Source organism: Echiichthys vipera, assembly GCF_963691815.1.
Source record: "Echiichthys vipera genome assembly, chromosome: 17".
NCBI lineage: Eukaryota > Metazoa > Chordata > Actinopteri > Perciformes > Trachinidae > Echiichthys > Echiichthys vipera.
This window is the reverse complement of record NC_139842.1, coordinates 22,116,672-22,240,493: the sequence shown is the minus strand read 5'-3', so window position 1 is coordinate 22,240,493 and position 123,822 is coordinate 22,116,672. Positions and strand designations below refer to the sequence as shown.

The following is a 123,822-nucleotide window of genomic DNA, read 5'->3' as shown; positions in this document are numbered from 1 at the left end:
GGTATGATTTTTCACCATTTCTGAGATGTTTCCAAAGTACTGTAATGGAGTAAATACTGTATGTAAAAATTCTGGTAATACTACAAATATCATGTTAACAAATTGACATATGTTGGTATATTAACATATTACTAGCTATATGATAGTACATGGTTTGTCATTTTTCTTTCTGTTTTACATATACCATGAACGAACATCTCGGGTGTTTGGTAGAGACCTATCGACCTTTTCAAAGTCGTAAACATAAACTTTCTAATTGTGTCCAAGTTTATTTCCTGTTGCAGTGTATGTGGATGACATCAGCTGACAGGAAGTTAACAAGGACCAAGGCTGTCGCCCAGCAATGGAATTCCATTAAAAAAGGTCTATATAAAAAAACTGGGGCCTTGATTGTGAGGATGGGAAAAATACAGAGAAAAAAGTTTCAGTACATTTGGACGAGAATACGTTTACTCATATAAGTTTTGAATACAGGACTTTCACTTGTAATGAGTATTTCCACAGTGTGATATCAGTACTTTTACTTCAGTAACAGATCTGAATACTTCTCCCACCACTGACTATATAATATAAAAATGTATAAAAAAGAAACCTGAATGTATAGCACAGATTTTAAATGATACACTAAGTGGATGTACATTATTTCAGAGAGTAACTTCCTCCTCTTCCTCTTCCTCCTCCTCCGAGGCAGCTGCATGGGTAACTCTTGCGTGTGGGACGGGTCCGGGTGGAGGGTGTGGTGTGAAATATGTCTTGGAGTTACAGTATGAAGGCAGACGGGAAATATGGGGTGCCCGGCAGAAGAATGCTTCTTTTTCTTGGCACGTGGACAGGAAATGTCAGCCTGCCCTCCATCTCTGGGCCTCCCCTGAATAAACAGGCCTCCTGCTTGGGGTCTGCTGCTGTGGGTTAATGCACACAAAAATATTAAGCACTATATCTACTCATATATACACTACCGGAAGCTTAAAGTGAGGGTGATCTCTCTGTGAACATCCTCTGAATAAATAGGTGTTTGTACAGAAATAAATACAGCCCTAACATTAGGCCTCGGCCACACTTAGTGGTAAACTAAAATAGCATCGATGATGTCATTTCATCTTAAACACTCACTGAAGGACCTGTAGTTGTGTACATATCTCAATGACAGTGTTGACTATTATTATGTAGTATGATTTTTGAACCTTTATCTGTTTATCTGCCAATTGATTGTAAATGTGAGGGCATGAAATAGAGATGATGTTATTCACTCTACTTCTTCTTCTTCTTCTTCTTTTTCTTATCTTATCTTGTGCTGTATCATTGATTACTTCTCTTTATGACTCCATTTTAGGTTTGGTTACCCTCTTTGCCCACTTGTTCTTTGTTCTTCCATTTCGCCTCCCTCACTATTCTGCCCCTTCCTGCGACAGAGCAATCCCTCCTGCAGCAGCTCAGTCCAGGCCTTGGTATGAGGAGGGAGGAAGGGAGGGCTGCAGTGGATGAGCATTCCTGTTGTCTCTGAGGTGACGGCGGCACAGAGGAGCCATTGACGGCAGCACTGGACCCCACAGTTTGCTCATGCTGGAATGTGTGATATCGTGACAGTTCGGTCACACAGAAATAGGCCGCACAGAATTCCGTATTTGTATTATTTTAGTTGATTTTTTCCCCCCTCTAGAGAAGTGAGTGAGCAGCTGTTGAGTGTCTTTTTGAAAAGTTAAGACAAGGCTGCTGTATGTGATTGATGCCACCGGCTGACCACCAGGGCCGTGGAGACGTAGCTGAGTGATTCGTCTTGAGCAAAACTGAGCAGAGGACATTGCTTTGAATTTACAGTTCATTTGTTCGACCTGCAGCGTCAAGGAAACAGGAACTGTGTGGGAGTCATACCCATCAATGCTGCACTTATGTGGAATCATTTCATTTGCTTTGTGTGTGTGTGTGTGTGTGTGTGTGTGTGTGTGTGTGTGTGTGTGTGTGTGTGTGTGTGTGTGTGTGTGTGTGTGTGTGTGTGTGTGTGTGTGTGTAATTTCAATGCTTCCCCACATGCAATAGTGATCAACACATGATGATATCAGACATCAGAATCAGTTTAAATACGCCTTCATCTATAACCCCTCCAACAATGTCCAGCTTTAACCGCACCAGTGTCTGTGGGTTTCATTTCTATGTTTGTTCCACTCTGAACCGGCCTGGCACACAACAGGCCCGGCTCTTCACCCAGCAGCTGACCCCCCCAGGGCTCCATCTATGACTCAAGCTTGGCTGCTGCACAGAATCGCCCCTTTGTGTCCGTGAAGAATGTGTCTTTTCTGAGTTAAAAAAAAACACAGGCAGAGAAAGAGAGGGATGGGAGCATGAGTAATTGAGACAGATTTAAATCTTGACATGTGATTTATGCTTCTTTTGTTGGCAGGATATTGTGACAGTGGCTTTCATTGATCAGGCTGGTGGTAAAACCCTTGATGCTTTATGACAAAGTTGAGATAATAAGTGAGAAATTTACATCAGGCACCGTATGTTTCCCTCCACCCTCAGCTTGTGAAGAGAAAGATATATTTCTAAGGGTTGATACATTTCACCAAAAAAAAAGCCACATGTGGCCGATACAGTTAATATGTGCTCTCATTCTCAGCTCTGCAACTATGTCATGTATGTCAGCACCAGACGCTTAATGAGATCTTGTACAGATCCCAGAGCTAAACCATGCAATTTCCTGTTTAACATCGAATCAACATCAATAACACCAGAGGGTCAGAGCGAAGGGAGGAATTCTTACTGAAGCAAACAAGAAGCTTAGACAAACAATGAGTGGGACAAAAATATCGAAACATTTAAACCACAGGCCGCTTTTGTTTATCACTGATTGAACTTGAAAAACTCTAATTAAAATATTTGATTTTCATGACCTGCTGCGTGAAATATTTCTTCAAAGGGAGAGTTTTTTGGAGAGTTTTTTGTTTTCCCTGGAAAAGAAACCTCATGTGGCGGCGATGTGGCGGATCCCTCTTAATATAAATTCGACCTCACAGAACCTCATCTGCACAAATTTGGAGCAGCTGGGAGAAGTCAACATCCTAACAGGGCACTTGTCACAAAAAAAGGTACTACTGATCATTAGTTTACAGGTCCCATGCTGTAAAAAGTGAGGTTTTCATGCCTTTTCTTATTATAAAGCAGGTGGAGGTGCTATACAAATATTGTGAAAGTTAATCCACAGAGAAATGAGCACAGCCTGTATTCAGAAACTGTGTCTTTAAATGAGTGTCATGACCTGTGTACGGTTGTGATGTCACCACGATACTATATATAGGTAGAAGGGGCGGCCGGTGGAACAGTGGCCAGAGCAGTGGCCCCATGTAAAGAGGCTGAAGGTCTTCGGGCAGCGGCCGCAGGGTCGGAGTCCTTTGCTGCATGTCTCTCCCTCTCTCTCTGTCTGTCCTATGTAAAAAAGGCTTGAAAACTGCCAAAAAATAATAATCTTATATATACGGTATGTAGAAAGTGCTTCTACTTTGTTGTTGCAGTCATTCCCCGGCTGCAATGACGGTGCAGAGACACCACAAGTGCAAATGTAGAATCTATAAAATCTAGATACACTGACCAATCAGAGTAGACTGGTCTTTTTCAGGAGGGGGTCTTAAAGAGACAGGCGCTAAAACGGAGCGTTTTAGACAGAGGGTGAATACAGGTGTATTCAGACGGACAGGATGGGAAAAATAGTGTGTTTTTAAAACATTACAGTATGTAAACCAACCAAGCCCCAATCACAGTGACTTCCTGGTTGATCCAATACTCACTTCACCTCAGAGGTAAACGTCAGCCAGATGAACGTATCTCCCTCCCCCCAACGTCACATGCATGCCCTTTTTTGGTCAGAGGAAATGAGGCAGAATCAAAGTCTGACAAGATAGCGACTCTTGTAGGCGAGGATGATTGGCTCAAGTTGAGAGAACGGACCCCAGTCTATGAAACCAATACCACCCCAATATATATATATATATATATATATATGAGGAGCTCTTTTCCAAAATGCTATAAATCCATTTTAATAGTTTTTTTAGGAAAATAACATTTTTTACCCAGACCCACACATTTGGTTAATATTCAATGTATCTTGTCAAACATTGATGAAGCAGTGAATAGGTCCTGTATACAGCAAAGTGGTTTTGGAAAAGAGCTCTTCATATATCTATATATATATATATATATATATATATATATATATATATATATATATCATACGGAAAAGTTATTCACAAAAATGTGTTAACGCTATGAAATGGGTTTGTATGATAGCTTTTGAAATATGATGGGAATGGATTTGACCATATCTTACCGTTAAAATGGACCACAACAGTTACATTTAGGAAACAAAGGGTGATGGTTAGGGTAAGGTATCGTCGCAATTTAGGATTATAAAAAAGGTCTCTTTTCAACTAGATACTGCTTTAAATATTGCTTTCACTGCTGCTGTGTGAAGACCCCCCCCCTTTTTTTTTTCTTATTCAGAGAGGTTTCCTTGAGGGTAAACCTCTCTTTTTCAGGCACACCCTGATCACATTCACACCTGGAAGCTGCCCAGCACAACCACGTCTGAACTGCTGACCACTGAGCAGCTCAACTGGAGCGGTTGTAGTTAAAGAGGCCCTATTATGCTAGTTTTCAGGGTCATTTTTGTATTTTTCGGCTACAATAATTTTACATGCTTCAATCTTTAAAAAACACATATTTCTCATACTAGCCCTGTTTCCATTAGCCCCTCCAAAGGCCATTCACTCGCCGTGTTTCCATTACAAAAAAAAGGCCAGAGAGGGATTTACGAGACTCAGGAGGTGATGTATCACTCTGAATCCGTATAGATCGCCGGTGATCAGCTGATCAGTGTTACAGAGGTGCGTTCTTCCTCCACAGAAATACAGAATAGTTTGATTTAAGGTGGACCGTATGATTTACAACATCAACCTATTTACAAGTAACATGAAAGAAAACACTCCATCTTAAAGATTTGAGGCGCTGTTAAAAAAGTGTTTTTTCGAAAGACAGGCTGTGACCCCGCTGCAGTACGTGTGTGTGTGTGTGTGTTTGTGTGTGTGTGTATGTGTGTGTGTCTGCGCGCACATGCATTTGTGTAAATGGGAGAGAGAGAGAGAGAGAGAGAGAGAGAGAGAGGTATGGAGCATGCAGCAAAGGACCACAGGTCGATATTTAATCCAGAATCCGTGCACAGACCATTTTCTGTGCTGCGTTCTTCTACATCACTGGATAAAAGTGTCTACTCTACTTCGCCGTGTTGTGGTGGCGTGTCACATGTCACATCCCCCTGAGAGCTACATCCAACCAGCAACCGGGTAAATCTCAGGGGACAAAAGAGGCCCTGCTCTACGGCCTCCTGAGTAACTCACATGCAAATTAGGGGCGTTTTTGGCGAGATAGCCCCGCCTCATTCAGGGTAGTCGACCATAGTGGAAACGCACCTATTGTCCATTTCTGCAGCACCCATGCAGCACCTCTGTGTGGCAGGCTCTTTTCTTCTGTATTTGCCAGTAAGTGCCACTGTGCCCCTACACAATGACACCCAGGGTAAGACGTACGAATGGCCCGTTGACTGACTCTTTATAAATCTTTTTCTACATAGTTGCAGAAAAATGTGCACACACGCATGACTTTGTGGTGCTAGTGAAAATTGACGCCTCGTCCTGCTCCCCTTCCTGTCACTATCCCTCCATGAGGTTTGAGTTGACGTTTGAATTACAGGGTGTTACTGTACATAGCTGTCTAATTCTGACCTCCACCACACATTTGAACTGCAGACATAGACAGCTTTGCCCACCACCGCACATCAATTTCCCGAAACACAAACAGTTTTAAAAATGCAGCTATTGCTAACCACATGCTTAAAGCTTCCTCAGAACAGGACCAGGGTTACACATAGTAATAGAGCAGTCACCATAAGCACCACGCTTTTGGCACCTATAGTCCACATGAGTATGTGTATATTTCAGTACATGTACTGTATTGTAAGTGAATGTAATGTTCCTGCTTCTATTTGTACCTTTGTTGTTTAAATGGACAAACTTGGAGAATACTGCGTCACTGTTTTTAGTCAAGGGTTGCATGTTTGCTGTGTGCCTCACCTTCTGTTGGATCACAATCAACGGAACAACCACCAGGGCAAACCCCAACAAATAAAGTAAGAAGAGCAGCAGTGTGGTAAGACGCTTCTGTTCAAGATGTTCTATTTCAAGTTCTGCACAACAGCGTCTGTAATCTCATAAAGAGACACACAACAGATGCAGATATTAACAAGCAGGAATGTGGTGATGAAGGTCATTAATTAAGATGACAGGAAGCCATTTAGTTTCCTAATAAACCCCTAACAATATTTGGTCTCTGTTTCCATGTCCAGCTCTATCAGCATCTGTGTGTACGCTCTAACTATGAATACAGTGTGCCTGGAAGTACAATGGCTGGTTTCAGTGCTCAACAGCTCTTCCAGACATCATCATCATCCGTCTCCCTCCACCAGGCAGACATAAGCCTCCCTCATGCATGCACTGCCAGACTGAAAATATCAGTCAAATCAGTTGACTTGGAAATCAAACAAAAACCTAGCACAAGCAACCAAACGTTGAAAGTCATTCAAAGTCCTCAGGATTTAACACAGTAACACAGCCGTGAACAGTAAACAAGTTCACGGCTATTTTAATGTACACAGTGCCGTGTAATATATATCGCTAACCCTCTACACTGTCGCTAGCACGGGGACCTGTTATTCACACAGTAGACATGCCCTAAAGCATACCCTGCTTTACCAGCTCTTCTCTGAGGTCCCGTCCACACAGAGACGTGTTTTCCTTTAACCGCACAACTTTTGTATCGTTTTGGCCGACCATCCACATGCAGCTGGCTTTATCGGAGCCTGAAAATGTTTCTTTTGGTCTCAGAGTGGGAAGATTTGAAAACACCCCCCATGGCGTTGTTACCCCGACTCTGGCCTCTAACCCCCGCGGCGTCGCATAACAACAACAGTGCTGCTGCGTTGAGAGAGACACGGACCCACAGACTGTATTCTGAGCGTCATGCATGGGAATGAATTAAGGCCGACCATATATTTTTCCCCATTTTCCCTGATGGTCTGAATAAGTTACTAAATTGGTCGCTAGTAGCTTTATAAAAATAAAGTTGCTAAGAAGGTGTGAAAGAAAGTGCCCATCTGTGAGTGCTTTGGGACGGGGAAGGGGCTCACAGCAGCACCCGCTGCTTGTTGAGGACACTAACTACAGAGTGAGTCGTGCAGCTGAGTCTAAAACAGCACAAAAGTCTCCACTAACACCAGAAACACTCAACAGATGTCTCTCTAGGATGGAGGAGGATTTGGGAAGAATCCAGGGATTTGGCAGTTACAGCTCCACGTCCAGGCCTGGCATGTGTATTTTTTAGCCGGTGTCACTGGTTTCATGTGGACGCAGATATTTCTTGAGCCGAGGCCGTTGGAAAACCTTTTAAGAATAACGGGTTTTCAGTCGTGTGGACGTACCCTAAATGGGGCCATAAGTTACAAAATGAACATCCTGCTGTATTGAAGAAGACAGAGACTAACGGTTGAGAGCATAAAGTGAGGTAATAAATCAAGTGAGAAGTAGGGTCACATTCTTATTGACTTCTTTAGAAACAGACATCTTTTTGCAACCCCCTGCCAGAAATAAGAAAGAATGCAGGTTTAATGCACTTCCGCATTGGCTTCACTTTTCAGACCCTGAAGCTACGTCCACCTTTTTTATACAATCTATGGTGAGAGCACATCAGACTTAAAAATGTCCACACCTGATTCGCTGGACATTGTTCAGAGCTCTTATGCGAAAGCGTCTCTCCAGGGCCAACGGACTGAGTCCCTGTGACTGAATTTTCCCAGCTTCTCACTTTACTTCAGCTTCATATTCACTATGGGTTGAGTTTCAATGTTCTGTTCTGGACCTTTTCTACTCCTAAATTTAGACCACATTTCTAAAAACAAAGGTGAACAGTGACTTTCAGTGACAGTCAGAACTAAGCGTTGGAGTATGTGTCTGTGTGTTCATGCCCACTTTTATTATTGTAGCCTAGAAAGCGCTGAGGACTGATGTTACAATGCTCTATTGTCTCTGGGCCAACACTCAGCTTCCTGGCCGGCCAGAATCCACGGAAACAGGAGAGCAGTCCAAACAGAGACACAGGGGTCCACTTCTTTCATGTACGCCTTAACACAGCCCTCCATATATCAACCTCCTCCCACCAACCCCCCCCCACTTCAGCCGAACAGCCCCACTTCTCCGACAGTGTTCTCCAAATGCACATCTGGGTTTTATGGGAGCAGGAGCCAGATTCACAAGCTGAAAAAATACAACCCCCATGAAGAGTGTCACCTTTACACAGGTTTTTTTTGAGTGGCAGCAACGATAGTGAGCTGCTGAATACAACACAAAATGAGTTCTAGCATCTGAAATAGCTTCTTGTCTGCCTCCCTTTTGTGAGAAAGTCGTTTCCTGTGAAGAAAAAACTGTTCTGTTTCTGTCTCTCATCCTGTTTGACTAGCACTCCTTCCTCTCTGCCTCCTTCTCTTTCCTCCTTTGATACCCCTGAGCTTCATGTTTGGTCCAGTTTTTCCATGTTGGATCTCTACGTCACTTTTTTTCAGAGACAACCTTTTCAACATGATTTTATAAGTTGATGGTGTTGAGTTTCCTGTCATTGCTCTCTCCCCTTTCTTGACCTCTTGACCCTCATCATCAGAGCGTCTGATACTTTGCAGCTGTTGTCGACAGGATCTGCTCGTCCTCCCAGATTCACAGAGAAGATGATCCCTCTATTTCTCATGTCTGTTGTCAAAGCCCACTCCACCTCCCTTCACATCTCTTTCCCTTCACTCACCTCCCCTTTCCCTCTGCTCTGAGTTGACAGCCTCCTCTCTGGTGTCCACCCTTCTCCCTTCTCCCTTTTATCTCCTCCCTCAGTCAATCCAGCCTTCTCCTGTTTTCATTTATCCCCCCACCCATCATGGGATATTCATTTTTATTCATTTGTGCATTACATTTGACAGGTCCATGGACAAACAGTGAATGAGGTGTAATGTCCTGATGAATGTACTGTATGATGCACACATAACACACACTCCCCAGCCTGTCTGAGCTTGTATTCTTTTTTAGCCTCTGAAAGTAAAATGGATTAAAAAAAAGCCCTCTTGGCCGATGTCTTATTCTGATGCACACACACTCTCACACACGTACATTTGTGGTGCCTAACTGGAAAAGGGGGATGAGTGTATTTTTGTCAAGAGTGAAGTGAAGACAGGTCACTGAGAGAAGAAAGGTTGATGACACCCATGGGAACTCTTAAGAGATCATGTTTACAGAGGTCAAAGATGATATCTGTGTTAGTCTGTGTGTCATTGTGTTGGCTGCATATTTCAGCCCGTTTTTGATTAAGTATCCAAGTAAATGCAGCCTGTGTTGTTGTTCCTCCAGGAGAGGAAGGGGGACAGATGTCCGTCCTCCATAGAGCTGGCTGTTAAAGGGAAGGTTTTCGTCGCCACTGTGTGCACAAGGTTGCTACTCATGAGGGAATTGTTGGGCCTATGTAAACCATAAATAAGTCATAGAGTGTGGTCTTTACCTACTTCGTATATGTCAAGTGTCCTGAGTTAACTTTTGTTATGATTTGGCACTGTAAATAAAATTGAATTGAGTTATAAATTGAATTATGTTGAATTAAGAGACTGTCCTCTTGAATAAACGATCACATACTGTAGCTTATTTGTAAGGCTGTTCTCATGCCGTTCTCGTACAAATAACAATTAAAAGTATTGCGCAGTAATTTGTGTGTATTCCCCATAGTGAAAGCATGTGATGTAGTATAAGACAGCAAGCAACCATGGAAGGAGACAGGCTTGGGAGGTGGCTGCCTCCTATAACACAGGACTTTAAGCCAAAGGAGCAGGCTTCAATTCCTGCCCGTACTAAACCAATCTATCTTTTTTCTAATACTAACCAAGAGTTTTTCATGCCTAACGGTATCGTCACTTTGTGTTGGCTAAAATTATTGTTTTTCTGCGTTGTTGGACTCCTGGTTAGGCATATTTTGACTTCCATTCCGATCTTGGGTCCATGAGCGTGTTTTTTCGTGTGAATTTCTGTGCATATCTTTTCGTAGACTTCGGTACGGACCTGTTCATGAGAACACGTTGCATTTGTACAAGCAGCGTAATATGACCCATATTTACATTTTAGGAGCGACGATCTCTAGTGGCTGTGGTGATTATGACGGGAGCAAAGGTGTCAGGTGACGTAGCATGAAGAGCCACAAAATAGAGAGGAGGTCCCAGGCCCCCAGGAAGGAAGGCATTTTGACATAGTGGCCTAACGGTGGAATTGTAACGGCGGTGTCCATCACGGGATGCCCTCTGGTCACAACCCCGTAAATCAGTTTCACTATCAGAAATAAAACCATTCAAACTGATAGCATTTTGAAAGTCTAGAAGAGCCACACGATTAAATCCCCATTCAAGTTAGCCGGAGTTAAACCAGAACTAGCCAGCTTGACGAGCGAAAGGTTTATATATATATATATATATATATATATATATATATACACATATACATAATATATTTCTCTCTCTATATATATAGGCTTCCTGCACCACTATTTAGGCTTCCTGCACCACTGAGCAGATTATAGGAATGAATTTGGCCTCAAACACTGTATCCTGTTCTCTAATTACATCCATTGGAGGAGACTGCTGTTCAACTTTCATGTCAAACCAAAAGTTTACTTATTTTAACGTATTATATGTGTATGCGTTGTCAGATCACGTTTTACGTAACTATCAAATCAAATCAAACTTTATTTATAGAGCACATTTTAAACGACCAACAGTCGACCAGTACTGTACAGTTCAGCAAGACCATGCAATACAACACAACTAGAATAAAAGCCATGGAGAACAGGTGGGTCGGGGCTGATCTAATGTGCCAGGGCAGGCTGTTCCAGAGACTCTGGGCAGCCGCCGCAAAGGCTCGGTCCCCTCTGGTTTTCCGTCTGGTCCTGGACTTCCAGCAGCAGTTGATCTGCCGACCTCAGCGCTCTGGCTGGAGTGTGACATTGTAAAAGTTCAGTTAAGTACAGCGGTGCCAATCCGTTAAGAGCTTGAAAAACAAATAAAAGTTTCAAAATCAATCTTGAAGCGGACAGAAGACTGGCGTTATGTGGAGAACTAACCTGCCTGTCAAATTTAAAAGAACTATCTAGTGTTACTCCAAGGTTTCTGATATGAGTATGGGAGTTAGAAGAAAGTAGGCCCAGAAAATCAGCAGTATGTCAGAAACATAGCCTAGGCCACTTATTCAACCCATACCGTGATCTTTTCCTGAACCTAGTCTAACATTACCAGCGGTGGAGTATGGTCTGGCTGCACCAGCTTATCATGCGGGGATAGGGGAAAAACACTCTGGCTTGTTTGTATTTCTTTAAAACAATCACAATTATCTTGGGCAGAGCTAAGTGGACATGAACCTTGCAAAACAGATAGGGGACATGGCAAAAGGGCCCCGGCTTTATCACGGTGCTAGCACATCTGCTGAGCCAGACCTAACTGAACCAACCCAACGTGAACCTAACCAAACTGAGACTCTTTCTCAATATTGAAACTGCCACCGTTCCTTTTAGGTATGAAGATGTGTTAATCTGCTGCTACCACTAAAGGTGCCCACTAAGGAAAGCTTCCCGTGGGTGGTGTCAGAGGGTAGGAACAATCGACCTCCTGAGGACTTGTACGTTAAAGTAGGTTCACATGTCAAACATTAGTCTAAGGTAACGACAGAGAGAGGGTCCAAGGATAAGATGAGTACGAGCATCAGGAGGCTCCTCACACACACATACACACACACACACACACACACACACACACACACACACACACACACACACACACACACACATACACACACACACACACACACACACACACACATACACACACACACACACATACACACACACACACACACACACACACACACGCACACACACACACACATAGCACACACACACACACATACACACACACACACACACACACACGCACACACACAGTTCAAGTATCGACTATACGTTCTCTTTTAGGATTAGGGTTAGGGCTTCCTACTCCTCTTCCTCCTCTTCTTCCTCTTCCTCCCCTCCTCCTCTTCATCCTCTTTCTCCTCTTCTTCCTCTTCTTCCTCCTCCTCCTCTTCCTCTTCCTCTTCCCCTCCTCCCCTCCTCTTCCTCTTCCTCCTCCTCTTCTTCCTCCTCCTCCTCCCCTCCTCCTCCTCCTCCTCTTCCTTTTCCTCCTCCTCTTCCTCCTCCTCTTCCTCCCCTCCTCCTCCCCTCCCCTCTTCCTCCTCCTCCTCATCTTCCTCCTCCTCCTCCTCTTCCTCCTCCTCCACCTCTTTCTCCTCCTCCACCTCTTCCTCTTCCTCCTCCTCTTCCTCCTCCTCCTCAGCTTCCTCCTCCTCTTCCTCTTCCTCCACCTCTTCCTCCTCCTCCACCTCTTCCTCCTCCTCCTCCTCCTCTTCCTCCTCCTCCTCCTCAGCTTCCTCCTCCTCTTCCTCTTCCTCCCCCTCTTCCTCCTCCGCTTCCTCCTCCTCCTGCTCTTCGTCCTCCTCCTCTTCCTCCTCCTCTTCCTTCTCCTCTTCCTCTTCCTCCTCCTCTTCCTCCTCCTCCTCTCCATCTCCTTCCACTATTGTCGGCAGCAGCACAGAGCCTCTGCGCAGTTGCGCTGCACTGATGCACAGTTCACGTCCAAGCGGAAACACAGGAGCGCAAACGGAGGATGAGAGAGACAACAGGTGGTGAGGTCGCGTCTGTGCAAAGGGACTGAGTTCGGACTTCGTTCTAAGGTAAGATGACTCTGAGAAGCGGAGTTAGTAAATCCTTTTGTTTCATATATGTCGTGTAAATGCAAATAGCTAATGTGAACTCGACATCGGTAAGTTACGACACAGTCTTGTTGGCTCTCTATAAGTGAAGCTTACGGAAAGAGCGCAAAAGTTCATGTTTCTAAACGATTCAGACAAAAGAATGTAATTCAATCCCTGATGGACTTGATCACAGTTATAATCACTGCTATATGTCTGAATGCCGATTAACAGCAGCTTTGAATAACACATGTACACTTAAGACAACTATCAGAGCTCCAAAAGGGACAAATAGTCTGTGTCCATGTCTGCCATTAAAAAGAATACACGTGTAAAAGAAGTAATAATCTTTATTTTTATTTTTATTTTATTTTTATGTATTGGTTTGTTTCTTTTATGGGAAAAGCAAAAGACATAGGGAGGGAAAATAATCATAAAAAGGATAAAATACATACACAAACATTTAAAAGCATTAATAAAGAAATGTACCACTCCCCTTATGTATGCTTTTACTTTAGGCCTTCATGTTGATTGTTTGACTGTTAGTATGTATGCAAAATCAAAAACCAAATAAAATGACAAAAAAATAAATAATTTTTATATATATAAGAGAGGGAGGGAGGGAGAGAGAGAAGAAAATACGGTAATTCATTTACAAAAGCATAAATAAATATAAACGTGAACATGTAAATGTGAAAACAAATGTAATTTCTCTTTATATTCCACGTCTATTTTGTTATTCTTTTTTTATGGTACTCCTATGACTCATCAGTGCATCATTATTCAGTAAAAAATGTCGGGAGGAAGTGATTTTATAATCCTGACAACACAGAAAAAAACAGCATTACAATAACGGGAAAACTTTTCCAAATGCTACAATTTGGCATTTATACGCTCCACCCTGGTATCAGTGTTTGCAGTGGTGAGACTCTGAAGTCCTTTCACATGAGCGCCTACACTATGTTACCCTCCATCATCTGTACATCCTCTTCTGCAGCACTACTTCCCATTAGTCCAGTGGTTTGGGCTCATATTATAATAGCACCTGTTATTTAAATATGAACTGTCCTCGCTGTATCATATGTCCTGGGACCTCAGTGATAGTAACATGAACTGCAGCTTGGTTTGAATGGACGTTTGGTGGAAACAGTCAAATCAATCGGTCACTGTGTTCCTCCAGTGGAACCACAGAACAACTGTCCTAGCATAGTGCCAGATCTCAGATCAGCGGACTGGCAGCCTGTCAGGGAGGTGCCGTCATAGTTAGAGGGACTGCAAATGTCCAAACATCTGGACACTCTGTCTGTCCCTGCAGCGGCGCAGGGCTCCAGTGGACACTGTGACCACAAGCAAGGACCAAAACACTAAACTAAATAAAAAAATGTGCATGAAATAGGGCTCGCTATGAGATTTTATTTGATTGTGATGTGTCACCACGAAGACACCTTGAAAATTTGGTTTCACAAAAGGTGATGTTTGTGACATAAAATAGGACAAAATGAAAAATCATAAAGATCTAAAGTGATAGAGAGTCACTTTTATAAATGAATGGAAGCACATGATAATATTTAATGTTAAAAGGGGGTGTGTGTAATAAGTCAAGTCTTCAGGTTTTCTTGTATATCTTCTTGTTTCTTAATGCAAGAAAGGCATTAGCTTAATGTTTATTTATTGATTATTACCAGTGTATTCAATATGATCTGGTGAAATGGCCAAACTAAACTGAACCACACATCACATCATTTTTCTAAAACATGGATGACATATTTTTGTAGGCTGACACAGAAGTTTGCATCGCCCTGGATCCCTCGACAACAAGTCAACAGGATTTTCCATTTGATTTTGGATTTTTGCAGAAAATAAACTGTGTGGTGAACAAAAGTTACGCACATGTTTTGTTCAGGAAGATAATCCTCACAAATAACCACCACTTTAACCACATTTTGAAGAGTAAATAAGGTAATAAGAGTTAACATTAATAAACAACTACACTAAGCTAGCTTCCAACTGAATTCACGTGTGCAGCGTGATGACGTTTGTAGTCTTATTTAGTTTGGGAATTTGCTGACCTATTTACTGTTGTAGAACAAAACATTAAACCTCTTAAGCTTGTGTCAACCACAGACCGTTATAATGCATCTGACCAAGAACTCATTAAATAAAACATTGACTTTCAGACGAGGGAACCAGATTTGCAAAAAAAATGTGTTTTATGGCTTTTAGGAGTCATTCCTGCAGCACTCTATTGAGCGGTCCTTTAAACGACCACTCTAACAGTGCCTCTCTGTTTATGTTGGCTATAGGTGGAAGTTTGGAGAGGCATCGTTTCCTAATGCTCTTTGTTCAGCATGGCTATTGAAATGAAATGTGTTTGCACCTCACTGTCACTCGGCCTCATTTCCCCCTGTGTTCTGTTGACAAAAGTAAAAAAGAGAGAAAAGATTTCTTGAAACTAGTGAAGGACAGAAAGGGTTGAACCTGATTGATTTGGTTGTTGAGCCCGCTGTTGTTTTGTAATGTTTTCTTTGTGCTGCAAAAAGGACTCACTGAACTAGCTGAAGAGGTCAAATGTTCATTCAATGCTTCTCCTCTCAAATGCTTCTCCTTGGGACTTGTGAGTTATTCTGTTGACTCAGTAGTGCATTAAGCAAAGTGTGAGAGGGAGTGAACAGGAAGTTGAAGTCACAGTTGTTCAGATATGACCCATATATATCAGTCATATCTGTTCTTGCAGTCTGATGTTGTCAGATAACATCATGACCCTGTGTGATCGTCACATAGTGAAGCCAGGAAGCTAGTGTGTGCATGTTATTTTCACAGCGTAAATATTCTTTGGAGTGTGGTGTTTTTCTCTTGGTTGTTTTTTTTCTGCTTTGCCTGGTAGGCAGTTAAGACACTTTTTAAAAAAATGTACACTGTGAAAATAACACGTAAAACACTAGCTTCGTGGCTACACTCGGTGACATATTCACACCCAGATATCACACACACCAACCAGATATCACTACATTCATAAATCATGACAGTTAGCTATCATTGCAGTCTGATCACTTTGAGCTTCATTCACCAACTGTTCACTTATGCACTTATAGTAACCATTGTTTCTTATTTGGCATTTGTTCTTAGGTAAGAACAGAATCTAAACAAATCATTATGGTATTTAAAGTAGATAAATGCCACATTAACACTGCAATCACTTCAATCACATCAATTATGTTCACGTTTATTATTTGTTGTTTACTTGTTTTCATCTGCCAAGGGACAAAAAATGTGATTTATCTTATAGCCATAATGTGGAACCGTAAATCAGATGGTGACATTTCTCTAATAATAATTAACAATAATATAATAGTTGAAAAATAAATAAAGAGAGACTGATAATGGGAGTCATAGTCCCAAAGTAGGCCTACTTCTGCACCCATGGTCTTCCTTGCACATTGGCATTTACCTTTAGTGCCGCTGCAAGATGTTACAGATTGGACCTGCAGTCCTGTGCCCTTTTATGTGGATTGGCAGGTTGTTTACCTACGCAAATTAGGATCAAGTGTCATGCACTTTACAGATTTACGAGGGCAATGGGTTTCATCATCATATGAACACAGATTCACAATTCTGTGGTTTAAGACTTTTTTAGGGTCAGGAAGATATTGGTGAATACAGAGTATGTCACTTTACTGTAGTGCAGAGACACACAGACTACACACACCCTCACCATAAGGACCTGGCAGGCTTAGCAGTGTAGTGCCACGTTGCAGCAGGAGATCCTTGTAAACTGAGTGCATGTTGTATTTTGGAGCCATGCGTAATGGTCAGGGTGTACTGACCTCAACCACAGTTGACTGGTTCCGTTCTGTAAAAGGACCATGGTCCTCCGGTCCAGGGCAGGAAGCAACCTCAGAGCTGACATACTGTGATGCAGCCGTGTGTGTGTGTGTGTGTGTGTGTGTGTGTGTGTGTGTGTGTGTGTGTGTGTGTGTGTGTGCATGTGTGTGTGTCCGTTTGTTTGTGTAAGTCCATGTTTGAGAACACAGACGGTCTCTTTCGGAGCCACTGTGATTTCCCTCAGATGTCATTGGAGCCCGGTTCTGCAATTTGTGGCTCTGTGGTACCAGATGTTTGACTAAGACATTAAATCTGCTTGCACCAAGGAGCGTGACAGAGAAGGGAAATACATTTGACATTGTGTGTGTGTACTTGTACATCTATCTTTGTGAGGACCAAATTTAGTATTTTCCCTACAGAGAGAGGACCTTTTTGGAAAGTGAGGACATTTTGGTCAGTCCTCACTTTTTCAAAGGCCTGCTTGAGGGTTAAGAGCAGGGGTGAAAGGATGCCAGTACTGGCCTGGTACTAAAAGATTTGGAGGGAGTACCGTAGAGAAAAAAAAATACTGTCTCTGAAAACAAGTGCACTTTGTGCAAAGTCAAATTACCAGAAGACACACGTTTTCCACAAAATACATTGCATATAACTCGTTCTGAACTGTCTCTGAATTGTGTCCTAACCTTCGGTGCAGTGTTTCACTCGACAGACAACGAGCGAGATAGCGCACGTACTGCTTAACCATCTTTCGCCGACGTGAGCAGCTGGTATCCAACGTGTTTTAGCAGAGAGACGCTTGTTGCAAAGTCTCACAAATAAAAACAACACATACAGAAAAATATGTTGTTGTTTGAATATTCAATTTTTACGTGTGCAGTGTTTTGCTGGACAGACAACGAGTGAGCAGCACGTGCACGGCTTAACCAGATCTTGCGCCAACATGCGCAGCTGGTAATCAAAGTGTTTTAGTAGACGTTTGTTACAGAGTCTGAGACTTTGCAACAAACACTAAATAATAAAGTGTATTTTTTGGTGTGGTCGGTTTTAAGGTTGGTGTTAGAATAAGCTTAGGGCAGGGGTAGGCAATTCCGGTCCTGGAGGGCCACTGTCCGGCATGTTTTAGGTTTCTCCCTACCCTAACACACCTGAGTCTAACAATAATCCGACTGTGACGAGCATCAGCTGCTTGATAACGAGCGGATCATTAGAATCAGGTGTGTTAGAGCAGAGAGAAACCTAAAACATGCAGGACAGTGGCCCTCCAGGACAGGAATGGCCCATCCCTGGGTTAGGGTAAGGGGCTAGGGAATGCATTATGAGTGTCCTCACAAAGACAGAAGTACAAGAATGTGTGTAAGTTTGTGACAGAGGGAAAACAGAGAGGTAAAACACAGCAAGGGTGATTGAAAGAAGAGCAGAAAATAGAAGTGTGCAAAAAAACAACCTAAAGATAAAGACAGGAGGTAAAAATGAGTTTCTCATCAGCGTCCTCAGATCCTTTATTTGATGTTGGTCATAATAGATGGCGTCAAGTCTGCTTTCCCCATTGCAATCTGTTCCCATTTTACCTTCCCAAGCCCGTCTGTCTCTGCAATTAGGCAGCTTACATAAAACATGTTTATGGTACAGTTTACAGATAAATAACATGTTTGGCAGATCCAAATGTCTTTTTGTGTGTTTCTAATGAGGCCACTTTTCTGAATAAAGTTCATTTCTGAGCTGGTATTACAGTTTATTGTAGACGCAGAGATTTGAGTTGAGATGTGTTTACTGCTCACAAAGCCACGAAGGAAGTAGAAAACCTTGTAAAAGACTGAGGTAAATGAAATTGGCAGCTATTAAAGCAGGATAAAACATGTTAATTACACCATGAAAAAGCTGTGAGTTAGGCATCAGATGACTGAAATGAAGTACAGATGAGAGAGCAGAAAACAAATAGGGGTGGGTTGGTATGAAGGTATTCATCAATTTCTGGTATGATCTGATTTTATCCAAACTTGATGATGTTGATATTGTGTTGACAGTGACAGTGGATGTTTGTCTGTCTTTGTTATGTTCCTCTGCCTTTCACCTTCTCGTGCCCCACAGGCCTTAATCGCTCTCTTAAGCTAAACGTTACTGAGCTGAGGGATCAGAAGTGGTCAGGCAACTAAAATCCATCCTACCTCCTCTTTATGAATGCTCTCTCTCTTAAATTGAATACTCTTTCTGTCACATCCATACTTTCATCTTCCCTCCTTCCCTATTTCTAGGTTAGAGACAGTGAACGCTCCCTGTGATGGCCCCCGTGAACATTTGTCCTGTAGAAATTTTGGGATTTGTTAAGGATTTAGGGATGGTAATCAGTGCCCAGTAAGAGTGGCACCATCACCTAGCTCAAGTTCTTATGTCACAGGTCCAGATTGGCCCGGCAGCAGCCTCGGCTAGTAACGCCTGCGACATTAATCCAACTCTGGCTGTGGTTTGGAGAGGTCACGTGTTTGGAGCTTACCAGTGCTCGCTCTGCTCTGGAGTGGTTTCTTCAGCAGACAGGAAGAAGAGGCTCGAGTGTATCCAGGAAAAACAGATACACAGGGAGGATGTGGGAGACATTCATATCTCTGGAGAAGTGAATTTATGATATGAACGTCGCAGACCTGGCCTCTCTGCAGCTCAGTGTGGTTGAACATGTGCAGACAGGGGTTCTTGTTGTTTTTATGTCACGCCTCATAAAATTGTTTTCATTTTTAATTCAGTTTATTTGAAAAAAATAAACCGAGCCGATCCCAGCTGACATTGGGCGTGAGGCGAGGTACACCTTGGACAGGACTCCAGTTTATCGCAGGGCACGTAGAGACAAACAGAGACAGACAACCATTCACACCTACGGGCAACTTAGAGTCATCAATTCGAACCGGGAACCCTCTCGCTGGGAGGTGACAGTGCTAACCACCATACCACGTGTCACCCTAATATCCTAATCATGCCAGTGCTAAATTTTAAGACATGTAGCATCGGCTGAATGGTTCATAGCCGTGGTATACTAACCACATACAACGGCTGTGACGTCTGATGCCTTTGCACAATTCAGTAGGACTCCAGGTCTGAGAAAATAACCTTCTGTCAGACGGCCTTTTTTATGATGAGGAACTGCAGTCATTATCTGTCCTCCCTTCAAAGCCACCAGACTCCTTTGACAAAAGCAGTCATTTTTACAGTAGTTGTAATCTGCCTCGATCGGTTAGTTTGTTTGTGACTTGGTGAATTATAGCTGCTATGCATCCCATAGCATAGGTCTGTGCAGGCAGCCAACCCAGATGGGCCTTTTGATTGTGAACATTAGCATTTATTAATAAAATCTATTTAAATCTGAATGTGTCTATAACTTTTATTTTGCCAAACTTGATAACGTTTTATCAAAGCAATAGCACACATCATAATAATCCCAACATACCACAGCCTGAAGTGAGCTATTGCTTAAACATATATAATTGTAAACTCTGTAACTGTAGAAAAATGCTGTTGACTCAGGAGAGAATAATGGAAAGCGTTTGTACAAATAATGAATATTAATCATATGAGTCAGACTAACAAAGGACACAAAAGACTCTGAAGGTCCCGTTGTACTCCGGTTTTATTTGTCAGGTTCAGTCCCTGAACAAACTCTGGAGAACCTGCAGACTCCTCAGGCAACCGAGAGCAAGAGAATAACAATCCCTAACATCCGTCAATCCAGCGTTTTAGTTTCCTGACACATTTATGTGCGTCTGAAAGCTCTTTGGTCTTGTGTGTAACTCACATCTCTCTCCCTTTTCTCTCTGTCTGTTCTCCTAGCTGGCCAAATGAAACACAGAAGCCCCCCTACCTGGAAACCATTGGGGAACTAAGTGGATTGAAGAAGGCAGAGAGCAAGTGAGGGAGTCAGAGAGGGAGGGAAGACAGAAGGGATTAACAGCTAATCCAGTGCATGGACAATCCTGGATGAGCCTTATTTTTCTCCAGGATGATGCAGACATAACAGTCGCTGGATTACACCACTTTACTTTATTGCCCTTTTCAAGAAAGCATCGCCCTCCTTTTTTCTTTGATCTGATTGTATTCAGTGCCTCTCAAAGGTCTGGCGTCTTGGGTGCAGAGGGACAAGGGGAACGGAGGACAAAGAAGCAAGGCTGGTGACAGGATGTCCCAGGGACAGTGTGGTGCCACACATGGATAAACCTCTTTAGTGGGAGACGGTGCATGGCAGTGGACCCCAAGCTCTCTCTGCCTTGACTTTGAAGAAGACGAGTGCACGGGACACACAAGATCCTCTCAGAAGTTGAGATCTATTGAAGACACATGCAAAAAGGACTCTCTGCCAGTAAGCTACAATGTGGAGATACTGCTGTGTTAACTCTCAGCTGCTTTTGCTTTAAAAGCACAGGGTTACAGAAAATGACCAAAGGCTTCTGTGGCTAAAAAGATAAGGCAGGAGAAATGTAGATCATGATCACATCATTTTCATTTTCCAATTAATGGGTTTGGGTCCTTCATGCATGGGTTTCATTCAGTGTTTGAACAGTGTGGGTGGGATGCTGCAGTAAAGAAAACTGAGTAACATCACAGACATACTGTAAAGTCATTTACTAACCTGAAATCGGATTAACCGTGAGAGGGGAAGCCACGGTCTGGTGAAAATGAGCCTATAAAGCAACTCAATCTACATTTCCTAAACAGAGTTATTTAAAGTCCTTCTTTTGACCTATGTGCTACTTAAAAAAGCTTCTTTTACTAGGTGGGGGTTAGAGGCCAATTAAAAAGACTGTGGTTTTATAAGGCTGATCCTCTTATTAGTGTTGCATGTACAATGTAAGTTGAGACTGACTGCAAAAGTGTACAACCTCAGTCTATTTTATTACTTTTGTCAGTCTCACCAGCTGAATTGTTTGGCCGAAATCAAGCCTCAACATATTTGCAGTTGCGGCTGCACTTTGCATTTCTAAACTGTCATTCGCTAAACCAGATCTGAACAAGAGTCCGGCCAGCCCCAAGCACTCCAACCACACAAGCTGTGGTAACCACAGGAAACAAAGTATGGCCTTGTAATTCATCATCTTTGTTATTTTGTCATGACTGAGAGTTGTTGTTGTTGTTGTGAAGGAGATGTGAGCTGAGTGTCGGCCATGTGCATTAGCTGTGCATGAGAGTAGAGGGACTTCAAGCAGCAATGGGTGAAGGGACAGCTCCAGCATTCCAGAAACATCCCAACAGGTCTTCGTTGTAGTCTGTAAGGAAAACCAGTAGTTCTCCCTAGTAGAGAGTTGGGCTACAATGCAAGAATCCACTGAAATGTTTCTAGAAGGCTGTAGCCGTCTCTTCAACAGTCGCTGCTTAAAGTCCTTTGTGAGAGAGAAGGAGGAGAAGCGGAATGGGATGTAGACAGGGACTTGAATGACTCTGCATCCATACTGGCATCTTTCAGGGTAGATCCAGAGTGAAACTGCGGGCTGACAGTGAATGAATAGTTGTCTCTGGCTGTGTGGAGAATGGATTATACACAAATTCTCTGCAGACTGAACAACCACATATTTGTTTTTTCTGTTCTCACTGTCTCAACTTTAATTTTTTTCTCTCTGGTTTTACAGTGGGCCCTAAAGTGGAATTTAAACTTGACTGAAATGCAATCAGAGCTCAGACGCTCTCGTTCAAATTAAAGGGAAATTACATGACTTTTTGCCACCATGAGTCTGGGAAAACTGCCAGGTATCAAGGGCCTTGTGTCTGGCTCTCAAGGGAAACGTCGTTTCAAAAGTGAACTCTCAGTGGACATGATCAGCCCACCAATGGGCGACTTCCGACACACTATGCATGTTGGTCGAGGTGGGGAAGTGTTTGGTGACACTTCCTTTCTGAGCAACTACGGGGGCGTCAGCCAGCCAGGAAGTCCGGACTCAGCAAACAGCTCCAAGACAACCGGATTCTTCACCCGCACGTTTCGGCATGTGCGGAAGAACTCTGTGCCGCGAGGTGGCCTCCGGGACTTGTCATCCATGCCACCAGACGTCTCACCCATCATCAAGAACGCCATCTCCCTGCCCCAGCTGAACATAGACTCCCCCAATGGGTGCTTCCAGAGGGTGATGTTCTCCAGCTCCATCAGCTCCACAGATGACTCCCTCTGCACATATGGTGAGATAATATAGATAATTGCTGCATGGGATGGGGTCTATGGAACTCATCTAAGTAGCAAGATCAGACCTAGCATTAACAAGTGGACAGTTCTAAGTACAGATGTGAATGCACCCAAGACACATTGGGGACACCTTGAGTTCTGATCACTCAGACTACATTTGTGGGGGGTCTGGGCTGCATATGGCCGCATTCTTTCAGCAGTGTGTACTTTAATGTCTCCTGGGCCACACCGAAGGACTCAACTGATGTCCTCACAAAAGCTGACCTTATCCATGATGTCAAATTTCAAAAAGCCCAAAAAGATACATCACAAGCACATCAAACTTCTTGGGCACCTTGGTGTGTTTTCCTGGAACACACCAAGAAACAGACCCTGTCTGTATTGTTATTTTCTTTTCATTTCTGACAGACTAGGCACAGCAAGTACATTGCTGCATCCCGCTGGTTGAAAAACACAACAAATTCGGTCTTTGAAAATAGAAATGATGTACGTGTGATTTTACATATAGAGCAGGGAAGTGAGATCTGATCAAAAGTGGTCACTCAAGATTCATGTGGAAACACATTCTAATGAAAGGTGTAAACCTATGTACTGAGATCATTTGAGATTGGATCACCCCAAGACACATGTTAATGCTAGGTCTGAACAGGGCCATCTACATTCAAAGCAAGCTAAGATTTCAATTAAGGGTGTCAGCCCCATTATACTTAAGTATGGTTTAATAAATAGACAATAGGTCATTATTTATGAGTGTCTGAACTATGTGTGTGTGTGTGTGTGTGTGTGTGTGTGTGTGTGTGTGTGTGTGTGTGTGTGTGTGTGTGTGTGTGTGTGAGTGTGTGTGTGTGTGTTTGTGAGTGTGAGTGTGAGTGTGAGTGTGAGTGTGTGGCTGTACAGATCCTGGCGTACATGCCGGTGAGGCTGCACAATTAACTGATTTCAAACGTCAACAGGCATTTTAGGCGATAAAAGTGTCACAGTTAATTCTGATGAGGTGAAAGCCCACTATGGCCAAGATCGGGAAACTGTATCAAAGGCAACACCTAAAAACAAGTTCACAGCTATTTTCTTGTTGCAAGCATAATGTCCTGTAAATGAAAAGGCAGCCATGCACTAAAGGACCCGCGCTGTATCATCCATTTCACTCTAAATGGGACCATCATATACTAAATGAACGTCATGCTGAAACTGAAAATTGAGACCATAAAGCCATTAGGAAAATGCTTATCGAAGTAATAAATCAAGTGAGAATTAGGCCCATTTTCTCACTGACTTCTATACAATCAGACTTCTTATTGCAACCAGTGGAGTCGGCCCCTGCTGGAAAATAGTAAGAATGCAGCTTTAAGGCACTTCCACACTGGCTTCATTTTTAAGACCCAGAGGCTACGTCCATCTCTATTAAACAGTCTATGGACAATCCCTGGCTGCAATGATGGCGCAGAGGAACTTAGAGTGTAGCCACAGAAGACATTAAAAACGCTGACCAATCAGAGCCGATTGGGCTTTTTCAAGAGGGGGACTTAAAGAGACAGGCACTATAACTAAGTGTTTCAGACAGAGAGTGAATACAGGGTATTTAGATAAACAGTATTTATTTTTTTTCGAAAAAGTAAAGCATGTTCTAGTAGAAACCTAAAATACAAGTTGGTGGTTGACGAGCATTGCATTAGTCTACCTGAATAAGAAAAAAAAATCTGGTGGTGTACTATGTAATTGCAGTTGCAGTTCTCACTATTCATGGTCCAGCAGACCAAACGGCATAAAGAAGTGCTGAGCTCACTTGGTACAAACACGATTATAAATGTCAGTGAACACTCAAACAGAGAGAGTGAAGTTGCCCCCTTTTCAACATCACTCTCACATTCCTGCAACAAAGCCAGCAGGCGGGCTTCTTCTGAGTCATCTGGAATCACCTAGGCAACACCTGTACACAATTCAGTCCAGAAACACAAACACACACAGCTGGTTTGGGAGAAAGGCCGATACTTAGTGGGCATTTTCCTGTCATCTCTGTGTGCATGTGTCACTGCCTGAATGCTCAGTAGCAAAAACACTTCATGTGCAGTATCTGCTAACCAATCAGAGCTTATCAGGCAGCAGTGTGCAGAGTCTGGACTGGAAATCCCCTCTCGTCTCCAGATTTCTTACCCAATTCATAAGGAATTCACCCAATCTGAGTGTTTCATTGGACTGGAGGATGATGATGGGAGCTTTTTGTCACCAGTGTCATTATTTCCATCCATCTTTTCATATTCTCTCTGTTACCCTTCACACATGCTTTTGTCATTATTCAACGCTTAACAGTTTCTAATCTTGATATAATATAAAGAGTGAAACATAAAGGAGTATTCCAAAACTAGGTACTGTATATACAGTAGGTAACAATTGGGTAATAATTAGAGCACAAGCTCTATAATATTGAGATTGTAGTACGGTAAAGAAAAAATATTTTAGTGTTCTTTTTGTTCTAGCAAGTTTTTGGATTTGGGAAAATGTTGTTCCTGTGTATTAATATTTTTGGGTTATCTGAGACCACAGGAGTGAATTCTGAAAATGATTGTAGTTCCCCTTTAATTCTGTCCAACAGACAGATAACACAGTGTGTTACTCAGTTGTTAGATACTGCCACCCTGTGGTGAAGGAAATGCTAGACTTATAGTATATATTTCCTCTTGATTTCAAATGTATAAAGTGTCATGTCTGGGCAGTCTGCCTGTTTAAATGTATTTATAGACGGGTGAGGGTGGGGGACAGGGGATGTATAGGGGCAGAAAGCAGATCAACAGACGATACCACATAGAAGTGGTATACCATGTGAAAGTTGGGAATCTGAAGATTAATTTGCGATGTAGCTCAGCACTGTATGTCGAGATGTTCTAGTCATAAATTTGTAAAAAAAAAAAACCTCTGTGTTTTGGTTAGCCGCCTATATTTCAAGAGTGTTTAAGGGCTTGAAGCATTATGTCTTTATGCACATAGGTGGTTGCATCAATTCTGGACTTGTTATTATTCCGTTTCCCTCCAATAAAATCACATTAAGACACCCAGACCTTTAAGAACACCATAGAAAAACTCATGCTGTGATTTGGGTTCAACAACTTTTGATATGTGGAGATTTCTGCAAGAATTGCATTTTTTGGCAGATTGAATAGCAATTATTTTGCATATAATTGCTCAGAAACCCCATTATTGTCAATATATGTAAGAAAGCCATCCATCCTCTGAATGCTCCATGTCTCTAATTTGTGTTTGTAACATTTCTTGAGGCTGTGATTGTATTAGAGGTCACAACAGCTCATTTTATACAGTGAGCTCAAGTTTCAAAAATGCTCTCACTACAATGAAATGGTTACTATGGAGACTCACACTATCACACATGAATACAGTTGGGCTCATTGAATCCACAAGAGTCTCAGCTTTACAGACCCAATTTAACTCAGGACTGTTCATGGACCCAGCATGCCAAAATATTCAAATACTCAAATACATTTTAGAGTAGACCAAAATAACACGTTTGTACTCCATGAGAATAACTGCATGGATTTAATCCTAAACTGTCTGGATTATAATAAAGTTGGCATGCCTGTAAAGGGAGACTCAGAGGTACCCTTGAGAACTCATTGTACTCAGATATCTTGAGGTCAGAGGTGAAGGGACCCCCTTTGAAAATGGAAGCAACAGTTTTTCTCTCAAAAAAACGAATAAATCCTAAGTTCAGAATTTTATGTAGCCCTCTTCCTAACCAGCAAGTATGTCATGGCTGGTACTAATGGTTTCTTTAGATTGTCTAGTTTCACATGGTAATATCACCACCACAGCCTCTGAGAGATAAAAGTTCTCCAGGCCTGCTGACGGGCTATCCAAACATTATATGATTAACAATGATATGATGATTTGCAAACATGACTGAAGGTTATAGACTTGCATTTTGTGCACTGAAGTCAGTTCATTAAACAGATGGGTTTTTAGTAATGCTGTCCAGGTCACAGTCTTTCACCTTGTAACTGACCAAAAGAGAGTGATGATGTCTTCTATCGTTGGGCTGCTTTTCAGGTTCATACTTGAGGCCTTTCTGTGCGGAGTTTGCATGTTCTCCCCGTGTCTGCGTGGGTTTTCTCCGGGTACTCCGGCTTCCTCCAACAGTCCACAGACATGCACGTGTTAGGTTAATTGATGAGTCTAAAATTGCCCGTAGGTGTGAATGGTTGTCTGTCTCTGTACGTCTCTATGTGCCCTGTGATAGACTGGCGTCCTGTCCAGGGTGTACCCCGCCTCACGCCCGATGTCAGCTGGGATCAGCTCCAGCACCCCCGCGACCCCGACCCCGGGATAAGCGGTTGAAGATGAATGAATGAATTATTTTCCTCATCCTGTCTGTCTGTATTCACTTTCTGTCTGAAACACTCAGTTTAGCGCCTGTCTCTTTAAGACCCCCTCCTGAAAAAGACCAGTCTGCTCTGAGCATTTTCTACCTTTATATAGTATAGTTTTGACATCAGAACTGTATAGAAGTCCTGATGGCTCGTTGGGACACTTGAGTTTAATGTCTTTACCCGGATGTAACACTACGGTGCTGTTGTGATGTAACCAAATGAGCCTGCAATGTGTCTGCAAACCTCTTAAAAGCAGGGCCCCTGTATGGGACCTTTAAAGACTCCAGTCCCTTCTTTTCCCCTTGCATGTTTTCTTTACGTTGCGTCATCAGTTCAGATCATTTCAGTGACTTAGTGTGTTTTCTTCTTCTGTCTGTTTGCAGGTGTGCAGTCTGGATTTGTCACTCTGCCCCGCCTCTCTCGCCTCGACAGACAGTTTCAAGATGGAGCTGTCCGAAAAGAGTCTCTACCAGACAGCTGTGGCATCACACTGACACGCTCAGACTCCCTCACCTCGTTCACTGTGGACCTTGGTCCTTCTCTTATGACTGAGGTTCTGAGCTTGATTGACAACAACAGCTGCCTTTATATGTCCAGTCACAGCCAGGCAGCAGGTGAGGAAGAGGAAAGAGAGGAAAAGGAAGAAGAGGACGACAGCTCTCTAACAGATACGCCTGTGCAGAGCCCTCAAGTGACTTCACCCAACCCCTCCATGAGTGGCGGGTCATTCCGCAGTAACATGAACAGCAGGGGGCGCTCTTGTAGCTCTAACTGCACAGAGCAAGAGGATGAGAGGAGGTCTCTGAGGACACCGGACGTGTGCACCGGGTCTCCTCAGAGAGCCGAGCCTGTGATGGAGGCAGAAAGGTTCCAGCAGGCAGCTGACGTGCTGTCTCGTCATTACGGCGGAGGGTCCTTCTCAAAGAGTACGAGCAGGAGCAACAATGCAACTTCTCCTGCTTTTTCCCACAGCAGCAAAACATCATATGCCTTTTCTGAAGAGGAGGAAGAGATCAAAGTCTAGATGTTGAAACTCTCTGAAAGAACGTGAGTTCCGCTCACTTGTGTGATACCCCTTTGCTCACATGCATCGCCATGATCAACTGTTCTCTACTCAGTTCCTCCATTCAAAGATACAGGTCACTGAATGAGTGACACACTGGATTTTTGTCAGGACAAACTGGTAATAATGGCTTTTTAGTTGAATCAGTAACAAACATTTCAAAGTGAATGAATTATGACCTGCTTTGCATTAATTATACTCACAACAGTTGACTTAATTTACTGGACGATGAATTTTCTATTTCCTTCCACAGTCTACGTAATCCCTCACTACATAGTCACAATGTTCGACAGCAGGAAGTGATGAGGTTCACACTGTTTTATAACACTTGTGAATAAATGAACTGTGATCAGGAATAAAAAAAATGGGGGTTTAAAAACTGAGAAAGTCATACAATTACAGCCGATATTCCTCCAAAATCTGTGCGATCACTGCACCTGAAACATGTATATAGGATAGTTTATTAAGCTTTTATCAGTATTAGTTGAATTTATTTTCTATAATGACATGGTTGATGTAATAAAAGCCTGATTTGAAATGTATGCTTTTTATTTTAAACACACATCCAATCCCTTCAACAGCTGTTAAGCTGTGTAATATACTTTGTTTGGCTATGAGACCATGTACACTTAAGTTAAGGGGCACAGAAAGGTTATGTAATGGTATTGGTGCTGCTGGTGCCGTGCAGATACATATCCAGCAAACTGTGCGGACGCAGGCAGACGCTGCTGCTCCGGGGACTGGTGAAGCAGCAAATCGAAGCTCAGCTCCTGGCCGGAGGAGAAGCCAGCTGCATTGTTTCAGCCCTTGTCAGGGGTGTAGCACCAAATTCCTATACATAAGGTAGCTTGTCCGTGAGAGGCAATTTGATTTACAGCACAGACAAATTTACACACAATTCACAGATACAGACATTAATTCAGACATTTACAACACTGATTCCCTGACACTTACATTTACATGCACACATTAATAAATATAATACAGTCAAAAAGTGTCAGTTATTGCAATTTTCCCAAAAGGCCCTGTGTAATAAATATATAGAGTACTGCTGTTAGACTTCAGAAATGTCCCTGTGTCGTGCCCCTCCCCATATCTTATTTAATTGTGTTATTGCCATGGGAATAAACGACTGCTTTGCTCTGTTGGTTCTGACGCTAGGGTATCTGTATCTGCAGCAAGGAAGGAGCAGCTCAAATGCTACTGAAAGTAGAGGAGTTGTGTCCATGCAAACCTTGTATGCTTTCTGTGTCCGTCTGGTTAGAGATACTGGTACATTTCTCCGTGTCGCTAACGTTGTTGTCATAAGTCCTATACAGAAGCAGTCTATGTCCCTTGGTTGGTTTTTCCTCTCTTTTCTCTTCTGGGACAATTTTTATTTATAGTGCCAAATCATAACAAAAGTTATCTCAAGACACTTAACATATACGTAGATAAAGTCTAGAGCACACCTTATGACTTATTCATGACTTACAGAGACCCAACAATTCCCCCATTAGCAGCAGCAAATCGCACTTTTATTATCAATAATAATAATAATATTTATATATAGTATTTATTTATGACGTATGAATGTCTAATAAACCCAGCTCTATGGAGGACGGCAATTAATTAACATTAACTATAATAATATGTATAGTAATGTGTATATGACAAACATGTTATAGCAATTAATACACCAGAGTGATATAAGTGTAGAAACAATTGCAGTAAAGGGCATAGATATATATATAAATAATAGTAATAATAGCAGCAAGTGTCATACAGGACCACAGCAACAGAGACCTGTACACTGAATGACTTTATACATCCCATGGACAGTTTTGGAGGACAGAATTGGTGAGAATCAGCCTTTAATTTAGTCCAGTACAGAGGACAGAATCTGCCTTAGAGGTATTAAACGTTTTATTTTAAAGGGTACTTTGGTAGATATTGTTCAGAAAGACGATGCAATGAAAATGAAAAAAATCAAAATACAAAACATAGATTGTTTTAAGTTTGGTTTAAAGTGTGATTCCGGTGCAAAATCCTCCCGTGGTCTCGGCACTTACACACATCAAATAAGCCACCAAGACAGTTTTTTGTGTATCAACTGTTAAAGGAGAAATCCCGGACAGTCGACAGCCGGACGTGGCTACCACTGATTAGCTCGGTGCAGTACGGTGAATGATTTAAAACGTCTTTTTTAACCACTAATACTGCTCAAAATAACTGCAAACCTCTGCAGCAGCATGAGAAGAGTCCCTACACAGAAAACAAAGCACCAACAACATAGTTAGTGAACACAGAGTTTATTAAAAGAATGTTTTAAAGACTTACCTACTGGCCCCTGTACCAGCTCCTCTCATAGTAAAGTCCATTCAAGTGGATTACCAAAGTCAATCCCAAAGGAAGGAGCCCATTGGTGCTTTGTTTTCTGTGTAGAGACTCTTCTCATGCTGCTGCAGAGGTTTGGTGATATTTTCAGCAGTAAGAAAGTCATTTTAATACCTTCACCGTACTGCCCCGAGCTAATCACTGCTAGCCACGTTGTTACACGAAAAAAAAAACTGTCTCTATGTCTTATTTGATGTATATAAGTGCAGAAAAAGACCATGGGAGGATTTTGCACCATGACGTCAGAACAACAATATTCGTTCTTCCAGATGGCAAAAGCTGAAGCGTTCCCCGATGGCACCCCTAGTAAACAAACCCTTCCGACCGAGAAAACAGAGTAAATAGCTTGAATCACTGGGTGATCTGCACCAAGGAAATATGAAATTTCACTTGTACTTGCACCGAAGTGCATTTGTACATGAGCATTTACATGTCTGATTAGTATATGAAAGTGACCTTGATGAGAGAAAGCAGTAAGAACGACGCTCAGCCTGAGCGGCTCAGTGGTGGTTTACATTAACATGACTTTAAGACTTTACGGTATATTCTGGAGCTGTTAAAGCATGTCATTTTATTGTGAAGGACGGAAATATGGTCCTAGATGTGTTGACAACATTGATGTTGATGTGGACGACCAGCAGCTCCCAGTGTTTACGACGAGGAGATGGGGGTGTCCGACTAGAGCACACGGCTAATTCAACGGTGTTAGCGTCCTTTTGACCACTCTGGTTAACACAAAGATAATCAGGCCGTTAAAACGATATTTGGTTACAAAGATAAGAAGTTAGACTTTAGTTTAACACCATTTAATTAACTCTAGACATTACACCATCATTATATTTGTAGGTTAAACAGAAAGTTTGATAAGTTTGATACACGATGATAGAGGTTTGGTTCCCAGTCTGCCCTGTTACAGCAGGCAGTCTTGAGGGCCCCTCTGTAGCACTGGTACTTTTGACCACGTCCACTCGCTTTAACCTCCTCACCCACTGTTCCCGCTGAATACATTCATTTTTTTCTGAAGGGAAATCAATAAAACCTTTTGCTCTGTATTAGGCGGCTCAACCCCAAACACAACACTCGTTCATTTTTAACTGTGTAACAGTGTTTACAGTAGCAGCTGGCTCTCTTCAGGTCAGTGGAAGCTGCTCACGTTCTGCCACCCGGAAGGATCTTGATACCTGTTGTTTACAATCATTCTGAAATGGCGTATTACACTTTAAGGTAGTCACATTCACATAAGCTTTTGGATACCTTACTGTGGGACGCTTGATAGCCAATCACAGCAGCTGTTACTGTGTTGCTGCTGAGTGTCTATTGGACAATAATTAGTGGTCTTGTTCAAATGTGTCATTTTTTACACAGTCAACCTCGTGGCTGACAAATGAAAGGTTCTTTTGGAATAACAGCTGCTATTCTGTCAGATATTATGCATCAATCTCCACTCAACCAATATCCTTCTGCTACTGCGTTGAAGTATATACAAAGGTAACAGCAGACAGCAGAATTACAAACAATGTGTGGCTTTGCAAGGGGAAAAAGAGCTCTCTTACTTTCACTTTTACTTTCCTAGTTACTGATTTAAAACTAACACAAATGCAGATTAACACAAGGTAGCGCTGTCCTCTGTAAATAAACATAAACCTTTATAACTTCTATGGGTTTAGTAATGACAGTGGTTTGTGTTGGACCATCGCTATATACTATGAACTGTTTTTGTTTGAAACTAGAAACAACCTCAGCAGGCCAAAAAGTTTCTTGGCTCCTTTAAGCTTTCACACCACATCAGATTTGTTAAGAGCAGATGGGAGGGGTTTGTGAGGCAGACTTTGAATTCAAAAGACCTCTGATATCTCTATATTTGGGCTGGCTGACAGGAAGGCTTTCTGACAAGGCAGCCACATCTACACAGGCGAGGCAGAGCAGAGGACGGAGAACAAAGGGTGAGTTCATACAACCATTATACAGTGATTTTATGCAAGGACTTCAAATGAGCTTGCAACAGACACTGACCTTTTTTTAAAAAACTCAAATACAATCAGGGGAGACTTCATTCAATAACAAGTATAAAATGTAATTCAATTCACTCATCTGACATTGCACAATGGGAAAGGTGAAGAAACATGAGCGGAGTCTTTGGCAATTAGATCCCATCCTGACATTATTATTGTAAGGGTGTAGCGATGCCCTGAGCTGCAGGATGTCCCAGATGGAGGCAGGGGTGAAGGAGTGAAGACCATGAGGATCTGAATAGATGAGATATGGAGGAGGACTTCTGATGAGCTCAGTGGAAGGACAGCCAGTATAGCAGAGAAAGATTTTGCAGCATGCAAGCCAGCATGCTTTTCTGTCTATTCCTACCCACAATTCCCTTCACACTAACAGCACGTTGGGGCTAGAGGCTCAAGGTTCAAGGTGCAATTTTATGACAATGTAGTATATTTTGTAAGTATGCATACTGCATTCTGCTGCATACTGCATAAGTGATTTGTAAGGGCTGCTGTGGTATGTACTAAAAGAAAAAAGTATGAGAAGCACAGAGGTTGTGGCCAAGTCTGATTGGAAGTGAACGCCCTCAGTCAACAGATTTGAGTTGCAAGCAGGGAGAGAAAGAAAGAGAGAGAGAGAGAGAAAGAAAGAAAGAAAGAAAGAAAGATAGAGAGAGTGAGACAGAGAGAGAGAGAGAGAGAGAGAGAGAGAGAGAGAGAGAGAGAGATAACGTGAACAAATAGAAGAGGCATGGATATAGAACTTCCTTAGCTTAATTTTCATGCCTCAAATGGGTGGAAGGTGTTTTTTTAAATGGTGGTTTTAAAGTGAAATCGTCCTCACAAAGATAGCAATACACATTCACACACACACACACACACACACACACACACACACACACACACACACACACACACACCTCCCAAAGGCAGTTGGTAGTGTTTGAATAGTGTGCCCTCGGCTCTGTTCTCCTCTAAGTCACGTGGTTGTCGGGAAACAGAGCTTACTTTCGCTTTCAGTTTTCTGATCTGCTTCACGTTTCCTTTTGCCAGCACTGATATAGACAATATGTGGATGCAGAGTGTCTCCCTCCGTACGCCTACCACACCACACCAGGTTGGTTAAACTGTGGTGGGAGTGGGTTGTGTGGGGCAGACCAGACCGCGGACAGGAGCCACATCTACACACACGAGGCTGAGCTGAGGACACAGGCCAAAAGGTGAGTTTGAATCTGATACTGAGCATGTGGATTTTTTATAACACCCCTATCTCAACTCACGCTGACCACATATAATATGAAAGGGGTTATTGTAATATCTGCAACCGTCCGTAAGATTAGAATGATCACAAACGGTTGTGAAGATGTAGTGCTTTTTAATCATCTTCAAATGAAATCCTTTTCCATGCGGCTGGAATGCTAATGTGCATATGTCTGAATGACTGTGAAGGGGAAGAGCAGATGAGATGGAGGAGGACAATGATGACAACACAGCAGCTGGAGGAAGAGGAGGGTCTGGAGCCAAATGTGACAGAGGTCATCTAACAGCTTTAAAATGATATTTCAGACACTGAGGGTTGTTTGCGAACCAAATGCAGTTTTTATGCTGATATGTGGCCTGCTTTTTCTTCTATGACCCTGCAGTGGATGAGATGGAGGAGGGTGCAGATAAAGCCAAGCTACATGTACAGGTGCATTTTTTTTTAAACATTATCCTATCAGAGTTTTACCATAGAGAATCATTTCTTGTTGTGGGCGGCAGTAGCTCAGTCCATAGGTGACTGGGCTGGGAACCGGAGGGTAGCTGGTTTGAGTCCCTGTGTGGACCATGAATGGAGTGTGGACTGGTGGCTGGAGAGGTGCCAGTTCATCTCCTGGGCACGGCCGAGGTGCTGTTGAGCAAGGCACCGAACCCCCAACTGCTCGGGCCAGCCCCCTCGCTCTAACATCTGTCCATTGGTTGCATGTATATAGGTCCTGTCTGTGCATGTGTGTGTATTTCGTACCTGTGTGTGTGTGTGTGTGTGTGTGTGTGTAAAATGAAGAAAAATAGAGTGAAAATTGAATTTCCCCATTCGCGGGACTAATAAAGGAATTCTTCTTCTTCTTGTAAATCACACATGCACATTTAAAGTTTCTGCTCTTTTCTCTTCACTTTAATACAATCTGACTTTCATTTGGGAGTGTACTGTTTTACTCTGCTCTTGTTTCACATGTTATTGCAAGATGTTGATATTCAGCTTATGGGGTCCCACTTAAAAACATCAGACTCTCAGTGGGGCCAACCTGGAGAAGTAATTGTTGCGCAATATTGCAATAATATTTTCTCAGTGTGATCCAGAGAATGAACGTGTTTGTGCTGAACACTCAGAGAAGACTGATGACAACACAGGAGGACACTCTGAAATCCTCTCTGAAGCACCACCTGCATCAAGTAACAAAGGTAATATTTGAATTAGGAACTGAACATAGGATGGTTAATATATCTAATATACTTTAAAAAAAAAAAAGAAACTTGGTTATGTGCAATCTGCTCTTTTCCTACATCACCCTGCAGTAGAAGAGATGGAGGAGACTGCAGCTGAAATCAAGGTTACATTTCTTTTTCTTATTTTTTATCTGGCTTTTATTTTGTTGTATTATTTGACTGAATTAGTGCACCGGTGTGTGTTATGATTGATTCAGTGTTGTTAATCTCAAAGGCTCTAACAAGGTGAAGAGAACGTTAAATGAGATCACCTGTTTCTTTTAGTGTGATCCAGAGAATGAACGTGTTGGTGCTGAACACTCAGAGAAGACTGATGACAACACAGGAGGACACTCTGAAATCCTCTCTGAAGCACCACCTGCATCAAGTAACAAAGGTAATATTTGAATTAGGAACTGATTGTACAGTTCAACTGAGTTTCAAACACTGAAGAATAAGAAAACTTATTCAAAGTCATGTCTGATTTCTGAAAAGACTTTGAGCCTTCAACAGGAGAAGATGGAGATGATGAAGAGGCAGAAGAAAGAGGACAGAAGAGAAAAAGAGGTGGTGAAAACAACACCAACATCAGTGAGTGGTCTGCAGAGGAGAGGGAATCAGTGGAGGACACACGTCCGTCAGTGTTTCAGCAAAACCAAACAGGTGAGATCTGAATGTTGGTATTCACAGATGACATGATGTGGACAGGGACTTAAATAAATAAGTTTAGAGCAGAGCCTCTATTTTGATCCAGTGGTTCTAGAAATATGAATGTGTGTCAATGCAGACTGTGTGCGTTTATCTTAAAAACAAAGCATTACAGTGAAAGATCCTGAGTTGGTGTGCAGCAACTAAAGATGAAAGTATAGATAAGACATAACTTTAGTCCAACAGAGTAATAATGACTTTGGTGATTCACAGTTGAAAAGGTGTCTAGGTTAAAACAGAGTACATTTTTTAGTATTTCAAAGTCTCCACAGCGTTTAGTAACTATATTTCAACCAAGCAATCAAACATGAAGCCGACACAGACGTGTCAAAAACTGCACTTCATCTACTGGCCATGGATGGATGACTGAACGAGCCTAACTGGCACAGGCACAGGCCCAGGGGCCCATGAGGTCAGGGGGCCTGACTCATGAGATGTAGCTGACAAAAAACACAAAATGATCATAAAGAGATGCTAAATGACCACAAGTATACACAAAACTATCAAAAATTACCACAAAGAGACAAAAAAGGACTTCAGGGATGCAAAACAACCACAAAGAGATAAAAAAAAATGATGGCAAAGACACACAAAATGGTTAAAAACAATGTAAAATGACCACAGAAAGAAACAAAATGGCAACCTAGAAACGTAAAATATTAAAAAATAGATGCAAAACCACAACAAAAATATCTGAAATGACCACAGAGAGAAACAAAACGACGACATAGAAACGTAAAATGTCTAAAAATAGATACAAAACCACCACAAAAAGATCCTTAACGACTAAAAATAGATACGAAATAATCACAGAGATGCAAAACAATAACCAAGAAATACAAAACAACTGAAAATCGAGGTAAAAGGACCAGAAACAGAAATGAAATGACCACATAGAAAACCATCTAAAATGAGTGCACAATAACCACAAAGAGACCCAAAATTTGTGCAAAACGACTAAAAGTCGACTCTTTGATTTGGATGTCTTGTTCCTCCGTAGACAGAGTGGGGGGCCTCTGACATGTCTGTGACCAGGGGCCCATTGTCTGATGATCTGTCCCTGCTAGGGGCCACTTGAAGCTGCCTACTAAAGCGAGTCAGTTCCCATGGAGCCCCCTGTTAAAATGCAAAACTTCACTAGAAACAAACATGTTTACAGCCTGGTACAAAGAACTCTTTTGGTCTCTAGAGCTCATTTCCCCGTTCATATACAACTGTACGGTGGGGGGACTCTAATATATAACACACCTGTTTAAATTATATTAAGGCTTAAACTTCAGCATGAGTACGGCTGTGCAGCTGTGAGTGACAGGTGGGTGCTGTCACAGGAGACCGTAGGCTTCATTCAGCCTGCCTCAGCTCCAACATCGCTCCAACTCTTTGTCCATTTTTGGATTATCTGGGAGTTGGTGGTGCAGGATGGTGACGGCTGGAGCCCCCACTTTGAGTTTAATTTTGTCACGTCAGAAACTTATGGGTGGGCCTGTGAATGTTCTCATTCGTCCAGGTCATCGTTATCCTCAAAGCAATTTCAGTCAAAAACAACTGGACTGGTTGTTTGTCTAGGAAGACGTTTCACCTCTCATCCAAGAGGCTTCATCAGTTCATGTACGCATCTGACCAGGCTGGGACTGGTCCAACCAAACTTATGGGTGACGTCATGGAAACTACACCATATTTTATACAGTCTATGATTTCATTGTGGAGTAAATTTAGACAGAAACTGAATTGCTGTTAAAATAAATGAAGACTATATGCATCTCAACAAAAACACAACTTTAGTTCACTTTTAACAATTGAAGTCTTTTCAGCTGCACTGCAGTCATCCTCACTCAGAGCACTCACATACTCTCCAGCATGATATAATAACTATGATGAGTTCCATCAGTGAGGGAATATGATCAATTGATCAGTGTCCTATGTGTCTAAAGCTTCATTTAAACAGTAATTTACTGTAAACAGAGATCACTGTCTCTGTTGTTTAATGACTGTTTGGTCATGAGAGCAGTAATGTTAAAGATAGTATTTGAGAAATTAACTATAAACAACCAGGATGTTAACAGATATTACAGATATTGCCATATAAGCCAACAACAAAACAAAAAATCAATCCTGGATCTTTTTAATATTTTGTTTACTGAAACGTCAGTTTGTCCTGGACTGAAATGTACAAATATAATGAACATAGGATGGTTAATATATCTAATATACTTTAAAAAAAACAAAAAAAACTTGACTATGTGCAATCTGCTCTTTTCCTACATCATCCTGCAGTAGAAGAGATGGAGGAGACTGCAGCTGAAATCAAGGTTACATTTCTTTTTCTTATTTTTTATCTGCCTTTTATTTTGTTGTATTATTTGACTGAATTAGTGCACCAGTGTGTGTTATGATTTATTCAGTGTTGTTAATCTCAAAGGCTCTAACAAGGTGAAGAGAAAGTGAAATGAGATCACCTGTTTCTTTTAGTGTCATCCAGAGAATGAACATGTTGGTGCTGAACACTCAGAGAAGACTGATGACAACACAGGAGGACACTCTGAAATCCTCTCTGAAGCACCACCTGCATCAAGTAACAAAGGTAATATTTGAATTAGGAACTGATTCTACAGTTCAACTGAGTTTCAAACACTGTGAAGAATAAGAAAACTTATTCAAAGTCATGTCTGATTTCTGAAAAGACTTTGAGCCTTCAACAGGAGAAGATGGAGATGATGAAGAGGCAGAAGAAAGAGGACAGAAGAGAAAAAGAGGTGGTGAAAACAACACCAACATCAGTGAGTGGTCTGCAGAGGAGAGGGAATCAGTGGAGGACATACGTCCGTCAGTGTTTCAGCAAAACCAAACAGGTGAGGTCTGAATGTTGGTACTCACAGATGACATGATGTGGACAGGGCTCAAGTCAATATGTTGAGAAGTGTTAACCAGCTGTTTAGCTCTCTAAAGAACAGCTAGTGAGAGTAAGTTCAGTCAGCTTTGAGTTTGTTCACTGAGTTAAAGCTGAAGTTGGCAACTTTCTGCAAAAAACGGTGCTGGAATTGATGCAGAGGTTCATTATGTCAGTGAGAGATGGTCTGTCTCAGTGCTGTCAGGATAGAGTGACAGTTTCAGAAAAGATGAAAATAAAACACATTTTTCATAGGAAGTTACCTCAGCTGTAAACGTGTGCATGGTGAATTTTAAAAAGCTCTTATCAGTGGAGCTCAGATACTACGCTTCATGACGGCAACGGGTAAATTTAGAGTAGAGCTTCCATTGTTGTCCAGTGCAGATAGAAATGTAAATGTGTGTTAATCCAGACTGTGTGCATTTTTATTTATAAAACAAAGCTGTAGTAGTGAAAGAATAGACAGAAAAGTTCCATCAGTGAGAAAAGAGTCTTCATTGATCAGGGTCTTATGTGTCTAATGGGTTTTTCCACACAGATTCACTACAAAACACTGTGAAGTGGTTAGGTTAAAGGGTTTTAATTGGTGACAATGCTATATACAAAAGTGCCCAGTGCACGAGGGAAAAAGGAGTGAGGGCGAAGTGAGTGCGGTGCTCTCCTGAGCGTGTCCTGTATCGGTGAATTCTCCTTCTGGTTGCAAACAATTGCGAGGTGGTCACAGGGATAACACAAGCGGGATGTAGGCAGGCAGGCAGACAGGATCACGGGTGACTGAGGTAAAGAAGCACTGGAGCAATCACACATAGGAACACGGAGAAGAGTAGGAATAACTAGGTACATGGGAAGCCAAAGATCACAAAACGATCTGGCGACGAATGAGTCTCCTCCAGCTTCCAACAGACAAAAACAGAGAGGGGAGACACAGACAGAGGGAGACAAAACACAGGAACAGAAGGAAAGAGAAGGGCTGCCAGGATGGGATCCTGACAAAAGAAGCGTTGGCGTCTGTGTGTGAGCCGATCAGTCAACAATCTAACTTAGGCTACTCTGTTGCTTTGTCACTTTTTGACACTCCTGTTAGCCGACTTGTGCATTACTACTGTGTATGATTCCACCCTGCTGGCTTTCCCATTCACAGAGACATTGTTGTTATAAAGGTGCAACAGCCCTGCAACAAACAGGCTGTGTGAAATGGGCTTAAGGCCTCATTTAAACAGTGATAAAGTAATGTACTGTAAACAGAGATCACTGTCTCTGTTGATTAATGACTGTTTGGTCATGAGAGCAGTAATGTTAAAGATAGTATTTGAGAAATGAACTATAAACAACCAGAATGTTAACAGATATTACAGATATTGCCATATAAGCCACCAACAAAACAAACATAAATCCTGGATCTTTTTAATGTTTTGTTTACTGAAACGTCAGTTTGTCCTGGACTGTTCAAATGTACAAATATAATGAACATAGGATGGTTAATATATCTAATATACTTTAAATAAGAAACTTGGTTATGTGCAATCTGCTCTTTTCCTACATCACCCTGCAGTAGAAGAGATGGAGGAGACTGCAGCTGAAATCAAGGTTACATTTCTTTTTCTTATTTTTTATCTGCCTTTTATTTTGTTGTATTATTTGACTGAATTAGTGCACCAGTGTGTGTTATGATTGATTTAGTGTTGTTAATCTCAAAGGCTCTAACAAGGTGAAGAGAAAGTGAAATGAGATCACCTGTTTCTTTTAGTGTGATCCAGAGAATGAACGTGTTGGTGCTGAACACTCAGAGAAGACTGATGACAACACAGGAGGACACTCTGAAATCCTCTCTGAAGCACCACCTGCATCAAGTAACAAAGGTAATATTTGAATTAGGAACTGATTGTACAGTTCAACTGAGTTTCAAACACTGTGAAGAAAAAGAAAACTTATTCAAAGTCATGTCTGATTTCTGAAAAGACTTTGAGCCTTCAACAGGAGAAGATGAAGACGATGAAGAGGCAGAAGAAAGAGGACAGAAGAGAAAAAGAGGTGGTGAAAACAACACCAACATCAGTGAGTGGTCTGCAGAGGAGAGGGAATCAGTGGAGGACATACGTCTGTCAGTGTTTCAGCAAAACCAAACAGGTGAGATCTGAATGTTGGTACTCACAGATGACATGATGTGGACATTGCTCAAGTCAATATGTTGAGAAGTGTTAACCAGCTGTTTAGCTCTCTAAAGAACAGCTAGTGAGAGTAAGTTCAGTCAGCTTTGAGTATGTTCACTGAGTTAAAGCTGAAGTTGGCAACTTTCTGCAAAAAACGGCGCTGGAATTGATGCAGAGGTTCATTATGTCAGTGAGAGATGGTCTGTCTCAGTGCTGTCAGGATAGAGTGACAGTTTCAGAAAAGATGAAAATAAAACACATTTTTCATAGGAAGTTACCTCAGCTGTAAACGTGTGCATGGTGAATTTTAAAAAGCTCTTATCAGTGGAGCTCGGATACTACGCTTCATGACGGCAACGGGTAAATTTAGAGTAGAGCTTCCATTGTTGTCCAGTGCAGATAGAAATGTAAATGTGTGTTAATCCAGACTGTGTGCATTTTTATTTATAAAACAAAGCTGTAGTAGTGAAAGAATAGACAGAAAAGTTCCATCAGTGAGAAAAGAGTCTTCATTGACCAGGGTCTTATGTGTCTAATGGGTTTTTCCACACAGATTCACTACAAAACACTGTGAAGTGGTTAGGTTAAAGTGTTTTAATTGGTGAAAATACTATATACAAAAGTGCCCAGTGCACGAGGGAAAAAGGAGTGAGGGCGAAGTGAGTGCGGTGCTCTCCTGAGCATGTCCAGTGTCAGTGAATTCTCCTTCTGGTTGCAAACAATTGCGAGGTGGTCACAGGGATAACACAAGCGGGATGTAGGCAGGCAGGCAGACAGGATCACGGGTGACTGAGGTAAAGAAGCACTGGAGCAATCACACATAGGAACACGGAGAAGAGTAGGAATAACCAGGTACATGGGAAGCCAAAATTAACGAAATGATACCGCTCTGCTGATGCAACAATCTGCTGACGAACGAGTCTAAAGTCCGGCTTAATATACTTGCAGGGAGGTGATTAGTGAAGATTGGTTCCACCTGGAACAGCTTGCCCGGAAAAGCATGCCTCCAGCTTCCAACAGACAAACACAGAGAGGGGAGACACATACAGGGAAACCCAGACAGAGGGAGACAAAGCACAGGAACAGAAGGAAAGAGAAGGGCTGCCAGGATGGGATCCTGACAAAAGAAGCGTTGGCGGCTGTGTGTGAGCCGATCAGTCAACAATCTAACTTAGGCTACTCTGTTGCTTTGTCACTTTTTGAAGCTCCCGTTAGTCGACTCATGCATTACTACTGTGTATCATTCCACCCTGCTGGCTTTCCCATTCACAGAGACATTGTTGTTATAAAGGTGCAACAGCCCTGCGACAAACAGGCTGTGTGAAATGGGCTTAAGGCCTCATTTAAACAGTGATAAAGTAATGTACTGTAAACAGAGATCACTGTCTCTGTTGATTAATGACTGTTTGGTCATGAGAGCAGTAATGTTAAAGATAGTATTTGAGAAATGAACTATAAACAACCAGAATGTTAACAGATATTACAGATATTGCCATATAAGCCACCAACAAAACAAACATAAATCCTGGATCTTTTTAATGTTTTGTTTACTGAAACATCAGTTTGTCCTGGACTGTTCCAATGTACAAATATTATGAACATAGGATGGTTAATATATCTAATATACTTTAAATAAGAAACTTGACTATGTGCAATCTGCTCTTTTCCTACATCACCCTGCAGTAGAAGAGATGGAGGAGACTGCAGCTGAAATCAAGGTTACATTTCTTTTTCTTATTTTTTATCTGCCTTTTATTTTGTTGTATTATTTGACTGAATTAGTGCACCAGTGTGTGTTATGATTTATTCAGTGTTGTTAATCTCAAAGGCTCTAACAAGGTGAAGAGAAAGTGAAATGAGATCACCTGTTTCTTTTAGTGTCATCCAGAGAATGAACGTGTTGGTGCTGAACACTCAGAGAAGACTGACGACAACACAGGAGGACACTCTGAAATCCTCTCTGAAGTACCACCTGCATCAAGTAACAAAGGTAATATTTGAATTAGGAACTGATTGTACAGTTCAACTGAGTTTCAAACACTGTGAAGAAAAAGAAAACTTATTCAAAGTCATGTCTGATTTCTGAAAAGACTTTGAGCCTTCAACAGGAGAAGATGAAGACGATGAAGAGGCAGAAGAAAGAGGACAGAAGAGAAAAAGAGGTGGGGAAAACAACACCAACATCAGTGAGTGGTCTGCAGAGGAGAGGGAATCAGTGGAGGACACACGTCCGTCAGTGTTTCAGCAAAACCAAACAGGTGAGGTCTGAATGTTGGTACTCACAGATGACATGATGTGGACAGGGCTCAAGTCAATTTATTGAGAAGTGTTAACCAGCTGTTTAGCTCTCTAAAGAACAGCTAGTGAGAGTAAGTTCAGTCAGCTTTGAGTTTGTTCACTGAGTTAAAGCTGAAGTTGGCAACTTTCTGCAAAAAACGGCACTGGAATTGATGCAGAGGTTCATTATGTCAGTGAGAGATGGTCTGTCTCAGTGCTGTCAGGATAGAGTGACAGTTTCAGAAAAGATGAAAATAAAACACATTTTTCATAGGAAGTTACCTCAGCTGTAAACGTGTGCATGGTGAATTTTAAAAAGCTCTTATCAGTGGAGCTCAGATACTACGCTTCATGACGGCAACGGGTAAATTTAGAGTAGAGCTTCCATTGTTGTCCAGTGCAGATAGAAATGTGAATGTGTGTTAATCCAGACTGTGTGCATTTTTATTTATAAAACAAAGCTGTAGTAGTGAAAGAATAGACAGAAAAGTTCCATCAGTGAGAAAAGAGTCTTCATTGACCAGGGTCTTATGTGTCTAATGGGTTTTTCCACACAGATTCACTACAAAACACTGTGAAGTGGTTAGGTTAAAGTGTTTTAATTGGTGACAATGCTATATACAAAAGTGCCCAGTGCACGAGGGAAAAAGGAGTGAGGGCGAAGTGAGTGCGGTGCTCTCCTGAGCGTGTCCTGTATCGGTGAATTCTCCTTCTGGTTGCAAACAATTGCGAGGTGGCCACAGGGATAACACAAGCGGGATGTAGGCAGGCAGGCAGACAGGATCACGGGTGACTGAGGTAAAGAAGCACTGGAGCAATCACACATAGGAACACGGAGAAGAGTAGGAATAACTAGGTACATGGGAAGCCAAAGATCACAAAACGATGTGGCGACGAATGAGTCTCCTCCAGCTTCCAACAAACACAGAGAGGGGAGACACATACAGGGAAACCCAGACAGAGGGAGACAAAGCACAGGAACAGATGGAAAGAGAAGGGCTGCCAGGATGGGATCCTGACAAAAGAAGCGTTGGCGTCTGTGTGTGAGCCGATCAGTCAACAATCTAACTTAGGCTACTCTGTTGCTTTGTCACTTTTTGACACTCCTGTTAGCCGACTCGTGCATTACTACTGTGTATGATTCCACCCTGCACGCTTTCCCATTCACAGAGACATTGTTGTTATAAAGGTGCAACAGCCCTGCAACAAACAGGCTGTGTGAAATGGGCTTAAGGCCTCATTTAAACAGTGATAAAGTAATGTACTGTAAACAGAGATCACTGTCTCTGTTGATTAATGACTGTTTGGTCATGAGAGCAGTAATGTTAAAGATAGTATTTGAGAAATGAACTATAAACAACCAGGATGTTAACAGATATTACAGATATTGCCATATAAGCCAACAACAAAACAAACATAAATCCTGGATCTTTTTAATGTTTTGTTTACTGAAACGTCAGTTTGTCCTGGACTGTTCAAATGTACAAATATGATGAACATAGGATGGCAATTTAATCCAATATACTTTAAATAAGAAACTTGACTATGTGCAATCTGCTCTTTTCCTACATCATCCTGCAGTAGAAGAGATGGAGGAGACTGCAGCTGAAATCAAGGTTACATTTCTTTTTCTTATTTTTTATCTGCCTTTTATTTTGTTGTATTATTTGACTGAATTAGTGCACCGGTGTATGTTACTGATTGATTCAGTGTTGTTAATCTCAAAGGCTCTAACAAGGTGAAGAGAACGTTAAATGAGATCACCTGTTTCTTTTAGTGTTATCCAGAGAATGAACGTGTTGGTGCTGAACACTCAGAGAAGACTGATGACAACACAGGAGGACACTCTGAAATCCTCTCTGTAGTCGGGGAGAGCGGGGCATCTTGTCACACGGGTATGTTCCCCCACTGGTTTATGCAGTATAATCAAGATTACTGACAGACTACAATATGATTGAAGTAATAGAGAGAAAAATATATTGGTTCCATATACCTTCAGTCTGTCCATATACCATCAATCTCTCCCTCTTGTTCATCGTTGTCCCGCAGGTGCCTTAGATATGGATATGGATATGGACAAGGTAAGTTACTCCAATATTTCTTTGACTATTTACTTTAAATGCCATTGTATGATATTATCATTTTTTACATACAGTACATGTTGAAATGTATTTACAGAAGTCAATGGAGATCGCAGAGAGGAAACAATACCAAAGAGAATTCGAAACACTTCTTGACAGACTTCACCTTCAAGAAAAACGTCAGCAGAAATTCTCACCAGCGGATTTTCTTAAAATAGGTCCATCTGTGAAACAGGACTGTGAAATATCTGAGAAAGATATAGCTCAGACATCTCTTCAGAGGTTGTTGATGTTAGACTACAGAGCCAGATACATTCCTGTGAGACAGGACAGTCCTGGAGTGAGTCACTCAACACCTGACTCAGTGTTTGACACAGCTGACTCAGAAGATGATGACTTAGATGCACTTCTTTGCAGCAGTGAATACGTTGATCAATCAAGGCAGACTCATGTGCACCCAATGGACGTTCAAATGGCAGTATTCCACTGCTCAGACAGCTTTTTTAAGCAGAAAATGATCACAAAGCTGTCCCAATGTCAGTATGCCTTGCCTTTGCTCGTTCCTGACCCAGTCACAATGGACATCGAATGTCCTCTGTGGACATTCAGACAAATAAGAAAAACATGGAAAGAAATAACTGAAATCAAAGATGATGTAAACATTGTTTCCATGAAGAGCATGCCCATCTGCAAAGCTGAGACACCAATGGTGTCGTTTGTCCGCCTGGGCTCACTGTCTTGGTCTAAATCTCAGCTGATGAACACTTTGATCAACGATCGTCACAGCACCTTCTTCCACAGAAACTGCTCAGGTAGCACCAAGTCTCGCCATCTGATGGATGGTGTGGCAGAGATTGCCTGGTACTGCCCTGCTGGAAAAAACAACGATGCCTTCGCTGACTGCATTGCCTTCTGTAATCTTCATGGTGATGCTCTGTGCATTGAAAAACAGCGCAACATATTGACCTACAAATCTTCAGTCAATGTTGTTCTTGTACAAACTTTGGAAAAAGGAACCAAAAGTACTGCAGTTATCTCAGCCCTTCTCCGATCTCAGAAGCCTCTCATTATTCTCATTGCTGAGACAGATCACGGTGCTGTTCGGATGAAGGAGGGAAAATACAAAATGGGCTTAAAGGACAGAAGCCACTCAGATGTGTCGGAAGAACTGAAAAAAATCATCAAAAAAGACATTTTGTCTGAACCGCATTCCCATGCATCCTTCCAGCTTGAAACCATGGCTGAGGTCGCTGGAATCCGAGTGGATGAAAATGATGAAGTCTGCCAAACTGGGAAAATTGCTGCAACAAAAATTGTAAACCTGTTTAAGGGGATGGATGTTTCAGACATCAAAGATAAATTCCTCCCTTGTCAAGGCCAACTGTGGCATAAGTGGTGCATAATAAACAAAGAATTATACCACCTCAAAGGACACATTGAGAAGGAGAAATGTCAAAAGGAAAATCAATTAAAGCAAATACGACAGGATCAATGCACTGTGTCCTATAGCAAACTGATGAAGTTGTTCATTGAAAGCCTCTCATCTCTGCCATCAACAGAGCGAGCGTATTTCCTGAAATGGACTCAGATCCTAACCGACGCCCTCTCCACAGACGACCTTTCTGCAATTCTCCAAAGCTATGATGAAAAGTGGTCTGAGGTCTTGGAGATGAAGAAGAAGCATGACAAATCGGAACTGTTAAAAAACAAGCAAACTGAGCTTGATCAAATATCAAAAAAACTACAGTCAGCGACCTTTGGCTTGGAGCACATCTTTCGAGAAATGGGACAGATTTATGAAGCCCATGCATTTCTGCAGAAACCAGCGAAGAGGGGGCGGTCTGACTGGTCCAAATACCCTGAGCTGGCTGCAGAGCTGATGATATCAGGACAGCCAATGGAGCTGATGGATGGGGATGCAGGCCATGTGCCTTTAACATGGATCTCTAGGCTTTTAGATGAAGTCATAAAGAAACTGGGCGACAAGAGAGTTTTTATTTTGTCAGTTCTAGGCGTACAAAGCAGCGGGAAATCAACAATGCTGAATGCCATGTTCGGGTTACAGTTTGCAGTGAGTGCCGGCAGGTGCACCAAGGGTGCCTTCATGCAGCTGGTGAAAGTGTCAGAGGACATCAAGGAAATCTTTCAGTTTGACTTTGTTCTAGTGGTGGACACTGAAGGACTGCGTGCTCTTGAACTGGAGGGTAACACCACTCTTCACCACGACAATGAACTGGCAACATTTGTTGTTGGTCTGGGAAACATGACACTGATCAACATCCTTGGAGAGAGTGCAGCTGATATGCAAGATGTTCTGCAGATTGTTGTCCAAGCTTTCATGAGGATGAAGAAAATTAAACTTTCTCCAAGTTGTGTGTTCGTTCACCAGAATATTACAGACATCGCAGCAGCAGAGAGAAACATGCATGGAAAGAGACAGCTGCAAGAAAAACTGGATCAGATGGCCCAACTGGCAGCCAAAGAGGAGGTTTGTGCACATGAGTGCTTCAGTGACATCATTACATTTGATGTGCAGAAAGATGTGAAATACTTTGCCCAACTATGGGAGGGAAGTCCACCAATGGCTCCTCCAAATCCAGGGTATAGTGAGAGCATCCAAGAGCTGAAGAAAATCATCCTCTCTAAAGCTTCACAGTGTCCTAGGAATAGTCTCACGCAATTCAAAAGCAAGATTCAGGACCTGTGGAATGCTCTGATGAATGAACACTTTGTGTTCAGTTTCAAAAATACACTGGAAATTGCAGTGTACAGAAAACTCGAGGACCAGTATTGGAACTGGACCTGGATCCTGAGGAGCAACATGTTGACCATTGAGAACGATCTTTACACCGAAATTGAAAATGGAAAACGTGACAAGGTCGAGCTCAGTTCCCTGAATGATAAAATGAATGAAACATATGGAGAAGTCAAGAAAGCAATGACAACATACTTTGAGGATGACAGAGACAAAGACATGTTGGTTCAGTGGCAAGGTCGTTTTGAAAGGAAAATCCAAGAGTTTCATGATGACCACGTGAAAGGAGTTAAAAAAAAACTGGATGAAGTCATCCAGCAGAAGAATGCTTGTAAAAAGCTTGATGATAAGAAGACAGAGTTTGAGAACAAGCTGCTACAAAAAAGCAAAGAGCTTGCTCATCAAATAAAGGACAAGACACAAGATGAAGGGGAACTTAAAAGGCAGTTCAACGCTGTCTGGAGTGGTTGGGTTAGTGAACTAACCGCAGACACAAGACCTATTGAGGACATGGACTACGAAGAAGATCAGTCAAATATCCTGCAAGACCTTGGCATTGAATGGCCTCTCATAGCTGAGTCCAGAAGTCGTGGAGAATACAAAAAGTTATCAGAGCTTGGTGATTTCACTCATTATGTGTCTCTCACCAAGCAAGTTCTGTCTAACACAGGCCAACAGTCCCAAGATCATGAGAGGGGACCGAACAGAAGAGGACAGAGAACTCGGGCTTCTGTAAAGAGAGCATTGGAATATATGTCAGAAAAATGCACAGAATTAGAAAATTACTTCAAGGGGTATTTTCAGTATGTAGACCAGGAAAAAATCAGATCCTTCATTGACGATGTTAAAAAACAGTCCCTCGATGATATCAAGAGAAATCCTGTAGCTACAAGAGGCTACAGATCAACTTACTTGCAAGAAGTGGCCAACAATGTGAAAGAAAAGGTGGCAGAATTTGAGTCAGAGAGTAGATATGCTCTGAAGAAAGAGTTTACAGTGGATCTCTTGCTGTATGTGTTCCACAAAGCATGTAGATGGCTTTCCCAGTCCCATAAGAAATTCAAAGACAACACTGACGCATCCAGTTATGTAGAAAGCAAGAAAACGCAATACTACAAATTTTTCAGAAGCTATTGCAAAGGAAACTCCTCTGCTGTTGTGCTTGGAGAGCTGATCTGTGAAAAGCTGAGGAGTTCCACTGTTGAGGCCGTCTGTAACAAGACTGCCATCGATCTGACTCGTCAGATGAAGAGCAGTTTCCCAGCATTCAGTGGGAACAGGTTGAACTTGGAGAAACACCTGTTGAGGTCACTGGCTGAGAACAAAGACTTCAATGGTTATATTTCCTACATCCGACAGCCAAGGAGCCAGATGGAGACCTTTATCAGAAAGGAAGTTCAGAAATACATCTTCACAGACCACAACAATCAAACACTGAGTATACTCAAGAAAAATGTCCAAGACATCAAAACACTTGTGAGTCAAGCTCTATTTGATGCAACGGAGAAGGTCAAAAAGAAGGAAGAGGAGGAAGGGGAGAAAGGAGATCCAGACATGTGGGTGGAGGAATTTTTCAATTCACTAAAAGACGTGCTAACGTTGGACGCCATTTGTTGCCAAAACTTCAACGACATAAACAACTTTGACTTTCTCAAAGAAGAGACCGAGAAAGGCCTCGTGTCCGTGATGGAGGAGATTAGCAGCCTCTCACTGGATTCGATGGAGAACTTCAGGATGAAGCCTGATGAAATCCTCATCGATCAGCTGTGTAACTGCTGCTGGGTGAAGTGTCCATTCTGTTCAGCCGTTTGTACCAACACACTGGAAAACCACGCTCCTGACAAACACAACGTCCCTTTTCATCGCCCCGCCGGGGTGTCAGGGTGTCACTATACTGGCACACAGAACCTGGACGTGGATTTCTGCACGACATTAGTTGCAAGTGACAAACGTTTCTTTCATGAGTATTCAGATGAAAGCACTCCTTGTAAACAGTATCAAAGTGCTGGGGAGAAGTACGCTGCATGGGAGATTACCCCCGATGGGTCTAAGCTGACATACTGGAAATGGTTTGTGTGTTTATACCAAAAGCAGCTGGAAAAATACTATAAATTATACTTCCGGGAATTAGGAGAAATTCCCAGTGAGTGGAGAGACCACATACAACAAGATGCCATTAAAAGTCTGGATGACATGTACAATCTGTGACTGAAGCAAAACAGCCAAGCTCCAGTCAGAGTGACAGGAGGCCTGGAAGTGTCTTTCACTGCAGCAGCTAGTCCAGTTGAGTTAAAAGACGGCTGTGAAAAGGATCAGAGAGAATCAGTCATGGTTTTTGTTTGTTTCAAAAAATGCTTCTTAAACAAGATGATGAAGTTGCATGAAATGTGTATGTGAATATTCTTTAAAGTTGTCAGATATGATGGACCTATTTCCCTCTAAAAACCAACTAATGCAAGCTATGATTGACTTTAATGTGAACATCTCATCAAACAGACACGTCATGAAACAGTTGTATCAGTGCATAAAATGACTCACAGGAATATTTGTATTCAATGCTATTTTCTTCTCGCAGTTGTTTAAAGAGCAAAGAAAGGCGTAGGATGTTAGATGAATCATAAGGTGGATGTTCTGAGACTGAATTCAGGAAACTCTGTTGTTGAAGTCTTTGAGACTTGTTGAGTTGGTTTGTTGTGAAAACCAGTTCAGTAGATGTTCAGTAGTCTCACATGCGATCTGTTGTCAACATGTCTGAAAATCATTTTTTGATGTAACAAACTATTTCATCTTTCATATTTGAATTTGATGAATTATTATCGTTCTCAAGCACTCAGAGTATTCAACAATTGTACACATATTTCACTTTTGTATGCCCGTTATTGTTGTGTTGTTAACCCACCCACACTGCCATTATTACAATATTGATATCCATAATTACAGATAGGAATAACGATCTTTGTGAAAAATAAAATGACTGTCATTCACAAAATTCTGTATAGCAGTGGTTGAATAAGTTCCCTTTGATCAAAACCCTTCCAATAAGCATGGTATACTCCAGAAAACAAGGACACAGAGGGCTGTGCGTGTGGCTCTGGTGTGCAACAGGATCCAGTTTCCATCCAGCATCCAGACTCAACAGTCTGGACCTCCTCCTACTTCACAGAGGGCGTAACGGTCAGTGACTCCTTATGGTGTTACCCCAGAAGCCTCAACTGTGATACATTTTCTGACATAACAACACCTCTAGGTCATGCCTCACCACCTGCCCCGTGCGTCAGTGGGACAACCAGCCCAATTTGAGGATAAACTGCAGACATGTTGAGTAAAACGGTATGCTTCACCTTATGACAAAAAATGACCTGCATATTTACGCAATCCTGTAGCCCTGTATTTAAGAGGGGCCAGAGTTCAATTTGAATTATTAGTTCTTTATTATTTTAATAAATAGTGATAACAGGATGTATATTTAATGTAATGTAATTTGTGGACCATCAAATGACCAAAAAAACCTGATTAATACAACGTAAGGCTACGTCCACACTACATTTTCAGTTACTTTAACACCTTGCATCCACACTATACCATCCTTTTAGTTTGAACAGGTGTGTTTTTGTCCGGACGGGCAGAAACGAAGACACTCACGTCAGTTAGGTAGGCTGACAGACCTTTGTGATTTCATCCTTTTTGTGTCAGTGCCCCTTATCTTTACCATGGCTTTCTCCAGCTACGGAAAATCCTCCCAGCACCACTTAAATACAGTGTATGTCGCCATATTTTCTATCCAAGGACTCCAAATCTGTTTTCTGCTTCACACTTTCAGTAACAGTTCTACAACGTCCACTTATTTTTGTGAAAACCAACTTCAGCTTAGTGTCCTTAAAGCGGATTTTAGGACATATGCAGCAGGAGAGATGACAGCATTTTATTTACACAGACTTTATTTCATGGAAGAATTATGCAAATCAATAAACACACACATAATGTTTTTTTTAATCCTCACATTTGACTAAGATGACACTCGCCAGCTACTAATTCCAGTATAGTTCTTCATAATGCTAACGGTTAGCCCTCTTGCTGGGACATCTGATGGAGGAATGGCAGGGAAGGCTGTATGATCAGTTTCCACGTATCCTCTGCTACTGAGGTATAAGTGCAGACAGTTGACACCGCTGGGGAGTGCAGCAGTGCACGACACGAGAATACAAAAGTAAAACGACATGAGAATATAAACACTAGGTTCTAGTTAAGCCACACGCTAAAGAGAATGTATTGCCCTTATGTTATAGCATGCGGAGGATGATTTCACACTGGAGAGGTGAAGTGACAGGCATGGTGACAACAGGCTTACTCTGCATTTCTCTAAGAAACAGGAAGAGGGGGGAGGAGATCCTAAACTGCAGCGTTGGCTTCATGAAGAAGTTCAGGTAACAGGTGTTGGTAGGCTACTTTGGTTTTTTGCTTCTCATCTGCGGCCTTGCCTCCCACTAGAACAGAAGAGTCAGGAGGGTTGGACGATGAGGTGGAAGGAGGCGTTGCATTAGCTAGCCCCTGGACTCCAGAGATCTGCAGGCAGAGAGACAGGAAAGTTGTTGCATGTCAGTGAACTTAGACAGCAAAACATTTACTTTTGATAAAAAAGGTTAAAGTGTTGGCTGCTTGAGAATGTGTCCCCTGGTGACTCTTGTTCACTCACTACACATGAGCTTAAGTGTCGAGTTGTATGCCTTTGTGTCAACCTTTTCCACAGATGCTAAGAACAAGCGTCAATCTAACTATAAAACAAGGAACCTCTGTGTGTGTGTCTGTGTGAGTGTGTCTGTCTGTGTCAGAGTGTCTGTCTGTGTGAGTCTGTCTGTCTGTGCGAGTGTGTCTGTCTTTGTCAGAATGTCTTTCTGTGTGTGTGTCTATCTGTGTGAGTGTGTGTCTGTCTGTCTGTGTGTGTCTATCTGTGTGAGTGTGTGTCTGTATGAGTGTGTCTGTGTCTGTGTATGTGTCTATCTGTGTGAGTGTCTGTCTGTCTGTGTGTGTCTATCCGTGTGAGTGTGTCTGTCTGTGTGAGTGTGTCTATCTGTGTGAGTGTGTCTGTCTTTGTCAGAGTGTCTTTCTGTGTGTGTGTCTATCTGTGTGAGTGTGTCTGTCTGTCTGTGTTTGTCTCTGTGTGAGTGTGTGTCTGTGTGTGTGTGTGTCTATCTGTGTGAGTGTGTGTCTGTATGAGTGTGTCTCTGTGTGTGTGTGTGTGTCTGTCTGTGTGTGTCTATCTGTGTGAGTGTGTCTGTCTGTCTGTGTCTATCTGTGTGAGTGTGTCTATCTGTGTGAGTGTGTCTCTGCATGTCTGTGTGAGTGTGTCTGTGTGTGTGAGAGTGTCTATCTGTGTGAGTGTGTGTCTATCTGTGTGAGTGTGTCTATCTGTGTGAGTGTGTGTGTGTCTGTCTGTATGTGAGTGTGTCTGTCTGTCTGTCTCTGAGTGTCTGTCTGTGAGTGTGTGTGTAAGGCACATATCTCAAGAAATGTCCATCCGATCTATTTCACACTTAGCAGGTGTATTCCTGCAGATCTACGAGAGTGCAGTAATTGAATTTGGTGCAACTTGGCCAGATGGCGCTGTAACAAACTTAACATTTTGCCCATACAGTATTTTAAAGCTGGCCCTCAAAGTCTGCTCGAAAGCTGTGGGTGGGGCTAACATTACAACAAAATGTCAAATCTCCTGAACGCTTTGTGTTCGCTATGATTTCTGAGTGGACGTTTGGTGCCATTTGACCAATAGGTGGCGCTGTAGCAGCATCATCTAACTGTAAAGGAAGGAATCGTCTGTGAATGTGTGGCCCTCCTTCCCGTATCTCAAGACCTGTTCATCCAATCCACTTCACACAGGTGTACTGCTGAGGACCCAGGGGAGAACAGTGTCAAGTGGGAAGGTGATCAGATGAGCGGTTCTTAGGAATGCAAGCAGCACCACTGGGAGCCCTGGTGCACGGGCAATGCACCAGTTCAGTTATAGTCCTATTCCTAACAGGGTTAACACACATTCCCAGCTACTGGTAATTTATGCCCACTTCCCACCTAGTACTACCATGTGATCTGTATCTGGAAATCATACCTGGATCATCACACATGTTTGTCTGTCCTGGGGGAGGGATCTCTCTGAGTTGCTCTTGCTGAGGTTTCTTCCATTTTTTTCCTTGTTAAAAGTTTTTTGGGGGGAGTTTTCCATATCTAAAACTGAGTGGGTCTCAGCACAGAGGGTGCTGTATGCTGCACAGATTGTAAAGCCCCTTGAGGCAAATTTGTGACATGATAAGGGTCTATATTAGGGCTGCCCGATCCTGTCCCTGGAGGGCCACTGTCCTGCATATTTTAGGTTTCTCCCTGCTCCAACACACTTGAGTCTAAACCTGTGACAAGCTTCAGCTGCTGTATAACAGACACAACCTTAGATTCAGGTGTGTTAGAGCAGAGAGAAACCTAAAACATGCAGGACAGCGGCCCTCCAGGAGCACGGTCGGGCAGCCCTGGTCTATATTAATAAAACTGACTTGACTTGAAATGGACTACAGTTTGGCCACGTTGTTCAGAAGAGATGGTCACCTAGCTCTCAATTTGTTCATCAAAAAGATACAGCCCCCTCAGGACCACCCTGCCTAGCTTTCCTTGACCTGAGACAAGTCTGCCACCCACCTTATTTGCATACTGAGTTCTGATTGTAATGCATGTGTAATTTGATGTGGGACACGCTGACAGTGTGTACCCATATTAACGTATTAATGAGCAGCCTCACGAGTAGCTGGTGTGCTGCTGTCGTCTTCGGGCGCTCCTCATCTTCTCAAAGCGAGCCTCCATTTCCTCCAGGACTTTTGGGGTGTAGCGGACCACCAGCTTGACTGAGCCCTGGGCGGCCTTCAGCAGCTCCACAGCCTTCTCATGGTGCTCCCCCTCCACGCTCTGCATGGACACCAACACACAAGACTGCATATCAGAGGCCAAAGGTCTGCAGGGTACCATTTCAACCAGTCACTGATTAACACACGCACTTCTATACAGCACAGCTCTACATTTTTTTTTATTATCATGGGATCATTAAAGTAATTCTATTCTATTCTATTCTATTAAAAGCCCTGGAAGTTCAAGTCTGGTCCAAAATGTTACTTTTAAGTATTCAAGAGGTGCATTTTTGACAGAAATACATCTTTTGAGTGACATTGAAAATGGCCAACCACAGACCTTTGCCTTGGTGTGACAAAGTGACAATTCTGAAAGGATGCTACCAAAAAAACCAGCTATATTAATCTTGTTCCATTTTGAAATGTGGACAGGTGAGGATCAAACCCCCAAGCCTGTGATCAGTGGACCAGCCCCCCTAAGTCACAGCCACTAGTGACCTCATTCTACAACTCAGGGTTTCACAATGACATTCACGCGACACACAAACAAAACATATATACGATATAACATCTCAGTGAGGGTTGAGTACCACTGTCTACCCTTTACCCTATATCTGTGCCTCCCACCAGCTGGAGCTGTATTTTGTGACATCTGGTGCTCAGGTCTCACTTTCTGCTAGTGATGCGCTGACTACAGTTATATCGACAGGCACTGAGGTTAATCTCTGGATCGGTTTGTTCGGGTCAAATAAATGAATGTTCTGGTTAACAGTGGACGGGTGAAATATTACATCATTAATGAAAATACTGTACATTACAAACTAGAATTGCTGCCTTGTGGTTGTATGCGTCTGCCAAGCAGTCACGTTGCAGTTTACACACGTCTGTCCAAACTTACATAGAAAGGAACGTTAATTAAAAGGTAATAAGTGTATTTTTTGGTGAAACGTTGATGCTTCACACACATCGTCAATCTGGCAGCACAGAAGATCTGAACAGCACTCATCAGCGCAGTTTGGAGATTAGTGTCACCAATTCAGTATCTGAACAAATGTCTCCAAATGAGTGATGGAGTTAAGGAGAATAATTGACATTATGAGGTCAAAGTGACGTTGACCTTTGACCTTTTGGATAGAAAACATTATCACTTCATCATTTTAGCCTGTTAGATGTTTGTGTAACATGTTGTCGTAATTGGTGTAGGAATTATTGCGTTATGTGAGGTCACAGTGACCTTGACCTTTAAGCTCTGTTATCTCATCAGCAGACAGCTTAGCTTTTCGCCAGTCCAGTGTGTCCCAAAATAGAGACGCTGTGTGCATTTATGTCGGAGGAAAAGCAGCTTAACCTCATTGATTTTAGAAGTTTTTAATGTTAAGTTCTGCTTCCTCTGTCAAGTTCATAACTACAGTTTTTAGTTTTGCTGCTTAAAGGGATACTTTGCTGATTTAAAACCAGCTCTGTGTCATGGTAATGTGTGCAATGAACAGTGGCTTCACTCCGTGGCACTAGCACATGGAGCGCTCTGAGAAGCAATAAAATACATAATTTAAAACGCAACCTAACCTACAGGGACTGGTAGAGGGGGAGTGAAATGTCAATCTCTAAAGCAGAGAAAATAATTTGGTGGAATAGTACATATGGATTCAGATCATGTCAGAGCTGATTCGCATATTTTTATTTTCTACAGAAGTGCAGATGACTGCTTTGCTATCATGACACAGGCCCGACTGCGCTTTTAATCAGAGGTTGTTAAAACATTGCAAAACTCATCGGTGTGGATATTCATCTATTGTCACGTTAGTTTATTTCTAAAAACCTGGCATCAAACTAAACTCGTCTGAGTGTGTGTAGCTCCTCTCAGTGCGTCTGAGCTTCTTACCACCCCGTTGACAGACAGCAGCTGGTCCCCTCTCTTCAGCCCTCCCTGGCGGTCGGCCACCCCCCCAGGGATGACTCTGGAGATGTAGATGGGGGAGTTCTGCTCTTTGCCCCCCATGATGTTAAAGCCCAGACCCTCTTCTGTCTTGGGCAGCTCCACCACCCTTGGGTGGGCGTGGCCCTCGCTGGCTGCAAAGGCTGCCACTGTGGCCTGGACAAGAAGGCACCGGCATAAAATCAAGTTAATTTCACATAAAAATGGTTATGAAAAGAGTTTGAAAGGTGGCTTTCACGTAGATCACATAATGCATCACACAAAGCTTAACACAAAACACAAATTGCAGCAAATGCGTAACAATCGTGAAATCGTGCTTCAGGGATAGGTTCACATTTTTTCTGTCCAATTTTTGGCGTGGAAAAAAAGCTGACGTGCTGCTCGGCCGGGAAGCATTGATAAAAGGGAATGATGATCTAGAGAACATTCAAATGGATCTGACCATTTGATCTCTCAATTTGCATCCGTCATCAACAGATTCCTTCATAAAACGCTTTCAATGGAAGTGCAAACGGAGTAAATCCACATTAAATCTGAGGTTAATACAGACAAATCAAGTTAAGATCCCCCAAAGTTACAGTCTGTTTAGTTAAGAATGATCTCCCATCAACAGGAGGAATGATTGCAACCAGCAAAAAGTGTTTAAATGTACAGTACAAGTGAACCTGTCCTTTAAAATGTAAATAAACTATATTAATTAAACACTATGCAGTCAGTAGATGTTTTTAAATCGGTGTGCAGCAGTGTGCATTTAGCTAGGAGTGCATATGAGTGATTCATACAGTATCTGTTATCCACAGATGCTTTCCTGTATGAAACCTTTCTCCTGCAGTTATTTAAATCCCAGCTGCTATCTGCAGGCCGCAGGACACAGCCTCCAATGGGAGAAATGCAGCATCAGAGCACAGAGCCACTGCGCACTTGACAACAGAATAATCACACACCTCTATGAGAGTATGTTTATTATATTATCTATATTCCACTGCATGCTGCACTTTTGCCCTTTGTGCGGCTGAACCGAAACAGCAGGCAAGCTTGCAGACGCCCACACAGTTCATGTGCCTGAGACCTAGCCGTAAAAAATCCTCTTGTGCAACAGAGAAATACTCTTTAGTTATTAGTTTGCATGTAATACCTTGGCAGTTGCCTGTGCTCGAACCTCTGGCCCTCCAACAATGTCCAGAGTGTCATACAGCTGCTCATAAACCTGAGGGGCACCAGGGCAGAACACAGATGAGTCAGAGAAGCTAGTAAACATACGATTGTGTTTGTATTCTTCAGTCATATACAGTTTAACAGTTTGTTTTTACATGTGAATGTGTAAAGAGCAGATACTCAGTGATGTGTGGGGGTGTGATTGAGGTGACTCAATGCAAGGTGGCAGCACGTTCGTATCCTCAATACGCGTGGGAGGAACTCCTATCAGGATATGGAAACAAATGCTTTTGCCCCAGGACTTCTCTGCTCTACATCTGTACCTCTCTGATGGCAGCACAGAACTTGCTCTGTAGGACTCTCTGCAGGGCCTGCAGTTTGGGAGGAGGCAGCTCACCACTCCGCTGCAGCCGGTCCAGCAGCTCGATCACCCTGCACACATCTAACACACGCACACACAGACACACAGACGCACAGACACACACACACACGGCTGGATTACCAACTGTCCCAGATCCTCCACAGGCCCCTGGTTCACTGTGTGGCAAGTGTAATTATTACACAGTGCAATTTGAAGTCATTTGATTAATTGCCAATGGATTTCATAAAAATAAACACTAAAGCTCAACTAAAAGTACAATGTGAGGTGGCTCCTACCTCATCATGAGGGGCAGGTATTGTGGTAGTAGTGTTTTCGACTCATTCAAGAAAAGGATTTTTAAAGTAAGCCCTGCTTTTCTCAACCACCTTCATTCCTCAGGTGCTAATTCAATTTGGTTGAAGTAAATTTGGTTACTCAGGCGGTTGCGTTGTATGGTTATGCAGGCAAAACAGGAGTCATATAAACGGCACAATGCGAAAGAAGTTTGCTCCTCCACCACAGCTATTCTATGAGGTGGCGTGGATGATGGGCCGCCCCGGGTGCCACTCCACTAAGAGATCTGTGGGTAATCTCAGGTGACATTACGGGCTTTAAGAGGCTGTGGCGTGCTCCCTTTAAAGCTAACGTGTATATTTTGGTATCATACTGTATGAACAATGCAAGGAATTCATTGGTACCATGTCATGTTAGCTTGTCAGAAGAGGACTAAATGATGCTCCAAAGGGGGTCATCCCTATGTTGCCCAGTCACATAAGCCTCTGCCTTCACAGATTTAATTCAGCATTTTCTCAGGGTTAGGGGCTAGTGTTAGGGTCTATATAAGCCTATTTGCTGAGGATTTCGGCACTGATGTGGAAAAATTACATAGGGCCCTTTGTGTGAAAAGCGGACCCTTCCCTGGTCACACATAAAGGGGAAACATAGGTAGGCTCCCCTCCGAAGAAAGGTTAACTTTGGTGAGGGAATAGATGGCATGGTCGTTTTCAAAGGGATCCCTTGACCTCTGTCCTCAAATGGGTTCTAAATCCACTTTATGGTAATCCCAAACAGTTAGGGGGCGTGGGGGATGTGGATCTCTAGATAGCCAGCTTGTATGATGCCACTACTATGGGTATCTACTGTTGACCTTTTATTTGCCCCTACAGAACCCATGTTCCACCGTAAAAAAAGAGAGATGCATTCGGGTGGGTCTCTAAGAGTAGTGACAGACAGACAGAAACGGTGAATTAATGTTGTTCTGATCTGATGCACACATGATCCATGCGCCACCCCTGGATAAGTGCCAACTTGGGCCCCAGTCAGAAAAGGTCTGTAAACGCGTCTGCTGCTCCGCTCACATGGACAATGAGGAACCAGGCTTGGCCTAGGCTTGACCGCACCTTAATGTCGCTTCTCCGGCTGCGTCCGTGTCGAGGCGACGCGGCAGCGCAGCTCAGTGATGAGACCCCGCGGGATTCACTTACACGATGACGGACATAAGGTCAGAGGCACGGAGCTGTCATTTGATATACAGATAGTAAACTGGACGACAGGATGTCACCAACTGACTGTCTGAATGAACTCTAATGACGTTTACCACAACACATTAACGCGCGAGACGAGTGCTCGTGCCCTTTTCATTTGACTACAAAGCGACCGCGACGCACCATAACGTTCCTTTATTATACGGATGACAAATATTTATAAAAGCCTGATCATTTGGAGTAATTGAGAGTAAGAATGACCGCAGCATCAGCGCCACCCTTCAGTTAAATACAGGTTTACCGTAAAGTGTATAAACTATAATATAAAGGTTTAAATCAGCCAGTAGACTGGGGTGACACGGTCTTGATGGTGTTACCTCTCTCCAGGCAGAGCGGCTCTGTCATGGCCGCCATGTCTGCTTCCTTGGCAGGGTGGTAGTAAGAGGACATCATTGTGAGGCGCTCCGCGTCCGGGCTGCTCCACTATTTCACACTGCGTAGATGAGCAGGGTGTTCGGGTCTACAGCGATGCGTGGTCCATCTCCTATGATGACATGCCAGTGGAGCGGGGTAGATGCTGAGCGAGGGCCGGGCACGACAACCTTACGCAGCAGCTCCAGTGCGTGACTCTATAATGAGCAGCTTCAGCATCTTACTACGTCCGTTTAAAGGACTCACGCTGCGCAGTTTGAAAGCAGAGCAAATCAACTACGAATGGCACTTTTTTTAAAATAGAAATGCACATACTAGGTAGGGCTAAGTTTTTTCAAATTGCCGAAACAAATCATTTGTGCAAAAATAGACAGTAAGGATTCCAGCCTTCCAGCATTCACACCCAGTGACCTTGTAAATCTAACATACAGAGACATAATTAAAAAAAACTTTATTCCAGAATGAATAAACAGAACAGCCCTCAACTGTCACACAAAACTACATTTTTTTTTCTTCCAATTTGACATACATTGAGGAGAAATGTATCACTTGGTTCCAAAAAGAGCATACAATAACTGTTATATGAATCTGGAAATAAAAGACAACACAATCTACCCTTCTAAAAACGAATAGAGCTTGTGTTTTGACAGTTCATTCCAAGCCAGGTGAAAAAAACAAAACAAACATACCTAGGTTGAATTCTGACGGTAATCTGAACATTAAGTGGCACAGATTAATTGGACAATGCAGGAAAGCTGCGACTTCAGTGAGATCAAATCAGTAATATGCATCAACTGCACGTGCAACAATATAGAGTGGACTATTTCAACAGGAGGAAAGCTAGCTAGACGCCTGGTACTGAAGAAGCCCTGACATCATTTAGGCTCCCTGTGCCTTGGCAAAAAGCTAGGGGCCAAGTTAGAGTATAGTATGAATGGACTGATTTGTGAGCGGTAGTCTGCTGGGAGAGGGGCCATCTCAGTACTCGTCTCCTGGTGCCTCCATCTTGTAGCCATTCTCACTGGAGACATAGCCGTCAGCAGAGGGCACGGACTGCTGGTCCATCATCATCCCATCCTGACTGTACTCCTCCATGTTTGGCGGCGCTCCTCCCTCATCCTCAGTGCCCACTTCGTCTTGGGGGCCCGCGTCATCGCGTAGGGAGCCGTGGCGCTCCTCTCTGCGTTCCCCCCTGTCTCTCTCCCCCCGCTCTCTCTTGTGCTCCCTGTCTCTGTCCCGGTCTCCCCTGCGCCTGTCTCTGTCCCTGTGGCTGCGTCGGCGGTCCCTGTCCCTTTCTTTGTCCCTCTCTCTACGCTCCTCCACGCCTTCACCCACTTCTCCTTCTTGTTGTTGTTCCTCCAGGATCTGCTCCCCACCTTCAGGGGCGCCTTCCCCCTGGCTGACCTCCTCCCCATCCACCCCCTTGCCTCTCTCCCTGTCTCTCTTGCGATCCCGGCTCCTGCTCCTCCTCTTCCGTTCACGACTCCTCTCCCTACTCCTGCTGTCTCCACCCGCTGCCCCTGCGCGGTCCTTCTCTCGCTCTCTACGCCGACTACCGCCGGTGACTTCCTCTCCTCCTGCTCCAATCGGCCTCTCCCTCTCTCGCTCCCGGGAACGGGTGCGACGTCGCCGTTCGCGGGATCGGGACCTTCGTCGCTCTCTGTCCTTATCCCGGTCACGTTCCCGGCTGCGCTCCCTTCGCTCTGCGCGCTCTGGGCGTTCTGCGCGCTCTGGGCGTTCTCCACGCTCTCCGCGCTCCCGATCGCTATGGGCAATAAAGACAAAGTGAAGACGGTTATACGCGGCACTACTTAAGTTTATACAAAATGACAGATCTTTCTTTAAAGTACTCACCCTCCAATCGGGCGATCATCATAACGTGATGCATCATCTCGGCCAGAGTGCTTAATGTTGACATCAGCTCCACCTCTCCTTGTGCCACCCAATCCACCACCTGGTTAACAAGAGAAACAAAGCATAAAATAAAATATGTGCAATATGTGTAAAAAATATGTGGACCCTCATATCAACACTGGTTAATGAAGGTAATATCCACCCCTTTGACCTGCAATCAGACTATGTCGGGGCTCTCAAGTTTTGAAGACAGAAAAGAGTGACATTCTCTTGTCGACGCAGGGGGCGAGCGGTGGTGCCAATTATTCGGTCAACATTCTCAAGTTGTCATTTGTCTGATACAAGTTGTTAATTTTGTTGTAATGTAACATCAAAAAAGGAGCTAACTTACTCTGTGCTCAAAGTGACACTGAGCGCTCCAAAATGTGCAAACTATAAAGTAAGATGCCTTAGTGTCGTCATTGTTAAAGAACAAAACTCAAGAATAAATGAAAATTTGAATCCACTCATTTCTTCACTACAGCAGAGATCCAACTCCCGGCTCCAACGAGATTTAGCCGTAACTGGTCGAGTCCTGCTTTCCCAAGATAAGTGTTAATCTAGACTGGTTTATGCTAATTCAGCTCTTGGTGTCTCCAAAGGTTTATGTTCAAAAGTTGATCAAACGTTGTTTGATTTTTTTTGAAAAAGAAATGTTATAAACAAACTAAGCCATGGTGGATTTATTGTTTTAGATTTTCATACTCTTCATTCCACCTTGGAAATAAAGTGGTTAAAAAGATAGTTAACTAATCCAAACTCATTATGGAATTTTATTTCAACATATATATTTGAAGCCTTGGGAGGCTTTCGTTTTTTATTAAGATGTAATTATAAAATAGAAAAGCTTCCCATGAAACTGTGATTTCCACAAACAGTTACTTTTAAGCTGGTCCCTAGTGTGTAAACATAACTTTTCCCCTCACAAATGTTACATTTGGAATAATCAAGATATCACTATTGTTATATTGTTTGAAGATTGAACAGTAATCACTGTTGTAAGTCTATTTGTGTGAATAAAGTGACGAAACCAGAAAAACAAAAAATTATGTATTTTTTTTAATTGGTTGTTGCGTTAAATCTTACCCAGATACAATAGTGCTATTTTCTGATGGGCCATTGACAACAGATTAGACAACTTTTAGTGGAAGTCTTTGGGAAGACCATAGAAAAAATGGACGTAGCATACCCGTCAGGGTCCGTTCTCTCAACTTAATCCAATCTTACTAGTCTACTGGAGTCCCCATCTTTTCAGACTCTGACTCCATCTCATTTCCTCTTACCAAAAAAGGGCCGTGCTCCTAATTATTCATAAACTTTAACCAATAAAATAAAAACTAGCCTGTTACAAATCCCCCCCCTCCCCCCCCCCCCAGTGTTGTCATGCCGATATGACCTAAACATACGGACTAGTATGTTTGAGTACCATGTCTTAAATAGGTTCAATTATGCTGCGAAAACGACCAGTTTAACATGGGGTCAATGAGAAACTGCTCTAGTGGACACTCCTAGTAGACACTAAGAATTGCAATTTTTGCCACTTCCGTATAGGATCAACCAGGAAGTCGCTTTGGTGGGGGCTTGGGGAAGGCCTGAAAACTAAAAACTAAACTAAAGTCAACTAATTGAAAAAAAAAAAAAAAAATGTAAAAAACAAAACAAAGCAACTGACCTAGCCTGCGGGGATGCCATCCTTTGACAGTGCGCCCTCGTTCCACATCCACCAGCACCCTTCTACCGTCAATCTTCTTTCCATCTGCATGCTTGTAGGCGGCTGGAGAAGAGGAATGGGGAGAGAGAAGACCGAGTTGAGACAGGAATACAACTGCATCAATGTGGCCAAGGAAACAAACGGTGCATTATTATACTGACCAGGAGCAGGCGAGGCCGAGATGGCTGCTCTCTGGGTAAAAGCCGAAGGATAATGGGAGCAGACTTCCTTCCACCCGATGAGTGATTGAAATGTTACACTTAACTGCATCATGAATACCCAGCTTACAGTTCTTGTCCACATTAAATAACAGTGTACTGTGGCTGTTCTGATTGTCTTAAGGATAATCATGTGGATTTTAAGTGGCCTTTTTATAGATCCTAATAGTTACTCCTCATATTTTGATAAATGCTCACAAATGCGAACACTCAAACCATAGACAGTGTGATCCACCATCTTAAATCTGCTCTTCATTAAACATTTGTTGTTTTCTATATTTAACCCAACCTGCTGGGATGGTTGACACTGTAGTGCTATACAATTAAAATAATTGCTATTATTATAATTGTATGCATGTTGTGTATTCATTCACCTATGACAGATATGGTTCTTCTTACAGATGAAATGTAATTTCTTTGTAAACCACACAATTCTATCGAGGCAGTAAAACACACTGCAGCGTGTTTTGAATTACTGAAATCTATCGATAAGTCCAGATGTTTGATTAAGACTTAATGCTTGAGAATAACTTTGGTGCACACACACACATACAACAGCAACAATCTATTAACAGTATAATAAATCAAAGTAGAATGTTGCGTTATAGCTGCTTTATACTGCTGAAACCTTTTACAAGCTTCATGCCAGATCAACATGCGCTTCCATCGATAAGTGGTCCTCAGTATATAGCATATTTCCAACCTTGTGTACATTCAGACTTTGTCCCACACCTCAGCCCAGTATACCACACAATAGTCTTTCGATCCATCTTGTATAATGGAAGTGGACTTGGTGAGATCCAGGTGGCTGATGCTGGCTGCTACACTGGTCTGATGAAGTGGTGATCCCTGAGGGAGGAGGGCCTTACCAAAACCCATCACTTACAGCATACAGTCTGAGGGCCTTACCAAATCCTCACATATACATTCTGGGGCCTTACCAAACTCCCTCACTCATACTATACAGTTGATGGTCTTACCATAATCCCACATTCAGGGGCCTTATGAAAGTCTCTGCCCCAGCCTTAGGGCCTTACCAAAATCCGTCTGCACCGGAATACACATACCATCACAACACCTATCAGGGGCCTTACCAGAACCCCTCCACTTCCTGTCTTCACTTAGGATGACACAATCCCATCCAATGATAGGGCCTTACCAAACCCCCACAAGTCCTACAAAACTGTCCAACTGAAGAAAAAGAACAAGACAAAAAAAAAGGGGGCTACCTGCCTTACAGGAGTTGCCTTATCACAACCCCAACCAACTAATAAGAAATGTATATATATTTTTACTAAGAACTCAATGAAGGCATGTTCACTGTAACTGTCTTTGAGCTAAAGCGGCCTGGTATATCAATAGTTCTAATTTATTGATTGGCATAAACTGAAACTTTAGGATCTATTTCTCTGAATGTCTTGACCTTACTAGTGTTGTAAATGTATCTGTAAGGCTTCCTTAACTAGTATCTCACTTTAGTTATGTAGTGAATAAATAATGTATGAATTGCCCATTTAACAAGATTACCAAGAAAATGCCCCTCATCTGCCATTTCTATTAAAGCCAGCTCCGACCTATTAGTGTGGACATTTTTATGCATCAAGCTCTCAGTGAGATTGGAACATTATATAGATCAAATGGGGAGAGTAAAGGCTGGTTACACCCATCAATGCAGACTAGAGGCAACATCCAGATACAGAATACTGTATCTGTACTGAATAATTGCACTTTAATTTTACTGTTAAAGTGCAATTTGTTTTACATAAAGATTCAGATATCATTAGGCCTTTTATTATCTGGTAGATCTAATGTACTCTTAAGCAACTGTGCACATCCACTGATCGGATAGAAGAACATCGCTGTAAATTGATAAGTGAGAACAACTGAAGATATTTTTCAGTTTGGGTTCCTGTTGGAGAAAAGCTGGGGGAACTGATGTTTTAGGATGAAAAGAGACTGATGTACAGGGACATGTGCTAATGTGATGTCTCTTTGGGGTTCTGCAAGTAAAAATAAATATTCAAACCACTCACTGCATACTTGCTCTGAAACCTGACATAAGATTGGACCACTAGGCTACAAATACTGCCAACTCGCACAGAATGAATCACAATGAACTCCACAACAATGTGGTGGGACTCACAGCTGTGTAACAACGAAGAGGATTTCTCTCTCGTTCCCTGACCTCGAGGCCCTCCGCACGGCTAGGTTAGCATGAACCCCAAGTAAACTGAGGTGGCTTTGACATAAAGGGCAGAATCACTGGGCAACTGTAAATACACTAGTGGTCAGGGGTGCGTTCAATGGTCAAAGCCTAAGATCGAAGTAGAAGTAATTGCATTGAAAGCGCTTTAGGGCTTGCGAATAAAGACGCTTTACCCATTGAACGTAGCTCCTCTTCCCTATGTAGGAAATGGAGGGTGGAAAGAAATCTTACCCATCATACAAACCCATTATACCAACCATATACTGAGCTGTGGTAGTAGGGTGTAGATGTATCATAACCATCATCATCTGCCAGCCAGCTCTGGCCAATAGCCATCACAGATTGGCGGCTGCAGTGGCAATGAGAACAACACACAGTTAATATACTGTTTAGCCCCACATCTCCCCTCAGTTCACCCCCTGCTGTGACTACATGTGATTCAGCAACTCTGGTCCTGAAGAGCCGATCACACTAATATCCAAGAATGGTGTCATTGGTGTTAGATGGCACCATTCATTTGTCTAATGAGACAGGACGGCATTAATCACTGTGGCATCACCACCAGCTTAAAATCTCTCACTAGTGTGGTGAATTGAACTAATCTCAGCATGACCAGGGTTGAAGACCACCAATAAAAACGTTAGCAAAGAAGCTCAATACCTAGGTCCTACAATAGATGGGTTTCCATACAGTCCATGACACATTTCTGGCAAAAACCCATTCAATGCTTGATGACCAGTCTGACCTTGTGCTTACCATCACAGTCCAACGAGGAGAGCTGCGCTTCCAGAGCTACAATGCCTAACAGTTAAAAAGACAATGCGCCCTTTGACAGGCAAAGATGTTCAGGTCACAGATGCAAGACACAGTTCTACCTCTTGGTCCTCCCACTTTTCCCAGGATGCCCTACTGAATGAAGTGGTCCCCCTCCTCATCAAGACTATTAGTCAACTGACGACACGCATCAAACACAGACACACACATCACACAAACACCAGACGTGATGTTCAACATGCAATTTGTAGAACATGTGTCTGTTAAAGAGTCCTCCTGATTGCATGAACAATTTCAGGCAGTCCCCCCCTACCTAAAAAGTGTTAAGAGAATTTTACCACCCCAGTATCATAAAACTTTCCCCATATAGTAAAAGAAAGGGGGCTCAACTGAAGAACCGCCCAGCATGTCAGAGACCAGTCTTCACAAACATGTGATCATATAAAGAATGGTTTTGGCTCAGTGCTCTTTGTTGGTACTCACAGTGCATGTCTCGTTCGTGCTCATACTCGATGAAGGCATAGCCCCGAGGCTTCGCAGTCCTCTTGTTGTAGACTATGTAAATCTGGAAAAACAGGAATAGAGACATTGTTTGGCTGTGGAATCAAAAACTACACAAAACAGACCTGCCACACCAATTAATTAACCGGCCAAATCAGCTGTATGTAAATATCCCAGCAGTGCTAGCATTACACAATTATATTAAAGATGGTAAATTCAAAGAAATTAAGATTACAGTGTACAAAAGTGTGTCACTGACATATCTCTTAATTTTTCATATCCTCTGCTGCTCAGGTGTCGGACAGAGGTTTCAGGTCAAGTTTTGAACAGGCCATTGACACAAATTATGGTGACTTTACCTTTTTAGCGAACAAATCATGTAACAGATTTATTTCTGAAAGGAATTCAAGGTGTACGCTTTCATGAAAACAGTATCTATTCAAATTCCTACCACTATTACTTTAGAATATAGAATCACAATGGTTGTAATTATAGTATAGGCTAGTTTGTACAGTCACTGTAAAAAAGTCTAGACAAGTGAGAAACAATCTAAACTTACCCGTTTGATGGGGCCATAGACCTCAAACTCACGACGAAGCTTGGACTCTGTGGTATCGTAGTTCTACAGCAAAGACAGAACATAAAATAAGGAAAATACACATTTGTTTATTCTACACACCTGAGGGGTGGACTACAAAGCAGGTTTGACAGAGACGGGCTTTCTATGCCTTAGCCGGCTCGACAAAGGCTAAAGCTCCTAGCATAGATAACGGGTACCATGACGGCGTTCATCAATTTTCCCAGGGCTGTCTTTTTTTTTTTTTAAAGATGTAGCGTGACACGGTGATGAAGTCTATATCATGCTGCAGCCAACATGGACGAAAACAGACCTCCGACAGTGAAGAAGGGTACAAAGACGGCAACAAAAATGTCTCAATGGAGAGACGACGAAATTCAGGAATAAAATCATCTTTCCACTACCGCGCCAAAAGCAGAGAGCTTGAGTGCCATGTTAAATATCAGCCGAAAGTAAAAGTCTTTGTTTAAGGGTCACAAACAGTCATAGGCCTACATTATTAAGGAGTATCAGCTGTGTAACATTAATGTGTTAACATTTATGCTAACGGAGAGACAGCCAGGACTAGGACAGCAATGGGGTGTTTGTAAAAAAAAACAACGAAAATTCGGAGTTCATTCATAGAAGAACAAAAACCGCCACTGTAGGCTTCTAGCGAGTCAGGTTAGCTTTTAAGCCAATTTCAATCTGAAAACCTGTACATAGATTGGTCTGGGACGGATCAGGTCCGCAGCAGAAACTGTCATGGCAATCTAGCCAGGTTTAAAAGAGTCACCTTCAGAAAATAGAGAGCTCTGCCTTTGGGCTCAACCTCGCTAACCCACTGATATTGTTTCATAGTACACACTGATGCAAGTACACAAGTGAAACTTTGGTGGCTCCTTGTCTTTGCAGCGTTGGCAGATGAACACTGGCAACATGGAAAAAAGTCGAATACCATTCCTCTACATTTGCTAACCACACTGCAATGATACAAAGCAGGTTGAAAAGAGGCAACACATCCCTGTAAAATCCCATTTATTTGTTTCAACATACTCACCACTCGTGCAACAAACAATGTCTTGAAGGCATCCCCTTGTGCATTGGGGTCATTATGGGGGTCCCCTGACATAAAACAAATAAGAAAGCAGGATTAGTTTAATCCAAGATATATATAAAAGTGTATATAGTTCGATACAGTGAAAAGGATTTTAATATGAGTCAGTGAAAACTTACAAAGCTTGAGTTCCGTCTCCACTACGGTTTGCCTCCTCTCAATCTTCTCTCGTCTCTGCAAAAACAAAAAGACATCCAAAGTCAATAGTCAATTCTCAATTACTCAGTGAGGGCTGTCTGTAAATGGCAAAGCTCATAAAGATGCTAGTACTGGCCCATGGCAGAACTAAGGGTTTTTCCTGCATGGGGAATTACGAGGAAATAAGTTCCATGCCCCCTCAAGCCCTCAATGTCTACACACCATAAAAATAATAATTAAAATATCTGCGATCACTAGATGAGGTCATCATTTGTCTCCCTTTTCCTTCTGCTCAATGATTTTCCCGTCGGCTTTTGTTCTTTAAAAAAATGAATACATAAATGATATACTTCTTTCCCAATTTATCATATACCAAAGTTCAAACAGACATCTGTAGCGTATAAAATTAGTTTATTTCCAAACATGAATTCCACAAATACTGATAAAAGCAGATAACTTAAAATAGTAAGTAAAAGCAGTTATTTAAAATGGATTGCGTCTCTTGGAAAATTGTGGGAGGGGATTACATAAATTGTAATCCCATCTCCCCTTGATGCTTCAAAAACAGCCAGGAGATCTAACTCTATGTAAGATGTGCCAGCAGAATCAAAGTTTTACAAGATATTCAATACATCAGTAATTGTGGCCATATGCAACCTGGTGTGGTTCCTCTACAGCATGATTGCGTCTGGTGGCACCCTGATATTTAGTGGCTGTTCAAACAGGTCAACATTGATCATAATGCATCTAAGCATGAATCATTTCTCATGTCACATTAGTGTTATGTTTTCAGCATTGCCGTTGTGGCTCGTAGAAAAACAACTTCTATATAAGAGCTCCTGAGAAGGAGGGTCGTGGGGCAGGAGGCACAGTGCAGACATCTGGTTATTACAGGCAGTTAAAATTAAATGATTGTATTTTAGCAATCTCATAAATTACACCACTTATAAAAAAGTGCTTGAGTCAGTCAAAGGCACATGATCAGGTTGGCAATGTTAACGCCTCACTTTGAGCCTGTAATAACACTGCAGAACTAGCATCTGCACATAAGGGCAAGAGTCTGAAAATATTCCTTATACTACCCATACATCAAGGCCTTTCATTTCATAACTTACCTTTCTCTCGAGCCGCTCATCGCGGGTCTCTGCCCTTGTTGGTGGAGGGGCGTCTCTAGGATCCTGATAGCAACGTGAAGATTAAGAAAAACATGGTAAATGTGAGCTCGAGGAGCAAACTGTACATTAATCAAAGTAAACGAGTATCACGATTATTTAACACTCACCTCGAAATGCCTGATGAACGGCGCAATACCACTGTAGGGTTGGTTGTGGTGTTTCTCGTGGGGCAGCTTCTCCAGCTGAGGCAGGAAAGGTATAGGGTCCCGCGGTGCAAAGAGGGCCAGCAGATTCGGGGGTAAAAACTGCGTCATCTTTCACCTAAATGAGAAATAGCATGTAGAAATATTACCATAGCTAATATCTGGCAGGCAAACACCAAGAACGGAAGCTCGCGGGACGGTTTAGCGCGGTGCGCCAACTGTTGTCTTCGTGAAGACGACTTCCCTATTAGCATGTGGTACACTTAAAGGTTTCGTAACTTGGCCAAACATATTTCTTTATGAACAGACGGAGCTACAATTAAAGATAGAAGTTATAAGAACAAAGCTTTTCACTCCTGCTATCATCTCAAACGACCTCTTCGGTGTCGCGTTTAAGACTTTAGTGGAGCGCTCGCGTTAGCCATCGAGCTAACTATGCTAACAAGGAGGCTCGAGCGTGATTCTTACCGTCTCTCCTCCAATGTCTCAACAAAGGTCAGACCATGAACCGGAGGAAGAAGCGTACGGCGTATGCAGGTCTCCTCGACCGGCGTATTCGTGCAAAAGTGAGTAAATAGTAGCTTAAAGGCAGTCCGCTCGACGTGCCCAGGCCGTGCGGCGACAATCAGTTCAATGTGTGCGAGCTGCTTGTGTTCTGAAAAATAAAATGGCGGGTGCCGGAAATCGATGACACCTGACGTAAACCGCGCCGGTGTTGTGCCGAGTTTCGCCTCCCTGCACAACACGAGCAACGAAGAGATGTTGTTTCTGTGGCACAGACATACCACATCCACCAAACTTCAGAGTGTATAATACACACTCATTTTCTGTCTGCATCACATAGGCTACACTTACTTGAAGACTATAAATTAAAACGTTTGCAGGATTATTTCTTCATTCTTAGTTGTTTTTTAAGGTAAAACGCATTTGTTGAAATTGAGAAACTATCTATACAACCACTGAGATTAGACCTCTTTGTGACAAGTGAAATATATCCATCCTCCATACGGTGGGAATAAAGTTTAAATATCCTTCAGAATTGTTTCACTATTGTGTACACATTCGTTCTGTTTATTTCTCTTTAATCTTTGCTGTCCTTGTTCATAGCTTTGTGTCTTTTATATCGTCCCGTAGCCTAAATTGTTCTTGGAACTGTGTACAAATGAGAGCACACAAAGCCAGTCATATTCCTTGTAGCTTACTTATTTCAATTCATGCACAGCTGCAATACCTGAATTTCCTGTCTGTGTCCGCTTCACGAATGTTGAACGTATTTACCAAGTAGTTTAATCCAATAAGTTCTGAAGGTCATGTAATGCAAATACAGAATGAATACGGCAATTCTATTACGTACTGGTTTTCAAGCAACATTTATATTTTGTTGGTCAAGTCATTTTAAAAAGAGATTTAGCAACTTTCTTAACCTCAGTAACACATGCACACAAAACAGACAGCAAAATCAATCAACTGTGAGGTGTCAATGTATTTGAACCATTATACTGTCCGCATAAACAGAGACAGGGGGGAGGGGAAATGTGATGTAGTGTCCTTACACTATGTACAACATATTCTGGTGTATGTAACTAGGTATTACATTTCCCCTCGGCTTGGATTTTGAGACACATAGTGATGGGGTAGACAAAGTAGCATCAACACCTAATCCAATGCTATTGAAAAAATAGACCTGCAATTAGTACCACCATTGTGAAGCTTCTAATGGAGACAGTCAAGAAAATCTAAAAACTATAAGCTTCACAAAGGCAGAATTTATTGCAGGGTTGTTGAACTGATTTGTATTAGTTCACAAAGGTGTGCATGATATCATCCACTTCCTGAACACTGTATACATGATACATTTTCTATGTGAGACATATTTACAGTGAGTTCGTAGAGTTACGAGAGGCTTCCATAAGATCATGTAATATATAGACAGGGGGAAAAAAAAATGAAAATGGATAAAAACAATCAGTGGATGGCTCAGATGTCGAGCAGAAGGCGGTGGGTAGGCGGGGGCATTTTAAAAGTCTCCCATCAGGCTCAGGAATGCAGCGCTCCTGGTTCCCTGTCATCCCTCTCTTCCTCGTCCATTCTGCGTCCATGTTTCCGGAAGTATTTGTAGCGCTGGACGTACAGCTTTACGAGGTTGCTGACTTTGACCGGGTTGATTTCCCCAGTGCGGCTGTGGCAGATCTGAGACATTGACACAGTGCGATTAAACAGCCTGTTTATATCAAAAGACATCAGTTTATATTTTGTTGATGTGGTTTTATTGCAGGAATCGATACTGCTGCTGCTTTATCAGCCAGCCTAACTTGTTATTTCTAAGCATTACTCAAACTCCATGCAGTAACCTAACCCTATTGTGTACTTCATCAAGATGTAGATTGAGGTACACACTTAAATAAATCAATATAAGGCTGACCTTATGCACTGCTTTTCTGAGGATGTCTTTGTATTCATCCTTGTTGATGTCTTTACGCTGATAGTAAGGTTTGATGGCAAGCTTCACCTCCTCCACTGCCCGTTCCTGGGTGTGCAGCTTCTTCAGGTACTGGGAAATTCAGGCAAGGGAAATGTTAAATTAATGGTACAGTATTAATACAATTTTATCGGTCAGTGTTTCTGCTATATACATTTTGCAGCGGTGGCCAGCGGCAAAGTCATAATAACCAAAAGTTTGTCCTTAAATACTGTAGTCAATCTACAAACAGGGCCGTAGATTCAGAGTGCCAATGGAATAAATGAACTGCTTATTCAGAGCACCACACTCTCAGAGTAGCAGAGCGTATCCTGGGAACTCTGTCTGAGGGGGCAGAGAAGCAGAGCGCTAAGCGCAGTGAATATTTCAGCTTAACCGTTTGTTTATTCATTTAGAAAAAAAAACACCCTAGTTCTCATTTTAGCATGGAGCATCAGATTGGATTTACAAGCACACCCCAAATAAACAATGGTTATGGCCGGCACAGCACTGCACCGGAATTAATAAATAAGCAGCTAGCAGACTTTCTCTACACAGGACACTGCAGTGAATTTCAGCCAACATGCACGTTTTTTAAGCCTGACATTGTTGGTACAGATCAGCTAATGTTGGTAGCAGAGCAACAAGTCAGTGACTTTTGCTCCTGCAGCTCCCTGACGTGCACCCAGCTCCAGCGTAACGAGAGAAACCAGGAGAGGAGAGAAAAGCAAAAGGAAACGACAGCAAAGGGAGGTGTGGGAGGACTCCCACACTGAGCTGAAATGCAAGCATTGTGCTGCAACACTTGTGTTTTGATTTAATTAAAGGCATTAGTTTTTAGACATGTTGTTGCAAAAAAAAACAACAACCTGAATACCAAAATTGAAAACCAAATACCTATACTGACTTACAAAGCCAAAGTGCAGTAACTACGAAAATATTTAAGCAAAAATAAATGCTAAAGTGTTAAAGTTTGTTAACTGTCCCAACAAATTAATATTTGGCACATTGATGGATTATGGTTGACTAGTTTGCTATTTAATAATTTTATCTAAATCAGCCCTAACCCTCAAACCTTCCATAAATTATGCAGAAATCAAGATATTAGTGATTTCGTAGTTACTGCACATGTGGCGAGATAGACCCGCCTCATTCAGGGTAGTCGACCATAGCGGAAATGCACCTACTAAATATGTTCTAAAGTTTGTTTTGCAGTCAAGTGTCATTTTATTACATATTTTCAAGTTACCTACACTGGAGTTCAGAACTAGAGAAAAAATTATTAATACTTGATTTATTCATAAATGCTGTTATTTCTTATTGTTCCTAATTTGATGGAATATCCACTGTGTCTATACCACTGCTGTACTAGCAGCTTTTTTCAAATAACTAAGGCACTTCAACAAAAACCTTTATTTTGTGGGGAAAAAAAACAGTGAGCAAAGTTAGAGATCAGTGACCACTGTGCCAGAAGTGAAGATTTCAACAGTGTTTTCTTCTGTAGGATTCAAAAATGAACAGGAAGTGTAGAGGCCACAGCTTTGAATGACTTCAGCACATCTGCACCCACAGGACATCACTAGTTTCTCACACTGCTCTGGTTTGATCTTGGTCCATTCTGACTCAGTCTCTTCCACAGTTCACTAACTGGAGTGGGTTTCTTACACATTACTTTGTCACTAAGGATTTTCCAGAGATTCTCTATGGGGTTTAGATCTGGACTCTGGTCTGGCCATTTCATTGTTTCAGTATTCTTAGCTTCAAGGAACTGCTTCACCTGTTTTGCAGTGTGACAGGGGGCATTGTCCTGCATGAAAACTGCAGCTGATTGGGAGACTCTCTGGACCAGTTCTCCTCTGTCCACACAACATGCTCCTCAGCAAAGGCAAGTCTAGCCTTATCATTCTTTCTGCTGATGAGAGGTTTGGTCACTGCAGAGTGGGCTATCAGTCCAAATTTTCTTAAAAGGATGAGACATTATGTGCAGAGACAGATCCTTGCCCTGTTCAGCACTGAACTGGAGACCAACTCCAGCTGCAGTGTTGAACTGATTCCCCATTGAGAGTCTTCTCATAATCCTGTCCAACAATTAAGTCAATTGTCACCAGGTGCCAGATTAACACCAATAACTGGGGGGGATCTGAAAGTGTTCTCTCACTTTGCTCACTGCCTTTTCTTTTCTTTTCTCTTTATTTTACAAAATAAAGGTTTTTGTTAAAGTGCCTTGCTTATTTAAAAACCTGCTAGTACAGCAGTGGTATAGCCACCGCGGTTATTCTATCAAATTATGAACAATAAAAAAAAGAGGTCCAAAATAAGCAGGGAAAAGAGATGATGATGACAGAGACAAGCAGTGCTAGAGGCTAGAATAAATCAAGTATTAATAACTTGCTCTCTAATTTTGATCTCCATTATATATTTACTTCAACACCAGGTACAACAAAACCTTTTCCACAAGATGCTGAAAAAAATCCTAGAGAAAAAACACTGTATTTAGTGCTTTTACAATGGAAAAGTGCTATACAAGATTACAAAAATATAACATATCACGCAATAATGATTAAGGTATTTTCTTCTACTGCAGCAAAGCCTTTATTAAAAGCCTATAGCGAGCTGCCACAGTCTCCAGAAACACTGGAACTGTATCATATCGCCAGATTCTCGCTATCACACAGCCCTAATTGGCCCCTTGGGTAGACACTGATATGCGGCAGCAAGAGTGGGATATATCAGATAAAGGAACATTACATGAGGGAGAGCAGACTGTCTTGATCTGTGCATGAACCTCAACTTTACCTTATCAGGGTCTTTGCTCTCACTGTCCCATCCAGTGTCACCAGAGCTCCCAGTAAGTCCTGACAGCCCAGGCATGATGGAGGGCGGGGTCTGTGCACATCCACCACCCATCGAGGGGTGCAGGAGAGAGGGTGGAGTTTTGGTGCAGCCCACCAATGGAAGGGAGCCGTGGAGGATGAACTGGGCCGGGCTCAGACCGGGAGGCGGAGGGAGAGAGGGAGGGGGAGGGATCTGTGATGAAGAGGATGAGGAGGGAGGAGCCAGCTGCTGGGACTGGCTCTGATTGGCCTGTGAGAGGATCTGCATGAGAGACGCGAGACAAAGTAATGGCAGTCAGACAGGATTTCGCCCCCCAGTCATATCTACGAGGAACAGGGCGCAACACATTGGCTTCCAATTCATGAATCGACCCACTTCCTTCAATCTGATAATCACGCAAAATCACAAGGCTCTCACGTTCTCTTCACGTCCTACCAGCATGAGACAGGGTTCGACCTCTTTTTAAAGAAAACTTCATATTCTTGTTTTATAACCGCACAGAAAAATAATAGAAGCAACAAAGAAGGGAAGGGCAGCACAGTAACAGTTTAATGATATCAAAATAAAAGTATGTCATTTACTTTGTGGACTGCCGTTTAGCCCACATGCTAGTTCTCACAGTTTATGTTTACAATCCTATGTATTTTATTTATTTATTTTAAAGATTCTTTTTTGGCCTTTTTCATGCCTTTATTTGATAGTGACAGCTTTTTAGAAGTGACAGGAAGCAGGAGAGAGAGAAAAGGCGACATGCAGCAAAGGGCCACAGATGGGAATCGAACCTGGGCCGCTGCCGTTGAGGACTTTAGACTGTATATGGGGGCTCAGTGGTTACAGCGGGCACCCCCCCCCCCTCTCTCTCGTTTCCTGTCCAACCCTATGTATTGTTATTCAATGGGTGTTATTGCTGTTAGTTATTTTTTAATTCTATTTCTTTCTATAATTTTTATTCTTACATCTGCCTCATAAATTTGACTAAGAATTTATTGTTAAAACTGTATACTTTCTGTATCTATTTAGCTAAGAGTTTATTGGTTATCCTATACTGTATTTGTTTTATATTGCCCCCGTGTTTTTGTAAATTGCTGGAAATTCAATGTCCTTGCAGGAGTCATCAATGAAGAGAAGTCTAAGTCTTTTTTCCAAACAATAGAAATGAAACTGCTCTTCTGCTCTTAAAAGATGAGAGAGAGAGAGAGAGAGAGAGAGAGAGAGAGAGAGAGAGAGAGAGACAGAGAGAGAGACAGAGAGAGAGAGAGCGAGAGAGAGAGAGACAGAGAGAGAGAGAGAGAGAGAGAGAGAGAGAGAGAGAGAGAGAGAGAGAGCAGAGAGACAGAGACAGAGAGACAGAGAGAGAGAGAGCGAGAGAGAGAGAGACAGAGAGAGAGAGAGAGAGAGAGAGAAACAGAGAGAGAGACAGAGAGAGAGAGAGAGAGAGAGAGAGAGAGAGAGAGAGAGAGAGAGAGAGAGAGAGAGAGAGGAGTGGTTGAGCAAGCTAGAGCTAGTGAATGAAGAGAGGGTGCAGGTCAGTTGTTATGTTCTTAAGCACATACAAACATGGTCACACAGCCTTGCTGGAAGGTGCTGCATTGCAGGTTTTGTGTTCATGCAGCCGAAGCACACATCTCATCCAGTGCGCTGTGACCTCTCTGCTCTGTGTGTGGCTACCCTCGCCCTCGATCCAACCATAGACTGTATATGAAGTTTGGCGGCTTGACAGCTTCCTCAATGTCCATACAGTTTTTTGTTTTAGGAAAATCCTACTCCATTGTGCCCTTTAGATTCCTCTTTAAACCATTAAAAAAACATTTGATATGAAGAATGAGAAGAATGATGGCTTCTGACCTGGCTGGTTGCTTGAATGAACTCTTGTGCTTTCGCTCTGCTGGCGATATTGGCCTCCTCCATTTTGAAGAGCAGAGCGGTCACTGAGAAGAAGAATGAGGAAGATCATTATTTTTGTATTCTCTTGTGTTAAGATTTAACAATTTATCTTTATTGCTGTGGCTTGTTGTTGAAAAAAGGGGTTTTATTTTTACATTAAATACCATTACTTTATAAACTTTTTTTGTACTTATATATTTGTAAAAATATATGAACATAATGATGAGAAATAAATTATTTTAATAAACTATTAACGTGAAAGAAATAAATGAACCTTAACTAGTAGAGGTTTATAACATAAGATGTATTGAACTTATTTAGTGTAGTCATTTGTATACCCCTTCAATGTTCATGTTTCATAACAACATGGCAGACTCACAGGCTAGTACACCTCCAGTTGTGCAGTCCACCCCGGTCTGCAGACTCCAGGGGAGGGCAGGCGCTGCTGGAGGGGGAGGAGGAGGAGGCTTACTAGCAGATGAGGAGGATACAGAGGAGGAGGAGGGGTCTGACGAAGACAGGGGCAGAGAAAGGGAAGTGAGACAGCCGCCTGCCGAAGAGGACAAGCAAGGTGGTGAGGCCAGGGATTTGGGTGCATCGTCTGGAGGAGGGGGCTTGGCAGTGGGTGTAGACAAGGCGATGCTGAGGCCAGCTCCCTGTGGGGTGGACAGGCTGGACGGACTGGAAGCCGGGAGCATTGGGCTGGTCTGAGTTGGACAGTCTTCAGCTAGGAAAGAAGGGTCTGGAGTCTTACAGCTGCTGTCCACAGTCTGAGAGTCTGGCGAAGACTCCCTGGTGTCCCGCAAAGGAGCCATAGAGGGCGGGGGCGTGTGGGGCGGCGAGGAGGAGGGTGGGAGCACACTTGTAGAGGAGGAGGAGGAAGAGGAGGAGGAAGAGGAGGAAGAACAAGGTGCAGGCCCAGCTTGGCTAGTATGTGGACTGCCTGACTTGCTCCCATCACCAATGGCTGACTGAGCATCTGAGGAGGCTCCACCCCAGCCCTCAGACGTAGTTTTTGATTGGCCGCCGTCTCCAGATGTCAACCCTACAGCTCCACCTTTTTCTCTTGTCTTCTTGGCGAGGCGACGGCGGCGCTTGGTTGCCAGAGATGAAGACGGGGAGGAGGCAGAGGAGGAGGTTGATGTGATGGAGCTTGGTTTAGTTTTTTTGGGTTTCAGTCCTCCAGGACTGGTTAAGGAGGATGGTGGTGCAGCCAGGCTACTTCGCTTTCCCATACTGGATAGATCTTTACTGCGGCTGCCCAGTGACAGCGGCTCAGAACAAGGTTTGAGGAATGGAGACCTGCTCTCATTGTCCCTGCAGAAGACTACTGCAATTGAGCCACCCACCACAGAGCCCCCAGCACCTCCACCTGTACCTCCTGGCCCTAGAAGGTCCATGCCCAGCTTTCCAGAGCCAACTGAAGCCCCTGTGGTGCTGCTTACGCCCTCACGCACCAGCACAGACACTTTCGACTGAAGCTTTCCTTTCCGACCGCCGCCGCTCTCTTTCTTGGATTTGCCCAAATCCTTTCTGCTGCCTTTGTCCCGGACTTTGTCCTTTCCCATTTTCCTGGCTCGCTTTGCTATGGGGAGGCCGGATGAGGCGGAGGCAGAGCCCGAAGTGACGGTCAGCGAGGAGAGGCATTTGCTTTTGGTTCTATTGGTGGAAGAGGAGGAGGATTCAGACTGGCCAGTTTTCTTTAAGGCGCTAGATTTCTTTTTCGGGTGATGTCGTCCAGCCTTAGAAGTAATTTTAGTTTTGGGGCTGGGGACAGGTGGTTCTAGAGGCAGGGCAGCAGGGGGCGTATCCTCCAGAGACGGGTAGTCCGAGTCTAAAGCCTCACCATCCAAAGACAACACATCGATCTCCAATTTGTCCGAATAGCGGTCTGACTCGTAGCTGTGATACCTTGGCGGCGAGAGCGACTGTGATCGGCTGTGACAACTTCCCCGGTCCTCCATCTCTCCGGCTGAGTGCCATTTCCTCTTCTTCTTCCTCTTGTGGGGCTTGTCAGAGTCCTGTGCGGGCCGACAGGGAGAGGTCGGGGAGAGTCTTGGGGAGCCAGGTACGGTGGTGGTGGTTGTGGTGGTGACCGTGATAGTTCTTTTGATGGCAAAGAGGTCAGACCCATTGAGGTCCTGGATAGACGGTGGGACAACGGGACGCCCGTCCCGACGCCGCTCCCTCTCGCACTGCCTGTCTCTGTCATCTTCTCTCTTTTCCCTGCTTCTTTTGGACCTCTTTGAAATGCCGCGCTCTCTGCTGCTTGAATGTTGTCTTCCCTTCCTTTCCCGCTCATCCTTTCTGGAGCTAGACTCTCGATCTCTCCCGTCTCTCCCGTCTCTCCCATCTCTCCCATCTCTCCCATCTCTCTCATCTCTCTCATCTCTCTCATCTCTTCTATGGCTACTGGTGCGATGTTGTTCTCTGTCTCTGTCCCGGTCTCTCTCTCTCCCTCTGTCTCTGTCCCTCTCTCTTTCTCTGTCTTTATCTCTTTCCTTCTCTCTGTGTCTTTCTTCAGATAGGCTTGAAAAGGAGTGTCTAGTGTTTCCCCCTCGTCCTGAAGAGTGGCCGGATCTTGAGGCCTCTGAGCTGCTGTGCTGTCTTTTCTTCCTCTTCCGGCTACTGCTTCTGCTGCTCCTCCTTGCTTTTACCTCCTTCCCGGCCTTGTGCCCTCGCTCTTTTTCTTTGCTCTTATCACGACCCCCCTCTTTGTCCTTCTTACTCTTTTTCCTTCTCTCCTCCTTCTCCCCAGCCTTCCTATCCTTGCTTTTCTGTCTGTCGTGGTCTTTGGAGCTCTTGGAGGACTTGCTTAGGTTCTTGCTGCTTTGTTCTACCGGAGGTGTGAGCGGAGGGGAGGGTGTAGAAGCTGGAGGAGGGGAGGGAGGAGGAGGTTCCTGAGGAGAGATGGGGGAAGTAGCAGGGAAGGAGAGATATCTTTCCTTCCTCCTGCTGACCAGCTTCCTTCTCAGATCCTCCATTCCTACCACAGGCTCGTCCTCATGCTCCCTGTCCGCCTCCCAGTTGCTCTCTGCGCGCACGGACACAAAGCCGTCGCCGTCCAGCACCCGGAGGATGCGCTCTGGTTTTGAACCAAAGAAGGAGACGCTGGGTGAATTCAGGGGGAGGATTTCTTCAGCTGGTCTTTTATTGATTCCATCTCTGTCAACAGCCCCAACAATCTCCCCTTCCTCTATCTCAGAGTTATCAGTGTCCGCACTGTCCCTCTGCTCCCCAGTTTTGGCGATGCTACAGTCCACTCTCCTCCTCAGAGGGAGCTGTGTGGCCAGACAGGGGCTTAGCAGGTCGGTCAAGGTGTCGGTGGAATCTGGTGGTTCTTCCTCCTTCTCCTCATCATCATCATCATCTTCTTTCTCAGCACTTCTCTTCACCCCCCTCAGATTGCTACTTTCATCATCCCCGTCTGATGCTGGGGAACCAGTGGGGTCAAAGGGGTCATATTTCTCCCCGTCCTCCTCCTCCTCCTCCTTTGCTCCTTCAGTTGGATGAAAAGGATCATACATGTCCCTTTCCCTGCACTCTTCTTCAAAATCAACACGTGGCTGCACTGAAGTGTGAGGGGGTGATGAGGAGGTGGTGTTGGGTGTAGGCGTAAGGAGAGACTGCATTGCCACAGAGGCAGAAGTGGAGGACACCCTGGCCACCACTGTCCCCTGGCTCTGACCTTTTACATGGTTCTGATAAACTGACGAGTTGAAGCAGACAGAGGAGGATGTAGACAAGGGTGAAGATGGAGATGACGAAGGAGATGACAGAGACAAGGAGGGTGAGCCGGGAGGAGGGCTCCTGGCAATCTCTCTAACTCTACTCGGGGGAGAGGGGGCAGCAGGCCTCCCTTTGAAGCGCGATGCCGGCGTCAAGTCCATGGGCCAGGAAAACTAGTGGAGCAGAAGTCAGACAGTGGGTCCTCGAGGTTGGTAGCGATGGGCAAGGCCTCGCCTGATAAATGGAATCCAGGAGTAAACCTATAAGAAAGGACAGAACACATTCACTCTTTATCTTACAATGAAAATCTAATACTAAATATATACCCAGGTTCATTTGGATCAATTACCATTTATTTGAAAGACTAACGCGACATGTTCAACATTATCATTTTTCAGATCTTTCTAAAAGAACCCCTATGACTTCCTATGAACTAAGTTGCCTACATTCAACACAGCATCTTATGGATATCCATGCCATAACTGTCTGTTTTTTTGATATTGGCCTATCACAGAATATATAGATTAGCTAGATTATTCTGGCCAAAATAATTGCGATTAACAATATTATCCAGGTAAACTGATAAACTGAAGAAAACTCTTAAAATGGAACTAAAGCACACTGGAAACACTATACCTTACATTTTTTTTTTCTAATATTTGAATTGCATCACAGACTGGCGAAAAAAGAAAAATCTTGCAGAATGTAATCCCAAATCCTACGGTCCCCCGATTAAAAATGTAATTTAAAAAGTTATAGTTTAGTGTGTCAAAAAGAAAAATCACAGCAGAACATAGTTGCAGCGATCCCTGAAAATCTATTACATGATGAAACTTAGATTTGTTGTTGTTGTGGTTAATAAATACATCCACAGAGATTGTACATGCATGAACACACCCTGTACTTCTTTTAATAGGCTACATCCAATGAGAAGATGGATTTTCTGCCTTCATTTGAACTGTTATTTAATCGGCTGTGGCCAAATTAATGTTACAGTCGGATCAAAAACTGTAGTAAACTGCAGTCAATGCACCAGTACATTTATTCGTGAAGATATTCACGATCATCTTCCAACTTTTTGTGAGTTTGTTTTATCACGATCAGTGACAAAAAAAGTTATTATTGTCCCGTCCATAACTGACCTATTAGTATCTAGGAGTATTTTCTCATTTAAATAAGAACTTTAGTGCTAAATGAATATGCTAAATAAGTTAAATTATAGCGATCCAGCTATACACTGAATATGTTTACATGCATGCACAAAAGTTGTGTGATGTCAAAACAACCGTGAACTTCCAGTTATATTCCCTGAAAATATTTCACATCTGACTCATCAGAAATTGAAGTCAGGATGTGCTCATTATTAATTGAAAAAAAAGACTAACTGTATATTACAATAAATTACTTCAATTATCTAATTGAATATCACTCAGTCCTGAGGGGAACTACGTCCACTTTCAAAATTCATACATGTCTGAAATCAAATTAACATGAATGCAACGTATTATTACCAAAGATAAATAAATGAATATATAAACACAACCTTGATGAAAGGCTTACTGGCTTATAAGCAAGGTAGCCACTCAGGTAGCCACTCAGGTAGCCACTCGGGTAGCCACTCGGGTAGCCACTCGGGTAGCCACTCGGGTAGCCACGAATAGATAAAAATGAAGTTGAAGGATCCAATGTGCCTTTCAAATGTATGTTAAACATTAAAATATGTTGTATAAATATTTGAATGTTAATAATGATTGTTGTAATATCTTAGCATATCTAAGCAGCATAAAAAGTTGTGTGTGTGTATAGGCTAAAGGTCACCCCAGCTGTTAGGCCCAATTTAATATGCAACTCAATCCAATCCAATATTTGGAGTAGGGGGTCACTGTCACGTCCTTGCCCTAAAAACGTTTAAGCCCACTGAACAAGACAATCCACAAATGTGGGTGAACATTAACATCTCTCTCCTAAATCCTAAGGAAACTAGACTGCTAAAAGTGAAATCCATGATGTCATCAAGTATGGTGTGGAGCTGCTCCGTAGGAAAGAGATTTCACAACTGACAACACTACAATAGAATAAAGAAAACAAGCAAAATCAATCTGTCATTCATTGTCTATGGAGCAGCGTCACACTTTATAGTGGAGTTCTTGATATTACAGGTTTGAGACTCCTCTGGTTTCTGGCTTTGAGAGAGTAGCTCCTGTTCACACATAGTAATCGAACTGCCCTAGGACATGGGGATAACACACTGGAATAGACAAGTAAGGTGTTGTTCTCCTTTAACGTCTCCTTTGCTCACTTTAGCCGATGTTAGCCTTAGTATTGACGCTTGAGGGTTAGCTCCGCCGCTGGCTGTCACACTCCACGCCTTTACGTTATTTGTAATGTGGTTTTGTCGCTGCTCATAAATACATTCGCTTTACTAAAACACGTACAGCCTCAGTAAATCTGTGTCGGTAGCACATATGCAGTTAGCTAACCTTAGCTAGCTTAACTGTCCATTTCGCTTACAGCAACGTTAGCTAATGTGTGCTAATGATTACCTGTATATCGGTAGTTTGCAGTCTCAGATCAAAGCCACCGTCTTGCATTACACCGAGTCAACCGTCCGTTAAAATAGAACATCAAATGTTTTCTGCCGTTTTAAAAGCGCAACAGCAGCAGCCCCATTCCATCAATCGCCGCCATCTTCCTCCCCCTCACACCGGACAACAAGGCATGATGGGAAACGGAGTTCAGTGCGCAGTCATCACGGCTCCCCGTGGTCTTCCTCTGATTTCTTTACAAAGTACATTGACCATTTTAACACGAGCGAACTGGACAGGTGGGCAGTCACCACCTGTTGACACTGAAGTGTACCATGCTTCTGCCCCGCAATATCTGATATTGAACAATGGACATTTTGAGTTTACGGTTAATGAATCCAATCTTTGAAGAGAATACGGATCACAAAAACTGAGAACATATGACTATACTGAAAATGAATTACTAGAAATGGAGAAAGATATAGATCCTGAGAATAACTATTCCCACAATATACAAATCCAGTGTGAACATTATAATGAAGAGCAGTTTAATGTTAAGGTAAAAATGGATGGGGCAATATCCATAATACATTTCAAGTCTAAATTCAAATTTCTCAAAGATCCAAGAGTGTTTACGCCAAAGTGAACAAAAACTAACAGTAACAGCGATCTCTGACACCAGAAATAAAAGAAAGGGAGTGGGAGTTGCTCTGTACATTGACAAAATATAAAAGCAGACTTGTGAGTAATATGTCACAGACAGTTATGGAATGTATCACTTAAGAAAGTAACTTAAGAAAGTGAAAAAAATCAGTAGAAGCTGGGTGTATTGAACAAACGTTTACGTATGTAAACACGGTTTTATGAATGAAAGTGAACCTGTAGCCATGTGGCATTTACCCTTGGATCAGAGCGGACACACACGCGCGTGTACACCACTTTATTTAGGTGCACCTGTCCAACTGCCAGTGACGTGCGGTCAGGGGAGGCAGGTGAGGCTGTGCCTCCCCTGTCATCATCAGAGGAAAAAGAAACGAAATAATAAAATAACACAAGTATTAATATTTGTCCTCTGGACTATGATTTTGGTGTGGTTCTTAATGTATTTTGACCGTTTTTATAGTAAAAATCACAGAAAATTCTGTATTTCCTGCTTAAATAAACGGAGTCTCTTCAGAGACGAGAGGTGAGGCACGGACAGCCGAGCCTCCCTCCAGATTGCGCAATCACTCACAAACTGGATTGAGCGCGTGCAAACTGCGCGTGCTTGTTCCCATTTCTGTTTATGTTTCCAATATGAAGGTTGAGGACACTTTTATGGAATAAAAGCATACGTCTTCTTTTCAATGGTGTTCAGTAATGTATTTTACGTATGTGTGTAATATTTACATCTTATTGATGTGACATAAATCCACAGGGGAAATGCCTGGCTTGAGGCAGGCAGTACCTCTGCCTCAAGTTAGGCGGCGATAGTGAGCAGCCTGATAGCCTGCATCCAGCCAGGTCACGGTGAACTCTGACCCGTGTGCAAAAAGTAAACACAGAAGTGTGCTGTGCGACGCTGTAGAGCTTAGCGACAAGCTGTCATCTCTCCCCCTGAAAATGGAGGATTTTATTTCTAAACTAAGACATTTTTCAAAGCTGGACTTTCAGTCAGTAAAGGAAAGATATACTGCAATATACAGTCATTTACAGTAAAGGTAAGATATGCTGCAATATACAGTCATTTACAGTAAAGGTAAGATATGCTGCAATATACAGTCATTTACAGTGAAGGTAAGATATGCTGCAATATACAGTCATTTACAGTGAAGGTAAGATATACTGCAATATACAGTCATTTACAGTAAAGGAAAGATATACTGCAATATACAGTCATTTAAGGTAAAGGTAAGATATACTGCAATATACAGTCATTTACAATAAAGGTAAGATATACTGCAATATACAGTCATTTAAGGTAAAGGTAAGATATACTGCAATATATAGTCATTTACAGTAAGGGCAGATATACTGCAATATATAGTCATTTACAGTAAAGGTCAGATATACTGCAATATACAGTTGCACTGGTGTTTTAAAATGGTTTTCAGCATCCTATTCTCTCCTCCTATCCTATTGGCATCCTACTGTATGTTTATAAATCTGACTTGTGAGTCAGTGCCTCCCCAACCCCAACCCTCACTGCACGTCACTGCCAACTGCCCGTACCTTGTTGAATCTATGCCACAAAGGATTAAAGCAGTTCTGAAGGCAAAAGCGGGCCCAACCCGGTACTGGCAAGGTGTACCCAATAAAGTGGCTGGTGAGGAGGGAGTGAATGAGTGAGTGAGAGAGAGAGAGAGAGAAGGCAGTACCAGCCTTCACCACCAAGTGACAACAAGGGGTTACAGGTTCACTTTTCATAAAACCGTGTTTACATACATAAATGTTCGTTTTATTTCATTTCAGTGAACTTATAACCTTCACGGAGAGTGAACTGGTACACATTTATAGACCAACATAAATCAAGTCCACACCGAATACGATGTCGTCCAAACACTTTGTCAGCAGTCATGCTTTCGGACACATAATTTGTCCAGTAAACAAGGCAAGAAAATCAAAACAAGTGCCTCGAAATAAAACAAACATTTAACAAAATAACTTCTGAAATGTAATGTGTGCAATGAAATGTGCGACCCCAAGAACTAATGAGGCGACAGCCGAAGAAGACAGGTTCAGTCTGTAAAACCTGGTGAAAAAAAGAGAAGCCGAGCTTGCTGCACTTCACACATCCTCCAATAGTGCGCCTCGAAAAAGCGCCCATGAAGTGACCATCGCCCTCGTTGAGTGAGCTACAAGCCCTGAAGGGGGATCCGCTCCTGCATGCACGCAAGCCAGGGAAACCAGATCCACTATCCAATGTGCCAGAAGTTGTTTTGACACAGGCCTGCCCAGTGTGGCACCACCATATGAAGCGAAGAGCCTGTCAGAAGAGCAAAGCGCCTTAGTCAACATAAGACCGAGGAGTCCTGACAGGGCACAGGCTGTGGTGCTTCTCAGCCTCCACAGAGAGGTGAGGCGGAGAAAGGAAAGACTCCAGTACCAGAGGCTTGGAGACAAAATCCCTATTCAGAACTTAGGGCTGAAAAGCCAGGTTAGGCCGTTTAGCCGGAACAATGGCCAACAAAAAAGAGAAGACGCTGGTCCAGACTGGACAGTGGCTCAAAGTGGGGCATGCAAATAGCCCCAAGTATGAACTGGAGGTTCCAGGAGTGCAAGAGACGTCTCTAAGATGGATGTCTCCACCTCACTCTCCTTAAAAACTGTGCCGCCAGGGGATGAGAGACATCCTATCACATTTGTGATGGACAACAGAGACTGCCACGAGGTAGCACCTGATTGACTCGGCCCGACCTAGGGCAACAAGGTGTTAAAGCATGGACAGGATCACAGAAATGCCGCAAGGGCTCTACACCGTTAGCACGGCAACACCCACTGAACACCTTCCCCTTGCTGTTGCCGAGTGGAGGCAGGAAGCCCAGGAAGCACAGGAAGCCTGCAAGGTGTCCACCACTTCCTGACCTAGGCCAAGTGTGCACAAACACTGCCGTTCAAGGGCCACACATGAAGATTCAGGGTCTGGGGCTCCGGGTGCCATATCCTCCCCTGCAGCTGGGATAGCATATCTGGCCTGACCAGAAGATGCCATTCTGGGTGCCCGGAAGATAGAAAGCCCACAGGAGCATGCTCTTTGACTGTGCCCACAAAAGCAGTCACCGCTCCCTTGCATGCAGGGACGGGGACTTTCAACCCCGGCAATTGATGTAGGACACGATGGTTGTGTTGTCTGTGCGAATCATGATCTGTTTCCCTGTCAAAATCGGGAGGAAGTGTCTCAGGGCTAGTCGAACTGCCTCCATTTCCAGGAGGTTGACATGCAACCCACGCTGTACAGGACCCCATAGGCCGCAAACAGACTTGCCCTCCCAGACTGCTCCCCAGCCTGACTGGGAGGCATCTGTAGTTATGCTAAACCTGAAGCTTCCATGGCCCAAAGGAAGTCCCTCTTGGATAGCCTGTGACCACCAAAGGAAGACTTGGAGGCACCTGCGAGGCAAGGAGGGCGTTTTTCACTTGTCCCTGGGCAGGCGGCTCTTTTGTTGACCGAACCATAAATGGAACAGGCCTGTGTGCAGCAACCCCAAAGGCACCACCTGGGCGGCAGACGCAAGGAGCCCCAACATTCTGACACTGCCCCACTGACCTGCTTTAAATGCAGCGTGTGACACACTCCATCATTGCATTCCTCCTCTTCTGTGTGAGGTATGCCGTCTTGGTCCAGGATTAGACCCGGATACACTACTGACCTGGCCGGCACCAGGCAGCTTTTCTCAGCATTTAGGTGCAACCCAAGTGAAACCAGATGTGCCAGCAAGGCTGCAACAGAACAAAAAGAGGATAAGGAGGACATTAAAAAATAAAGACGTTTTGATACAGAGTGGAAAGAGGAAAGGATAACAAGGTTAGCGAGTGGCTTGTGTACGACGCCACAACAGAGAAGATGCACTGTCGGGATTGCCGTATGTTTGGCAAGTGGAGGAAGCAGAGGGGAGTGTCTGCTCCTGTTTGGAAGGGTTTTTCAATCATTGTCTGACCTTGACATTACAGTGTAATGTAGTGTTGTTGATTATCTAAATGTTAATCAGTCAAAACATGTCTTATCTTGAAAAGCATCAGACTTATGACCCTAAGTCATTTGTTAAAAATGTAATGTTTATTGTTAATCTAAATAAAAAAAAAAAAAAAAAATGTTGAACCTGGGTATCTAATGATACTACAGTGACAAAGAAACAGTGACTAATGGATTTCAGTTGGGTGTTAACTAAATAAATGAGATCAGTGAGATGATTGGCTGGTTTTATTTCTGTTACTTTCTGTTGTAAATGCTGCCACACCAGGTCAGATACTGTTGTAAGTCCTTATGTAGGTCTAGTTATTAATGAGATTAAGTTAATAACTCAACAGCACTTTAATGTGGTTTCTGTACAAGTTCAAGAACCATTCTTATGCGTTCACCTTTATTTTAGGCACAATTTTTTTAACGCATATCCTCCAATTGCCTCTCCGTGAGATCCACCCTACGATCACAGGCAATATATAACATGCATGGAAAATATCAAATGAAATAGTTAGAAATAAGGTCAGGAGGTCAGGTTGGATAGATTTTTGACAAAGAAGAATGCAACAATTAAGGATAAGGAACAGATCGCAAATTCATTGAATGACTTCTTTGTAAAGGTTGGTCCCAATTTAGCTTTAGAAATTGTAAAGACTGGTAGCAAAAGTAATGAAGAAAGAAAATCAAGTGAGGCAAAAAAGCAATCTATGTTCATAAGGGGAACAGATGAAAAATAAATTATTGATATAGTTAAATCATTTAAAAGTAAGAAGTCAACCGACTGGAATGACATGGATATGTCTTTGGTCAAACACATTATTGAGTGTATTGGGAAGCCACTGGTATACATTTGCAATTTGTCTCTTCCAAAATAGATTTCCTAGTCAAATGAAAATTGCTAAATTTATACCCATACATAAGGTTGGAGACAGACATCAATTTCAAATTATAGGCCCATTTATTTGCTATCACCGTTTTCCAAAATTGGAAAATGTATTTTATACAAGATTAAATTACTTTTTTTTTTTGGGGGGGGGGGGGGGGGGTATTTTTGGATCTTAAACAATCATTTGATACTGTTGGCCTTTGATTGTACAAATTGCAAAGATATGGCATTAGGGGGGTAGCTCACTCTTGGTTAAGTAGCTATTTGGAGAAAAGACAACAATATGTTTAAAATGTGTATGAATTTGGGCTCGACCTAAAAATCAAATGATTACAGAAAACAATTTGCTCAACAAAATACTTTCGCTCCATTTATTTTAGCCAAATTACTCATCAGTTTTCTATAATCTGACCTTGTGTGTCACCATCTCCATTGTAATGTAATAGAAAAGTACAACACCCTGACAGCATTTGTTTGATTTCAAAATGCATTACACAAACCTGTGTATACTGCACTCATTACCCAAACTAGTGACTATAGTATAAAACCAAAAAACACGCTGTAACACAAATAGGCTTTATTTACAACTTTTACAGTTAAGACATCATTCAAAAAAACACTACAATCAGCATTTGAACAGAGAAGAGAGCCTTTATATTTGCCCTTTATGTGGAGCCACTATGACCACTTCCCTCCAGGACTCACACTAACCAATCACTCTGACCAGCAGTGACACAGGGACTCTAGCAGGCGCTGTACTGTTCTGTCCCTGGAGGAAAAAAATATTATTTATGGCAATAATAAACCCATACACAACACGACAGTGTGCACACTGTGTCAATCTGTTTAGGACAGGGCCATGTGAAAAATAAACTTTTGAATAATGAATAGAATGAATAAAATACCTGCAGAGCCCGTGAAGTTACATACACAAAAATGTCCAGACAGTTTCCAGTTCCCATTAGAAACAATGCACTAAACGGTGTCAGTACACTTACATCTCGTCTCCTCTGTGCAGATTATAACAGACAGAAAATAATCTGTAACCCTCTAAACACTACTCAAAATTGAATGTCTGAAGAATGTTTGCCTGAACACTAGATGGCCACTAGTATCCATTATAATAACAAAGTTAATATATATGTATTTGGGGTGTTATTCACACATTTTATGTCTGCAGAGACGAATAAACTTGAATGTTTCTATGGACTGCAACCAGAGTTTGTAACATTGCATTAAACTGCCCCCAGTGCACACTAGAAACTGTGGGATTTCCTTCTGCGTGTCATTTCAGGAGCTCTGTAGATACAGTAGCTTATCAGAACTGTCCTTCAAGTGAAAAGATTCACTGGAAATAACAGTAACTCACATAAACAAAGCGATGCAAAGAAATATAATTTTGTCAGTGTGCCTTTGAAAACGTGTTGGCATGCATCCATTTGCTTAAATCAGGTCATGTCAGCTGTAAACAATTAAAAGATATGTAATGTGTACATAGAGAAACAAAAAAAAACCTAGAAAAGATCATAATGTCCATTTTCATGAACAATACATTCAGTACAATGGGACCTCATTCAAGTTCACCTAGAATAAAACTCACGACAATGAAGAACAGAGTGTTGTTTGGTATAACCAAAATACTTCCAAAGCATTTATGACACGAGCAGAGCCTCTAACCTAATCAGCAACTTGCATGAACACATCAATTTAAAGCTGTTGCAAAAAAACCACAAACACAATAAATAAATCGTCAGTCAGTGCAGGATGTAAAGTAGTAAAGTGGAATCTCTCCAACAGATTCCCAGAGCTTGTGCGTTTTGTTTGTAACTGATGTTTCTGACCAATCAGCTGGTAAGAAGACGAATCACTCCTTATTACTATCCATATTCAGCCAACAAACTGAGTGTGTTGCCCTGTAACAGCTAGCTATGCCAGCTAAAGGCTCAAACATTAACCGTGTCCCAGTTCCATATACTGACTACTAATCCTGCATTGATTTGAGTCAACCTGCTGTGCCTGAGAACACCTGTTTCACAGATAAGCCTGGGGATTCTTGATATTTTCCTATACAAGAAGAAAATATACAATAGTGCCAGCTTTATGTGCTAAACTGAGTGCAGGCCGCTGATTGTATTGCTTCCTGTTGGTATAAAACTTAAGTATGTTGAGTTCTGTAAAAACAGCATACTCTAAAAGATTGTTTACTATTAGTATCTAGTGTGGAACTGGGACAAAACAATTGTGAAGCAGGAATTTCTCACTTGACGTTTCCTACTCTGGACAGTGACGACACTCACGTCTGTGTAAGCAGCGTTCCATATGCTGACCTTCTTCTCATATTATATCTGGTGTTTATAATCTGCATCTCAAAACAGCTGGGACGTTTGAGGGCAGTCTTTGGCACTATAGACTCGGTACTCGCAGGACTCTACTGACCTCAGCACTGGTAAGCACAACCAGAACTCAACTGTTTGTGACACAGACTTCAGGGAATTCTGTCTGTAGAGAAGTAAAACTCCCCTTCCTTTCTCAAGCAAGGGTACAATGCTCTGTTAAAAATAAAAGTCGTATACAGCATGTCCCTTGTTAGAGATTGTCACCCCCTGATCCATGGCAGTAAAATAATGTGAAAGGGGTGGGAAGAAACCGGGAGTACATAGACCTGATCTGGCCTAACAGGAAGAGGCAGGGCTGTTGGGGACAGGGGGCATAGAAGTATGGTGGAACAGGTCAAACCAAACCTGTTGTCCTCACCCTTTCTTAAATAAACACTCTAAAGCTTAACAATACCCCTGTTTTCCCTCTCTCTCCCTCTGTAACTTGGGCCTCCGCAGCAGGGAGCCAGAGGAGCTGGGAGGTGCTCAGACGTGAAGCTGGACAAGTGAGCCACATCCCGCTTTAGACCAGCCCTGCGTCCTTGGCCATCTTGTAGAAGGCTCCTCTTTCAGCGATGAGATTGGAGGGGGAGTCAAACTCAGCCATCTCTCCCCTGTCCAACACCAGGACCCTAGAGGAGCCAGAAAACTGATGAAATGATTTCTGCACAAGTAGCACAAAGAAGTACCAGTACTACAGCTGCTTCTCATACTTCTACAATATATACCTGTACATGTGTTTGTAGTAAAGGCACAGTCACACAGACCCGAATGCAGGCGACAGACCATTGTCTGCTGAGGCGATATATGGTGCTGGTCAAAGTTCAAAGTTAAACTGCACACAAGTTTGCTCTGCCACCGGTTGTTTTATTTGGCCCTTTGCTTGCAGAGAATTTGAGAGAGAAGCTAACGGAAGATGAATGTTTATCTCGTGCTTGTGCAAACGCACCATTAGGCCGCATTCACACAACCTCAGGCAGCTCCGGTGATTGGCTGTTGTGTTCTTTATGGAGTTGTTCAGATACCAGATATTAGAAATGCCTCAGATACTGCCTAAAAATGCTGTATTAATATTATTTTTCTATTATGACTGACTAAACAACTAAACTCAAACTAGATAATGAAAGAAGGTTTTTTGGCATGAATTCTCTGGATGTATTTGTTCATGTTTTAAAGGTTTAACCTAAGCCCAACCACACACAATGATAGCAATCATATCACATATATAGTTGAGAATATATATTCATCAGAAATGGTATCGGGAAGGTGATATAGACAGGATGTTTTACAGTTAACTGTACAGAACTCTCACACCGCCTCAAAACAGACTGATGAGTGAGTTCATCGGTTACATGACTGCCTGCAGCGTGATGTTGGGTTGTGTTTTTGCAAAAGTTGAAATCGTCTCAAATTTTAGCGGACTGCACTAATGTTTGGCATCTCCAGATGATATGGGAATCCATTTGTTATCTTAACATGACATGAAGTATACATAAGTAACTATCTTGATATGTGATGCCAACACCACACTACTAAGATAGCAGAATTATTGGCAACAATGTCCGCAGTTGTTAATAGATAGGCATTAATAATAGACTGTAAGGCACTTTGTAATGGCAACTGTTTTTGTGTAGTGTACACTACCTGGTGTAGTCCATGATGGTGTTAAGGCGATGAGCTATTGTCAGGACGGTGCAGTCCTCAAACTGCGAGCGGATGGTGGACTGGATCAGGTTGTCTGTCTCCATGTCCACAGCTGCTGTGGCCTCATCTAGAACCAGGATCTTTGTCTTCCTCAGCAGAGCTCTGGCCAGGCACAGAAGCTGCCGCTGACCCAAACTGGAGGGAAAACAGAGACGTGCTTGAACGAGCTAGAGGCGGCATATCTGCAAAATGACGGTGCTTTTCCTTTTTTATGGGCCCAGGTCCAAGTCCTTGCTGGACAGGTTTTTAAATCAGAGTCAGATCAGATAGCTTTTGCTCCTCTTTGTAGCATGTTTACAAGTTGATGGAAGCTAACAGTGTGTACTGCATCTGAATGAATGCTACGGAGAAGGTGAAGCATTACTCAGCTTGTGATGGAGATATTGAACATGTAGTTATATACATTCTATTCTTTAAACATACAGTATGGATGATTCATTCAGGGTATGTGAGGCTTTACTGATGATTTGTGAAGCCAGCCTTCCAATAAGGGCCAAAAAGAAACGCCTAATAAAGGCCAGGAAAATTAACTCTAATTGCTTCTACTCCTACTGCTTCCTCAATAAAACTTAATACTTTTTTGTAGGAAGTGTTGCCTGTCACTGATCCCGGATCATAGGAGGTCCCCCGAGATGCAGCCAAACCCTGTTCATCTGCACACACTGCCATGACACAGGGCTGGTTTCAAATTGGGGAAGTAACCCTTTGAGTTTGCATGAGCAGTAAAGATACTCATGTGTCTTATACAAGCCTGATTCCAACAAAAGCCTGGTTCTCCCTGCAGTTGAAGTAATAAAGTTTTTGGTAGTTTGAATGGTTGTTAATAAAGCAGTCATACCTGAGGTTCTCTCCTCCTTCACTACACTCATGGCTGAGTTTGTTTGGCAGGCCGGACACAAAGCTCTTGAGATGGGAATACTCCAGAGCCCTCCACACTTCCTCATCAGAGTAGCTGTCGAAAGGGTCCAGGTTCATCCTCAGAGAGCCGGAAAACAGCACTGGGTCCTGAGGAGAGGAGAGAGGGTCGTATGTGGAAGTGGGACAGAATGTTCAGGAACTGTGCTTCCGATTAATAAGTAAATTAATTTTATAGGCAGTTTCATACACCAGTGGTGAATCCATGAACGAGGCAAGTATCTGTGGTTAGTTCACATGTCTGTAATAACAACAGGACATTCAAGTGTCTGTCATCTAAACTGCTGAAGTCAGTTTACCGCTGAAGTGAAGATAACGTTGTCTGTAGTGTACCGATTACAAATAGGCTAGGTAGTTAACGACACACTAACATGCTGACTGATTCAGTGTTTTTGTACTTTTAGCCGAGCTAGACCAGAGAATATTCTGTTCAAACAGACTGGTGATTCTGTTTTGTCTTCGTTGTTCTTCGTGAAGTGTGATGGAGGTCATATATTGTAGCCCTGGTATGTTTAATGTGGAGTCCGAACTGCGCTGAACTTCATAAATAAACATAAAAAGCCTTTTAAATGAGCTTGTGTGCTCTGATTAATTTGGCACGCAGTTAACTTTCTGGGTTGTATGTTTTGAAAAAGCGTTGGTAAAGGCCTGTGAGTACACTTTTTTTCTCTCCAGTGTTTTGAGTACAGCTCTTATAACATAAGCTGAATAACCGGTGCAGTGTCTAGTAATGATAAAATGTATAACTTTACCTGGTGCTAGCATTAATTTCCGTCCCTGGCAGAACAGAACAAATCCATGTTCTCTTGCATCCTCTACACTGACCTGCGGTATGACGATGATTCTGGAACGAAGCTTTTAAATAAACTAATAACTATAATAATAATAATAATAATAATAATAATAATACTGACCTGTGGTATGATGGTGATTCTGGAACGAAGCTTTTAAATAAACTTAAAACAATAATAACAATAATAATAATAATAATAATACTGACCTGTGGTATGATGGTGATTCTGGAACGAAGCTCATGGAGGCCCAGCTGAGCGATGTCCACTCCATCAATGAAGATGTGACCCTCAGCGGCCTCGATGATCCGGAACAGGCCCAGCATCAGGGATGATTTCCCCGCTCCAGTGCGCCCCACAATCCCCACCTTACGGGTAAACGCAACAGCAAATGTTAGAGGCCACAGACGAACTGTAAACATACGTACATCAGCACAGATGTAATGTACATACAGTTACACAATCCCTCATCAATTCAGGATCAAAAAGACCATTATAAATCGACACTGCCTTCAGTGTAGTGATGTAAAGACGGACCTTCTCTCCGCTGTTGATGTTAATGGTGATGTTGCGTATGGCCAGATCCAGGTCTTGGCGGTAGCGCAGGCCGAGGCCTTTGATGTCGATGCAGCCATTAGTGGGCCACCCTGGGGGGAGGCTGGAGGGCTCGTGTTTCCATTCTGCCTGGTGGTCAGGAGGAAACAAATTCAAATAACCAGAACTGAAACAATAGCCATGTTTTCATTCAATTGTCAAGTGAATTTAAAAATAAATAAACGTGGTGTTTTATCAACATCATGATTGTTGTATTTTATTTATGTCCCTTTTCCTGTTGCTGTTCTGCATGTATACATGTGTCAAAAACGGCTATAATCAGTACAGCTTGGCTGTGTTTTGTCCTCCGTGTGGCCTGCTTGCACATGGCACGTACTGAATAGTGGACATTGTTGATGTATTACTGTACTAATGTTTTGCTGGCTTCTGCACAGTCTTGAGAATGCTTGTTTTGGTGCTTTCTTTAAAGTGTATTGTTGCATTCTGTCTGTAAAAAACATCTGGCCAAAGAACTTCAGTTGGAAATTAGCCAGCTGGTCAGCACTGGCACAGTGGCACTGACACTCGCTGATTAATGTGTTTTGTCCTTATGAATAAATTCCTACATATGGAAGATACTTTACAGTGTCACATTGCTGTTTCCATAGTAACCTACAGAATGTGTATGTGGTTTTGAAGTCATCAACATTATCTCATTAGTATCTAATTAAACCACCATCCTGGTCTCTGGACTTCAGTAAAAAAGCTTTTAGTTTATTTTTGAATAAATCTTGAAATGCTTTGGTATATCTTGGGTAAGGCTATATATAGATATGGGGGGGAATTCATTCTAAATCAAGTTTCCTGTACATTTACTACTAAATGCCTAAAGTAAACCCCTCCAAAAACGATATCCCTGGAGTTTTTTTTTTTTTTTTAACATTTTCTTTTACCTCTTTCTCAGTGTCACTGTACTCTTTCACTTTCTCCACAGCCACTATGTTGGTCTCCACATCAGAGGACATCCTCACCACCCAGGTCAGAGAGGCAGTCAGCTGCACATGATACAGAGGAAAGCCAATTAGGGAATTTAAACAGAAACTCAAATGTAAAGAGTTGGTTCACAAGTTGTAGACACATGTACGAACACATAAACACGCAAACAGACATTCATGCATATCAGTGTAGAATGTAAATCATGTCAAGGATCATTGCAGGGGTATTCAAGTGGGTCTTAGACACCATTTAAATGAGTCATGAGATTCTGCTTTTCTTTTATTTTCAGGATAACTATTCCAGATTCTTAGTGCAGCTACTGAGAAGACCCTGTCATCCAAAAACTTTTTGACGTGATTGTGGGATGGTTAACAGCCCTTGATCTGTAGATCTGAGGGGCCTAGCTGTACTGTATGGGGATAGAAGTTATCTAATATAGCTTGGGGTAAGAACATACAGGGCTTTAAAGACAAAGAAGATACCGAACAGTGAGCCGGTGCAAAAATGCTAGTACGGAAATAAAAAAGCCATAAAAGGAGTGTGACTGGATTATTCTGTACCTGCTGTAAGTGGTAAATATAGATATGGTTGTAATAATCAAGTCTTGAATATATTAGAGAATGGATGACTTTTCGTAAACCTTTAGGTGATAATGTGTTATGTTCTTAGATATGATTTGGGGTTGGAAGAAGCTACATTTGACAACTATGTAAACCTGTAAATCAAAGTAAAGTTGAGTAGACTATAATTCCAAGCTTTTTTCATAGGGAATGAGAACATTCCCAGGCCCATAGGGTCTGATGTGATAAGATAACTGTTTGAGGGATTGGACAGCGGTGTTGGGTGGGACAATATGATCTCTGTTTTCGTTTAATTGCAGAAAGTTATTCGCTATCCATCCTTTAATATCGTCAAGTCATTTAGCAAAGGTAGTAGGTTCAATCTGGTGGGTTGGATGGGGAGGTAGAGCTGCCTGTCATCTGCCCAAGAGTGAAATGAGATATTGTAGTTCTGAATATTTTTGCCTAGCAGAAGCGTATAGATGGAAAATAGGAGGGGAGCAAGAACCGAGCCTTGGGGGACTCCACATGAGATACACATAGGATGAAGGATGAACTGTTAACAGTGACAGTCAGTGCTGGGATCTAAAAGAACCAATATTGAGGCGGGACCGTCAAAAGGGTGCTCATCTACTAAAAGGTCAAGAGAGGCACCGATAGAAAAGGTGATACAATGTCAGTCATATTGCATTATGTAATTATAAACTAGAAAAACATACATTCTATAGGATCCGTTGAGAGTGAGAGAATGGTTTCTAACCAGTTATTTATCTGTGCCACTGGATAAATTGTGATCTGGAATAGTCAAAGGTGTGAGAGTGAGTGTGTACCTGCAGGGCGTAGGAGATGGACAGCCCCATGATGCCTGGACTCAGGCTCTCTCTGGCTATGACAGCAAATAAAGCAGCAAATGACACGATGAGGTTTCCTACCATCTCCAGGCGAACAGCGAGCCACCTACACAAAAACAGATTTATAGACAAAATGAGGAAAGAAGAAAATTGCAGGAACTAAGTGGTACCTTTAATGCAACTAACGAGGAACCACTATTAGAAGAGATTAAAAGGATTCTTAATTTTTCAGTTTTCCAGTTTACTATCGCATCAGGTAGTATGTTTAGTAAGAGTGAATAGTAACAGACTCCCTAACCTGTTTGCTACTATGCTGGGGTAGTAAGCCTTCTGGTTGTGGTCAACCCGCTGGTCACTCTCGCGGATGAAGCGCTGCTGTTCACCAAAGGCCCGGATGACGGAGGTGCCCAGCAGCGTTTCATTGAAGTGGGTGTAGATGGGTGAGCGGCTTACTGACTCCAGACGCTTCAGCTGGCGAGAAGACGCCACATAAAACCTCTGGACAGAGACGTCACATCAGTTAAGCAGTCAGAAATAAAGTGCTACCAGAAGTGGCAGGACAGTGACATGTTTTTTTGAGAATTAGAACGTTAGGTGAACAGCATAAGAACGTAGACATTTTTACATATTGTATTTTTGGTCACCAAACTGTATTGCTAATTAATGACAGGAAGGGAAAAAGTAGTTGTTTTTTGTGTAATATCAAACTAACCTGCACAAAAAAGTAGAGCAGTCCGAGAACAGGAATGATTATAGCTACCAGCGGTGTGGCGATCAGGATGATAACACAACCACCCAACACATTAAACAAAGAGCCCATGAACATCCTAATAATGCTGGGGATCACTGAGTCAATGGTGTCCATCTCTTTGGCAAATCGGTTGACCAGGTTGCCGCTGGGGGTTCGCTCAAAGAAGGACATGGGTGAGCGCAGGACGTCATACAGCATGGACTGGTGGAGGAAGCGGGACGCCAGGATGCCCCCGATGGACGTCGCAAGGGAGTAACCAAAGACTGCCACACCTACAAGAGAGCAGTGATCGTTATAGGGTAAGATGACTTGCACATACTGTGTGAATTTCAAACACATATCCACACATTAAGGTCCAAAACATTAATATTAACATTGGATTGATTTGCTTGAGTTGCATTTGCTCAGCATATCCATCTGGGAGCTGTCGTTTAGAGATCTTTTGGGAAGGGGTGAAAATACTGGCCGCTGATTGGATAAATCATCTGTCTATTAGACTAACAAAGCATATGGCGTGCGAACAGAGCATCGAGGCAAAGTTCAGAAAGTAAACATGTCGGTAAAAGATATTTGCATTTTTTTTCTCTGAGAAAAGAATCAAGTGCTGTTTTTTGCTCTTCTTTCATCAAATAAATACTCTCTAATTCTGATAAAAGTTTCTTGATAGCTGCGCTCATCTCATCCGCGGAAGCCGCCATGTTGTTTACACTGAACAGTAACTTCTCGTTGCGTCCCTCTTAAACCTCAAAACCACTGCTGGTTGGACGTTCTCTTGGCGAATGGCTCCAGATTTTATCAGACTGATCTGAGTGTAAAATACAATGGAGCTCAGGGGGTCAGGATGGTCTCACGGGGCTACCGTAACATAAATGTACCTACTTTAGCTGAAAAGGATTACGGTATGCAGGTTTTACTTGAATTGATGTGTTTAAAAAAGTGTCAACTGAACTTAGGCTACATCCACACTACTATGACCTTGTTCTAAAATAGTGTTTCATAACTCAAACAATCTCCATCCGCACAAGCATTTTAGCTCCACATCAGAAATATATGATATACTAACACACCTAAAAACACAGACAATCTGCTTCCTGTTAACTCCATACTCAGTGTACGTTTCTCTGCAGTTCAAAATCATGGATGTAGGATTTGAAAATACTGAAAATGCTTTGATTCTTCGGAAGAAGGGCGAAACATAAGACTTGAGATTCATTAGCCTGGACCGATGGTGAGGTGGAACTGTTACTAAGCGTGATCACACTAGTACTAGTACCTTTAAGTAGTGTGAGCGCACCCGCTCCGCGCTCAACTGGGGCCAGCTGGCCCTCCACGGCCCGCTTGAAATAGGTGGGCTTTAGTGGAGCCGTTTGCACATGTACGAGCACGAGCGTGCGCACGTGTACGAGCACGAGCACGAACCCTACGGCAGTAGCGTTATGTCCGCCTGTTCGGACATGTAAATAGAAGGACGGACCATGCGCGGATATTTAACAACAACAACAATGGTAGACTGCAGATTTGGTCGGAAGAAAATATTCAAAAACAGTCGAAAAAAAAGCCCACCTCTTTCAAGCGGGCCGTGGACGGTCCGCTGGCCGCAGTTATGCGCGGAGCGGTTCTATCACATGGCTTAAAGGTACTAGACTTTAGCTGAAAAACCGGTTTTGGCCGCGGCCAAAAGGACAATGTGATCACGCCCTAAGGCCGTATAAAATAAAGCTTGGAAGTCATTGCAAAGCAAATACAGCGACATACTGTATTCAAATGGTATCAGGAGCATTATAAAAACAACTTTCTTTGGAATCTCTACTTTCCTTAAGCTAACTGGCACAATGTCTGGTTCTGTTCTTGTGTTATATTGTATTATGTATCTGCTCCTCTCTCCCCTCACTCCTCCTCACCCTGGGACAGGCCGAGAGCACCGTACACCCCGAGTCTCATCTGTCTGGTAGGCTGAGTGCCATTGACCACGGGGTCGTCGGTCCACAGGCTCAGCCAGTAGTTGGAGAATAGGGAGACCAGTTGAAGGGCGAGGAACATCAGCAGACTGATGCAGGACAGGAGCGCACCGATGGCTTTCAGATAAGCACAGAACACAGACAGCTTGACCTGGGGAGGGACAGGAGACTGGCTGGGAACAGGCTGTGGTTGGGACCAACACATGCTGCACAGAGACATACATATGATAATGGGATTGAGCACACAGAAATATATTGTTTAAATCTATGGTTGAGCATGTCAAGCCTCTACCTACCCGTCCAGTGCTGGCCTTATCAGCCTCTGTCAGCTTGCCCACATCGGGGTCCTTGGCTTTCTTGCTCAGCACCTTGTCCTCTTTACTCGTCTCAGGCAGTTTGGACACACTGGTGACACTCGGACTGCTGCTTGCACATGGAGCAATACAAAGAAACACAGGGCTTCAATAAGATGAATAGTTAGTATATATCATGGTGAAATACAGTCTGGTGATAATGACCATATTGTATGACCCACAAAATAGCTGTTTAAAGAGGCTATACACGCCATTCAGAGTCCGGGCCAGGATTGCCTGCATGGTGCATACATCTCTCACCAGAGTTTGAGAGTCAGAGTAGAGTACGGCTTGGGCGTATTTTTCCAAGAGAGTAGTAACCGGACCTGGCCTGAACCCGACAGGCATTCTGTTTTTTGTGTCTGAAGCTGACCCCGATGCAGTTAAGAAAGCTGAAGTACTGAGTTTGTGTTACATGAATGTGTTGTAAGGAGGAAAAGCGGAGGGACTCAGATGCACTAACATGCACGGTTACCCAGACAAAGAACAGCAGCTCGGATTACAGCAGACACACAGAGGGAAGAGTGACTTCATCCTCTGCTCAGTACGCCATTACTCCAATATATCTTTACACAGAAAATATTTGCTGCTATATTAATGTTTCTGAGTGAATATTGGGAATGTCATCTTAAAGATATTTTGTGTCACAGTTTTCTTGTCTCCATGGAGGCAGCTTAAAAAAATGACTGACAGCCTCCGCAGGGTCTTTATGCAGGCCTCTGGCCAGTAGTATCCACTTCTATAACATGTTACTAACATCTAACACATGTTATATGTATGAAGGTTATCTTGTTTAATATCTCTGAGTTAGTCCCCTCTTATATTAGCCATGGACTGCTTTGTTAAAACAGATGTGTGTCATTTGTGTCACAAATGATCAAATCTCAAGAACATTTGGCTCCGCTTGAACAGCTCTTATTCATCAAGCTAAAACAAGCCGTTTACTACAAGTTAGTGAAGAACATTGGTTACACAAAAGTCTGAGAAGATTCCGATAAGAATATGAAAAATGTTTTGCATGAGACCCATTCTGTAATATTTATATTGTTCAAAAATCCCATGTGCCGAGCCAAACAATCCTCTCCCCTAACAGGTATTGTGTGTGTATCCAAAGCCTGATCTTATTTCTATGTACCATAGAGCTCTATTGTTGTCCAGTGTTACTCACCCAACAACAGCAGCTGCACTGCCGTTCTCTATTCCTTTGGTTCCACTATTTGGGGCAGGTTCTAAATTTAAGAGGGAAACAAAAAATGAACACAATCTGCATCAAACATTAGATTCAACACACTGTTAATGTTCATAGAGCAGATTTCTTCATTCTCAGCATTGCAATTAACCCTTCCATGCATGAAGTATAATAACTGAAGCTTCCCAGTGTTTTGTTTCACATTTTGTAACATGGAATTACAGTGTAATACTTAGCTCTTGACTTTTGAATTGACTGCTGCTGGCATTTACTAATCCTTTTTCCTGGCCGCACTATGACTCCTCAGCATATATATATATATATATATATATATATATATATATATATGAATGACTTGAATGACTTCAGCACATCTGCACCCACAGGACATCACTAGTTTCTCACACTGCTCTGGTTCGATCTGGGTCCATTCTGACTCAGTCTCTTCCACACTTCACTAACTGCAGTGGGTTTCTTAGACTTTACTTTGTCACCAAGGATTTTCCAGAGATTCTCTATGAGGTTTAGATCTGGACTCTGGTCTGGCCATTTCATTGTTTCAGTATTCTTAGCTTTAAGGAACTGCTTCACCTGTTTTGCAGTATGACAGGGGGCATTGTCTTGCATTAAAGTTGCAGCTGATTGGGAGACAATTGCAGTGAAGTATTGCATGTTGCTGAAGGAGGTTCACATAAACATTTGCATTCACCTGCCATGTAGCTGAACAAGAGGCCCAACTCCTGCTATAGAAAACATCCCCCAAACCATGACACGTCCTCCTCCAGATTGAACTGACTTCTTTACACACTTTAGGTTCAGTCTTTCCCCAGTCCGATGCCTGACATAATGTTTCCCATCAGACACAAATAAACTGAACGTCCTCTCATCACTGAAGTCACTCTGGACCAGTTCTCCTCTGTCCACACAACATGCTCCTCGGCAAAGGCAAGACTAGTCTTTTTATTCTTTCTGCTGATGAGAGGTTTGGTCACTGCAGAGTGGGCTTTCAGTCCAAATTCCTTAGAGACACTGTGTGCAGAGACAGATACTTGTCCTCTTCAGCACTGAACTGGAGACCCACTCCAGCTGCAGTGCTGAACTGATTCCCCATTGAGAGTCTTCTCATAATCCTGTCCTCTCGTGCATTTGTTTTACGTGGAAGACCGGCCTTTTTGAGGGACTTAAATGAATCTGTGTCCTTGTAAAGTTTCAATCTTCTTGAAATCACAGACTGTGAACGCCCAACCTCTCTCTGAACGCTGAGAGGTCATCCCTTTGGCCTGCTCCAGTGTTTGTATATATAAATATTAGACATGAGCTGGATACTCATCTGAAACAAGTTAACGGATAACACACTTTTGCCTAGTACGAGTATGATACGGGTAATACGCATCAATATCCATGCTCCAGTGAATGAAAATCCTCATTAGTGGACTGTGTCTGCCTTCTGTGATATGCTTGTCACAGCGCCGCTCCGCTGCTGTGTCCCCCTCCGACACACACGCACGCACGCACGCACGCACGCACGCACGCACGTAAAAACAAAACCTGCAGATCAGGTTTGTTTTAACTTCGGTTTGTACTCAGCAGAGTTCTGTAAATTTGGGTTCATTTAGACGTGCTGTTTGGTAGAATGGGACTCGCGTTGCGTCTCTGCCTGTCGGAGATTTGTTTTCTTTTTTAACTGAGTGTCTGACACTTTCTTGCTGTATTCCATAAAAAATAAAGGTAGTATATATATATATATATATATATATATATATATATATATATATATATATATATACATATAATATAATATAATATATATTAATATTAAAATCAGATGTTATTGTGCTATAAACAACAAAAATTAAGTTTCATGTCAGCAATCTACAGAAGGACGACATGTTAAAGGAAAACACCTGTCACCTGTTTGTAAGTAGACATGGCACCCTATATTACCTACATTTCAAACGGTTTCAAGCAGTTCATTAAGAATCTAAGCACATTTAAAACCTGAACAACAGCTCCTTAAAAAAGGATTTCCAGCACCCATAAGAACCCTGTTTGTAAAACATGTTTTGATTGTTAAGTTTTGGCAGGAAATTAGCTCCATATATGATCAACCACTCACCATTGTTGTCAGTGTGTTCGACGGCAGCGTATGTTCGCAGAAACTCAGCGAAGGCTCCCTCTGTGGCCATGAGATGCTGGTAGGAGCCCATCTCTGTGATCTCTCCCTCCACCATGACCAGGATCAGGTCGGTCTGGGGCAGGTAGCTCAATCCATGGGTCACCAGAAGGCGAGTCTGCACAAACCCACACACATTTAACATGCTTTCTATAAGGTAATACCTGTACCATTACCAAGTCAGTAAATCATAACTATATTAATTCAAGGCCATTCCAGTATATAACAACTACATAAATCAGTGTGAATAATTGGCAATAAGCAGCAGATTGAACGTATATGCGGCTATCTTACATTGAACCTCCATATCGTGCTTTAGGCTGCCGAAGAATTCAATCGTACACACCTTGTCCTTCAGCAGTCCCTGTGGGCCGATGACTTGCTCAAAGATGTGTTTTCCTACGTGAGCGTCGACGGCAGACAGCGGGTCATCCAGCAGGTAGACAGCGCGGTCACAGTAGACAGCCCTGGCCAAGCTCACCCTCTGCTTCTGACCTCCAGACAGATTCACTCCCTGCACAGAAGAGAGGCCGACAGAGACAAAGCCAGGGATAGAAACAAGACGAGGATGTGTTAAGGGTTAAAAGAGATCATATGAAGCATGATCGACAAACTGGTAAAAACGCCTTCTTGGTTGAAAACGGAGAGGATGCAGCAGGTTGAGGGTCCCTTGTGTCCAGGGTCGGGCCTGTGACTGGACTGGGAATTGACCCATGATGCTATTGTGTTATAAACCTTGCAGAAGTCAAATTTATTTTTAGTTCACCAAATGCAGACAACATCCACAGAGAGACTACATTTGTACCGTTCTGCAGATAAATGGACTCTGTTAATACCTTCTCTCCAATCTCTGTCTCGTCTCCAGCGGGAAGGATCTCAAGGTCAGGCTGGAGGGCACATGCCTCCACCACACGCTGATACCAGGCGTCTCTTTTCTCCTGTCCAAACATTATGTTTTCTTTCAGTGGGGAGTTCTGGATCCAGGCCTGCTGGGGAACGTAAGCCACCGAACCCTGCGCGGCAAAATACACATTGTAAATTTCAGAACTTTTGTAGTTGATGATGAGCAGTCAGACAGGGCACATTCTTGCTCCCCAGACGATGAGCCATTCTGCTTTAATGTCCCCGCAGGCCATGGGTGTGCAGTATTGGGAACAGCTTTTAGACAGAACCCTTCCTCACATGTGTTAAACATTATTGCTTTGTATCCTCATAGATTGTGAAAAATAATGGACGGAAGCAGCTGTGACGTCACCCATTGGTTTGTGGGCTACCCTTTTGAAGTCAAGAAATAGGCATTTGGCCATTGCCATCTTTTGAACCAGAAGTGACCATTATTGAAACAAGACGGTGGAGCTTTTGCTGCACTAAGCTAAACGTTAAAGAGGAACATTTTTATCGATTTCATCCTGTTGACGCAAATCCTCTGGTGTGCCGACGGGGGAGCGGGAAGCTCCTGGCCCTTTATCCGCATGTACTGTAGTGACATGAAGTCAGTTGAAAATCTGCAGTTTCCCTTAAGCTACTGCTAGTGCCAAATAGCTAGCTTGGTAAGCAAGGTGCAACCACTCAATGCTGAATACATTTTGTCACAAGACTTGAACTTTTGTAAAATTAGGTGCTATATTAAAACTGGTTAGTGCAGCTCTATCTAGCATGTTGGTTTATGTTTATAAATGATAAAATTTGACTCTGAGATCCAGAGCACTTTAGGAACAGCAGCAGACGGCGAAGCTTCAGTTTGCCCTGTCAGTGTGTTGGTGCGAGAGAGCCGGAGCGCTCACCTTGACAGCCACAGTTCCTTCCCGTTTGTCCATCTCTCCGAGCAGGGCGGAGAGCAGCGAGGACTTTCCAGAACCCACGTGTCCCACCACGGCCACCAGAGAGCCTTCTGGGATTAACACATTCAGTCTGCAGACACACAGGGAGATTACACTCAATCCACTTTCATTACCAGGTCCATTTCTTAATTCTTTAGGAAAACTACAGAAAATAGAAGAAACTAATGCTGTTTTTATGCTCAGTTGAGGACTTGTTTTAGGACATAATGATGCCTGGCTGGTTTCCTTGCTGTGGAAATGTTGTACTAAAATAAGTGTAACTTTGGTAGATATCCACCAGATTTGACTCACTCAGGATGCTGAGATCTACAATGTTCTCGCTTTCAAAGTTAGTTATGTGATGTACTGAAGAAAGTGTCTGTTTGAATGGTTGTATTGTGTTTGTCACGTCTTTTTTACTCTACAAGCCTCCTAATTGCCCCTCAGGGACAAATAAAGTTTTTGGAATTGAATTGAATAGAATTTTAGCTTTGGCTGGCATTGACATGTCTTCAGGAAAGGATGGGAGTGTGACAAACACAAGTGAACTCTCTTTTAAATGAAGTATGCAAGACTGTATTTTGAGCATTAAATTGTTATTGTTGTTTTTATTCATTTATTTAGGTGAATGTATACCTCTGGAGTGTTGGTGCTTCAGCTCTGGCCCAGCAGAAAACTCCATCCACTATGGAGACACTGTAAGGGGCTGGGAGGAAGAAAGAAGAGCTGTATCAGTATAGCATAGTGTGAAATACCTCCATATGCGCACTAGGGGTGGGAAAATCAAGGCATCTCAAGCTTTGATTCTGATTCAGAGGGCTATGTTGCAAATATACAACTTTTTTTGGACAAATTGTCAGTAATAAAATAATAAATAATCAGTAATTCTGAGAGAAGAGGGTTGCAACGGTTTTAGATTCATGACGAACAGACGAAGCGAAAGAAAGAAAAGCAGAACGTAAAAACTCACAGCCTGCTACTGCTTTGTGGTCCACGCTGTCTTCCTGCAGCTCCTCGTGTGAAAGAAACACCCTCAGCCGCTTCAAAGACACGCTGGCCTGAAGATTGAGGGGAGAAAACCCACAAACAGCAGGAACAGATGCATGCAACGGTTTAGATTCATGACGAAAACTGTGTGTACGCACAAACACAGAAATATGCACATGCATTGTTTTCTTCACATTTATAGAGCAGCATGTGCTCCTGATTCTGTTTTATAAATCTCAACCACAGTGTGGTAGAAACTTTTAAGAGTGTCCGATCTGTTGTATAGGACTAGGTGTTGATATCCCTCAATACATTCACACAGAAGGGACTCTGTGGAATTCAAGTGAGTAATGGGATCCTTCGGGTTGTCAAGTGGGCGCCCTTTTTCCCTGGTGTTTCGCTGATTAACCAACGACACCTCCAGAGGGTTCATCAACATGACAAGTTTCTTGACTGGAGGTTACACGCGTAATTTTTCCGTGATTATGAATGATTCTGTACCATGTGAGATGTAAAGCTGGGCGTATCTAATGTTACCATGTTATGTTAAGTTTTTGGTATTACCGTCTCCATGCATGCCTACATGCCGTAACAAGATCTTCTATGAACGTATGGACAGTTGGGAGATTTGTCTTGGAACAAACATATATTCAAGTAAAAAAAGGTAACTGAGTTTGTCCTGTTATTCACCATTAAACCGTATTTTGTACTAACTGAAGATCAAACAGGAAAGGCAATGCTACACAGTGGAATACTGGACACAAGTGTGTGTGAATGGTGGCAAACTAACCTGTACCATGCTGCTGATGACCATTGGCAGCATGTTTAGAGGAAAACGCAGGATGTTGAAGAGCGCCAGTGACACGAAGGCCTTCTGGGCATCGAGCACGTTATGTTCGTCAATCAACACGTACACAGCGAAAGTGGACAGGGCAACCTGTACCGTGACCCAGCAGGAGGGAGAGAGATCTTAATGAGATTAAAGCCTTTTTCAATTTATTCTCATGATTTTTATTTGCAGAAAATGAGATAGATAAAGTCATAAGTGCAGCTTCCACTCTGTAGGAAATCATTATCCCGGATTTTTAGGGGGGAAAATATAGCAAAGAGCTTACAAGGTTCCCAAACATTTTAGAGTTTTAAAGGGCCAATGTTAAAATAAATAGCAACCTCTTCCAATCCAGCAGATAAATTTGAAATGAATAACTGTAATCTGTGTGTATTCTTAATGCATTTGATCATAAACACGTTTCTCAAGCTAAGTCTGAAAAATAATGCAGAAATGATGTATGTGGCCTACAGTACATACAACATACTCAACATTGTTCAGACATGTCAGATTCAAACGTGTTTCAGCGAGCTGGCCTACAAGGAGGGAGAGACGGAACGCAGGGAGAAAATGAAGAAACATCGGTGACAGTAAACAAAACGATGTCACGCATCAACACATGTTAGAGTCACGTCACGTCACGTCAACACCTACAGAAAAAATGTTATGTAACATTTATAGTTACATGTTATGGTGTGTGCACGATCAAAAACTGTATGTGCTTCCAGTGTGTGTGTGTGTGTGTGTGTGTGTGTGTGTGTGTGTGTGTGTGTGTGTGTGTGTGTGTGTGTGTGTGTGTGTGTGTGTGTGTGTGTGTGTGTGTGTGTGTGTGTGTGTGTGTGGTGACATTTATAGTTACATGTTATGTAACATTACGTGAAAGGTTATCCATGGAAAATTATAGTAATTAAATTTCACTACACATAACAAAATCCCAAGAGTTTTCCAAAACTTTGAAGGATTTCATTAATTCCTTGACTTTTACAGGCACGTGGGGACCCAGCGCCTGCTCACAAACAGTCATAAGTTCCCAGCAGTATTGACACATTTAACCCTGGACTTGAAAAATACAGACTTGACTGTGAAAAAAAATAGCTGTAAGTCTGTTCTGGTCCTCAGATTAACTGGCGTGGGAGCTGAAATGACAAGGTAGCACTCCGCTTTGTGTCTAGTAAACACACTTTGAAGTGTCACATGCTGCAGCTCATCCTACCAAACAATTTAAAACTTAAAACACACCAAGGTTTAAGTAGGCGACTTGTGTGAGGGGCTAAAATACAATTACAATTTTCCCTAAGACAACACAGATTATTTCCAGGATATTTGGTCATTTTAATCAATCATGTTTTCCAGAATGTGTAGGAACCCTGATCTTGTTTTGAATTTGAAACACCATGATATCTGTGATCTTGTCGTGTCTGTAACAAGACGCCATGTCCAGAGGATGAGAGGAAAGAAACTATGCACTTCCTTTGTTCATTGTGGTGTTTGAGTGACCTTTGTCGGACTCACCAGGAAAGGTGCACAGATCCAGGTGAAGGTGGACACCGCACCAAGGTAGGCGGCCTTCTTCAGCACCTGCAGCTCACTCTCACGGATTTCTGACACCTTGTCCTTGAAGGCCAGCTCCCAGGCGTACAGCTTCAGCACCTTGATACCATTCAGCATCTCGTTCATCAGCTTAATGCGACTGTCCTTACTCTTCATCTGAGCCACCTGCTCAACACACACATGCACAAAATAAGGCACAAATATGACACATGATGCTACAAATGAATGAAAACAAAAAAACAACACTAACAATGGCCTCACTGTCACACAATACACGACCTAACACCATCCAAAGGTCTTTGAGCCATCTGCACATTAGAAAGGCTATCAAAGTTCTATATAGCTTTAAGAGAGGAGAGTGAAGATTTATGGGACAATTTGTTTGTTAGAGCCAATTAGTGCTCTCAGCATAAACAGGAACTGATCTTCGGTGCCTCGGGTGCTACCTGGAAGCACATACAGTTTTTGATCGTGCACACACCACAGGGGAGCGACATCTTCTCCACACTGGAGAAACCACAAAGAATTGAAAGAAAGAAATGCCACCGATGGTTTTAATTGCAAATACGACTTGGACTTAATTGATCAAACAAGGTAAAAAGTGTGCCAATTATTCTCCTCAGGGGCATAAAGCTTGGGCTTAGCCTCGACAGTGTGTCTGCGGAAAAAGTCCCACCTGGTAGGTTTTGGTTTTCATGGCGATGACGGCATTAATAGGAACCATCAGAACCATCACAGCCACTCCAGCCAGCACGGACGGACCCAGGTTCTGCACAGCAGCAGATTAAAAAACAAACAAACAATAAAAACACATTAGACAATATTTTCCTGTTTTGCTAACATCGTTTGTGTATACACCAGCGTGCTCATTCACATTGATGTGGTTACAGATACCTTTCTCTGTTACCCCCACATACATACCGTACAATACATATACAGCTTATACAGCTGCGACAGAGGCAGAAAAATGTGACCTCTCAACAGCTGTCCGCAAAGTCAATCACAAAATGGTTTTAATATCAACCGAATTGTTACCAACCAAAGTGAACACTGAATGTTGTCAGGACTGGATTATATTTTACCTCAGCAAGGCTCTTGCATGGCTGCTTGTGCTAATCTGCTGTGTTTGAGAAGGTTGGCTTGACTTTGAAAGGGAGGCGTTCATGTTCAAATTTTTACCAAGTGCTATGCGAAATGCCAGAAAGGTAAGAATTGCTTTAATTATTGTTCAGTCTAGTTTCATGTAGTTCTACGTTCTTTCTGGTGGCTCGGATTCAGAACTAACCCCTGCATAACATCCCACCAAAGCTGAACTTGACCCATGACATTGACCCATTACTGCAGGCTGCGAGTGTTTTTGTTGGCAGTCCAAGGTCTGCTCATGTGAAACTACTTCAACATGGAGCCGTTGTTGGTTAGAGTGAAATTGGATCTGGGTGAGTTTATAGTTGCTCTGTAACCCTACCTGCCAGAGAAAGTAGAGGGCCAGCACCACCTGCAGAGGGGCGGACCATATCATGTTGATGTAAGTGATAAGATCCATGAAGCGCTGAGCGTCCACTGACATCAGGTTGACGATCTCTCCCACTGTGGAGGTGCGGCGTGCTTCGCTGCTTATAACCAAGGCCTGAAAGAGCAGATTCGGGGAGGGAAAAGTCCCCACAAAGCTTAGAGTCCAACCAAAGCATTCACACAACTGACCAGGAGAATAATGCAGCCATTCACTAAAGAATGTCTCACTGTAAGTTTTAATCGACTTTGAATTTACTTTGAATGTATTCCAAGGTGGAAACAGAGGAAGGAGTGAGCAATACCTGGACTAATCCACTTTACTGTTTGTTATTTAGTTCCCTTTGTTATTGTTTATCATGTTTCCATAGTCTTTACCATAAGCAGAGAGAAAAATTCTGAAATGACTTAGCTTTTGATGTGTCCGTACCTTTCTATAGACGGCTCCGATGATGGCAGTACGCAGACGCATGCCTGAGACAAAACAAACATGAAAGTACTTCTGCAGGATCAGCGACTGCACGCAGGTGCAGAAGAAGAGCAGAGAGGTGTAGAAGAATCCGTGCCAGGAGGGGGCGCTGGAGTTATTGACGAAGCGAATCAGCAGCCTGGATGGGATCAAGTTAGGAAAGTCAATATTGGGTACATGTTTACATTGGGTCACCAACAAACTGTTGTTCATCTGCTTTTTAACTTTGTCACAGTTAGGAAAATGGTGGTGCTGATTATAGGACTGTCCATACTGTCTAGTCTACAGATGAGTCATCACCAGTTCCTGTGTCCAGCCTCACAAAGACCAAACCAAATGGTGTGTTCAGTTTGTCCAAGTTTTTTGGCAAAAGTCATGATCACAGAAGCAGGTTTGAGAAGTAACATCTTACTCCAGGACATGATGGTCAAAGGACAAAAAAGGGCCATCAAATAGACTCTGCTCAGTCAAAAACAGATGCTGGTTATTAGTGCCTTAATAAAGCACATACAGGTTACCTCAGATGTCTTTGTAACAAGGTTTTTACTCACACTGATTCATTACTCTGAGCAACTATTTCCTTGTTGCTGTGCCAACATTTTTCAAAGGTGACACTACCACAAGACAAGAAAGTACAGGTTGCTAATGAAAAACGTTGAAACATCAGCACACTTATGACCAACATCGAACCTGCTAACAAGAAACGAAAAAAATGAGTTTATGCCTTGATATTTATATATTCTCACCGGAGGATCTCAGGCCCAACGAACATGAGGACGTCCTGGATGATCTTATAGACGCAGGAGATGAGGAAGTAGGGCCCGAAGGTTAGGCACAGTGCCCAGAACAGGGACGGCTCCTTTGTTTTCTGGGATTTTACAATCAAGATTTCAGACTCTTCCACAGCTCGGCCCTCTTTTTTCTCACTGTGCGGGATCCGCTTGGGAGAGTACAACGTTTTCTGCTCCGTCCTGAAACAAGGTAATGGAAGGTGAGGTCAGACAGCTTTAACTAAATATGCTAAATAAAATACTTTGTTGATGGGAGAGTCTAGCCTTGAGAGAACTTTTTGTTTTGTCTGAACTTGAGTAAACTTTGAAAAACTAATATTCTTCGGTCATAAACAGAGGAAGGAAAACAATTTAGATCAGAAAATGAATCACTCTGCAAAAATCTGCAACTTTTTTCTCAAAGATTTTCTACTTTTTAATCTTGTAAAACTGTGACTGTTTTCCAGTAGATTTGCCAATTTAATCTCATAAATCTGGGACTTGTTTCTTAAAATATTACCCCCTCTTCCGGGTAAATGTGTTTTTTTTTTTCATACTTGGCCCTAATACGCCCTCATGTCCATAAGAGTCAGAACTGATTTGTGTGATGTTTTTCTTCACTTAGTGGACCTTAAAACCTGGAGTGCAAAATGTAATTTCCACATAAAATCACATTATTGTAAAAAAGAAGAAGAAAAAAAAAGACAGATATGATGAGTTTGTTATGACAGGTTAGCTGAGACCGACTGAAGCTGCTTACTTCTTATCAACACCTATATTAAACAAAGGAAAGCAAACCATTCCTGTTTCTCTGTACATCAAATCTGATGGACATCTGGCAGGTGTAGTGTTACCAGGGTAACAATGTCGAACATTTCTTTATGTTTTCTTGCATTAATCGTTCCTTCCGAGCTCCTGACCTTTTGACCTTTTGGCACTCTGTGTTCCAGCGGCGCACCAGCTGTGGAACCACTCTCTGGGAGCGGTCCTCAGTGTTCAAAGACCACAGGTCCTTCTCCTCCAGTGGACGCTTGAAGCCCGTCGCTATCATCCTGGTAGAGACGAGAGGGAACGGAGGAGCAGCGAAGCATTTCAGTGCAGTGATACGATACAAAGGGTTGAGAAGTTCAATCTGAGACAAACACAGCAGGGTCATGAGAAAAAAGGAAAAAGAAAACAAAGGCCAGTGGGTTTCTAATGCTGATGTGAAGTGGCCCTCAGTGTGCTCCTCTATCCAGTTAGTAAAGTGCACACTTGATAACCTGCCTGCTACAAACATTTAGAGACAAGTCAAGAACACTGCTTCTCGTGTTTTCTCTGTCTCACAGGCACAGTTGCTGAAAACCATAACACAACATTTCATCCATGTAGGAGTGTGCACACAACCAGATGGGTCGACTGACCTTTTCCGTTTTTTAATTTAGATTTTTCCACATGGTTTTTTACCACTGAGGAACAAGACACATAAAACAGAAGACTTTAAACTAAAAATAGAATAATCACTAACACTTCACAGCAATGTGGATTAATGTGGGTTGTCCTTAGAAATAAATGAAATGAAAATTAGAACAATAAAGACTTTAAGTGGAAGTAATTTTGTAGCACTTTCACCAGAGGAAAAAAAAGTCTGTGGACATCTGTTTCAATAGCAGAGGCAACTTAACACTGTGGGGGAAAAGATTTAAAAACCACAGTGGCACAGTGGTTAGAGCAGTCGTTTCATCCAAAGAGGCTGAAAGTCCTCGAGGCCTTTGCTGCATGTCCTCTCCCTCTCACCCCATTTCCTGTCTTTTCTATATAATAAAGGCTTAAAAACTGGCAAAAAATTATCTAAAAAAACCCATAAGCCTCAGCTCCAACATGAGAACTGTTTCTGTCTGACACCACACTCCATTTCAAAGTTTCTTAAAATGAAATGATGCTGTCCACTCAATGACAACAGTGAAAACAATCATGACCTAAAACTTGTTTGAAATGATAATCAAATGCTACGTAAATATTATTTTGTCAAAGCCGATATCGTGACCAGATTTTGGATGAGTGTTTTAAGACTTAAAGGATTGACTCACAAATTATCACGTCTGTCTTAAGACAATACTCACATGCACATATGTAAATTAAAACAGGTTTTGCTTGCTGTAATCACTCCTCCTGTTCATACTGGCAATTAAAAGCTCCCTTCCTAACAACTCCCAATGGAGGTGAAGGGGGGAAAAATCCACAGTCTTCGTAAAAATATATTCCAAAGTATATCTGAAGTTTATATGCGGCTTCAGCAGTTAGATAAATCCAGTGCAGAGCTCTCAAAGAGTCTAAATTAAATTGTGCATCAAGTTGTCATTAGACTGCACTGTCTGTACCCACATCCACACAGCTGGGATTTAATGTTCTGCTTACCTGGTGATCCACCAGAAGGTTATTCTGGAGAGGAAAGAAGCTCCAGGCTCGGGGCAGGGATTCTGAAGACAAACACATTACAGTTAGACCCACAAGACATTTCTGCTAGAGCTGTGACCAACGCGAATGAACCAAATCCATTGACCGGCTTTTTAACTCGAACGATGGCAATCGATTAGCAGAGAGCCGTTCTTTTTTTCTAATTATTTTTACATTGCTGTGTTTCACATAAATGCACACACAATCTCCTCCTTTGCTACCCTGCCTAGTTATTTATTGTGTCAAAAAGGTTTTTTAGGTGTTGTATTATTGACATAAGTCAAGGTATCTCAGTGACAGAGTGACCAACTTAAAAGAGAGGAACAGAAGAAAAAATTTACAGTGTGGGGTGTTCTCACCGAGTCTTTGACGGCCTGGGAGAAGAGGGGAGGCTGGTCCGTCAGGCTGGACAGGAACAGAGAAACCAGCAGCAGAGCATAGTAGATATAGAAGGTTGTGTACCTCCATACACTCACCGTGGACGGCTACGATAAAAAACAAAAAGCTTTACAACCATGGAACTTGCTGGTGTAAGATATTGCTTTGTTTGAGGTGTGTTTGCTATAATTAGTGTCTCTTCTGAATAACATGTGTCCTGATCGTTCAAGACTAACCTGTTCCAGGGCCTGGAAGATCTTGGACCTGAAGGTGACTGTGGCACAGAGCAGTGCCAGCAGCCAGAAGATCAGCATAACTCCAGACGACTGTACCCCTTTCATTCGTTCATACTGGATTAACATGGTGGCCAGCAACTGGAGCAAAAACACATTTAAACACATTAGAAACCAGACTTGACAAAACATACAAATACTACTTCTACTACTTCCTCTGTTGTTTCAAGAGTTCTTCCAATAGCAAGAAAGTCAGTACTTAAAGCTCACTAATGATCACAATTCCCATCAGGCCTGGGAACACCGTGGGACTCCATTAGGGGAGAAGGAGTATGTTGCTAGAAAGGAGGATGTCTGTTTAATCTGCTGCTATGGAAATGGACTTATGTTAAGAAGGAATGGGCTGCAACCTTTAACAGTCCCACCGTCGATGGACTGCATTCAGTTGCATTTGTGTGGTTGTTCAAACCTTTCTGCACTGTCGTTAAGGTGCAAAGATAACTGCATCTCATAATCCACTGTTTGTTTTGAGCTACACAAAGGAACCTTGTAGTGCTCTTTGCATTTCATGCTCTTTACAATGTGCTTCCAAATAAAACTGAAACAGAGTCACATCTAAACTCAATTATTCATTTTCCATGAAATAAAATAAAATACATTTACATAACTAAAACTACACTAAGAACATCTAAGATCCAAAACACTTCGATTATAATTTGAAAAAAGGTCATAGGTTTTCATTTAAGGAGATTCTGTTTATATAAATGAGAAAGATAAACTCTCACCATGGTGAGGCCCAGTAAGGTAGGGCTGACGAGGAGGACGGGTGCAGGAACACTGCTGCCATGACTTCTTTCCCAGAAAGAATAGAAAACATCTGACCAGCAGATAATCCACAGCAGAAGGCCAACAGCCTGTGGGGGGAAGAAGATTTAAACCTGTAGCCTTTACTAACAAAATACGATTCATGTATTATTGTTAGAGTGAGAGCTCTTTTTTTCCCACGCTGCAATTACAATATCATGGTGTGTACTGTGTTAGTCATTAGTCACTCCTATGTGTTATTATGTTTTTTTTTAAGTATACTGGAGCCCTTATTCAGTCTGAAACACTCCAGCACATGTCTCTTTCAAAGGTCCAGTGTGTTTGTTGTGAATCGTTTTCTTTACCTTACGATGAGCCATTTATATATACCTACATACTGTACAGAGCGGGCTCCTCCCTCCGAACATTGGACCACCATGTTCCTACAGTAACCCAGGAGGGCAAAACCAAACACTGGCTCTAGACAGGGCAATTTCATTTTTGCATTAGCTACTTCAGTACAACGCTTGGCTAAAGGGAGAGGTTTCAGTTGGTTGCAATATAAATCTTCCCTGTTAGATGCCACTAAATCCTACAGACTGGTACTTTAAGCCCCCCTCCTGAAAAAGCCCAGTCCACTTTAATTGGTCAGCATTTCTGGGTCTTACGCATCTGGGCTCTCTGCACCGTCATTGCAGCTGGGAACTTATACTGTAATGTGAAGGTTGAACACCTAATCAGTTGACCAATGTTAAGCTGTCAGTATGCTTCATTCAAAGGGTTTTCTAAATGGTTGAATAGCGTTGAAAACAGCTACATCTTTCAATGTTAGAATTAGGTGGGCCTGGTTTTCACTATTCCAGTGGGATAGTTCAATAACTATAAACTATTTTAATTTCCGACGTGGTCAGAGAACACCTTATACAAAACACTTATTTTCTATTTATAACTTGAGCTTGATACACACACCTCCTGTATGAAGGATGAATTAGTTTTGCTCTGTGTCAATAACCAATGAGACAAAGAAGAAGATTTAGATGGAGAGCAGGAATAAGAAAATGAAATCCCAAAATCATGAGGGGTCACCCACAGTTTTAGCTTTGTTGAGGTGACTCATACATATGTAGCCACGGTCATGGCTCCGGAGGTAGATGAGGTAGATCGGAGCACAGATCCAGAGGTAGAGGCATGGCAGCCACACCAGGACAGTGTTCTGGAAGCACTGTGTGAGGTCTGGGTTATCAGTGTGCCAAGTACGGTTCCAATCCTGTTAGAGATTAGATTAAGAAAAAAAAATACATTATTCAGATGCTATTAAAAGAGACTGCCTGAGTAACTGAATGTCAGCTGGAATATGTCCTTATGTCCTTAATATGTCCTCACACAAGAGCCCAATTCTGGTCACATATGAACTTTTCAACCAGAGCAAGAGAGTGAAACAATGCTTTTCTGTTTGATGCAGCTACCTTTGGAAACGGCAATGTTCAATTTTGGCCACTAGGGGCAGAGTAACACCAAAACACTGACAGAAGCATGGCAACCATATAACCAGCTTGCTTGTTACGACACAGTCGCTAACATTGATGGTGCTTGGAGGACAGCAGGCAGAGATCCCACATCAGTGTCACAACAATGTTAAGCTACTGTATGTGATCATTACAGAGCTTAATGCTCAGCTTCATTTTCCCCCAGTTCTTATCTTTTTGCAAAGACTGTTCATGTTTGAAGTGACCCATACATCTGACATCAATCTGTCCATGGTGTGAAATGCATCTCTGCTCTGAAATGCCTCACGTGCCCATAACATCACACACTCGCACGCTGGAAAAACAACACATTTGCAGAACCTATTTTGGCAGCTTCAGCAACTCAAATTCAGCCAGTGCAAGACCCAGCGCCAGGGTCTGAACAAAGGAGCCTCAAAAACAAACAAGAGTCATGGCATCACTCTGGGAATATTCTACATGCAATTGATTGTAATAGACCATAAGTGTTATCAATAAGTAAGCAACTATCAAACTGTTAATGATGTTAACCAATATTCAGGAGGGCTAACAGTATCCAGCTCTATTGATGACAGGTTGGACCTGCCCTGTTAGGGCGTGTGTGATGTTGTAGTGGCTATCTTGGACCAAGCAGGGGCTTATATGCATCTGCTGCAGCAGAGCCTTGTCCTGTTTGGAGACTAATAACAAGGAAAACACACATGCAGGTTGAGATAAAAACCACAATCAGTCAACATCACAATGCCTCTTCTTTTTTTGTGTGTGTGGAAGCAATTTTCAGTCAGTGAAGCTACACAGATATGATGGGTTGTAACAGGACTTGCCATGTCCTCTCCAATTACTGCAACAGAACTGGCACCAGCGCACAATTCAAATGACGTCATGACTACTTCTTATTTCAGAGGTTCCTTTGTCTGATCTCCGCCTGATCAGCAGGTAGGACCAAGCTCTGCCACTGAACACCTCATTTTAAATGGAAAAAGAAAAGCCTAAATAGGTTTTATGGAAGTTTCTAAAAAAAAATAACGGCAAATTCACATGAAAATAAATAATAGTTATGAGAGAATCAATATCAATGTTTTATAATGTAATTTAAGGTGACTTTCCCTTTACATTTCTCAGAAACTGCACAGTAATACTTCAAAATTTCCAGCTCACCTAATAATGAAACTCGGAACTCTAAGCACTGTCAAATCAAGGCAAATTCCAAATGCAAATGACTTGGCAACAAACCTGATTCTGATGGAAATATTTGTATGGTAGCTCAAAGATGATTATTTGATACAATATCAATATTTCATAATGTAATTTGAGGTAACTTTTATAATATATATATATATATATATATATATATATATATATATATATATATATAAGTGAGCTGTAAGCAAAGATTTGAAAAATGGTTCTTTCTTCATCTTTTTTTGACCAAGCATCCGTACCGTAACACACGGAATAGACAAGCATCACAACCTGCTCACTTGACCGCAGGTGGCCGGTGAGGGACGACTGCCGACGGTTCGGACATTACCGGGGGCCCCGTGACTCAAATACCAGTCTCAAAACCGTTCCCCTACTCTACCTTGACATGATGTGAGCTAACGTGACACGGGAGCCTCTTTTTAAGTGTCGGGGTGACAGCGCAACAGTGAATTTGATAACGGTACATAGTCGGGGACACGGCGGTGCAGCGCGTGCTCCCTATTGAAGCAGCACGGGGACACGGTGCACACAGTGAAGTAGTTAAGCCGGTTATTCGGTGAAGCCGGGCTACTGTTACGCAGGAATGTCGTTGGCATTGGCACCGGCGGGGAAATGTAGGTCTATCAGCAAATGCCGGTAGCAACAGCATAACAACAACTGCACAGAGTTTTTGAGAAAAAGCGAAAACCACGAAGGTCGGGAGAAAAAACTCACCCAAAACGGATCGGAACTGTCAACACTGCAGAACTTGTCAAACCCCATTCGTCGCGACGTAATGGAGGTTCAAGTCCTGACTGTTTGGGTTGTTTTTGGAGCTCAGCTTTGGTTTTGTAACCTGACTGGAAAGGCAAAACGGAAGGTTGCGTCTGCCCCTCTTCTTCGTCGGTGGTTGCCCCATGACCCGCGAAAGGTGTATACCGCCCCCTGCGGTGCCGTGTGTGACGGCGCGGCTTCGTCTTCCGTTGGTGCTGGAATTACCGTGTTTTGCATTGCTGATTTATGGATAATGGAGTTTTTAAATTTAAAATGAAAGCTCTCCTCCACGTGGCTTTCATTAAAAAACAGCAGCGACAGGAACATTACAGAAGAAACACATGTTGTTGAACAGTCTGCAAACAGAGTACGCCTGTAACCTCTAGTCAGAGGGTGCACTATGGACTTTTGTGAAGTACAAAAAAATGTTTCTATTACTATGATAATTACTATGAGATACTGTGATGAGATGCTGGCATCTAGGAAGAGCCCCTCAGGAGGAGTGCGGGTCGTCCTCCGTTTGAAAGATTGGCGGTTCAATTCCCTCCAGTCTGCATATCAAAGTGTCCTTGGGCAAGACACCGAAACCCCAAATTCTGTTTTGGCCCTTCTGCACGGGTGGATTAAGGTGGTCATGGGCCCCTGGGCTACTGTTTGTTTTGGGCCCCCCACATTATTAATCATGCTTTATCAGATAAAAACCTTTAGAACAGAAGAGGAGTGCGCAACCTTGAAAAATCCTGTCAATTTAGGAATTTTCTTTAGTAGATCTTGGTCCTGTTGTTCTTTCAGTCGTGCTTTTTTTCTTGGGCAAGACATGGAACCCCAAATTCCTCCCAAACTGCATGTGTGTGTGGATGTAATTTGAATGATTAGATTAGATGATGGGCAGGTAGCCTCTGCCATCAGTAGTGTAAAATCGCCTTGAGTGGTCTGAAGAAGCCTAAATAAGTACAAATCCATTTAGCATTTACCATGCTATCAGCCACGCTGTGCCGTAGATGATTGTGTGTTAGTGCACTGAGAGAGAGACTAGCCCTGACCCTCTGTCAGCAGACCCTGCCGTTTTGGTCTGTTTACATTAATGCCGGGTGCTGCAAGATGTAAATAATAATGTGATTCACTGCTCTTCCATGTATCTTGCATTGTAGCCCAGTTGTTGCCATTCATGATGTCTGACAGAAAAAAGATGATGTTGAAGAAATGGAGTGATTCAAGTAAACACTGCAGGTCACAAAGCAAATGTTTTGCCTTGCTTGTATTGTGTCATGTGTTTCAAAGTAAAGGTTTCTAAATCTTGTTGAACAATTATTCACCTGTATTTGACTCATGGCCTTTATTTGAGGAAATACAGCATTTAAAATCCTGGCTGCATACCTTATACAAAGTAATGAGTTAAAATTGTAATTTTCTTGAGGGGTGTGTGGGGTGGGGGTGGAGTATAACCTCCTTGTAAGCCAAAAGGTTAAAGTGCAAGTGAAGTCACAGGACATTGGTGAAAATTGACTTTATATGGACAAAGTGTCCGTGTTGTCTGACAGCCTGCAAACAGAGTACCCCTGTACCTGTAGTTTGTGCCCGTCCTGTTTTTGTAAGGGTTATTTCATCATTTGCTAAAGCTGAATACTCACAATGCATTTTATTTGGATCTAAAATGTTTTGAGATATTTAAAAGGAAAGAAGAACATTTGTGTTTTTTCTGTGGCAGGGTCCATGTAGCCTTACGTGCAATATTCTTTTTAGTGTTTGATTTTGACACAATCTAAAAGTAATCGAAAAGTATTCAGAATAAATTACATTTGATCTGAAAACAATGGGTTATGTTACTAATTACAAACATTGCCTGGCAGCCTACTGTCTTTTCCTCCACGCTCTCCCTTCTTCTCTGCTAATTCTAGCTTATTTACAGATTATTTTGTTTGTAGTGGAGAGGCTGGTCCTGAAGCACTTCCGTTCATCCGTTGAGTCTTCACCAGACCTTTTGGAGTTTGCCTACGCATTGGACGACCCAGCATTGGAGTGGAAGAAACGCTGATCTTTTCAACTTTTCCAGTGCTTTTATATTACCATATGACCTACCCTGCTCAGGACTAAGGTGGTGGACATGCAGGTGGATGCTCCACTAGTGGGCTGGATCACCAACTACTTCACAGGTCTGCCACAGTATGGGAGGCTGCGGAGCAGTGTGTGGGACACAATGGTGAGTAGCACGAGGGCAAGCCAGGGGACTGTTCCTGTTCGCACTCCTCAGACCTCAGACAATGCTCACAGCCCTGCCACCTGCAGACGTTTTGGACACTGTGGACTATATCAGCAGGGGACAGGAAGCTGAGTGTGGTGGACAGTTTTCTGTTGTTATATACACGTATATTACAGTTTACCTGTAAAATGAGCCGCTATGTTGAATACAGTCGAGCTACAACCAAGCGCTGCCCACTGGCCGGAGCGTACCACTCACGAAGATCCAACCAAATTGTCTATCTAAGCTGTACTGTTCAAATATGAGATTCCTGAGAATAAAAGTACATTTAAAAGTATAAAGTTAATGCAGTTAGAGTGTACTTATTATAACTAATTCATTCATTAAAGGTCACTAGAATGCAGGGGGAAAAGTCTCTAAAGCTCAAATTGTTTTGGCCCTTCTGCAGGGGCGGATTAAGGTGGTCATGGGCCCCTAGGCTACTGTTTGTTTGGGCCCCCCACATTATTAATCATGCTTTATCAGATAAAAACCCACTAGAAAAGAAGAAGAGTCCGCAACCTTAAAAAAATCCTGTCAATTAAGTCATTTTCTTCAGTAGATCTTGGTCCTGTTGTTCTTTCAGTCGTGCTTTTCTTTTTTTGAGCTCAGCTGTCACATTTCCTTTCTGACATTTTGCCGTCATACTGTGTAGTGACAGTGAGTGACGTATCATTTGACAACAACACTGACCATATGAACCCGACCACATGATGGCAGCTGATTGGGTAAACATGTCCCATATCTATCCAATCCGTGACTTCATTTTTTAATGTTTTTTCCCCCAAAAAATATAGTCTGGGCAATCCGGGGCCCCTTGTTAGCAACTGATGTATGTAAGACACATACAAGTGAGATATTTACTGATGTATTTTATGCAGTAGAACATTACATTAAAATCTCTTAAGCTTGTGTAACCACAGACCTTATTTCAGACGAACCCAAAACCCATTTGAAAAACCCACTGACTTGAGACGAGGGAACCCGGAAGTGCAGAAATTCTGACTCACTTACTGAAAAGCTGTCAAAATCATCCTGACATCACGTGTGACACCTGAAAAAAAAACCACCAGAGACCCTGGACAAGACATAAACATTGGAAACACATCAACTGTGTCAAGTTGAGCAACATGTGTCTAATTATCTCTAACTATAGACACATTTGTGTTGACATGACGCATCCATTTTATGGGCGGTAGTAGCTCAGTCCATAGGTGACTGGGCTGGGAACCGGAGGGTTGCTGGCTCGAGTCCTTGTGTGGACCATGAATGTGTGGACTGGTGGCTGCAGAGGTGCCAGTTCATCTCCTGGGCACTGCCGAGATGCTGTTGAGCAAGGCACCGAACCCCCAACTGCTTGGGGCGCTGGTCACTGGCAGCCCCCTTGCTCTAACATCTCTCCATTGGTTGCATGTATATAAGTGTGTAAAATGAAAAAAATACTAGAGTGAAAATTGAATTTCCCCATTTGCGGGACTAATAAAGGAATTCTTCTTCTTCTTATGGGTGCATCACTG

The 123,822-nt window shown here is 42.6% G+C and overlaps 6 protein-coding genes across 10 annotated transcripts; 2 read left to right on the top strand and 4 right to left on the bottom strand.

The window, feature by feature from the left end:
- The first annotated feature begins 12,751 nt into the window (after window positions 1-12,751).
- cdc42ep1b (CDC42 effector protein (Rho GTPase binding) 1b) lies at window positions 12,752-28,762 on the top strand. Its single transcript, XM_083931531.1, has 4 exons — window positions 12,752-12,893; window positions 20,547-21,072; window positions 22,337-22,880; window positions 27,644-28,762. Exons 3-4 carry the CDS (start codon window positions 22,433-22,435, stop codon window positions 28,282-28,284), a joined length of 1,089 nt encoding a protein of 362 aa, XP_083787657.1. The 5' UTR covers window positions 12,752-12,893; window positions 20,547-21,072; window positions 22,337-22,432; the 3' UTR covers window positions 28,285-28,762.
- Window positions 28,763-33,736: 4,974 nt separating this feature from the next.
- On the top strand, window positions 33,737-50,915 carry LOC310959956 (interferon-induced very large GTPase 1-like). Of its 5 annotated transcripts, none has more exons than XM_083931513.1 (20): window positions 33,737-33,804; window positions 34,137-34,222; window positions 34,331-34,377; window positions 35,018-35,129; window positions 35,244-35,278; window positions 35,439-35,550; window positions 35,649-35,816; window positions 38,136-38,170; window positions 38,331-38,442; window positions 38,543-38,710; window positions 40,301-40,335; window positions 40,496-40,607; window positions 40,708-40,875; window positions 42,582-42,616; window positions 42,777-42,888; window positions 42,989-43,156; window positions 44,757-44,791; window positions 44,953-45,070; window positions 45,225-45,256; window positions 45,354-50,915. In XM_083931513.1, exons 2-20 carry the CDS (start codon window positions 34,153-34,155, stop codon window positions 50,217-50,219), a joined length of 6,540 nt encoding a protein of 2,179 aa, XP_083787639.1. In that variant the 5' UTR covers window positions 33,737-33,804; window positions 34,137-34,152; the 3' UTR covers window positions 50,220-50,915. The 5 variants fall into 5 exon arrangements, with proteins under 5 accessions (XP_083787639.1, XP_083787640.1, XP_083787638.1 ...); XM_083931514.1 differs by lacking the exon at window positions 33,737-33,804 and adding an exon at window positions 33,873-33,907 and having other exon boundaries at window positions 42,585-42,616; XM_083931512.1 differs by lacking the exon at window positions 33,737-33,804 and adding an exon at window positions 33,873-33,907.
- Window positions 50,916-52,039: 1,124 nt separating this feature from the next.
- Window positions 52,040-60,384, bottom strand: lin7b (lin-7 homolog B (C. elegans)). The gene is made up of 6 exons (XM_083931533.1): window positions 60,206-60,384; window positions 58,307-58,425; window positions 57,964-58,035; window positions 56,775-56,984; window positions 54,790-54,953; window positions 52,040-52,574 (listed from the first exon to the last, which is right to left on the bottom strand). Exons 1-6 carry the CDS (start codon window positions 60,279-60,281, stop codon window positions 52,553-52,555), a joined length of 663 nt encoding a protein of 220 aa, XP_083787659.1. The 5' UTR covers window positions 60,282-60,384; the 3' UTR covers window positions 52,040-52,552.
- A 310-nt stretch (window positions 60,385-60,694) lies between these two features.
- snrnp70 (small nuclear ribonucleoprotein 70 (U1)) lies at window positions 60,695-71,339 on the bottom strand. Its single transcript, XM_083931416.1, has 10 exons — window positions 71,161-71,339; window positions 70,657-70,810; window positions 70,490-70,552; window positions 69,356-69,410; window positions 69,180-69,244; window positions 68,123-68,185; window positions 67,546-67,627; window positions 63,826-63,927; window positions 62,115-62,214; window positions 60,695-62,025 (listed from the first exon to the last, which is right to left on the bottom strand). Exons 2-10 carry the CDS (start codon window positions 70,801-70,803, stop codon window positions 61,239-61,241), a joined length of 1,464 nt encoding a protein of 487 aa, XP_083787542.1. The 5' UTR covers window positions 70,804-70,810; window positions 71,161-71,339; the 3' UTR covers window positions 60,695-61,238.
- Window positions 71,340-72,046: 707 nt separating this feature from the next.
- Window positions 72,047-84,291, bottom strand: scaf1 (SR-related CTD-associated factor 1). Its single transcript, XM_083931520.1, has 6 exons — window positions 84,142-84,291; window positions 78,249-81,858; window positions 77,831-77,913; window positions 75,947-76,246; window positions 73,115-73,243; window positions 72,047-72,882 (listed from the first exon to the last, which is right to left on the bottom strand). Exons 2-6 carry the CDS (start codon window positions 81,757-81,759, stop codon window positions 72,730-72,732), a joined length of 4,176 nt encoding a protein of 1,391 aa, XP_083787646.1. The 5' UTR covers window positions 81,760-81,858; window positions 84,142-84,291; the 3' UTR covers window positions 72,047-72,729.
- Window positions 84,292-92,287: 7,996 nt separating this feature from the next.
- On the bottom strand, window positions 92,288-120,154 carry abcc1 (ATP binding cassette subfamily C member 1 (ABCC1 blood group)). The gene is made up of 31 exons (XM_083931724.1): window positions 120,028-120,154; window positions 117,696-117,872; window positions 116,587-116,715; window positions 115,805-115,942; window positions 115,550-115,675; window positions 115,152-115,213; window positions 113,675-113,806; window positions 112,731-112,955; window positions 111,946-112,123; window positions 111,472-111,633; window positions 110,683-110,775; window positions 109,968-110,171; window positions 108,417-108,563; window positions 107,610-107,697; window positions 107,276-107,345; window positions 106,604-106,730; window positions 105,656-105,832; window positions 105,166-105,333; window positions 104,763-104,937; window positions 102,626-102,686; window positions 101,401-101,527; window positions 101,048-101,255; window positions 99,108-99,418; window positions 98,694-98,893; window positions 98,375-98,501; window positions 96,942-97,043; window positions 95,992-96,138; window positions 95,664-95,822; window positions 94,587-94,753; window positions 93,689-93,883; window positions 92,288-92,676 (listed from the first exon to the last, which is right to left on the bottom strand). The coding sequence occupies exons 1-31, from the start codon at window positions 120,073-120,075 to the stop codon at window positions 92,568-92,570; spliced, it is 4,539 nt and encodes a 1,512-aa protein (XP_083787850.1). The 5' UTR covers window positions 120,076-120,154; the 3' UTR covers window positions 92,288-92,567.
- Window positions 120,155-123,822: the final 3,668 nt, after the last annotated feature.

Coding starts and splice junctions, on each gene's coding strand:
- cdc42ep1b (XM_083931531.1), top strand. CDS start 22,433: ATGAGTCTGGGAAAACTGCCAGGTATCAAGGGCCTTGTGTCTGGCTCT. Junction 22,881..27,643: donor TGACTCCCTCTGCACATATG/GTGAGATAATAT, acceptor GTCTGTTTGCAG/GTGTGCAGTCTGGATTTGTC.
- LOC310959956 (XM_083931513.1), top strand. CDS start 34,153: ATGGAGGAGGACAATGATGACAACACAGCAGCTGGAGGAAGAGGAGGG. Junction 38,711..40,300: donor GTTTCAGCAAAACCAAACAG/GTGAGGTCTGAA, acceptor ATCACCCTGCAG/TAGAAGAGATGGAGGAGACT. Junction 45,071..45,224: donor CGGGGCATCTTGTCACACGG/GTATGTTCCCCC, acceptor GTTGTCCCGCAG/GTGCCTTAGATATGGATATG.
- lin7b (XM_083931533.1), bottom strand. CDS start 60,281: ATGATGTCCTCTTACTACCACCCTGCCAAGGAAGCAGACATGGCGGCC. Junction 58,426..60,205: donor GCCGCTCTGCCTGGAGAGAG/GTAACACCATCA, acceptor TGCGTGTGTTAG/ATGTGTGCAGGGTGATCGAG. Junction 58,036..58,306: donor TCTGTGCTGCCATCAGAGAG/GTACAGATGTAG, acceptor GGTGCCCCTCAG/GTTTATGAGCAGCTGTATGA.
- snrnp70 (XM_083931416.1), bottom strand. CDS start 70,803: ATGACGCAGTTTTTACCCCCGAATCTGCTGGCCCTCTTTGCACCGCGG. Junction 67,628..68,122: donor TCTATGGCCCCATCAAACGG/GTAAGTTTAGAT, acceptor CTGTTTTTCCAG/ATTTACATAGTCTACAACAA. Junction 62,026..62,114: donor GATGATCGCCCGATTGGAGG/GTGAGTACTTTA, acceptor TATTGCCCATAG/CGATCGGGAGCGCGGAGAGC.
- scaf1 (XM_083931520.1), bottom strand. CDS start 81,759: ATGGACTTGACGCCGGCATCGCGCTTCAAAGGGAGGCCTGCTGCCCCC. Junction 77,914..78,248: donor AACTGGAGGTGTACTAGCCT/GTGAGTCTGCCA, acceptor TCTTCTTCTCAG/TGACCGCTCTGCTCTTCAAA. Junction 72,883..73,114: donor TCAGAAAAGCAGTGCATAAG/GTCAGCCTTATA, acceptor TCAATGTCTCAG/ATCTGCCACAGCCGCACTGG.
- abcc1 (XM_083931724.1), bottom strand. CDS start 120,075: ATGGGGTTTGACAAGTTCTGCAGTGTTGACAGTTCCGATCCGTTTTGG. Junction 115,943..116,586: donor CCTTACTGGGCCTCACCATG/GTGAGAGTTTAT, acceptor TTTTTGCTCCAG/TTGCTGGCCACCATGTTAAT. Junction 101,528..102,625: donor AGTGCAGCTGCTGTTGTTGG/GTGAGTAACACT, acceptor ATGTGCAAGCAG/CAGTCCGAGTGTCACCAGTG.